The following is a 144,179-nucleotide window of genomic DNA, read 5'->3' on the forward strand; positions in this document are numbered from 1 at the left end:
TTCCTATGTCAAAATAATTAATTCCGGCTACTTAAATCTTTTCTGTTTAATCAGTTTACCTCTCAATTGGGAAAAAAAAACAAAAAAAAACAAACAAACTGACCTTAAAAAATAAAAGACATTTTCTATCTCTGAGGAACTGATTTCATCAAATTATCCTGGAGGGAAAAGCAAGTACAAAAATGTGAACTACAGGCACCTGGAAAGCAAGATTCTGTACAATGAATGACACATCAAATCCTGCAGGGAAATGTGCACTACAATACATTATTTCCTGTGGCTTCCGGCCTGTGGAACACTGAAGAACAATAAAAAGTATTCCAGAAATTATTTCCTCAGCTGTGTCATTGATGGATTTAGCATAGGTATTTTGTTAAATCCCTATCAAATCTAAACATGTTTGTTTACAAACGTTTTCATATCTAATCACTGGTTCCTTAAAATGAAGGTTAAAAGAAACTCAAACTTGATTCCATTTTATCACCAGCCTGGATGCTGAAAATGCTGTGTCAAAGCCTGTGGCATCTTTGGCCACATCTTTAAATTTCACCATTTTACCAATTCCACCAAAGATTTATTGACAGTTTCTTTTGTGCTAGAAGCATTTAATTGGCTTCTGCAGGACAGTTAAAGAACACCAAATGGTCAATATAAGTTTACTTCATGATGTTTAAAGAGACTAAAATGAGCTTGTCCCACAAACAGCCTTCATAATCAATTCTGAGAAGTCACGAGGAGACTGATTGTAGCGTATACCTACTGTAGATGGCATTGTGCATTAGATTGGTCAAACAAAATATTTATTAAACTGAAGATGGGTGCCACAACAGAATCCAAGTAAGGACAGATAATAATACCAATAATAAATACATATTTATGATTTTACATAGTACTTTACATTTTAAAATGATTTTAATTACTTATCATCCCCCTCCTTCACATGCTTATTATCATACTTCAGGACCTTCCTATATCTCACCTGGGCTACTCCTAGCTACTCTCTCACCTCAATACATTTTAGAGCCTACCACTCCTGTTACTTATCTAAAGGATGTTCTATCTCCTGTTTCTCACCTCTCATACCTTCCCTCATGTACTCCTTACACTAACACATGGATTCTCATGCCATTGTCTCAACACACTGCTTGGTTCTAAACTTGATTCCTTACCTTATGCTGTTCCTTTGCTGTCCTTCACAAAGGTTCTCAATGTCCCATTTGCCTGACTGGCAAACTTTTGCAAGGCTTTTGAGACCAAGCCAAAACTTCACCTCATCTGTAGGAGCCTTTCTGGAAAGCCCCAGGGTTGGCCTTACTGTTTTTTGTGCTAGTTTAACCTTTGTGCCTACTTCTATTGTAACTTTTATCATCATGGTCTATTTCCAAATCTAGGTTCCTTGCCATTCACCATTATCCCTAAATAGAAAATGAGCTCCTCCAAGCCAGCTACTACTCTGTCACAGTCATTTGGTATCCCCAGAGTCCATGAGGTGCTCAAAGAAAGAAAGAGAGGGAAAGGAAAAGAAAGGAGAGGAGAGGAGAGGAAGGGAAGGGAAGGGAAGGGAAGGGAAGGGAAGGGAAGGGAAGGGAAGAAAAGAGAAGAGAAGAGAAGAGAAAAGAAAAGAAAAGAAAAGAAAAGAAAAGAAGAGAAGAGAAGAGAAGAGAAGAGAAGAGAAGAGAAGAGAAGAGAAGAGAAGAGAAGAGAAGAGAAAAGAAAAGAAAAGAAAAGAAAAGAAAAGAAAAGAAAAGAAAAGAAAAGGAAAGAAAAAAGAAAAGAAAAGAAAAAAAAAAGGAAAGAAATTGCTCTTTAACAGCCTCACATAAATAATACCTTGCAGGGGTCCTCAAACTTTTTAAACAGGGGGCCAGTTCACTGTCCCTCAGACAGTTGGAGGGCCAGACTATAGTTTAAAAAAAAAAAAACTATGAACAAATTCCTATGCGCACTGCGGGCCCGGAACAAGTTGGCTGCTAAGCAGGACAGGCAGCGGCACCCGGTGGGCCGGATAAATGTCCTCGGTGGGCCGCATGTGGCCTGCAGGCCGTAGTTTGAGGACCCCTGCCTTAAGGGAAATACCTGTATTTAGGAATAGTTGTTTATAAACCATGATCCACAAGGTCTCAGGGGTTATGTAGCAACTTGGGAGACTGGCTGGATGGAGCATGTTTTAACTATTTCATCACCTACACGCCTTGAGCATTTCTGAACTCTTTAGGTTGTGTCTACCAAAATCAAAATAGTTATTTAATTTGTGCAAATCAATTTTTTTATCCTTACCCAAGGATATTTTTTTCCATTGACTTTTTTTTAAAAGGAGCAGAGGGAGGGAAGGAGAGAGAGAGAGAAATATAGACACATCGTGCCCTGGTCAGGGTCCAGGACCCAACCTGTAACCAAGGTACATGCCTTTGACCAGGAATCGAACCAGAGACCCTTCAGTCTGCAGGCTACTGCTCTTACCACTGAGAAAAACAGGCCAGAGTGACCAAGTCAATTATTTTTAAAGCATATTCATCTAGCATGGGAGAACTAGTTGTTTTGCATCATGTAAAAGGTAAAACAAGCATGTATTTAAATATACATCTTAATTCTCTACCTGATTGTATTAGCGTTGAATAGACACCATCATAATAGGATTCAATTGATTACTGCTCTGAACCTGTGAGAGGAAGGAACTAATATTTTTTTAGCTTCTGCCAAGTACAGTATAAACATAATTTTATTTGCTCAGCACTGCTGTGAGGAGGTTATCACATAGCCCCATTTTACAGATGAGGAAATTATGGTTCCGAGCAGTTAAGTAACTTTTCTGAGGTCACACAAATAACATATGATTGAGCTGGAGTTTGACCTTAGGTCTGTGTGTCTACAAAGCCAGTGTTCTGTCCTTCACACTTCATCTCTGCCAGTGGCACACAGCATTATAAGGAACACAGAAGAGGAGCCAGGGCAGTGCACTCAGGCCTTACCCCATAACTGCACGTGAGGCCTGCCAGCCTGTTAGGTACAGATCATTAGTCCCACACAGCTTCAGGAAAGAAAATGCCTCATCTGTTCAGAAACACCTATAGAACAAACCTTACCAGAACACAGCATGAGCCAAAATCTTGACTTCACAGATAACCAGCAGTTAGTTATCACCCTGAGAAAAGACAAATTTCCCCACATTTGGGTATTATTAGGTCATCTCTTAACTATATTTTTATGTAGTTATATAATTTGATTTCTTTTTTCCCTTTTATTTTAATCAAAGTTATATACAGTACATACACATTGTTTAAAAAATCCAATTTAGCCCTGGCTGATTTGGCTCAGTGGATAGAGCATTGGCCTGCAGACTTAAGGTTCTTGGGTTCAATTGCATGCCTGAGTTGCGGGCTCGATCCCCAGTAGGAAGCGTGCAGGAGGCAGCCAATCAATGATTCTCTCTCATCATTGATGTTTCTCTCTCTCTCTCCCTCTTCCTTCCTCTCTGAAATCAATAAAAATATATATATAAAGAATCCAATTTAGCCCAGCCAGTGTGGCTCAGTGGTTGATAATCGACCTATGAACCAGGAGGTTATGGTTCAGATTTCCGGTCAGGGTACATGCCTGGGTTGTGGGCTCAATCCCTGGTAAGGGTATGCAGGAGGCAGCTGATCAATGATCTCTCTCATCATTGATGTTTCCATCTCTCCCTCTTCCTTCCTCTCTGAAATCAATAAAAACATATTTTTTAAAAAATAAAGATTACCTTGTGATTACTGAATTTGGTATTCTGAATTCCTTCCTATCACATTTGTATATTATAGTTATCATATATTTATCTTTCTTGCCTACATGCGTTACTCTTTAGGATTAACAACTTTCAATTTTGCCAAGGTCATTGTGAATTCCATTTGTATATTCTAAAGTGCTAATAACCCTGTATCTTAGCATCAGCCATAAACTGAGTTCATAAATATCATCCAAATTACTAATAAAGCATACAAAGTGCCCAGCTGGCATAGCTCAGTAGTTGAGCATCAACCTATAAACCAGGAGATCATGGTTCGATTCCCTGTCAGGGCAAATGCTCGGGTTTCGAGCTCGATCCCCAGTGTGGGGCATGCAGGAGGTAGCCGATCAATGATTTCCTCTCATTTATGTTTCTATCTCTCTCTCCCTCTCCCTTCCTCAATAAAAATACATATGTTTTTTTAAAAGCATACAAAGTACTTCCAGATTTTCAAATTTGCTTCCATCTCTTCTAATAGCCAATTCAAAATTATTTCAAACCATTAAAAAATGGGAAGGCTTGATACATCTGACAATTGTTTTCTCCATAAAGAAAAGACTACTTTGACAGCTGAGTTTCAAGGTCTGAGTATTTTTGCAAGGCTGTTCAGTTTCTGCTTTTCAAAACAATCTCTTTCCTTATTCAAAAAATTGGGTAGTACAAAATTCTTTTCTAAGACCTTAAGTATCCATTCTGTTACTATTAAACAGATACAATTAAAGAAGCAGCAAGATATGGTGAAAGACCACTTGCTTGAAAAGTAAGAAGGTTAATGCTACTAATGCTTGTCTGTGATCCAGTATTTGTTAGATTTACTAATAATCCAATACTTACTAACCCATCATATGTGTATTGAGAATCTATTGTGTTCCAGTTTCTGTGCTAGGCACTGGGGCCTACAGACTAAAAAGAATAGACAAGAAAAAGCCCCAGACTTTGTTCAATAGGACAATTACTGATCAAGTAATAACAAGTTGGTTATAATAACTTAACCTCTATGAGATTCAATTTCCTCATGAGTAAAATAAAGAAAATAATATCACCTCATTGGTTCAAATGAGGTAATAGAGGAGAAAAACTTTTTTTCCAGATGAATAACAAACATCTTCTGCTAGCTTTTATTTTCCCGGGGCAGAAACATATCTAACTCATCTGTGTAACCTCAGCAAGTAGGCCATGCTTGTTAAGTTAGCAAGAACTCAATACAGGTGTGCTGAGCAAATGCAACGCTAAAAGATACATCCATATTTTCACACAATTAAAAGTCTTTTTGTTTTCTTACCAAGATTATCCTCCCATTTGTGAATTAATGAGCCTTATGCAGTAGAAAAGCATAAGCTGATACTACAGTAAAACATTTCCATTTAGCATGTAATCATCATTAAAGTGTATATGTTTCAATAACAAAAATATCATAACATTTAAATTTTTATTTATTCACTTTCATATAGCAAGCAATTGTCCCTAAAATAATTTCCAAGGGCAGAATATAATTTTTGGAGTGTTTGGCAAAATCATATGAGATTTAAAAAGCACCAATGTCAGATAATACAAATAAGTCAATTACTTGAAATTTCAAAATGAGATGTAAAAAATATATTTTTAAATTAACTTCCAGCAAAGTTTCAGCCTACAAACAATTGTCTAACAATGCTAAAATACATTCATATGTGTGTGGAAATATCAACGACCTGCTTCCTGGCAGGTCTACAGGATTAATGGACTTTAAATTTTTGGACACTAAAATTTGAATAGCAGACAGAGAGGTTTGTCATGGAAGGTACTTGTTTTGGTTTTATTGCCCTAGACAGTGTCTAAGGGATAAACTGTGATTACTGTTCTTTCACAAAGCGGAAGGCCTGGAAGGTGGTCTAGGAATTGGTAAGATGATTTGCCAGTTGCAGAGCTGGGCCTAGAACCAAAGATTCCTCTTCTCTGGAACAGGAAGCAGCAGCAGCCTGCTGAAAACATTGCCTGTACCCTGCGAATTTGCTTGTCTGCTATGTAGAGATAGTTTGACCCTGGAGTGTCTAATTCCAAGACAAGTACACATGCATTCCAGCTAAAGATACATTTTTATTTTACTTGAAAGAGAATGGCAGACCAATACCTCCAATTGATCTGTGGTTTTTTTAGAACTAGAAAAATAAAGTTATCTCATATTAAGCTCTACTCCTTAATATAAGTGCACAGACAGTCTTCCAGAGAGTCTCATCCAACCACAACAGTAGTTCCAACCACCAGCCTAATTACTTGGTGCAACCCAAAGACTGCACTGGTTCATTCCTGCTTTCACATGGCAAGCAACTACCTCCTGCCCGCTTCCTTGCCCACTCAAGAACCTCACTTCAGCAGCTCATCTCTTTGAATTCATCTGTAAGAGTTTCAACCCCTTTCTTTTGGTTTCTTCTTCCACCACCATAAGATATCAAGACAAAACAACAACCCACAAAATAGTTCCTCTTCACAAGTTTTGGAACATCTAATCTGGTGGTTCATATATTATAAAATGGAGTAAATGGGGGAACATGGACCTGGGGAGCATTCAAGACCAGTTAAAATGTGGCTCTGATCCTGAACTCTTGAGGAAGTACTCAACATCTTTGAGGTTCAATTTCTTTATCTCCAAACTAGAGATGACAATGCTTACCCCATGGAGTTGTTGTAGAGATTAAATGAATACAATTTAGTAAGTGTCCTCCACACTGGCACATACTAAACACTCATTCTTTTCCATCTCTCCCTGCTGCTCACTTTTTTCTCCATTTTCTAGGAACCCAGCTGAATATGTAAGTATTGTCATTATTATACAATTCTTTCAACTTTTATATATAGTATTGAAATTTCTATTATAAAAATTTTTAATAAAATAATTTAAAATGATAATTTCTGATGTTAGCAATGTTTAGTAAGTACAAATAATCTAGCAATCACATGGATTTGGGTAACAATATATTTTTTAAAGAACAATAATTTGCCCTGGCTCCTGTGGCTCGGTTGGGCATCATTCCATGCCCTGAAAGGTTACCAGTTCAATTACGGTCAGGGCACATGCCTGGGTTGTGGGCTCAATCCCTGGTAGGGATCATGCAGGAAGCAGCTTTCTCTCTCATATCAAGTTCCTCTCTCTTGCTCTCCCTTTCCCTTCCTCTCTCTCTAAACAAATCAATAAAAAAAATTTTTAAAGAACAGTAATTTAGAAGCTTGAGAATATCATTTTACATAAATTGAGACATTAAAAATAGTTAATGTTCTTAAGGAGGTCTTATTTTAATATGTAAGTCATATCACTAACCACCTTCACTATTGCTTATGAAATAGTTTTCTGGTTATATATGAAAAATACTATTTTTATCAAAAATATTATCTATTTCTTCCATTTATGCAAATCACAACAATTATAGGAATAATTACCCCAAAATTGGGTATTTTTCAAACAAATTGGTTTTGTTATCAGTTGTCACATGTAGCTTGAATGTTGTTCAATAACTGATGAAATCATGTTCAGTTTGATGGACTTAAATAAAAGTATTGAGCTCATAGTTCAGAATGAATATTTTATTATATTTTTTAGAAAATACTATTACTATTGTCTGTGTCCATGGGTTATGCATATATGCATACAAGTTCTTTGGTTGATCTCTTCCCACCCACCCACCGCCCCCCGCCCCCCCCACCTTCCCTCTGAGATTCGAAAGCTGTTCCATGCTTCTATGTCTCTGGATCTATTTTGTTCAATCGTTTATTTGTTCATTAGATTCCACATATAAGTGTGAAACTTGTCTTTCTTTAACTGGCTTATTTCGCTTAGCATAATACTCTCCAGGCCCCTCCATGCTGTCTCAAAAGGTAAGAGATCCTTTTTTTTTTTTTATAGCTGCATAGTTTTCCATAGCATAAATGTACCACAGCTTTTTTATCCACTCATCTACTGATGGGCATTTGGGCTGTTTCCAGATCTTAGCTATAGTAAATTGTGCTGCTATGAATATAGTGGTGCATACTAGTATATTTTTTTCTGATTGGTGTTTAGGGTTTCTTAGGATATATTCCTAGAAGTGGGACCACTGGGTCAAGTGGTAGTTACATATTTAATTTTTTGAGGACACTCCATACTGTTTTCAATAATAGCTGCACCAGTTTGCATTCCCACCAGCACTATACTAGGGTTCCCTTTTCTCCACATCCTCACTAGCAGTTCGTTGATTTGTTTATAGTAGCCATTCTGATTTGTTTATAGTAGCCATTCGTTGATTTGTTTATAGTAGCCATTCTGACAGGTGTGAGATGATACCTCATTGTCATTTTAATTTGCATCTCTCTGATGATCAGTGACTTTGAGCATTTTATATGTCTTTTCACCATCTGTATGTCCCCTTTGGAAAAGTGTCTATATAGGTCCTTTGCCCATTTTTTGATTGGATTGTTTATCTTTCTTTTGTTAAGTTGCATGAGTTCCTTATATATTTTGGAAATTAATCCCTTATTGGATGTATCATTGCCAAATATGTTCTCCCATACACTGGACTTCCTTTTCATTTTGTTGATGGTTTCTTTTGCTGTGCAGAAGCTTTTCATTTTGATGTAGTCCCATTTGTTTATTTTCTCCTTAGTTTCCTCTGCTCTATGAGATGTATCTGCAAACATGTTGCAATGAGAGATGTCTGAGATTTTGCTGTCTATGGTTTTCTCTAGAATTTTTATTGTTTCCTGACTTACATTTAAGTTTTTTATCCATTTGGTGTAAGCTGGTGGTCTAGTTTCTTTTCTTTGTTTCTCTTTCTTTCTTTCTTTTCTTTTCTTTTTTTTTTTTTTTCTTGCATGTATCTGTCCAGTTTTCCAAACACCATTTATTGAAGAGACTATCTTGACTCCATTGTATGCTCTTGCCTCCTTTCTCAAATATTAATTGAGCATAATGGCTTGGGTTGATTTCTGGGGTCTCTGTTCTGTTCCATTTATATATATATATGCCTGTTCTTGTGCCAGTACCAGGCTCTTTTGATTGCAGTGGCTTTGTAATATAACTTGATATCTGGTATTGTGATTCCTCCAATCTTGTTTTCTTAAGATTGCTGCAGATATTCGGTGTCTTTTTTGGTTCCATATAACTTTTTGGCATATTTATTCTAGATCTGTGAAATATTTCATTGGTAATTTAATAGGGGTTGCATGGAATCTGTAGATTGCTTTGGGTAGTACGGACATTTTAATCATGTTAATTCTACTAATCCATGAACATGGTATTTTCTTCTACTTGTTTATATCTTCCTCAATCTCTTTTTCATCATCCTGTAGTTTTCTGAGCATAAGTCTTTTACCTCCTTGGTTAAGTTTGTTCCAAAGTATCTTAATTTTTTTTGTTACAATGGTAAATGGTATTGTTTGTTTAGTTTCTCTTTCTGAGAAGTCATTATCCTATCTAATAAAAGAGTAATATGCAAATTGACTGTCACTCCAAGACACAAGATGGCTGCCCCCATGTGGTCAAAGATGGCTGCCCCCATGTGAACACAAGATGGCTGGCAGGGGAGGACAGTTGTGGGCAGTTGGGGGTGACCAGGCTGGCAGAGGAGGGCAGTTGGAGGAGAACAGGCCAGCAAGAGAGGGCCATTGTGGGGACCCAGGCCTGCAGGGGAGGGCAGTTGTGGGCGATCAGGCAAGCAGGGAGGGCAGTTAGGGGTGACCAGGCCGGCAGAGGAGGACAGTTGGGGAGACTAGGTCAGCAGGGGAGGGAAGTTGGGGGGGACCAGGCCTGCAGGGGAGGGCAGTTGGGGAGGGGAGACCAGGCCTGCAGTGGAGGACAGTTGGGGGGGACCCAGGCCTGCAGGGAAGGGCACATGTGGGCAATCAGGCCAGGAGGGAGGGCAGTTAGGTGTGACCGGGCCAGCAGAGGAGGGCAGTTGGGGGAGACCAGGCCAGTAGAGGAGGGCAGTTGTGGGGGACCAGGCCTGCAGGGGAGGGCAGTTAGGAGTGACCGGGCCAGCAGGGGAGGGCAGTTGTGGGCGATCAGGCCAGCAGGGAGGGCAGTTGGGGGAGGACCAGGCCTGCAGGGGAGGACAGTTGTGGGGGGAGGGGGCCCAGGCCTGCAGGGGAGGGCTGTTGGGGGGGACCAGGCCAGGAGGGGAGGGCAGTTAGGGGCAACCCGACTGGCAGGGGAGGGCAGTTAGGGGTGACCAGGCTGGCAGGGGAGGGCAGTTAGGGGCAATCAGGCCAGCAGGGGAGCAGTTAGACGTCGATCAGGCTGGCAGTGGAGTGGTTAGGGGGTGATCAGGCTGGCAGGCAGAAGCGGTTAGGGGCATTCAGGCAGAGGCAGGCGAGTGGTTCGGGCCTAAATGGGCAGTCGGACATCCCTCAAGAGGTCCCAGATTGGAGAGGGTGCTGGCTGGGCTGAGGGACACCCCCCCACCCCCGTGCACGAATTTCATGCACCGGCCTCTAGTCTATATATGTAAAAACCCAGCGACTGGAACAGCAGAACCACCAGAATGACCAGTGGCTATAACACGTACTGCGGCAACCAACCAGCCTGATCCGGCCCCCATCAGCCCACAACACCTCAATTGGGGGTGGGGCCAGCCAGCCAACCTCCTGTGACCCCTCCCCGCAGCCATCCCTGCCCCCAATCAGCCCCCAACACCTCAATCGGGGGCAGGGCTGGCCAGCCAACTGCCCGTGGCCCCTCCTCATTAGGGCGGGCCGGCCGACCCCATCCATGCATGAATTCATACACCGGGCCTCTAGTTGGTATATAAAAATGCCATAATTTCTGGGTGTTAATTTTGTATCCTGCTACATTGCTGAATTCATTTATTAAATCTAGTAAAAAAGTAGTTTTTTGGTGGAGTCTTTGGGGTTTTCTATGTACAATATCATGTCATCTGTGAATAATGACAGTTTTACTTCTTCTTTTCCAATTTGGATGCCTTTTATTTCTTCTTCTTGTCTGACCATTATGGCTAGCACTTCTGGTACTATGTTGAACAGGAGTGGTGATAGTGGGCATCCCTGTCTTGTTCCTGTTCTTAGAGGAAATGGTTTTAGTTTTTGCCCAATGAATATGATGTTGGCTGTAGGTTTATCATATAAGGCTTTTATTATGTTGAGGTATGATTCCTCTATTCCCACTTTGCTGAGAGTTTTTTATCAAAAAGTGGTGTTAGATTTTGTCAAATGCTTTTTCTGCATCTTTTGATATAATCATGTGATTTTTTTTGTCTTCCAGTTTGTTTATGTGATGTGTCACATTTGTTGATTTGTGAATATTGTATCAGCCTTGCAGTGGAATAAACCCAATTAGTCATGGTGTATGGTCTTTTTAATATATTTCTGGATCTGATTTGCTAATATTTTGTTGAGGCTTTTAGCATCTATGTTCATCAGGGATATTGGACTGTAATTCTCTTTCTTTGAAGTATCTTTATCTGGTTTTGGAATTAGGCTAATGCTAGCCTCATAAAAAAAGGTTGGAAGTGTTCCTTCCTCTTGGATTTTTTTTTATAGTTTGAGTAGGATAGGTCTTAAGTATAAACATTTTAATCCATGGTTCTATGTGTTTCTTGGGATCAATGTGGTTAAATACTTAAAGTCAACTCACATAGGCTCTCTAACTTTATTTACCAAGTTAGAGGAATAATAATACCTTACATTTATAATAGTTCATTTGTTTTAAAAAGTTCATAATGCATTGAACTACTCTGTTATTAATTCTGAAGCATTTCTGTAGACCTTGTAAAGGGCATCTATTAAACGCAGCTTACTAAATGGAAGCCATGCCCATGGGCTGAGTGACTTGCCCAAGGTCACATGGGTATAGGGTTATAAAGATCAAATTATATGAAGCATGGCAAGAGTTTGACAACCATAAAGTGTTTCACAAATGCAAGATATGATAAGAGATATAAACAGGTCTGTAGTGAGTTCTTACAATTATTGACTGCTATTCATAATAGTTGTTCCCCTGGACTTTCTGGCCCGAACTAAAATAATACTTGTCACCACAAAAAAAAATCTCATGGAACATAATGAGAAAGAAGAAGTTGAGACGTATACAGAACTCCCTGGAAATATGGTGCCATGTTATTTTTATGAATATTAATAATAACCCTGCTATTGAAATAACCTCCACAACTCATTTATTTATTTAAAGAATAAGACCATTAAGTTTGGAATCCTGGCTAAACTCTAATTTGGTGATTAACTTTCAGTATTTCTGCATTTACTCAATTTCCTACTTGGCTGGACAATTCTTGAAAAATCTTGTAGTGCTTTTTAAGTACTTTCTACATGATGCTCTCTACACAGCTACAGAATACCAGCAAGACTTGTGTATTATTCTCCTTTATTCTCAGAACTTTTCAGAGTATAATTATCTGCTTCAAAGGTGTTCAGGATGTGCCAAATACCATGGTTGCTATGAAAATTATCAACCAACTAGAAACATTAGCTATTTTTGCCAAAAACAACAACAACAACAACAACAACAACCCAATGTTTTAACAATGATTCACTTTTGGTCATTAGCTGATTATTTGGAATTCTCATTATCTTGAAACTATATTGGCCACAAGAAAAAAATATATTTTTCATATTTGGCTTCTTTTATGTGATAGTTTCATCTCTCATGTACCAACCATAAATTCTTTGCCTTTGGGACTTCAAATGCTTTAGGATGTAATGGAAAATTAGTATCACATGGCAAGACATTTGTTCCCATTGCAGAGTGGGCCAGCTCTGAAATTCAAACCCTAATGAGAACAAGTATGTAAATGAGAGCAGCCAAACCAAACAGATGAAAAACAAAGCCAAAGGAGTCTATAAAAGACATTTTTTTTTAGCCAAGGTATTCATTAATCCACAGCTTTTAGACTCTGAATTCAAATTAGAGCCTTTTTTCCCAATAACTTGTTACTATAGTGACATATCTATAGACTTACATTTTAAAAAACTAAATAAGAATGTTTTATCTAGAGTGGCTCTATTTATTAAATTTTATTGTAAAAATGTTATTTAAACTAGACTAGTATACCAAATAAAAATATTTTCATTACCGTGAAATAAATATGAATAAAAATGGCTTGTGTCAAAGGAATGTGTATCTTGATTAAAATTTCAATCTTATGCTTCTACAGAATACTGAAGTGCTATATTCTCAGAATACTAAAGATACTTTCTACAGAAACTTCTGCATATGACCTAATATACAGCTTTCATATTTTCTGAAATGTCTGCAAAGAATAAAATTGCTTCAATAAATTTTTAAATCTTTGTCTAATAATTAAAATGATTTTTTTTCCTCTTAAAGATACATCTATACTAATAAAAGCCTAGGTGGTCCTCTCACCCTCGTGTGACACCCTCATGTCATCACCAGATGGCTGCCACAAGACAGCTGCCCTCACGTCATCACAAGATGGCCATCACAAGATGGCCAACACAAGATGGCAGGCAGGGGAGGGCAGTTGAGGGCAAACAGGTCAGCAGGGGAGGGCAGTTGGGGGGGACCAGGCCTGCAGAAGAGGGCAGTTGTGGGCAATCGGGCCAGCAGGGGAGGGCAGTTAGGGGCAACTGGGCCAGCAGGGGAGGGCAGTTGGGTGTGATCGGGCCAGCAGGGGAGGGCAGTTGGGTGTGATTGGGCCAGGAGGGCAGTTGGGGGTGATCGGGCTGGCAGGGGAATGGTTAGGGGGCAATCAGGCTGGCAGGCAGAAGTGGTTAGGGGCAATCAGGCAGGCAGGCAGGCAAGCAGTTAGGAGCCAGCGGTCCCGGATTGTGAGAGGGATGTCTGACTGCTGGTTTAAATAGGCAGTCAGACATCCCCCAAGGGGTCCCAGGTTGAAGAGGGTGCAGGCCAGGCTGAGAGACACCTCCCCCCCTGGTGCACAAATTTCGTGCACCAGGCCTCTAGTGTTTAATAAAAATACCTGGACTGTACCAAATGTTACATGATTTTGGGAATGTTTATTACTTTATTTTCATAATATTGAATGAAAATGTAGGACGTTATAAAAATGGAAAATTTATTTACTAGTACTTATACAATATTTATTGATAATCTAATATATGCCAGGTCTGTTATAGGCATTGGGAATATAAGAATGAACAAAACAGATGAAAGCCTTTGTCCTCCTTGGAGTAAGTAATCTATTTTAGTGTGGGAAGATAGACAACAAACAAAATAAGTAAACAACAATATATTGGAAGGTAGAAAGTGCTATAGAGAAAAATATATCAGGAAAAGAGAGTGGGAATGAGAGTCTTATAGTTTTGTTTGGGTTATTTTTTGTTAATCCTTACCTGAGGATATTTTTTCCATTTATTTTTAGAGAGTATGGAAGGGAGGAAGAGAGAGAGAGAGGGACATTGATGTGAGATAAACTCATTAATTGGTTGCCTCCCCAACCAGGGCAGGGATCAAACCTGCAACCCACATACATGACCTTGACTGGGAATTGAACCTGAAACCCCTCAGTACATGGTTGATGCCCTAACTACTGAGTGCACCAGCCAGGGCAAGGCTTGTAGTTTTAAATAGTGTAGTCAGGGTAGGTCTCAATGAAAAGGTGACATTTGAGTAAAGACTTGAAGGAGGTAAAGGAATTAAGCATAGAATATTTCAGGGAATAAGAGGTAAGTACAGTGAGTGCAAAGGTCCCGAGGTAGAAGAGTACTTTGAAGAATCAGGTAATAACTAGCAAATGTGGAGAGGGTTACCAAAGTTGAAGCAAAAAATTTTTGTGGAGCCATTTATATGCTGGCTGTTTCATGCAAAACTAAGACTCTAAATTTGTCCTTTGAGAGTCTAGATTCATAAAATTATAGAAGCAAAAATAGTCTTCTCAACCTCTTTATTTTACAGATAAAGATATGAGGTCCAGAAAGGTTATGACCTCTTCAAAAACACATAGCTAGCTGGAATGTTGAAAAGCCTACAAACAGATCAAAAGTTTCCTGATATCCCATTTTCTTTCAGCTTTCCTTCTCATATTTTAATTATTGTTTTGTCGTTTGTGTCCTATTAATTCCTTTTTATACTTGATCTTAGCCAAAAGGCCGAGAAGCAATTCATTTTTAATTTCATAAATTAAAGTGTCTTTGCATTAATTTAATTCAACTGGGGAAAGCATTAATTATTCCTAAATGTTATCTTTTGATGGCATTTGAAAATATACTATTCCTGAGGAACAATTTATTTTTGGAAAGCAATTATGAAGTGACATCTATCACATAACTAAAATTGTAGTCTTGTCTATTGTTATAACTTTACTTTGGGTTTAGGTGATGTATGTGAGTACATTTTTTTTACATGCAAATCATATGTGATTATTGCGGAAAATATTTAAAAAATCAGGAAAGTCTATAATTTCATCATCCAGAGATACCCAGTATTTAAAATCTGATTTTCCCCAAAATTCTTTTCTTTTTTTTTCTTTTTTTTATTTATTAAATCTTTATTGTTCAGATTATTACAGTTGTTCCTCTTTTTCCCCCCCATAGCTCCTCTCCACCCGGTTCACACGCCACCCCTGCCCTTACCGCCCCCCCCCCCCCACTGTCCTCATCCTTAGGTGTATGATTTTTGTCCAGTCTCTTACCACACCCCACACACCCCTTTTCCCCCAAGGATTGTCAGTCCATTCCCTTTCTATGCCCCTGATTCTATTATATTCACCAGATTATTCTGTTCATCAGATTTTTTATTCACTTAATTTTTAGATTCACTTGTTGATAGATATGTATTTGTTGTTCATAATTTTTCTCTTTACCTTTTTCTTCTTCCTTTTCTTTTTAAAAAATACCTTTCAGCATTTCATATAATACTGGTTTGGCGGTGATGAACTCCTTTAGCTTTTTCTTATCTGTGAAGCTCTTTATCTGACCTTCAATTCTGAATGATAGCTTTGCTAGGTAGAGTAATCTTGGTTGTAGGTTCTTGCTATTCATCACTTTGAATATTTCTTGCCACTCCCTTCTGGCCTGCATAGTTTCTGCCGAGAAATCAGCTGACAGTTGTATGGGTGCTCCCTTGTAGGTAACTAACTGTTTTTCTCTTGCTGTTTTTAATATTCTCTCTTTGTCTTTTGCTCTTGGCATTTTAATTATGATGTGTATTGGTGTGGTCCTCTTTGGATTCCTTTTGTTTGGGGTTCTGTGGGCTTCCTGGACTTGTAAGTCTATTTCTTTCACCAGGTGGGGGAAGTTTTCAGTCATTATTTCTTCAAATAGGTTTTCAATATCTTGTTCTCTCTTCTTCTGGCACCCCCATAATTCAGATGTTGGTACGCTTGAATCCCAGAGGCTCCTTACACTATCTTCATATTTTTGGGTTCTTTTTTCTTTTTGCTTTTCTGACTGAGTGTTTTTTGCTTCTTTGTATTTCAAATCTTTGACTTGATTCTTGCGGTCCTCTAGTCTGTTGTTGGATCTCTGTATATTATTTTTTATTTCAGTCAGTGTATGTTTAATTTCTAGTTGGTCATTTTTCATATCCTTGAGGGTCTCACTAAATTTATCAGCGGTTTCTAGAAAATTATTGAAAAACCTTATAACCGTGGTTGTGAACTCTATATCCAGTCGTTTGCTTTCCTCCATTTCTTTCATTTGTGACCTGTTTCTTTGTCTCTGCATTTTGGCTGCTTCCCTGAGTTGATAGAGTGGCTTTGTGTGCTAGGTGTCCTATAGGGCCCAGTGGCTCAGCCTCCCCAGTTACCTGAGGTGGACACTCTTGGTGTACCCCTTTGTGGGCTGTGTACACAGTCTTGTTGTAGTTAAGCCTTGATAGTTGTTGCTATCACTGGGAGGAATTGACCTCCAGGCCAACTGGCTATGAGGATCAGCTGTGTCTACGCTGGGAGAACTTCTGTGCTGGAGACACCCTTATGAGGTAAGACTTGCTTCAGTGGGGCTTTGGTGTCACTGAGTCTGCCCCCTGAGTGTGTCCCTTATGGATCTGAGGAGTTGTAATCTGGATGGTCCTACTCTGACCCCTGGGTACACTGGCTCTTGGATCTCCAAGGAGGTGCTAATTTAGCCTCTGCCTGAGGCCACCCAGTAGGAGCTACAGAGAGATGAATATGAATGCTGTCAAAGTAGGATTTCAAGTATTCTAAAGTTAAATGCTAAGTGTTTTACTTCCAGTGACAAAAGAACTAGTTATTTTGGAATTAAAACATAACCAGGAATACAAGGTAGTCAATATTCTATCTGTGCCTTTCAACCTTTATTCCTATGAATGACCTTCAGATAGGTTATCAATTGAGAAAAAAGAGAAAGTACCAAAACAAATAAAATTATAAATGGAAGAAAAGAAGTAATAACTGACTTTGATAGCCACAACTGGAATGACCCTATGGCTAATATTTCACCTGGAATTCATTAGGATTTTGATGGCCACGACTGGAATGACCCTATGGATAATATTTCTAAGAGCCTTTCCCCTCAGGTCCACTTGCCAGATGCCTAAGGTGCCCTTGCCCTCACTTTCCACTGTTATTTTGTTTCTTCTTTGTTTGGGGTTTGGAGGTGCTCAGATGAGGCCCAACTGTGAAGCAATGCAAGCTGCTATGGGGCCTTGGGCCTTCTTTTGGATGTTCTGGGTCTCTCTGACTCAGCTGCAGTTTGTTAGGTAAGTTTAGATTTCAAAGGACCAGGCCATTCATATGCAAAAGCCTCTGTGCACAGCTTGGATGGAGCGGAGTCTCAGGATGGAGCAAACAGCAATGGCTTCCCGTCAGCCCTGCCCTAAGAGGCCCCCAGGTCTCAGTGTCCCTTGGTAATCGCTGCAAGTACCTCTGAGAGAAAGCCGCCCTCAAGTTCCACCTGCTGCCAGACAGTCCAGTTTCTCCCCGTATGAGTCTGGGTCCCCAGAGTCTCGCCCGGAACTGAATTTCAGAGCAGTCGGGAGCTTGTGTCTCCCTCCAACTTGAAAAAGCTAGCCGTGTACTCAGTTGCCAGTCCTCTCCACACACGCATCTCCGTACCTCTGCACTTTACTTCCGCAGCTCCTCTGAGTCTCAGTGTGCTTTTCTCTTCCCTTCTAGTTGTAGAATTTCCACTCAGCCAGCCTTCCTGTGGTTCTGGATGATGTCCGTTTTGTCTTTTAGTTGTAGTTTTGAAGTGGTTGTGCGAGGCAGCAAGTTCAGGTGTTTACCTAGGCCGCCACCTTGGTTTCTCCTCCCCAAAATTCTTTTCTATGCATGCAACTTTTTTCAAAGAGGAGGTATAATTTTAATGTTTTTAAATAGGATATTCTACCATATTTAACATTTTTAAAATATCATCAAATAATAACAAACTTTACCTTCAAAATAGTTTTGATTTTTGAAAATAGAAATCAGCTAGAAATAAAGTTCATTAATAAGGTGGGCTATATAAGTTTGGGTAATATTTTTCAACCCATAATAAGGTGCTATTGTAAAGTAATATGACCAGTGGTCATAAACTTCATAATTTAGTTGTAAGACAATTTAAAAGTTTTAGAATGATATTTAATAAAAATGCAATGCTAGAACATGTGATTCCCTCTAAAAGAAAGGCAACCCACCAATAACAAAATGTTTGACCTTGCCTCCTACCTCTTCCATAAAGTTACCTCCTCTGTGGCTCTTTTAAGACTTGCTGAATGCTTCAAAGCATCCCTAGATTTATCTATGTATATTTTTATCTATTGGAAAAATGAGGCTCTGCCTTGAGCCTCCCTAAAATTAGCTCTACTTGTTAGAAGTTATCCTTATCAGGTGGTCTAGCACACTTATCTACTAATTACATTTAAACAAAATTATTCCCTTTTTAACTGCTGTTCAGAGTTGCTTGTTGTTGTTTTTCAAGTGGTGCATTTCAAGTTCTTGAGTAATCAGAATCACTGCCTTAAGTTACTTAGGGTTTCATTGGAAAAAATATTTCTCTCTTATAGGTATTTAATTAGTTGTTTTGCTGCAAAGTTATTAAATCTCTGTATAAGAAATGTTATGTAAATTCTTAAATATTTCTACCATTTTGGTATGATATAATATCATGTCCCTATAAAGATAGACTTATCTTTGACAATGTAAGAGACGTTTTTTTTTTAGACCTTTCTAAACATAATACTCAATATATTTTAAACTATGAGAGGTAAAGAAAATAAAAAGGATTCTTTTTCAATGTAAATTCTCTCTTGGCTTCTCATTACATTTAAAATACAATGCAAGTTCCTTTATTTGGCCACAAGGTCCATAAGGTCTGGCTCTTGATCCCTCCAGATACCCTCTTAAATGCCCTGCTTCCTCTCAGATGCCCTGAGCTTCCTCCCCACCACACACTAGTTTCTACCACAGGGTCACTGTCCCATCTCTCTCTTCCTTAAACACTGGCTATCCAAGAACTTGCTCTTGGTTCTAAGAGCCTTTCCCCTCAGGTCCACTTGCCAGCTGCCTAAGGTGCCCTTACCCTCACTTTCCACTGTTATTTTGGTTCTTCTTAACACTTATAAGTATTTGAAATTACCACATTCAGTTGTTTATTTCTTTGGTATCTGTTCCTCTATTAAAATATAAGACCTATTAAAACAAGGGCTTTCCTTTTGTCGGCTAGTTCATAACTGTTTTCCCCAAGTCTAGCAAAGAGGCCTGCACATAGGTTTCTAAATATATGCTGAATGAATGAACAAACAGATAGTTGGAGCTGCTTGTTCAAAATATATAGGTTGTTGTTACTGAAAATTTTTTTTATTTTTTCTTATACCAAAATAAAATATTTCAAATGAAATAGTAATAAGCAAAATTATTTTAAACACAGTAGTTAAGCTTAAAGAAATTCAGTGGAGAGTACTTGACTAATATGAATCATCACTACATAATCTATCTTTCTTGAAAAGATGTATTTTTGTGGGATAGGTTAGGCAAGGATGTAAAATTTATAAACTAAAAATCTAGAATCAGATCAGTTTTTGAATAAATATACACAATATGCAAAAAATAAAGATTAGCATAAGAATCCTGAAAAAATAGGGTGAAGATGGAAAAATATTCTTAATATTTGAAGATGAAAATATATTTTATATATCAATTTAATTTAAAAATAAATATCACAAAATGGATATCATAGTAATGCTGTTCTAATTATTCATTAGGACTTTGATGGCCACAACTGGAATGACCCTATGGCTAATATTTCACCTGAATTTTGCATTTTCTCGCTATTTATAACTATCTTCTTCTCCAAAGATCCATGTTACAGATGGGGAAGCAGAGTATTAATTTTCAGAGAAGCAGCTTATTACATAGCCATTTTAACTAACACGCAAATCCTTGTGCAAACATAGATCTTGTATTGAGCCTTTAATGAATATGAATGCTGTCAAAGTAGGATTTCAAGTATTCTAAAGTTAAATGCTAAGTGTTTTACTTCCAGTGACAAAAGAACTAGTTATTTTGGAATTAAAACATAACCGGGAATACAAGGTAGTCAATATTCTATCTGTGCTTTTCAACCTTTATTCCTATGAATGACCTTCAGATAGATTATCAATTGAGAAAAAAAGAGAAAGGACCAAAACAAATTATAAATGGAAGAATAGAAGTAATAACTGACTCCATAGAAATACAAAGGATGGTAAGAAAATATTATATGCCAATAAATTGGACAATCTGGACAAAATGGATATTCCTAGAAACATACTATCTTTCAAAACTGTATCAGAACGAGTTTGGCTCAGTGGATAGAGCGTCAGCCTGCGGACTGAAAGGTCCCAGGTTCGATTCCGGTCAAGGGCATGTAGCTTGGTTGCGGGCACATCCCTAGTAGGAGGTGTGCAGGAGGCAGCTGATCAATGTTTCTCTCTCATAGATGTTTCTAACTCTCTATCCCTCTCCCTTCCTCTCTGTAAAAAATCAATAAAATGTATTTTTTTTTAAAGAAAATCTGAATAGACAGATTACAACTTGTGAAATTGAAGCAGTATTCAAAAAACTCCCAACAAATAAAATTCATAGACAGGATGACTTTACAGGTGAATTTTACCAAACATTCTAAAAACAACTAACACCAATCCTATTCAAACTATTCCAAAAAATACAAGAGGAGGGAAGACTCTCAGGCTCGTTTTACAAGGCCAGCGTGATCCTAATTCCAAAATAAGATAAAGGCATTACAAAGAAAGAAAATTATAGGCCAATAACACTGATGAACATAGATGCTAAAATCCCCAACAAAATGTTAGCAAACCGGATCTAGCAATACATGAAAAAGATCATACAACATGATCAGGTGGGGTTTATTCCAGGAATACAAGGTTGGTACGTTATCTATAAATCAATAAATGTTATATACCACATACAAAATGAAAGATAAAAATCACATGATCATATTAATATATACAGAAAAAGCATTTGATAAAATCCAGCATCCATTTATGATAAAAACTCTCAGCAACATGAGAATAGAGGGAATATACTTCAATGTAATAAAGGCCATATATGACAAATGCTCAGCCATCATCATACTCAATGGGCAAAAACTAAAAGAGTTTCCCTTAAGATAGGAAATAAGACAGGGATATCTGCTTTCACCATTCTTATTCAACATAGTACCAGAAGTTCTAGCCACAGCAAGAAAACAAAAAGAAGGAATAAAAGGCAACCAAATGGGAAAGGAAGAAATAGAAGTATCATTATTTGCAGTTAACATGATACTGTATATAGAAAACCCTAAAAATCCCACCAAAAAAACTACTAGAACTGACAAATGATTTTAGGAATGTAGCAGGATATACAATAAATATCCAGAAACCAGTTGCATTTTTATACATCAATAATGAACTATCAGAAAGGGAAACTAAGAAAACAATTCCATTTTCAATTGCATTGTTAAAAAAGAAATGAAATACCTAGGAATAAATTTAACCAAAGATGTAAAAGACCTATTCTCAGAAAATGGCAAGACATTGAAGAAATTGAAGAAGGTATAAATAAGTAAAAGCATATCATATTCATGGATAGGAAGACTTAACATTAAAATGTCCATGCTATCCAAAGCAATCTATATATTCAAGCCATTCCTATCAAGATAACAATGTTGTATATCACAGAACTAGAACAAATATTTTAACATATATATGCAACCACAAGAAACCCCAAATAGTCACAGCAATCTTGAGAAAGAAGAACAAAGTTGGAGGAATCATGCTACCTGATATCAAACTATACCAGAAGGCCATAGTAATCAAAAGAAAATTGTGCTGGCATATAAAAAAAGATATATAGATCAATGAAACTGAATAGAGAGCCCAGAAATAAACCCAGGCCTTCATGGTCAAGTAATATTCAACAAAGGAGGCAAGACCATACAATGGGGTAACGATAATCTATTCAATAAATGGTATTAGGAAAATTGGAAAGATGCATGCAAAAAATGAAATTAGACCACCTTCTTACACCATGCACAAGAATAAACTTGAAATGCATTAAAGACTTAAACGTTAGACTTGAAACCATGTAACTTCTGGAAGAAAACATAAGCAGTAAAATCTCAGACATTTCTTATAGCAATATTTTTTTCTGATATATCACCTCCGGCAAGGGAAACAAAAATAAAACTAGACAAATGGGCCTACATCAAACTAAAAGTTTTTGCACAGCAAAGGAAACTATCAACAAAATGAAAAGACAAACCACTGAATGGGGGAACATATTTGCCAATAATACATCTGATAAGGGGTTAATATCCAAAATTTATAAAGAACATATAAAACTTAACACCAAAAAAACCCAAACAATCCAATTTAAAAATGGGCAAAGGACCTGAATAGACACTTCACCAAAGAGGACATACAGATGGCTAATAGACATATGAAAAGATGCTCAATGTCACTAATCATCAGAGAAATGCAAATTAAAGCCACAATTGAGATATCACCTGTCAAAATGGCTAGCTAGCATCACTAAATCAACAAACAGTAAGTGTTGGCATGAATGTGGAGAAAAGGGAACCCTCATGCACTATTGATGGAAATACAGATTGGTGCAGTCACTGTGGAAAGCAGTATGTAGTTTCCTCAAAAAATTAAACAGGGAACTGCCTTATGACCCACCAATTCCAGTTCTGGGAATATATCAGAAGAAGCCCAAAATACTGATTTGAAAGAATATAATAGCCATGATTTGGAAGCAGCCTAAGTGCCCATCAGTAAATGAGTATATATAAAAAAGCTGTGGTACATTTACACAATGGAATACTACTCGGCTGTAAAAAAGAAGGAAATCTTACCTTTTGGGACAGCATAGATGGATCTGGAAATTATTATGCTAAGTGAAATAAGCCAGTCAGAGAAAGAAAAATACCATATGATTTCACTTTTATGTGGAATCTAATGAACAAAATAAATAAACAAAATAGAAACAGATTCATAAATACAGAAAACAGACAGACAGCTATTAGAGGGGAGGGAGATTGGGGGGCTGGTGAAAAAGGTGAAGGGATTAAGAAAAAAACACACACATCATTCATATATTGTACTGTGTGTTCACCACCCCAAGTCAAATTTCTTTCCATCACCATTTATCTCCCCTTATATCTTCTTTTGCTTCTCCTGTCCCTCTACCCCCCTTTCCCTCTGGTAATCACCATATTGTTATCTGTGTCTATGAGGTTTTGTGTGTGTTTTTTTCTTAATCCCTTCACCTTTTTCACCAGCCCCCCAATCTCCCTCCCCTCTAATAGCTATCTGTCTGTTTTCTGTATTTATGAATCTGTTTCTATTTTGTTTGATGTATTATAGAATTGTACACATGAAACTTATATAATTGTATTAACCAATGTTACCCCAATAAATTCAATAAAAAATTATATATATATAGAAGCCTGATGCATGAAGATTCGTGCAAGAATGGGCCTTCCTTCCCCTGGCTGCCGGCACTGCCTTCGCTCCGGCTGGAGCCGCCTTTCCACCTTCCCATGCTGCCCAGAGGCCCAGAGTGGCTGGGGTGGTGCAGAATGCCTGCGTCATCGCCATGGCAACGACACAAGCGTCCCGCCTCCGACCACTCGGCACCTGTGTATGCAAATTAACCTTCCATCTTTGTTGGGTTAATTTGCATACTCACTCCTGATTGGCTGGTGGGCATCACAAAGGTACAGTCAATTTACATCTTTCTCTTTTATTAGTGTAGATGTGTTTATATACATATATAAGAAAAAAGAACACTTAGACTATTATTCATATCTAAAATCAGTTTATACAAGTTTCTACACCAAAATACATTTTCCCTTTTTTAAATTTTGTTTTTCAATTACAGTTTGCATTCAACACTTTTTTTGTATTAGTTTCAGGTGTTCAGCACAGCAGGTACACATTCAAGTTACAAAGTGTTCCCTCTATTAATTCAAGTGCCTAAGATAGTTATTACAGTACTAGAGGCCCAATGCACAAAATTTGTGCAAGGGTAGGCCTTCCTTCCCCCAGCTGCCAGCACTGGCTTCCCTCTGGCACCTGGGACCCGGGCTTCCCTCTGGCCACTGGCAGGCATCTAGGACCCGGGCTTCCCCTGCAGGCCTGGCTTTGTCCATAGGTCGTCCAGAAGGATGTCCGGTCTAATTAGCATATTATGCTTGTATTATTATAGACTAGAGGCCCAGTGCACAAAATTTATGTACAGGAGGGGGTGTCCCTCAGTCTGGCCTGCACCTTCTCTAATCTGGGACCCCTCAGGGGATGTCCCTTTCAAAATCTGGGACCACTGGCTCCTAACCACTCACCTGCTTGCCGACCTGATCCCCCTATCTGCTCTCCCCTGCTGACCTGATCACGCCTAACTGCCTCTGCTTTGGCCCCGCCACAGTGGCTTTGTCTAGAAGGATGTCCAGAAAGTCGTCCAGAAGATGTCCGGTCTAATTAGCATATTGCCCTTTTATTAGTATAGATTGTTAACTATATTCCCTATATTTTACCTTACATTCCCCTGCCTATTTTGTAACTATAAATTAGTACTTCTTAATCCCATCACCTTTTCTTTACCTCATCCCCTGACTTCAGAAAGAAAGCGAGAGAAACATCAACGACGAGAGAGAATCATTGATCGACTGCCTCCTGCATACCCCACACTGGGGATTGAGTCCGAAACCCAGGCATGTGACCTGACTGGGAATCACACAATGACATCTTGGTTCATACATAGGTAGATGCTCAACCACTGAGCCATGCCAGCCAGGCCATAAAAACTTTTTAAACTGATAATAACAACATTCAGAAAGAACTATAACCCAGAAGTCTAGAAATTGGCAATGTCTTTCAATGTTCTTTTATGTTAAAGTTACAACTTAAAATTACAAATATATTACCCACCACTTAGATATACAAAAATCACGCCTGCTAGTACACCAAATTCATATACACAAGGAAGACAAAATAGATGGTGATGACTCACCTTTCCAAAGAATATACTACTAAATATCTATAAATAACTTCTTCATCTATGATAGAATATGGCTTCTTCATAAAATCATGTACACCTAGCAACTGTTTTCTTTTTTAACCAACAAATTACATTGAAAATATTATTACCAATAGTATCACATTGAGTTGTACTCTTTTCTTCCAAAGATGCCAAAACACTACCACATGTGTTATCTTTTCCCATGCACTCTTTCAATGGGATTGGTAGTTTAAGAACTTATCAGCACCATGTTGCTTCTTTCTAGTAATGGGAAACTGAATGATTAATAGACTTATGAGCAGTCACAAAACAAGTTTATAGCAAAACTGGAGTGGGCTCTTGATCTCAAGTTTTTTTCTAATTAGGCAATAAAGATATCTTTAATTTTATCCCAAGTGGTCACATCTATAATAATAAAAGCATAATATACTAATTAGACCTGACAGCCAAACAACCTTCTGTATGAAGCTGGGACTGCAAGGGCCGAGGCAAGCCACTGCGGTTGCAAGGGCTGAGCCCCTTGCATGAATTTCGTGCATCAAGGCCTCTAGTGTAATATAAAAAAGAAGAAATATAGTCATTAACAGATTTTTCTATTGAAGTTGCATACATTGCAGCATTTAAACTAGATTTCAGAACTACAGAATATTTTGGATTCTAAATTAAGTTCCATAATAAAAGAAAACAGGCTTTTATGGGACATTATACTTATTACTAGAGGCCTGGTGCATGAAATTCGTGCATGGGGGGGGTGTCCCTCAGCCCAGCCTGCACCCTCTCCAATCTGGGACCCCTTGAGGGATGTCCGACTGCCCATTTAGGCCCGATCCCACTGGTGGGATCGGGCCTAAATGGGCAGTCGGACATCCCTCTCACAACCCAGGACTGCTGGCTCCCAACTGCTCGCCTGCCTGCCTTCCTGACTGCCCCTAACCGCTTCTGCCTGCCAGCCTGATCACCCCCTAACCACTCCCCTGACAGCCTGATTGATGCCTAACTGCTCCCCTGCCAGCCTATTTGCCCCTAATTGCCCTCCCCTGCCATCCTGGTCACCCCTAACTGCCCTCCCCTGCAGACCTGGTCACCCCTAACTGCCCTCCCCTGCCGGCCTGGTCACCCCCAACTGCCCTCCCTTGCAGGCCTGGTCCCTCCCAACAGACCTCCCCTGCTGGCCATCTTGTGGTGGCCATCTTGTGTCCACATGGGGGCAGGATCTTTGACCACATGGGGGCAGCCATCTTGTGTGTTGGAGTGATGGTCAATCTGCATATTACTCTTTTATTAGATAGGATAGAAACCTGGTGCATGGGTGGGGGCCAGCTGGTTTGCCCTGAAGGGTGTCCCGGATCAGGGTGGGGGTTCCCTTGGGGCGTGAGGTGGCCTGGGCGAGGGGCCTGTGGTGGTTTGCAGGCCGGCCACGCCCCCCGGCGACCCAAGCAGAGGCCCTGGTATCTGGGGTTTATTTATCTTCTACAGTTGAAACTTTGTAGCCTGGAGCAGAGCCAAGCCTTCTGCTCACTTCGTGGCGGCAGCCATTTCTGTTGGGATTTATTTATCTTCTATAATTGAAACTTTGTAGCCTTAAGTGGAGGCCAAGGCAGGCCAGGGCTTCAGAAGCTTGGCTTCCTCCATCGCTGGGGGAAACCAAGCCTCCTGCTCTCTCCAGCTCCGTGGCTGCCACCATTTTTGTTGGGATTTATTTATCCTCTATAATTGAAACTTAGTAGCTTGGAGTGCAGGTCTGGGCTGGCCAAGATGTGTGGAAAGCTTGGCTTCCTCCATCACTGGGGAAACCCAAGTCTTCCTCCTGCTCTCTCCATGGCCACAGCCATCTTGGTTGGGTTAATTTGCATACTCGCTCCTGATGGGCTGGTGGGCGTGGCTGGTGGGCATGGCTGGTGGGTGTTGCAGAGTGATGGTTAATTTGCATATTACTCTTTTATTAGATAGGATTAGTTCAAAATGCACCCCCCCCCCCAAATTGCTATGTTTTGCCTGACCTTCAAAGGACTTTGGGACTCAAGGAAATCTTCACTATTTAAAAAACATATCATTGTTTCATAATATAGCAAACTCTAGAAGAGTATCTTATAGAAATTACCTTAAATGTGAAAATTTTACACACTTCATTCTCAAGTAAAATTTGTGCATCTCAATCAGATTATGTTTTCTTTTTTGAAGAACTGACTTTTTAAGTATTTTTAAGTAAATTATATGTATATATATGTTATTGATTTTAGAGAGGAAAGGATTAGGATAGAAAGATAGAAACATCAGGCTGCGTCCTGTACACCCCCAACTGAGGATTGAGCCCATAACTGGGGCATGTGCCCTGACCAAAAATAGAACCGGTGATCTCCTGGTTCATGAGTTGACACTCAACCACAGAGCCACACCCACCAAGCAGGTTATGTTTTCCTTTATAAAAGCATTAATGGAATTTCATTAGCCTTAGTCCTTCTTTCATTGCATTTCTTTCCCTTTTTGGATAATATTGCACAATGGCCTCACTGCAAGGGGTTATTAATAAGAGATTGTTCCAGAAATGGAACCCAGGTCATAGTAATAAATCAAGTACTACTTGTTTAGACAACTCATATTTATTTCAACTAAATGCTTTTTGGGACCTGAAAACTGTCTTTCATTTTTTATTTTTCTAACTATTTGGTGATAAAAACATAGAAAATAAATATAATCTCTGTCTAAATCCCAGAAAAACTTGTTAGCTGGGATACAGGCTGTCCAATTCCTAATGCACATAGGGAGTGCTCAATAAATGTCACTGTCTGACTGATAGTATTATTTCTTAAGTTTCTTCTCTTAACCCAAGCAGTTGCTTAATTTGTACTGAAAGTCTGATTTTTTTTCTCTATCCCAGCATATTTTGATTAATATACCATTACTATTTTAAATTAATATACCATTACTATTTTAATGCATTTATATTTAAAAACAGTTTTCCTTGAGTATCTGCAGATCACATTCCAGAATCTTGTGACTATGAAACAATTTACCATCTGGTACTAATATCCTATATAATAAAAAGGTAATATGCAAATTGACCCTAATGGCAGAACGACCAGAACAACCACTCAACCAGTCACTATGAGGCGCACTGACCACCCCTTGGTCCCTTTCCCAGCCGGCAGGCTCCCATCGCCGATGGTGAACGGGGAACCAGTGGTGGGTGGTGGGGGTCAGAGGCGGCGCCAGGCCAAGGCCCCCGTGCCACTGGTCGCCCCACACACAAAGGGTGACCAGCAGTGGGGGCGGGGCCAGCCAGCCTGCGGGAATAGCCAACCTCTTGGTTCCTCCCCCTGGCCTGCAGGCTCCGATGTCTGATGGCGAACAGGGCGGAGGGGGTCGGGGGTAGGGCCGGCTGTGGGCAGCTGGGGAAGATGGCCCTGATCGCAGGCCAGGCCTAGGGACAGTACCAGCGCACGAATTTCATGTGCCGGGCCTTTAGTGGTTAGATAATAATCTAGTAGAATTTGGGGGTATGGTACTCTCAACTGATGAAAAGATCTTGCTGTAATAGTTTTTTTCCCATCAATGGAAAGTCCTTAGTTTCTAAGTCCTTACCCCACCCCACCCCCACCCGTTTTGTTCTTCCTAAATGTACTTCCCATACATTGCTTCAAATTAAGTCTTTGAGGGAAATACCAGGTATAGGACAGTCAAATTGGGGACTCTGGAGCAGTAATCAAAGTTTTTACCTAAGATTTCTGGGTGCAGGCATAGAGCTAGAATTGCATAAGACCCCTGGTTTTGAGGTTTGGGACTCCAGGGATCTCCCCATTTCCAATGAGTTAGGCTACCATGATTATTTGCTATCAATTCTCCACACACAGAGCATACATACCTGGTCATAAATCCTGCTTTCTATAATTTTAATTATTTATGTGAAGGCTTTTAATCCTTTGTGAATCAAACATGAATCACATAGCTTTTTGTAGTTTGATAGTTATACAATTTTTTGTCCTCTGTAAAATTATTTCAAACCTATTTACAACAACCAAAATTCTTACCATTCTTCATAGGAGTTTTATGCAATAAATACTCACACATTTTTAAAGAGCAAATGTATAAAAGAAACTAGGACCTTTAAAACCCTTGGAAAATTTACCTTTAAGAGAACTATTTTATTAGTTTAAACACACACAAATCTTTGAACATATAAATAAAACATTTAACTTTATAAATCTTATTTTTTGCTAAGATGTCTTTTGACATTTCTAACCCCATCTTACCAGAAATATAGCTCACTAACTGATGATCTCTTCTAAATTATCTTTCTCATCACTTTAATTTCATAATAAATCCTTTACATGTTCATCAAGAAGAAATGATCTTTCATATTAAGATTTTTCCTTAAACTGTGATTTAGAAGTACCATAACAAGAAATCAAGAAGTTTATGTAATAAGAAGGTAATGGGACAAGTAGGCAAATTATACTTATTTTTCCAAAAGCTGAATGCATTTATCACCACTTTTAACAATCTGGTAAATCAATACAAAATTACATTAAGCTTTTATAACTTCACATTTTATTTAACCAGTTGATCTAACCTACTGATGAAAAGTGTCTCTAACAATTACTGAAATTACAGATTTAGAAATGAAACATTCCATTAGCTATCTGCCACAAAAGCAGCATAATGTTATACTTTGTTCCTTTTTTTCTCCCACCCCCTTAAGAAACAGGAATATTATTAGGTCTTATTTCACATCCTGACCTTAGGATGGGTTTAGAAGACATGGTTTCTACTAAGGTATCAGACATCTCTGTGTTTTATTCACACTAAGGACCTAAAACATTCTCTGTAAATTTTAATTATCAAAACTTCCTTTGGGTTAAAAAGTCTTTCTATTCTTCAAAGATTAAAGAACTGAGTATTATGACTAACTGATTTATGTAAGTGATCATATGACTGTTAAAGCTGTAATAGAAATGACATTTTGATTTCTATCAAGACATCTTAAACTTTGCCTAAAAGATGCATTAGAATGTCAAAGTTCAAGAGCCTTCTTTTTCATTTTTAAAAAACCGTTTAAATGGCTTTACCATTTTCATTTGCCAGAAAGTAGCTAAAAGATAATCAATTTGCCAGTACTTTCATAGTTGCTCTCTGTACTGGGATAGGAAAGGGTGCTTGCTGAATTGTTCTGGTTTTCACGACCCAATCCAAACCATATAATACTCTGGCTTCAACTAAGAATTTTAAAATAAACAGAAGAAAGAACTGTAACTATTTAACGCAGTAGGTTTTACATTTATGGAGCCCATAAGCTGATTTCCTGGGGAAAGTGAAAACAGTCTCAGGACTTTAAATGAACTCTTGGATGCTGGAATCACAGAAAATACAGGAAAATTAGGAATATGTTGGTAACCTCTAGTCTTTTTTTAAACTGACCTCACCCTGGGCAAGTAACCATCTCCTGATGCCATTGTTGGAGACAATTTCTGGCTGAAAGATCATTTTCTGACTCAATCTGGCTTGCTATTCTTGGTTAATCATCCCCATTTCTCTCATCATTTCACTCCTCAGACTGTAACATTTCCTTTCAGGAAAGACTTTTTAAGTGAGTTGGTACTTTCAGCCATCTCCCTCTAGCTAAATGCCCCCAGACCCCATTCTTATCGCCCTAGTTTCACTAAGATTTTGCTAAACATTATTAGACACAGCACATGACCTCTATCCAGTTTTTCAATGTCTCGGAACAGACATAAAAACATTCGATTGGTGCGGTTGCAGCTTCTCTATGCTAGTAATTTAAGAGTCATTCGCTCTTCTATTCTACTCTTAAAGACCTGCAAGGCAAAATTTAAATTTAAAAAAATTTAAATAAAAAACCGCTCCCTTTTTTTAACCTTTAGCCACGCCCACTGTCTCCCTCAAGCCTCCACGCGAAACTGCAGGAAACCGGAGGGGGCGGGGCGTCTACGTCATGACGCCCTGCGTCAAGGAACGCCGGCGGCTGCGGCGCTGGCGGTGGCTGCGGCGGCGGCGGCATTTTAGTCGACAGCGGCGGCGGCAGCGGGGCTGCTGCTCCTCCCAGCATCCCTGGCGCGGCCATTTCAGCCCCATCTTGGCCGAGGGGAGGGAGCTGCAGCCGCCGCTTCAGCAGTTTGAATTTCAGTTTCTCCAGGGTCTTTGAACCGGGCGCACCGAGGAGCAGCCGAAGAAACTACCGCCGCTATCTCACACAACCGGAGCGCCTCCGCTCGCAGGCCAGCCGGCCGCCGCCCCTCACTCTCAAGAGCTGTGAGGGGAGGCCGGGACTGCCGCCGCCGCCCGCGGGGGTGGCTCCCCCTGTAAGGGGAGGACCGAGCCGGCTTTCCCCTCCCTCCCCTGGAGAGGGTTTCCGCCTGAGACGCTCGACATGTACCTGGGGCTGAGCTCCGGCTAGTGCCGGGGAGGGAGGGCCTCCCGCCCGCGCCGAAGCCCTGCCACCCGCCCGCCCGCGGACCTTCAGCCAGCCCCAGCCCGCGGCTCCGGGCTGAATCAGAAATCCCCGGCTCCGGACCCGCCGCTCCTTGCCCTCTCTCAGCGTCCGAGCCCGGAGCTGACGCCGGCACCAGCCAGAGAAGCCCGAGCGGGGCAGCACCGCCCCTCACGCCGCCGCCGCCGCCTCCTCCCCTTCGCCCTCCCACTCCCACCCCCAGCCAAGGCCTGCGGACCGCGCGGCGCTGGACTGACCACGGCGGCCCGGAGACGGGAGGAGGAAGCCGCCGGCCCGCCCCTGGGATCGCGCTCTCGCCGCCACTGAGGGGATTGAATTGAGGCGCCGCGGCTGCGGGAGGCGAAAAAGGAGGAGGAGCAGCTGCCGCGCAAGTGAGACGGGGGCAGAGCAGGAGACCGACTCTGAAGTAAAGGGAGAGGATGTCTCACAGAGCGGGCGCCCGGATCAGCCCGTGACTCTCCCGGCGGCGGGCCTCAGACCCAGCGCGGACTCAGACTTTGTCTTTGGGGCCCGTGCTCTGCCCTTCCTGGTTTACAGCAAGTTCGCAGAGGAGCCGCAGTGTCCCTCTGCCCCCCAGCCTTCCTCACCATGTCCAAGATGCCGGCCAAGAAGAAGAGCTGCTTCCAGATCACCAGTGTCACCACGGCCCAGGTGGCCACTAGCATCACCGAGGACACCGAGAGCCTGGACGACCCGGACGAGTCACGCACAGAGGACGTCTCCTCTGAGATATTTGACGTGTCTCGGGCCACGGATTATGGCCCTGAGGAGGTCTGCGAGCGTAGCTCCTCTGAAGAGACTCTCAACAATGTTGGGGATGCAGAGACTCCCGGGACGGTCTCCCCAAACCTCCTCCTGGACGGGCATCTAGCGGCCGCGGCTACTGCTCCCGCCAACGGAGGAGGAGCCGTTTCGGCCCGGAGCGTGATTGGGGCGCTGGCCAATACTCTGGCGACAGCTGCCGCGGGCTCATCTGCGGGGCCAGCTCCATCGCAGCCCCCCACCACTTGTAGTTCCCGTTTTCGCGTGATCAAGCTAGACCACGGGAGCGGGGAGCCCTATAGACGCGGTCGATGGACGTGTATGGAATACTATGAGCGGGATTCGGACAGCAGCGTCCTGACCAGGTCCGGGGATTGCATTAGGCACAGCAATACTTTTGACCAGACTGCGGAGAGAGACAGTGGCCTGGGCGCCACCGGAGGGTCGGTGGTGGTGGTGGTGGCCTCCATGCAGGGGGCACACGGGCCCGACTCGGGAACTGACAATTCCCTGACTGCTGTGTCACAGCTACCCCCGTCGGAGAAAATGAGCCTGCCCGCTCCGGCCCCGCCACTGAGTTTTGGCGTTGGGCAGCTCCAGCCGCCGCCTCCGCCCGTAGGTGGGGCTGTGGCTCCAAGCTTGGCTTCGAGGCCATCGTTCCCGGGAGCCGCAGCCGGGCCGCAGCAAGTGATGGCGGCTCCGCAGCCCAGCCAGCTCCAGGGAACCGGGCCGGGCGTCATCCCTCCGGGGCCCAATGGACAGGGTCTTCCGCTAACGAATGTAACCCTGGCGCAACCCGGCATGTCTCTGCCTCCGCAGCCTGGCCCGGCCGCCAGCGCTTCGGCGACGCAGCAGCCTCAGCAGTTCGCGTATCCCCAGCCTCAAATTCCGCCGGGGCATTTGCTGCCCGTCCAGCCCTCCGGCTCGAGTGAGTACCTGCAGCAGCACGTGGCCGGCCTGCAGCCCTCGGCCACCGGCGCAGGAACGAGCCTCGCCGCAGCGGCCAGTCTGCCGGTGGGCACTGGCCAGAATGCCTCCTCGGGGGCCGCGCAGATCATGGGCCCCTCTTCCCTGCCCAATGAAGCCGTGGCTCCGGGGCCGGGAAACGCGCCAGGCGGACAGGCCGCGTCTAGTCAGCCGGCTGGAGTTCCCCCAGCTCCTGTGGGAGGCACGGTGCAACCGGGCCTGGTTCCTACCGGGGCCGGGCAGCCCCAGTCCGCGCCTTCACCGCAGGTGGGAGGCAGCGGTGCGCCGTCAGCCGCGTCTGGTGGCCCTCACACCATGGTGCCCGGAGTTCCAAATGTGCCTGCCGCCGTGCCCGCTCCAAGCGTGCCCAGTGTGTCTACCACATCTGTTACTATTCCACATGTACCCACGGCTCTGGTCCAGTCGCAGCAGCTGAGCAGCCATACGCCAGTCAGCAGGAGCGGCAGCATAATCCAGCTTGTCGGGCCGCCTTTAGCGCAAGGCACACCCAGTGCACCAACAAGTCTACCACAGTCTGATCTAAGCCAGTTTCAGACTCAGACCCAGCCTTTAGTCGGACAAGCTGACGATACTAGAAGAAAATCAGAACCCCTACCTCAACCACCACTTTCTCTCATTGCTGAAAATAAACCTGTTGTGAAGCCTTCTGTTCCAGATGCCCTGGCAAATCCCCTTCAGTTAACACCTATGAACAGTCTGGCCACCTCTGTATTCAGCATAGCTATTCCTGTTGATGGTGATGAAGACAGGTATGAAAATCTTATATAAAATATTTTATAGGAATGTTTGGTCAAACATTGTAGTTTAGGGTGCAACTTTGGAAGAGTTCTTTTTTCAATTTGAGGCTGTTAGCAGTTTTAAATATAACAATTAGTGTTTAGTAAAGTTGATTTATCAATTCTTAAAAAAACATTTAGTTTTAAAGATTGCTCATGTAAAGGTGGCTAATGAGAGAATTAGTCTTGTCACAGTTGCTCAAACATACTAAAATGGATAGGAATGCAACATTTTTTATTCAAAAGGGTGGATTTTATCTTAATCCTCTCAATTTAGAGATGGTAGCTAGTAGGTTATGCCCCATAGGATTGTACCTTTTTTAGATGTCAATCACACTTGAACACTTATGGCAGACTTTTGTCAGTGTGAGTTCTGAGATGAAACAATTAGAAGTTTGCCATTCTGGAGAACCAGAAGGCCCTTTAGTACAGAAAGATCCATGTAAGATATCTATCTCTGTATCTGGAAAGGCTGGAGAGATAATCTTGAAATGTCAAATCCGGCTTCGAAGATCATATCTTCGTTCAGCCTTTTAATGAAAGAGTATAGAAAGTTAAGAGTCTTCCCAGTGACTTACTTCTTTAGGTACTATTTTTTTTTTTTTTTAAGTAAAAGTGTATCTGAAAATGCTTCCATCATCAGGCTTTGTACTATAGGAAAGGGTGATATGAGCTGTAGTAAAAACCTGTAGTTCTTGAAATTAGAGTAATTTTATAGTAAAGGGGTAAATGTCAGCAATTGGCTCCCTCTATTTAAGGGAAGCTTCTTTAATTGTTTAAGTGAAAATTGGTGTATTTGCCATATCAATCCTACAACAGTTGATGTTTGGTTACTGTTTAATGAGGATTTTAAATGGTTTTGAGGAAATTCAAATGAAAAGGACATAATACACTTAACACGAGTTTTAAAAATGGATTTGTCACAGCTTTAAAATTATATTTTAAAACTACAGAGAAAGTTTCAGGCACTTCACAGGTAGACATTTATTTGTTGGAGGTTTTGTTTTCAGAAAGGTTAATTTTAGATGTGTTAAAAGATCAAAGCTGTTTTATGGAATAATTAGTATGTAGAATACAATGAGATCTGTTAAAGCTTTTTCTTATGTTTCCTCTGGGTTCCTTCATATTCTTAACTTTTCATTTCTGTTTAGCCTTGTATTTTATATACTTCTGTTGGTTGGTGTGAAAAATGCTTACTGAAATTCATCTTCTCTGCTTTTTGTAATTCAAAGTTCATCTTTTTTTGTAGGTGACTTGCTTGTGGGGAGTCTTTCTTCTATTTGAGAACTCTTAGAGAATTCCACGTGTCCATAAGTGAGCTCAGCTAGCTAGTCATTGCGAAATTTTATGTGGATGGAACTACCAAGTAAAGAAACTGATTCCACAAGCCACTCAGAAAAATCCCTCTTTTACTCCCATATTTTCACACATAGGGGCACACACCTAAAATGCAGATTGAGTTTAATTGTTCACCTTTGGTAATAGTCAACAGGTGACCTTATCTTTTCTAGCTGCCAGAAACTATTTTTTTCTGGTGGGTTAGTAAATAAGCATTTGCTTACCTCCCTGTTCCTGTTTTACACTGTCCCCATATTTCTTCAAGAAATAATGACTGGTTTTCTAACCCACTCCCAAAACACCTGCACACCTGTGAATGAAGAATGTATTTTCTATTCTCTTCACACCTCTCTCAGTTTAGAGCATATGTAATTGCATTCCTCATAACTAATATGATGATGATATGGCATGAAGCAGAGAAATCTGTTGACAAATGGAAACTCTGGGATGTATTTTTAGAGTATACCTCTAAGATGCATTTATTTCTCCTCTCCTTATTAAAAGAGTTGATAATCTCATCTCATTTCTAAACATGTGAATGTTTGAACTGCAGATACTACTGTATCAGTGTTATCAGTTGCAACAGTTAATCCAGTGTAGGAATTTTGATGTGTGTGCAGTCCTATTTTAAATATGGCACTTCCCTTCCCAACCCAGCCTTTTAAAATCTGTTCATTTCTAATTTTTGTTATAGTCTTTCATTGGTTTTCAGTTTAACAAGCTAGTTTCCAAGATGTAATGTTTACACATTTGACTATTTTGTCACTGCAACGAACATACCTGGTGAAGGAATAAATCCATTAACTAGAAATAGTTGTGTGTTTTTTAACGGGAAGTCTTTGGAAAAGAGGCATTTTAAAGTTCTGTGCTTGAAATTAAATAACACAGTTTTTCTAGGTGTATGTTTAAATTACTGAGTTGAGTACTTTTTAGGATAAAGTACTAGCACAATCGTAATTTTAATATGGTGATTTTGGGTTGCCTTACTAAATTAAAATCTGCATACAGTTTTTAAAAAGTTGTGTTGAATTTATTGGGGTGACTGGTTAATAAAACTATATAGGTTATATACAATTTTATTTACAGTCATTCAAATGTAAAATAAAATGGAGTGAGAAGTCTTGAGTAATTACGATTTAAATTTTATGACTAGGTTGAAACAAATTTTAGATCTTAAGAAAATATTTGTAAAGTAAGGTGTTTGCTTTAAAAAATGTTGAGGAAAGAAAGGAAAATGGAAGATTAACAAAAATGATTGAGGTGATTTTGGTTGATATATTGAAAACTTTATGTTGTCATTTTGGTTCCATTCCAAATACAAGGCTCTCCATATTGGCTCATTTTGAGACTATTTTAACGAATCAGAAAAGACCTTATATTATTACATCATAATATTATCATGCCTTTAAAAGGGCTGATGTTTGTTTATACAAAGTAAGAAAATATCATAAAGTTCTTGGTTAACGTTGCCCATTGGCCATATATTATTTATCACCATAAAGTTAATCTATTATTTTAGCTTTTCTCATTAGGCATATGATCATTTGTTGAGATGCACCAAATTGATTTTGTGTAAAGTGGAGGCTATAATGGTGGTTGAAAATATATCATAGAAAAATGTGTAGCCATTTTTACAGTGAACGTTATAAAATTTGTTTAAACTACCTGTGTACTTAACAGGCTCCTTTTTGATTAGTGGGGGAGGTACAAAATATTACTGGCCTTGTTTGAAAACGAATGCAGTACAGATAATTTTCCATAGATACCTGACCAATGTGAACTCTGTAAGCCACATTCCAGGAACTCTTATGAATGGCTGCAATTGTGAACTGTCAACTGCAACCAAAACACTGTTGAAAACATGATTGTAAGTCCTAAATCAAGGAAGGGTATTAGAAGGGGTCAGGTTCAAACAAAGAACTGCAGAATGTATAAATCAGACACAAAGGGACACAAAACACATGTTTTTAGATTGATTTTCCTATTAGAGAGAGAGAGAGAGAGAGAGCAGGCTTTTCCCATTTTGGGCCCCTCCCCAGGGGTCCCCTTTGGGGACACCCCTGCCCAGATGGAGTTTGTATATGCTTCCAATTAACTTCTACATATTTATTTTAAAAAAAACAAAAAACAAACATGATTGTAAGGATCCCTTAGTGGCAAATATCTCTATATTTTGTTCATGGTTTCATCTGTGTTTGTTTTTTATTACTGGTAAGATATTATAAATTGTAATTGGTTAGTCCTGGTATGTGCTATAAATAGAAATTTTGTTTGTACAGTTTTAGACACATATATGTAAATGTATATCACGAGGCAGAACTATAACTCTATAGATAGAGCTTATTTTTCTTTATCTATATTGAATTGTGGAGGTAATTTTGCCCTTCCAGCTTTATAGTTGATATTTAAATCACACAGTAGATGCCATCTATACTTATCTAAGTACTCTTACCAAGGATTTTGTAATCCAAGTATAAAATCATGTGTATGAGTGACATATTATTTACTAAGAACTGATGTTGATGCACACTCATCAGAGTGCCATGTTGATGACTAAAATTAAGGAAATTATCATTGATTTCCAGAAAGGCTGATGATCACAAAACCAAGAGTTGTATGAGTAGGAATATGGCCTTTTAAATTCAGTGACACATACATTGTTTAAAAGTTTGGACTAAATCATATAGGTTGAACACTGATTAACTCTTTAGAAAACATGGGCTTGTATGTGTGAGGATAAGACGTACTCGAAGTAACTATTTTAGTTACCCCTGTTTTTTCCTTGCAGGGGAAGGAGTGTATTTTGAACTTAATTGCTTTTATGAGAAGTCATTTTTTATAGTACTGGTAGTGGTGTGGGGTATATATGTTCTCTTATTCCTGAGAATAAATTTTAATACCAATCTTTTTTGATAGCACTAATTTGGAAATAGTAAAACATGGTACTGGAATTATGGATCTGGTACTTGCTAATTTGGAGTGGTGTGTAGTCTTTCTCCTTACCAAAGGAGATTGAAAGCAGTCATGCTCTCTAGTGCCCTCCAGTAGCAAAGAGCAGCCCCACCTATTAGATGGTAAAGAAACCAAAATGAATCTCTTTCCTGAGGAATGGTTGCTAGGGAAGTATTAAAGGATCTTGACTTTTCTTTCCTAAAATAGGAAAATTGGGGGAAGGGTGGCGAGGGGTGGGGGAGGGATGGGAGGGTAGAGAGTGATGGCAGATAACCAAGACAGAAAATATAGTGAAATGACATGAAATGTGATCTCAGAAGGAATAGGAACACTTGTTACTAGTGAGGAACCTTGGTCTAATTACTTCTTCTAATAATTGTTTAACCAGTATGTATTTCCTTTTCTGAACAGAAACTGTTTATTTCTTAATTGCATTATTCTTGAGTATGAGGAAGAGAGGCTTTAAATAAACAGGTCTGGTTAAATGTAGCCTGAATGAATATGTATCCTAAGTCATTTTCTGTTAATGGGAAGAGCAGATTTTTAATAAGAAATCTTTATAATTGACGGACAGTATTAAAGGAGTATATGTAACACAATTCTTGAATTGGAATAAATCATTCAAGTTTGTTTGTTTTTAAATACTAAACCAGTGGACTTATGATTAGATGGTATAACATGAATTACTACATCCACAAAGAATACGCATACCTGAATTGTTATAGTTTAGGTCTTTCCACAGCAATTCTTGAACATACCAAATTACTCAATATTTATTATATTATTTCCCCCCCCCCCTTGACCCCCTCCAGTCCCTCCCTCCACCCCCCATCCCTCCAGACCTTCAGCACCCTATTGTCTGTGTCCATGGGTTATGCATATATGCATACAAGGTCTTTGGTTAATTACCTCCCACCCGCCTTCCCTCTGAGATTCCACACTCTGTTCCATGCTTCCATGTCTCTGGATCCACTCATATTTGTTAAATTCTTAATCTTAATTCTTAAGACAAAAATTGGGACTCTTTCATAAAGATTTAGGAATAGTAACCAATTTGTGTCATTACCTGACTTTCATTACATATGTTAATGTATACACTTTAAATTTGACTGTTAATGTTAAAGATATATTGATTGTCTGCTTTACCTGTAAAAGGTATGTGTATAATTTCTACTTCTAAGTCAGGTGAATTAAATTTCACCTGTGCACTTGGATTATTTACCTTTTAAATTTAATGCCCAGAATCAGATACAAGTTTTTAGTTTTCTTTGTACTCAAGCTAACATCCGTTTTAAAAAATGAACTCTCATCCATTAAGTTGTACATTTACATATGATGGTTATGTGACAGTTCTGCAGGTCATTGAGTTAATTTTAGTAAGTTCACCTAGTATACAGATTATTAGTAAATGCCTTGCTAATATATACTAATCAGAGTAGACAAGACACATAAGTTTGAATGTTAAATTGCGTAAAGCCTCCTTTCCCATAAACTCATTAAAATTTGACTAAAGATTTATTGATGTCTAGAAGAGAAATTGATTAATATGTGGATTATTATAAATGCTGTTGGTGTATTTTAAATGTTATTTTTAATATTTTAGGCTATCCCTCTTCATTATCACACAAGTTAATTATTTAATTTGTGAATGAGGGATACCCAAAACAAAGTTTAAAGCCAACTAGTTTCTAAAGTAGAATTAGAATTCAGTTTTACTTAATGGTTTTGTAAGGTAAACCAAAACAAATCCTTGCTTGGTATATGGTCTACCTGGACTTTGAAAACAAAACCAAAAAGGAGAGGGAAGCTGTTGTTCAAAGAAAATCAATGGTGTGTTTAATTATAGCATTAGCATGTTATATGACTGACAATTACAGATAATGGAGTCAGATATGCCTGGGACAAAATCCAACTTCCTTCATACTTGAGGCATCTGTCCTTGAGCTATTTATTTAGTCCTCTAAGCTTCTTGTTTCTCCCTTTGAGAGTTTGGGAGAATTAAATAAGTTATGCAATTTGTGAACAGTCTGTTCATAACATAAGGCAGTATGCATGGCAAGCATACATCATAGAAATGTCAGTATTTCAGTGTCCTAACTGCCCTCCCAGATCACCTCTGACATGCTACAAATCATACCAAGAGTCTTCTGTTTTGATCTGAAAGTGTAATTGCATGGTATGGATGTAATCAGAAAAGGAGATATTGTTTTAGGCCAGAAGTATGGCAAATTGTGTTGTAATCCTGGCTCTTCTACCACTTAGCTGGTTTCTTTGGTCAGGTCATTTAATGTCTCTCAGTTTTCCTCATTGGTAAAATTAGAATTTGAGACTTGGTCAGGTTTTTTAAGTTCCCTATGTATGAGTTCATACATTTAGACATATTTCATTATAGAGCTGCCTACTTAAGCCTGTCCCTCGTCAAATCCTTTTCCTACCACCAGATTATTGTTTGACCAAAAAATGACGTTTACAGCCCTGGGTGGTGTGGCTCAGTTGATTGGAGTGTTGTCCTGTATAAGAAAGGGTCTCGGGTTCGATTCCCAGTCAGGGCATTGATCCCTGGTGAGAGTGTGTACGGGAGGCAGCCAATAGATGTTTCTCACCCTTCCTCTCTCTCTAAAAATCAATAAAGAAATATCCTTGGGTGAGACTTAAAAGATTTTTTTTAATGAAGTTTACAAATAGTAAGTAGGTTGAATACCCAAGAAGACATTTAAAGCAATGATATATCAATCATTCAACTACCTTTGTGCTCTCTTGAGTCTGAGTACTGGGATACAGAAATAGGACTATTCTGTCCTTAAAGATCTCAAGCTGTCTGAAAATAATTAGTAAATATAAGGTGCTGATGGAAACAATTTAGGATATCCATGTCAGTTTGGTGTGGGGAGGAAGTAGTTAGACTGACTTACAGTTTAATTTACTCTCTGCATAAGTAATAAATATATTTATACAGTTTAAAAGTCAAAATGTACAAGAGTATAAATTGAAAGCGTCTCTGACATCTCTTTCCTCTAGCTACCCAGTTTCTGCCCTCAGAAGCAACCCATTATTACCTGTGCATTCTTCTGAAGCTAACTCTTGAACTGAATCTTAAAAGGCTCATTCATATTAGGCCACTGATAAAAGAAGGGGATGGTTTTCCAAGTAGAGGGAGAAGGCAGTTTGTATAATAGTGTGGAAGAGTGAGACTATGTCAGATTTGGCAAATGATGCGATTAATTTGACAAGAATCGGAGTGATGGGCTAAAATGTCATGGTAAGAAATTGAGATTTTTATCATAACTGTATGGTTGCTGTTGAAGATGTTTCTTGAACCTTTTATTATTAAAGTAGTATGTATATTGAACCTTTTATTATTAAAGTAGTATGTATATTGAACTAGTACACTTTTCAGTGAGTATTCTATTTTTAATTAAAATCTTGTGATAAAATTGTGTACTAGTATAAAGAAATCCTAGGGGAGCTCTGAATCCCAGAAGTCAGGATTCTCATTCATTGGAAAGTACTAAGTAGCTCAGTATCCCTAGTTCTAGTTTAAGTATTCTCTTTACCTTAAGTAGTTTGTTTGCCTAAATATTACCTTAATAATGATGAAATATTTTGGTATATGTTAAGATAGTCTACCAAAAAAGTACTTTTAATACAGCATGCCTTGGAAACTAACTCTGTATTAAACACAAACCAAGGTTGTTTTAGGTTCTATGTATATGTAATCTGATTTGATCTGTTAAGCAACTCTAAGGAAGTGTTTCTACCCCTTTTTTATGAATTAAAGAAACTGAGGCTCTGAGGATTTGAGTCTCATAGATATTAAGTGACAAAGCATAAATTCAGACTCGGGCCTTCTGACTCCAAAGACAGTGCTCTTGGATATTCCCAGAGTTAGTATTATTATTATTATTATTATTATTATTATTATTATTATTGCTTTGCTGACTGTAAGGAGGAAGGAAAAACTTACCATAGCCACTGATCTATTGTATTGTTACCCTTTACCTAAAGGATATATTTAATCATTTAAAATCCCTAGATGATAGATAATGTTGGAGGTGGCCCTTGCTGTTCCTATGCTTATTGTATTTCCCTGGTTTCTATTTAGAGATCTCTAAAGTTGAGTTTTGACATAGAGAAGAAGAAATTTGCTGAGTTCTGGGCTCATGTATGTACTTCATTCTTTAAACTTCTACAATTTTTGTAGCTTAGTTTTGAGGTATAGTATATATGTATTTTTTTTCTCTCTGTTATAGTTAGTTACCCTACAAAGGTAGTACTTTAGTAAAGCAAGTAGACAAATGTCACATTTGAGTCAACTTTCTGATGTATTATTTTCGTGTCCTTGGAAATTAACATGACAGACTAGTATATAAAGTAAGAGAAAAGAATATGTTCATTGGTTTTGAAAAATGATCAGGCCTGTCTGTATTTACAAATGGCTCTTTTGAAATTCTTGGTCAGCTAGGTTTCACAGACTTGACTTCTTTAACCTGTGCCTGTTAATCAGTGTTTTGAGACTAGTTCTTATTAAATTTGCTAAAAATCCCTCAGTTAATGGGTAACACCCCAGCTGAAGTATTCCGCAAACCCAAAATTTCATATGTTTTACTACTGTCTTTATCCTTGGAATATACTGAGTTTTTCTGTAGTACATAGATTGTATGACTTCATTTTGAATATATGCAGGAAGTGATTGTTAACTGCAAACTTTAGCAACCTCACTATTGGTTCTGACATTTAGGTTCATTTATAGTAGGGGTGGGGAACCTTTTTTTGCCAATGGCCATTTGGATATTTATAACATTATTCACAGGCCATACAAAATTATCACCTTAAAAAATGAGCCTGCTAGCGGACTGGCAAGGGTTAATGGGGGGTTGAGATGTAATACTTTCAACAATAAAGAATTATTTTTTTAAAACAATTAGCTTGCTATATTTGGTCAACCATTTAATTAACTCACCCCTAATGCCTTGGCAGGGCCAGACCAAATGATTTCTCGGGTCTTATACGTCTTATACGGCCCAGGAGCCAGACATTCCCCACCCCTGAATTATAGTATTTTATTTCACAGGTTCTTTTCTCACCCCAAGATATATGACTAATGACAGATAACTTCTTTTTTCACTTCTACATTTAACTTTGAGAACATTTCATTATTAGTTTATGCTGTAAAATTACTGGAATTTCATAACTTAAAATTATATGACTATTTAAAACCAATTTATTTTGCATATGAATTTTATTCAAATTAAATATATGTATGTTTTTCCAAAGTCAGGATCTGAATTTCTTTTAAAGAATGCTATCCTTATAAATATATTGTAAATACTCTTTAATGAATTTTAAATTTCAGACTTGCAGAATAACTTCCAAGTTTACTCTTTGTTACTCTCTTGTATTTACTACTTTCCTTTTTTAAGTTAATCTGTTTATTTTAAACCCAAGGTCTCCAAACAAACCTGTATGAATAGCATACTTGTTCCCATGTGGTCCTGGGTAATACGCCTTGTAAAAAAGCCAAATTGAGTTTTCAATTGGTTCAGTTGGCTTTCATTTAATTTGGCTGACCAATTCTAAGTACAGTGGAAAAAAGAGGCCTGACAAATATATCTTGAGAGGATACAAGCTGCTAAATAAACAGTAGTTAGCAGCCTCTTAATCCTTTCTTGATATCTAATCAGTGCCTTTGATTGCCTTAGCCATAGTCAAGAGAAAAATAAAAGGTTAAAAGAATAGAAAGGAGTTGAAGTAGGACAAGCAAAAAGAAGTGCACATACTGAAGACTCCTAATTAATCAAATAGTTGCTTTGGTGACACTCTGGCATCTGCTGTGTGTCTACCTTTCCTAGTTTTGGATCACCTTAAAAGGTACCCTACCGTTTAAAATTTTTTAAATGCCTTTTAAAAATTTTTTGTGTGTGTGTTTTCTTTTTAACTCAGTAAATAACACAATGGGTCTTAATCTGATTTTTGAAGTCATGGAATTTTATTATTTTGTTTGATTATCATTGATATTTGATTGCTATTCTAGTAGAACTTGAAAATAGTTTTCTTATTGTACTAATACTGCAGAGACTCTCTTAAGGTACCTGTTAGGGTCTCAGAAATGTCATATTGTATCTGAACCTCATTTTTATGATAAAATAATAGCTGTCATTTATTAAGCATTGACTATCCACCAGTAGCTTTCCATATAGTCTTTACATATGAATCACTCTGCATTATTTAACTGATAAAGAGACAGACCTAGAGAGGTTAAAATTTAACTCTGCTGTATATTTAGCATAGTGATTTAAGAGTATGAACTCTGGGACCAGATTGCCACCTAACTAACTCTGTGACATAAGGCAAGTTACTTCTATCTGACCCAGTTTTCTTATCTGTGAGATGGGAATAGTAATAGCACCTACTCTTAGGGCTGTTGTAGAATTGAGTTAATAAATGTAGAACAGTTAGTGTCGAGTATATAATCACTCATATTCTTAGCATGCTGCTGTTATTCTGCTAAAGCATGAATCAAGAATTTTAGACGTGATGTCTCAAGTTTTGTTAGTTCCCTAAAGTACAGGTTCGGAGTGGGAGAGACTTTAGAAATATGCTGAGCTGGAGGGGAACTGTAAGAGCAGGTTTGTCAAAAGTTTAGTCTCCTGCCAGGCTGCAGTGGCTCAGTGGTTGAGTACCTACCTTTGAACCAGGAGGTCACGGTTTGATTCCTGGTCAGTGCACATTCCTGGGTTGTGGGCTTGATTCCCAGTGTGGGGCATGCAGGAAGCAGCCAATCAATGATTCTCATTGATATTTCGATCTCCCTCTCTCCTCCCTTCTTCTCTGAAATCAATAAAAATAAAAAGTAAAAATAGAGTTTAGTCTCCTGAAAAGCTGTTACTGAGATGTGAGGTAGATCATGCTTGCTGGGAGCTTGCCCAGATGAGCTCATCAGTTAAGATTCTATAGTTAATAGCCCTAGGGAAAGTGTCCCTAGGGAATAGTAGAGATGGAAGGTAATTAAGATGCACAAACTATTACCCCTTAAAGGGGCACACTACTAATACTAGAAGTTAGAAAGCTGCCATACAATTCAGCACCATTTTTTTGCCCTACCTGAGAGAAACCACACATAAATAAATAGACTCTGAAGGTGAAAATTTTGTTAACCTAGAAAAAGACTCATTGTTCATCATCAAACCCTATCAAATAGATCCTATGAAGAATTTTGTATTATGAAGGTACAACTTATTTTACATGTACCTCACAACAGCTTTATTAAACTGCTAAACACATAGGGATTTATGAAAGTATCTGATAAAGGGTAGTGTTGATTAGGCAATGAACTGGTCACATTCATGTATATTATATATAAAGGTGTATCCACAAACATAATTGAATACTAGCTAATATTTTATTTGATTTTTATTACCCTTTTAGAACTGTGATCCTGAATTGTCAGGGTCTGCTGGATTTTTGTGCAGTTTTAATTTCATTCAGAATGCCTTTTTAAAAAAATTTTATTGATTTCAGAGGAAGGGAGAGGGAGAGAGAGATAGAAACACCAATGATGAGAGAGAATCATTGATCCTGCAACCCGTGATGTGACATTGACTGGAATCGAACCCGGGATCCTTCAAGTCCACAGGCGACACTCTTATCCGTTGAGCCAAACCAGCTTGGGCTCAGAATGCTTTTAAGCAACCTTATTATGGCTCTCACTCTCCCTCCCTCTCTCTCTCTTGAAGCTGTTACACTGTATTAAAATCTGAAATCTTCCATCTTTTTTTTTTTTAAAGTAGTGAATTTACTATATTTTCTCAACCTCATCTCAAATTCTTGGATCTCACAGGAATCCTTCAACTGCTTTCTACCAAGCGTTCCATTTGAACACGTTTCAGGAATCAAAGAACCTCTGGGATAGGTATGAATACTCACGTATGGAATGTGTACATGCAAAGGTGTATGCATGAATTGCTTTGCACTGTACTGGTTTCTCATCACTAAAACTGATCTTTCTTATTTTAGAGGGGGACTCATGTGTTTAGCATGGGAAAAAGCAGCAAAATAAACCAAAAGGACAGTCTATATTTTATATAGGATATAAACATTTCTTCTTACTGAACTTTTAATTATATTTATTTTTGGAAGGATTTACATATTCTATTGGATTTTATTATATGAAATATTTACTTACCCTTGTGTATTTTAATGTTAAAATATATTCTATAAAATAAAGTGCCTACAGTTATTTTAATTTTGTGCTACTTTTATTTCTCTGTAAAAGCCTTAGTGACTCAAAGCAAAATGTTATTTTATATTAAGAAATTGGAGGAGGGCCCTGACTGGTTTGGCTCAGTGGATAGAGCGTCGGCCTGGGGACTGAAAGGTCCCAGGTTCGATTCCAGTCAAGGGCATGTACCTTGGTTGCGGGCACATCCCCAGTAGGAGGTGTGCAGGAGGCAGCTGATCGATGTTTCTCTCTCATCGATGTTTCTGACTTTCTATCCCTCTCCCTTCCTCTCTAAAAAAACAATAAAAAATACATTTAAAAAAAAGAAAAGAAAAGAAATTGGAGGAGGGACAAAACCAAGGAATCAAAGTAGTAGTCATTGTTTAACTCTTGGCGAGAAACTTTACCATCAAACTTGTTTGCTAGAATTCATTAGATCTGCATCATTGTTTTGTAAATCCCTAAAACGGTTTGTTTTCTCACAGAAATGTATACATTTTACTTTTGACTTTTAAAAATATTGAATGAAGTCGAGTTCATTTATGGTAAAAGATACTTTGGTTTATCTTTCTGCGTAATACACATTTTAAGTAGTATATGCTCTGTTGAGTTATTTTGCTAAATGTTTATTAGCACTCCATCATTCTGTGTCTAATTAATAGAAGTTGAGCGCAAATAATGTTTTTAAAATTCTCACAAAGCTTTGTAAAGTTCTTTCAACTCTGCCTGGCAGCGCATTTGTGTCCTCTGGCATAGTTTGGATAACACTCATGGACTCAACTCCATCTCTTTCATTTGAAAAGAGTATTGCTAAGTGCATGTCATGCTTAACATGTCATGTTAAGACATGGTCTACATTGCCTAGAAATGGTAACAGTCTTCTAATTCTTTGGCTTGATTTGCTTTGTGTGTCACTCGAAAGAAATTTTCTAACAAACTGTCTTTTTGTGATGTGTTCTTTACTAAAAATGTTTTTAAAATAGTTACTTGTAGAATAAGACATTTTAAAATTTATAGTACCATGTTTATAAATTCCATTTTTAAATTGTTCAGCTAAAATTAATAAGTAAAATTGTTCCACTGTAGCAATAAATTAAGGCATAAATGTAAATTGTGGCATGAAACAAGCATGAAGGTTTAATCATTCAAATGGCTTGCCAGATATAGCCAGCCAGGGTGAGTACTTTGGTGAATATTTTATACTTTTCCCTTAGAAAAAGGAAGAATAGCACTCTATATAGAAATGTAAGAAAAGTTTTCACATGTATAATTTATTTCAAATAGTTAACTTTTGTGAGCTGCCATGACATCAATATGAAAGATAACCACTTTCATCAAATCAATGTAGAAAGGCTTGAGCTTTTTTTAAAATATAATTTGTATTTAATACTAAAAGATTGCTTTTGTTTCATTATAAAACAACCATAGAAATTGCCTGCTCCTCATTTGTTTTTACGGCTAAATGCTCCTTATCTGTTTTGTTTTTAGATACCAGAGACATTTAAGGTATCAGAAATGAGGCAAGTTACTTTATCTGTAGTTCCTCATGGGTTGAAATATATTCTCTTTTCCTTGGAACCTGTTGTCCAGAGCCAATGAAGTTAATGGATTCTTGTCTATAGTATGTTAAAGCCACAATATAATCAGAATTCATATTCTAGATCAGCTGTATTCAATGTAAATTGGCCTGTTGGTACTGAGGCTATAAGCCTGACCTGGTAGAAACTGACCAGTGGCTTCCTTTTAACTTTTTAACCAGCTTATTAAATTTTCAATTGAGAAGAGTAGTAGCAGCTAGCTTTATTAGTTCCAAAACATCTACCACTTCACTTGGCAGATATCTAGACTTTTGAATTAGCTAAAAAAGTATTGTGGGATTTTTTTTTTTTCATTGCAGACAGGGGTTGAAGGTTTGTATGTGTTAAGCTTTTAAAAATATTATATTATAACTTTTCCAACCTCATTTGTATTAGATCTCACCAAATTGTCTTGTTCATTTTTACTATTAATTTTTTAAAAAATTTACAACTAATTTGGCAAGTAAGTATTTAATAGAATAATTTAGTACTTAATAGAGTTTAAGGGACTGTAAATCCCTTACATCTTCTACTTGCTTTGAGGTATAAATTTGCCTATTTAAGTCTCCTATTTATGAAGTCTTGGAATCATTTTCAGTAGGGGAAGCTTTTAAGCCCTGTGCCAGTTTTCATTAAGCCTGCCCTAGAAATCCGAAGAACCCTGGTTTTGCCTACTTCAAAGACTGGGATCTTTTTCTAGGATTCTTTTCATAGAGTATCTTTTAATCAAAATATAAGTAACTAATATACCTTTCTCACATTGACTTAGGATTCTCTCATAGCCCCTCTGTTTTCTTCTCTATTTTAATTAGAATTACCAAGTTGAGAAGCTTTTCACCAGTCTGCTTCTGCCTATATTTAGACATTCTCTTTTCTTTCCCTTTTACTGTAGGTGTCATCATTGTTTTCTGGCTCCCCATTTGTCATTTGCAAAGTCCTCAGAGAATCATTCAGCTGAAACTGTCACTAAATGTGTATAAGGACAGTAGATACTGATATGTCAAAAATAAAACAGGCCTTTCTTAGGAAGCCCAAATGTTTGTGTGGACTATTTATTAAAATGAATAATGTAACTTCCATAGTTAGCTTTGTGGGGATTATTTTACCATGAAGAGGTTCATTTTTAGTGATAGCTTAGCCTATTAGCATTTCATTATAGTAGCTTTAAATTTTGACTTTCTATTTTCCTGCTTTAAAGAACTGCTTTCCAAATTTAAATATTGGCATTGCTTTGTTAATTCAATAGAATTCTTTTTGAAACTTGATCACTAGGGAGCAGGCGCTAATTGTGAGTCTTTTGAATGCAAAGACTCAGAGTAAGAATTTACAACAATTTTATTCTCTTGTAAATATCAGGTCAGTAAGGTAGAAAGTAGAAACTTTAGCTCAGGTAGATTAAACAGGAAATCAGGTAGCTTGTAAGGATTTAACCTAATTGATAAACAACTTGCAATATTTCTGCCTTAGTGAAGAAAATGCATAAATGTGGTTAACAGATGAGAGTTATAGTTGCTAGTTGCACCATCCCCTTGAATCAGCTTGTCCTTCTTTATGATAGCACCAATATTTTAAGAGAAATAAAGAGTAGTACACATGGGTTATTAACTTAATGTCTAAGTAAGTTTATGGTATTTCTTTTACTAGATACTTGATGATTTTACTTAAATTTTATACAGTAATTATTTATAGCTAGTTTTAAAATTATTAGATTAGGAAAAACTTGGGTTTAAATAACCTAAAGTATTTTATGGTAGAAAAAGCTTCCAGTATTTTCTATCACTTTTCTGCTGAGATTTTATTTTTGTAATTAGGTGTAAATCAAAACTAAGCTGCTTGTGTGAGACTCTTTGTGTTGTTTTACTCATCCTCCAAATAACTTTGATTCATCATTAACATCCACCAGTACTTGTTAACCCAAATGGTAAAACTCAGGTTTCAGAACTTGGCTAATCTAATCTATATTTTGAATGCTCAGTGATACGCCTTTGTAAAAACCATTTTATGGAAATATAATTTGTATCAGAAAAGTACACCATTTATAAATGTACTGCTCAAACTGAACACACCTGTGCAACCAACACCCAGATCAAGATGCAAAATATTATAAGCTTAATGACCCCTTTCTATCACTTCCACCTCAAACGAACTTCTAATAAATGGAATCATTCACTATATATTTTGTTTGTGCCCTTTGATCCACAAACAATTATGTTTAAGATCCATCCATATGATTCAGCATAATTGTAGGTCTGAACTACATACTTTTCAAGAATCACCAATAGTGGATCACTTGTTTGAGATTGTTAATGGTTTAATGTCCTCTACTAGTGGTTATATTAGTTCTCTCATAGCCCCTCTGTTTTCTTCTCTATTTAAATTAGAATTACCAAGTTGAGAAGCTTTTCACCAGTCTGCTTCTGCCTGTATTTAGATATTCTCTTTCCTTTCCCTGGTATATGAATCTGAGCTGTTTTATAACCACCTTAAATATATTCCTTAATGATTTGTATCTAGTACTTAGTTTATTATCTGATTACATTTTTACCTATTCTAGTTAAGGATATCTAATAGAGGATAGTCAAAGACACTAAAAGTTACAGGACAAAATTTCAATAACCTGTCACCTTTTAGTACTGGATCTGATTTCAATGAAAACCTAAGGACATGCTTATAACGTGTTCAGATGACATTAAAGTAGGAAGTCATAGCTATTACTGGATGATAGCATTTATAAATTTAGTAATCTGAAGCATGAACAGAAATTGAAAAATTGAAAGAACTTGTATGTAAATTTGGGAAGGTTGAATAAGCAGAGTGTATTAGTTGACAGTATTAATAGTTTTAGTTAGCGAGTGACAGGCCTGCTACAAAAGCTAATGAAATTTTAGGCAGTGTTTTTATAACTAGAATAAACAGGTAAAGATGGTGGTAGGTCTGTTGTGCTCCATTTCTATATATAGTTATGTCTAATGCAAAGCTAACTAGACAATCTACTTAGCATACTCTATCTGGACAACCAAGTGGGTGTTTCAGCAGGCAGGCTGGAGCTAACTTTCTGAAAGTGGATGGGCCCCCTGGAAAATAGTTTTGCCATCACTAGAAATAATAAAGCTGTCGTACTGGCTGTTAATTAGGAATATTAACTTTGAGTAAGATTTAGAGCCAATTACTTTTTTTTTTTTTTTTTGGCCAGTGTATATGTTTAATGCTATAAGTTTTCCTCTCAGCACTGCTTTAGCTGCATGCCAAAATTTTTGGTATGTTTTACTTTGATTTTTATCCAGATTAATGTATTTTTTTTATTGTCTAAAGTTTTACATGTCTCCCTTTTTATAAGCCAGTTGGAGAAAGATAAATATCACATGATCTCACTCATGTGGGATATAATGATCAACATAATTTGATGAACAAGAATAGATCAGTCTAGACACAAATGGTAGGGGAGCGGGGAGAGCAACCAAAGGATTTCTATGCATGCATATTAGCATAACCAATGGACACAGACACTGGGGCGGTGGGGGCTTGCCCATGCTGGGAATGGCTGCGGGGCGGGGGGGGGGGATCAATTGGGGGAAAAAAGCCAATTATTTTTTAAATCCCTACTCTGTGGAGTTTTATTTCCCTTAGTTATAAATAGAAAAGAGGCAAGAAAAGCATTAGACTTGAATTTCTTTTTTTTTTAAATTTAATAAATCTTTATTGTTCAGATTATTACAATTGTTCCTCTTTCTTCCCCCATAGCTCCCCTCCACCCGGTTCCCACCCCACCTTCTACCCTTACCCGCCCCCCCCCCACTGTCCTCATCCATAGGTGTATGATTTTTGTCCAGTCTCTTCCCGCACCCCCCACACCCCTTTCCCCCCGAGAATTGTCAGTCCACTCCCTTTCTATGCCCCTGATTCTATTATATTCACCAGTTTATTCTGTTCCTCAGATTTTTTATTCACTTGATTTTTAGATTCACTTGTTGATAGACATGTATTTGTGGCTCATAATTTTTATCTTTACCTTTCCTTCTTCATCCTCTTCTTAAAGAATACCTTTCAGCATTTCATATAATACTGGTTTGGCGGTGATGAACTCCTTTAGCTTTTTCTTATCTGTGAAGCTCTTTATCTGATCTTCAATTCTGAATGATAGCTTTGCTGGGTAGAGTAATCTTGGTTGTAGGTTCTTGCTATTCATCACTTTGAATATTTCTTGCCACTTCCATCTGGCCTGCATAGTTTCTGTTGAGAAATCAGCTGACAATCATATGGGTGCTCCCTTGTCGGTAGGTAACTATTTTTCTCTTGCTGCTTTTAAGATTCTCTCTTTGTCTTTTGCTCTTGGCATTTTAATTATGATGTGTCTTGGTGTGGTCCTCTTTGGATTCCTTTTGTTTGGAGTTCTATGTGCTTCCTGGACTTGTAAGTCTATTTCTTTCACCAGGTGGGGCAAGTTTTCAGTCATTATTTCTTCAAATAGGTTTTCAGTATCTTGCTCTCTCTCTTCTTCTGGCACCCCCATAATTCTGATGTTGGTATGCTTGAAGTTGTCCCAGAGGCTCCTTACACTATCTTCAAATTTATGGATTCTTTTTTCTTTTTGCTTTTCCGGCTGAGTGTTTTTTGCTTCTTTGTATTTCAAATCTTTGACTTGATTCTTGCGTTCCTCTAGTCTGCTGTTAGGTCTCTGTATAATATTTTTTTATTTCAGTCAGTGTATGTTTAATTTCTAGTTGGTCCTTTTTCATATCCTCGAGTGTCTCACTAAATTTATCGGCCTTTTCTAGAAAATTCTTGAAAAACCTTATAACCATGGATTTGAACTCTTTGCTTTCCTCCATTTCATTCATTTGTGACCTGTTTCTTGGTCTCCGCATTTTGGCTGCTTCCTGAGTTGATAGAGTGGCTTTGTGTGCTAGGTGTCCTATAGGGCCCAGTGGCTCAGCCTCCCCAGTTACCTGAGGTGGACACTCTTGGTGTGCCCCTTTGTGGGCTGTGTGCACAGTCTTCTTGTAGTTAAGCCTTGATTGTTGTTGGTATCACTGGGAGGAATTGACCTCCAGGCCAATTGGCTGTGAGGATCAGCTGTGTCTACGCTGGGAGAACTTCTGTGCTGGACACACCCTTATGGGAGAAGACTTGCAAAAACCTCTGTGCTCAGCTTTGATGGGGCAGAGTCTCAGGGCGGAGCCGACAGCATTAGTTTCCTGTCAGCCCTGCCCTAATAGGCCCTTGTGTCTCAGTGTCCCATGATAATCACTGCAAGCACCTCTGAGAGAAAGCCGCCCTTGAGTTCCGCCCGCTGCCAGACAGTCCAGTTTCTCTTCGAATGAGTCTGGGTCCCCAGAGTCTTGCCTGGAACTGGAGTTCAGTGCATTCGGGAGCTTTTGTCTCCCTCCTGCTTGAGAAAGCCAGCCACGTACTCAGTTGCCCGCCCTCTCTGTGCGCGTGCCTCAGTACCTCTGCCTTCCGCAGTTCCTCTGAGTCTCAGTGTGCTTTTCTCTTTCCTGAGAGTCCAGTTTCACCCCATATGAGTCTGGGTCCCTAGAGTCTCGCCTGGAACTGGAGTTCAGTGCAGTCGTGAGCTTTTGTCTCCCTCCCGCTTGAGAAAGCCAGCTGTGCGCTCAGTTGGCTGCCCTCTCCGCACGTGCGCGCCTAGGTACCTCTGCCTCCTGCAGCTCCTCTGAGTCTCAGTGTGCTTTTCTCTTTCCTTCTAGTTGTAGAATTTCGACTCAGCCAGCCTTCCTGTGGTTCTGGATGATGTCCGTTTTGTCTTTTAGTTGTAGTTTTGAAGTTGTTGTGCGAGGCAGCAGTTTAGGTGTTTACCTATGCCACCATCTTGGTTTCTCCTAGAATTGAGTTTCTTTACTTCTTTTTTGTCATTATTGGCCATGTTATCAGGAAACCTCGGAAAGTTGTGTATTTGCTTAAGGAATGGAAGGCTAGCAAACTATTCTCCGTTCAGAAAGAATCCCATATCATAGACAATTAAGTGGTGGTCCCAAATAGAGAAACCAATGAGCTGTGTTTTAATATGGAAAAACAAAACAAAACAAAACAAAAACAGGTAAAAACATCATATGATTGAAAGTGATAACTATCATTTAGAATTCAAGCATTTTATACCTCAGTATAGCTGGAGGGATTGTTCAAGCCTTCATTAGGAGGTGGCTTTTTGAGTTGAAACCTGAAAGGTGAGTAGAATTTTGTCATGAAGAAGTAAAGAACTGAGGGGAAGAGGGAGCATTCATTCCAGTTAGAGAAAGTACTGTGAACCACTGAAAGTACAGGGCTAAAGTGGTAAGGATGGTTAAATTTGATTGGTCATAAGATAATTGAAGACAACAGAGAAGAGATCTTGGATTGGATAGATACTAGGAAGGTAATGAAGGCATTAATTAGGCAATGAAGATGAAGAGAGTGGTTAACAGAAGTTAGGAATTACACAATTTTGCAACAGATTGGATATGATATGATAGGGAAGCCGTCAAATTTGTCTGCTTAATGTCAAACCTCTAATTGAATGGGGGAATAATGGCACTAGAGAAAGAATTGGTTTGGAAAGAAGAAAATAGTGATGAGATTCTGTTTTTAGCTACTTTTGGATGAGTTGAAGGGCTGATGGAAAGTCAAGGTGGAAATACTTGGGATATAGCCGGAGCTGCAGATCTACAGCTTGGTAGAGAAATTAAGGCTAGAAAAGATTGAAGGTTGATTGACATATTTATATATAGAATTTCTTCTCTCTGAGCTTTGCTATGGCTAGCTGAAATGGGACACCTGACATGCTGACATTATTTTCAGCACATGACAGAACTTCAGAATTGGTGATGAGAAATTATTAATTGCTCATCTATTATATGCTTCTGCACATATGTTTACCACTTTCCTCTTAGTAATTTTCTTAACATAAGTCACCACAGCCTACTCTTGACAGGTCATGGTAATTATTTTCAGAATGAAATCTGAGAAACAATTGAAAAAGGTGGAAATAGTTGGTAAGGTGTTTATTTTGTTTTTATTTTTCACCAAATGGGTTTTAAGTAAACCAAGGCTTTGAAAAGAACAAAAACTTGTGTGCTTTCATTTTCATTAAAATTTGAGTTGATAGTAGTAAGATGAGAGAAATGGCTAATATTCTTGCTGACATTTGTGTGTATGTGTATGAACACATATTAATATTCTAAATCACTTAAGTCAGGAAATATATTAGATCTTGTGATTGATTAGATCATGTAAATGTGTTAGCTTGCCAAAAATTAGCTTCTGTGTTTAGGTATCAGTTGACTACTTCTAAAATATTTTTCGTATTTGACAAATTCATTTAAATGTGATAATTTAAATGTGTTATCATTGATTAACATCCTTAAGAGCCAGTATTTCTATACCATTTTGTTTCCTGATTGTTTCTAAGGTTGAATATCATTATAAATATTTAACAGATCAGAAGGTGCTCACTGTCATCTTTTTTTTAAGTTTTTAATTGTGATAATTGGCCCAGAAATAGTGATATATATATAACCTGTATCCTGGAATCCAAAAATACATCTTTCTCCATATTTACTTGGTAATCTATAATAATAAAGGTGTAATATGCTAATTAGACTGGACAGACGAACAACCTTCCCGATGTCCTTCCAGATGAAGCCGGGGCCGCAGCTGCGAGGGCCAAGCCCTTTGCATGAATTTCATGCATTGGGACTCTAGTATCAAGATAAATAAGGTAGTTTCTCCCAAAACCCACACACTATTAGAAGGGGAACAAGGAAGGAAAAGAGTTGATCTGACTAATCCCATTCCTTCTATTCACAGTGACTATTAACCATTGAGCTTCAGAAAATTCTGTGTTTATTTGGAGCAGCTGTTTTCTGTTTTATTTTTTTTATTTATTTTTATTTTATTGTTTAAAATATTACATGTCTCCCCGTTTTCCCCCAGTGACTCCTCCCCAGCCACTCCCACTCCCCGGCCACTCCCACTCCCCAGGACAAGCCCCAGTGTGCATGTCCATTGGTTATGCTAACATGAATGCATACAAGTCCTTTGGTTGATCTCTTACCCCCCATTCCCACCCTCCCCTGCCTTCCCTCTGAGGTTTGACAGTCTCTTCGGTGTTTCTCTGTCTCTGGATCTATTTTTGTTCATCAGTTTATGTTGTTCATTATATTCCACAAATGAGTGAGAACAGATGATATTTATCTTTCTCCGACTGGCTTATTTTGCTTAGCATAATGCTCTCCAGGTATATCCATGCTGTTGCAAATGGTAAAAGTTCCTCCTTTTTTATAGCAGTGTAGTATTCCATTGTGTAGATATACCACAGTTTTTTAATCTACTCAACTGCTGATGGGCCCTTAGGCTGTTTCCAAATCTTAGCTATTGTAAATTGTGCTGCTATGAACATAGGGGTGCATATATCCTTTCTGATTGGTGTTTCTGATTTCTTGGGATATATTCCTAGAAGTGGGATTACTGGGTCAAATAAGAGCTGTTTCTGTTTTAGATATTGCTTAGTTTTTCAGGGGGAAAAAAAAGTTAGTTGTATGTCTGGGATAAACATACTTTGTTTTAAGAAATGAGATATCAATTCTTAAAGACGTAATATGTGGTGATACCTTAAATTTTAAGAACAGTTATATCTCCTTTATGTTAGCTGTTATTAATAAAAGCTCAGAGTCAAGTGTTCAGCTTTCTGTTAGCAAAGCCTGCAGGTCCTTATTGCATATATTTGAGTGATATATAACTGGCTTCCACTTACTTTTCCATTTTTATCTTCTTGTCCCACCCCCATTTTCTTTCTTTTTCTTTGTATCTCTATAAACTTTTTACTTTTGGAAGAATGAGTAGTATAAGTCATTTGTGAATAAACATGGTCTATTAAGAATATTGATAACTTACCTTATTAGAGCTTTTCATAACTGTATTAATGTAATTTTTTAAGCCATACATTGTATTTCTTCCACCAATAGATGCATTTGATATAATGCATAACATGCTAAGCAACTATTTTTTATATTTAGTATCTTGGCTCAACCACAGATATATGAGGTTTCCTGTAATTGTGTATGTCTTTTTATATGTGAATTTCTTGGAACACAGTCTTTCTAGTGTTTTCATTCTAATAGGTACCTTTGGACTGATTTTTTTCCATAAATTTATCTTTGATATTTCTAACATTATTTCCCCAATACATAATGTATGGAAAGACTGTATGTAATTTATTGGAGGCATACAGAGTTGCTCCATTTTCCCATTTCTCCATTGAAAAATAAGCATTTCTGACCTTTAGAGAAGCAAGCATAGATTTATCATGTCCAGGATTCCTTAAAACAGTGTGTAGTGAACTTTTCAAAGAATGTGGTTTATACCTGAAAATGAAATTTTGTATCAAATGAAGCTAAGCATATTTATTCAAATAATTTCCTTTAGGAACACTTTTAAGTTTGTTTGATTTCACATAACAGTTTTGAAATAATGACTTGAAAATTAAATCATCTACCTTTCTGCCCCTGTGCTATTTTGTTCAATTAATATCAATTTGCCATAAACTATCTAAATAGTGGTGTGAATATAAGCCTAGTTCTTGCTGGACTGTACTATCAGAACTTTTAATAGCATATTCTCAATTAAGTGGGATTTTTCCTCCCAAATTAAAGGAGAATGATAACTATCAAAGTGATCAGGACTTGTTTTTTATCACAATCTTGAGACCGAATCAGGATTGTGATTGATATATTAGAATAGATTTCTAAGTAAATACTCATTTTTAGGAGACTTCTAATTTCAAATTAATTTTTAGATGATCTCTAATTAATCTTAATTCATCCACAAGCCCTTCAGTTACCTAAGTTTATTTTAGATTTTAATAAGAATTTTTTACATGTTGGAATTTCGTGATTAGAAATCAAGTGTGACCCCTGTACTTAGTAGCAACTAATTGTGAAAACGCATGCTCAGGAAAATTTTGATATAGAAGTTTTATCTTTTTTAAATGTATATAGCTCTTAAAGTCAAATTTTACCATGCATTTGTGTAATGCACACACACTTTAAAAATTTTTTCTGTAAGCTGCATTAGTGAAATAGCTAAATTTGCTTTTTATGGCTGGTTTCTATTCTGGTTTCCAAGGCTTTCCAGGCATTTATCATAACAATGCTTGTTGTTGGCAGGCCTTTTAAAACCAAGTGTCAGGTAGTTTGCCCTTTATATGATCAGCTCATCAAAGCCTTACAGACAAGCAAATTACCAGCATACATATATTTCAGGAAAAATTTACTTTGCTTATTAATATAGCTAGATTTTGTTTCTTCTCATGAGACTTGTTTCACAGAAGAGTAAATTATCAAAATAACACTTTTAAAAATGTAGTACTTTAATGGTGGTATTTTGGTTGATAGGAGACAAGAGTTGCATTAAACTTTCAAAAACCATTTCGGTAATATGATGATGAAATGACCAACTTTAAATTATTATTTATCTTCATAAACATGGATTTTTGCCTTCACCAGGTGATTACATTATCAGGCTATGCTTTGACAAATGACAGTAAAGTTGTATGATTTTATTGAAGTCAAATGTGTTGTGAGATTACATTTGGAAAGATATTTATAAATTGGAAAAATCCTAATAGTTCTTCAGATTATGTTAGAGTCTTAAATGACACTTTGCAATATAAAAATGCCATTAAAAGTTTAAAACTTATAATAGCCTAACTCCAACCCCTACGTTTTGGTCAAATATCTCTGGAGATGGCTGCAGAGTTTTCTTTACAATGCTGTCTTTGAGTCTTCTATAGCTTTGCACATATTGATATTCCTTAACAATGGCCTTCCCCCCCCCCTCAGTCCCATGACATCATTAGGTAGTTAATTTATGCAAAAATATGCCTATAAATATGTGGTTTGCCTTTTCTGTGGATTACTGGCAACTGAAAATATAAATGAGCATTCTTATCAGGAAGAAAATTTTATTAATATTACCCTTTAGTGATTAAAACAGATGCCCAATTTAAAGCTTTCTTGTAAAAATTTAATAAGATTATATTCTTAATGAAGTAATTGATGCCATTATTAACTCTTTCTACTTCCAATTTTCTTAATGTGCCATACACAGATGAACAGTAGGACCACTTCTGAATAGGACACATTTTATGGCTATTATAAAAACATATAAAATAACGTTTTATTCTTTCTATCATGTCTAATTTTAAATTGGGGGTGGTAGAAACAGACTAGGATTTAGGTATAAAAATTGCTGTCTTGAGCATTTAAATGGTCAATATAGATCATAACTAATCCAGTCACCTGTGCTATAAGTCTAGAGACTCTTAGATGGACGTGGACCAAACAATAGAATTCCAGTGCCATTCTACAGGACTACAAAGCTGTCTATAGGAAGTTATGGTGTTAAATCATAATTTCTGGATCATGATCTTAAACCTATAATTGATTCCATTTCTATTGACTCTTTACTAACAAGTATTCCTGATGGCCTCAAAGTCCATGCTGAAATTTAAAGTTTGAAGTATCCAGATTAAATATGAACTTATTTTACATTAAAAAAATACTTAAGTGCAAAATATCAGTTGTGTAATCATGGTAAAACATAAAACGTTGCTGTAAAAGATTTTTAAAGGCTATTTGATTAAAACATTTATTTACTTAAACTCTTTGCTAGAATTTTTTTTAGAATTCAGCATCGGAGGAGGAATGTGACATAATAATGATGAAAGCCGAAAGTTTAAAAGTTGTGATGCCCTCACATGGTTGGAGGGTAATTCTAGCTTCTAAGGACTGAATGTTGTCCACAAGAGTGTCTCATCAGGTCATAAATTGGTAAGACATAATGGATTAGATTTTATGTATTATACCTGATGTTATTGTATTGAGATGACTATTTATGAACAAAATGAGCACATTGTATAACTAAATATAGTATTTAATATAAGTTAAAACTTAGAATTTTAAATACTTGATGTAATCCTTTCAAAGTCTCATGAAGCTAAAGGCCATATGTTTGCAGTGGTGTTTAATAAATAATCAGGTTTTAAAATAAAGTGGCATCCTATATTATAGTAAGATTATGTAAATATTGCTTTTGCATCTGCTATGGATGCTTACTATATAGGTAAGAGCCCCAAATACTTTCTAGTTATTATCGCAGGAGATAATTTGAGAAATAATATATTGATTTTTTTTTAAACTTACATTTATTTTCTTCATAAACTAGTTTAAATTAGTTTATTGCTTTGGGGATTTTATTTTTCTTAATAAAAGGCATCTTTCTTCTTTATGTCTCTAAAAATAAAGCCAAGAAAATTTTCTCAGTTCTTGCACTGAGAACACCTAAGATGCCATTATCAAATGAAAATATGTTAGAAGTCAATATATATTTTTTCTATGCCCTGAAAATTAAACTATTTCCTTTCAGATTATATTCAGCTTAGAAAACAAATTTTTAAACTGTTTTGTGTGCCTACTTACTTTGCTTTGTTTCTTACCCAGCTATATTTTACAGGGGGTTTCTTGGAATAATACAGTTTAGATTAGGAAATCTTGATCTACAATCTGAAGATAATCATATTTTGCAAATGAAGAAAAAGAATTTGGTTTAAGTTATATGTCATGGTCATATAGTTGAAGAATTAATATTTTCATTACAGTGCGCTGCACAGATCCTGCAAGTCTCTTAAAGATTATTTGACATTATCATGTAAACAGGCTACCGTATCTACTTCTGACTTTATTCTTAACCAGAGATAGGTTATTCGCTCTCTTACACACACACACACACACACACACACACACACACACACTCTCACACTCACATTCTCTCTCCCTCTATCTCTCTTTCACTCAATCACTCACTCACACCCATCCTTATTTTTTAAATAATGTTCTACATTGTTTCTGATATGGTATTCCATGACTTTATATGGATCATATTCTATGAACTTAGATTTCTTAAACCAGTCATTGTAGTCAATGGTAGTCTAGAAGGAAATACAATAAAGTAACAACAGTTGTCCCTTATTTTATATACCCTTTTTTTTTTTTACTTTCTACCATAAATTGTGTAACTTTGGTAATTAGGAAAATAATTTCTAACTTTCAGTGTAGCATGTCCATATTTAGTAGTCAGTGAGTGAGCTTCAAAGGATCACGACCCCTGTGGAATTTTGGATTGAATGTTATGTATGTTCAGTTTTCGGTGAAAGGTTCAGAGTATTTGTCAGATTTTCAAAAACAGTTGAGTAACATTGCTATTGAATGTTTGTGTCTAAGGGCCAAAGCTTTGTTAGACACCTCAATGTGTAACTTATAAATTTTTAATGAATACACTGATTGTAACTATTACTGATATTTATCCAAGACTGGTTTATTATAAATGACCATTAGACTGATGGAACAAATAGATCCTACCTGCTTTTAGTGTACTGTCAATCTCTGTGCCCAAGTGTTGATTGGATTTCTCCACAGAGTAGTTGTTTTTGGTACTGAGTGATTACTACAGTCAGACATAGCTGAGTATTTTTGGCATGTTATTTAATTTTCACAACAGCCATGTTATATAGATACTATCAATATCCTCAGTTTACGGAGAAGGAAATTGAAAGTTTTAGAGAGATTAAGTAACTTGCTCGGGTCACATAGCTGTTAGCTCTGATGCAAATCTAGCTTTCTAACTGGATCTTGGGCTCTCAGTTGGTATGGCAGTATGCAGAGTAACCCTGGAAAATTTGAAGGATAACCTAAGAGAATTTTAGTGTATGTTGATGTAAATACATGAATTTGATTTCCTTTGAACTTCAATAGTGATGGCCCATCCTCTATTATAAAACCATCTTTTAAAGCACTTGCTAAAAATAAATAAATTTGGTAAGTTGCTTACTATCTAAAATTAAGTATTTATTGTATTAGAAAATAACCTATTTAATGCTTATAATTATAAGCACATTTATTATGTATTATTATAAAAGTTTTAGTACTGACTAGAATGGTAGTGTAGTACTAACCACTAAGGAACTCACCCTTTAATATTTAAGGTTTATTAATAGCAAACACTGGGGAGGGGTTTAAAAACCTACTTTAAGCTACAAATGTTTCTTGGTAGAGGAATGAATCCCAGCTAAAACCCTTTACTAAGGGCTGAATTAGTTTCCCATTTGGCCTTAGTTGTGAATAATTCTATTAAAATCTTCTTTTATGTCTACTTTTAAAATAATTATGCAGCAAAATGTATTTTTTGAATATGTGGAATTTTTTATTGAGCACCTACTTTATGTGAATTCTTTAGGTTAATTTTATTCTCAAATGAGCTCCAAAACTTATAACCATTTTCCTGTTTTTAAGTGTTTATAATAAAGTTCCTTTGTCTAAATATGGCTTAAAGTTAAATACACAATAATAATACTGCTTTAAAAAAAAGTGCAACCATAAGAATTTGTTTTATTTTTCCAGTTAAATTTAAAGTCTCCAAATCAAGTTTAAGCTTAATTTCTTCAGTGCCATGGTTCAAAATAAATAGACAACTTGATACGTCATCAGAAAATGAGAATTCTATCTTAAAAGTTTTTTTTTAGATAATACATTTGTACATCAGCTCTTTAGTAGTAAAATAGTTGCCTTTTCAAAATTGAAATTATGGAAAGTTTGAGAAATAAAATCAAACCTAATCCTTTCTCTGACTGACTTATTTCACTTAGTATGTAATACCTTAATCAATAAAGAAAATTTTTTAAAAAAATCAAACCTAGTCCAAGTTTTAACACTATTACTGTTACAATGTTCACATATTCCTTTCCTGACCTTGAGTATATTTGCATGGACACTAATAGTTGCAGTCATGATTAAGTAGCTCTTAAGTAGTTTTTAGTGTTCCAAATATCTGTCTATTTGTACACAGCTAATAGTGATATGTCATAGGTTTTGAATTTTGGACTGATATTCTGACATCTTTGAAATCATCCCTCCCAGTTTTTTGTTTTTTTGTTTTTGTTTTTGTTTTTTCCTAACTCTGGTTATTTCTCCTCAGTACTCTTAGTAGACTTTTCCTTTCTATTTGTCCTCAGTATTTTTGGTGTCCTCAGGATGCTATCTAGACCTTCTTTTCACATTCTTCCTAGGTGTATCTCTCCTTACATTCAAATTTCCCTGATATCTCATAGCTAGTTAATCAAATAGTACTGACATGCTTGTCTTCTGACTATTTCTTTACCCTTTTCACTTCTCTCATTCCCATTCAGGGCATAGTCGTTTCTTATGAGGAAATGCAAAACTGGTCTTCATTATTTGAATTTTCTAACATGGTCAACTGTACCTATTGTTTTTACTTGAATATTTTTGTGTGTGCTCTTTTCATCTCTGCCCAACTGTGGCACTTCCTCTATTAAACATTCCTTCCTGACCCTAAATCTTGATATGTGCCCCCAAAATACCCTGTAAAATCTTTTTCTGTCTTAGCATTTCTCACATCTCTATTTTGTCTGTCTCCTGCACTAGACTGTAAACTCGAACTCTGGGATTTTGTTTATTTGATATTGTAAGCCTGTAATCAGCATTTAAGTACATTAAAATCCTTTGTAATGTGGTATCTGGAAAGAATGTTAGAAATTATTACATACTAGAGGCTTGGTGCACGAAACTCGTGCACGGGGTAGTGTGTCCCTCAGCCCAGCCTGCACCCTCTCCAATCTGGGACATCCGTCTCACAATCCAGGACTGCTGGCTCCCAACTGCTCGCCTGCCTGCCTTCCTGATTGCCCCTAACCACTTCTGCCTGCCAGCCTGATCCCCCCTAAACATCCCCTGCCAGCCTGATTGATGCCTAACTGCTCCCCTGCCAGCCTGATTGTCCCTAACTGCCTTCCCCTGCAGGCCTAGTCACCCCTAACTGCCCTCCCCTGCAGGCCTGGTCACCCCTAACTTCCCTCCTCTGCCGGTCTGGTCACCCCTAACTGCCCTCCCCTGCAGGCTTGATCGCCCCCAACTGCCCTCCCTTGCAGGCCTGGTCCTCCCAACTGCCCTCCCCTGCTGGCCATCTTGTGTCCACATGGGGGCAGCCATCTTGTGTGTTGGAGTGATGGTCAATTTGCATCTTACTCTTTTATTAGGATAGAGCAATGAGCCAGATCACCTGACTCCTAAGTCAATACTCTTTGTGTATTTCATTATATTTAGAGTTTTACCATAAGCTTTACTAATATAAATTATATAGTTAATATTGAGGGCTTACCATGTTCCAAACACAAAACTCTAATGCATTATTTCACTGAATCTGTGTATCTGGTCCTATTATTATCCTTTGGAGAAGCTAAGTAACTTGGTGAAGTCATATTGTAAAAGTGATAAAGTTCAGACCATCTCTGAGTTTATCTTCTGGGTCTAGATTATAAATCTGACTTGGGAGGGAATTTAGTAGCATTTATTGCAGCCACTTTTCTTATACTTGAACCATGTCTACATACATCTTCAAACTTGTCTTTTGAACACTTCAAGTGATATTTATCTTGGCATCTTGGTCTTTCTTTTCCCATTTTATGTTCAAACCTTTTATAAACCCTTCCTGTACAACAGGGAATCTAAAATGTGAAACAGGAAAACCAGATGATTGCCATTACTAAAAGCATTTAGGAAAGGAATTAGATTTGTGTGAAAATATAAGCTGCACTACAAAATCTGTGGAAACGCTGAGCTGAGAACATTCTCTAATTAGTTCTTTGGTTTCATAGCTGCCATATTTAAGAATATGGGCCCCTGTTCATGGCTATAAGTTATTGGTATTAATACAAAGGTAGCTCTAAAGGTGTTTTGTTTTTTCAAAAATGGATAAGGAGACATTGATTAACATATTAGCGATCACAAAGATGTTTTCCCACTGCGTAATTATTGGTTATGCTGATGATGCAAGGATTTCTTGGGACTCCTTTAGGTGTGCTTTGATCCACTCGTGTAAAAAGAGTGAAGTGCATCTGAATTTCTTCAGAGTCCGGGATCTAGAACTTCTGTTTGTTCATGAGGCATGTTTAAAGGCATGGCAGTTTGAATTGTTTTCTATATCTGACCTGATCAAACCAGCAAGCTTTTGGCCTCCTTTTTCCACCTTCAGGGATAGCTGTTGATTTCTTTTATTTCTCCCCTTTAGATTCAGTTCTAATTGTCTGTAGAGTATGATATTGGGCAATTGAGAGAACCCACATAAGGTATGATTATACATTTAAGCCTTTCACTAAGTTTACAGTATGATTTCTCCCTGAATCCATGATTCTAATGTAAAAAGATCTTTGTCAAGGTTTTTATCTAAAAGATCATTAAGAGGTTTGAAAGACCACTTTATTTTCCACAGAGTCTTCCATGACTTTGTCATCACCGCTATAAGTATGTGGGACTGCTAAATTTCACTAGCATAATTTTGTCAAAAGTAACCTGAAAATCCATAGAGCTTTAGCTTTTCTATTCCTCAAACCCTAAATAGTTTTTCTCCTTACTTCAGTTACCTGTAATATACAGAAACTGCTACACGGCCTTCCTCCTCAGTTAGTAACAACCAGATGCAGAGAACATCACAAAAAGGTTTATTACCTTTGTATTTAAGCTATCTTTGTCAAGAAGAAAAAAACTCAGGAGATCTACCTGTTTTTTTACTGTATTCCAGTGATACCCCTCTAATAAGTTTCTAATAGTTGAAAGAGCTGGTTATTTCTTTTTTTTTTCTTTATTGATTAAGGTATTATATAGGTGTACATTTCTTAGTTCTTTTTACTAGCATAATAAGCTTAACATAAGTTCATAATGAACTTAGAAATATAATTAGCTAATATATTAAGTACTGTATGTTTTATCCCATCTTTGTCTTCAATTAAATGTTTATTATGTTATATACAGAGTGTTGTAATTAATAAACCCTTGAGATAGACAAAGTTCCTACCTTTAAGGTTTAATTCAAGGAGAAGAATCCTAATATATAAAAAGCCAGGGGCCACCACGACCAAAACAACCGGACAGATGACCAGACTGGCAGGAGGGGCAGTGAGGTACAACCAAACGACTGAATAGCAGGTTGCGTGGGGTAACCAGGCCGGCGGGGGGAGGGGGGGTGTGGGGGGCAGTGAGGGATGACTGAACAGCAGGTTGCGTGGGGCGACCAGGTCAGCGGAGCAGTGAGGGATGACCAAATGATCAAACAGCAGGCTGTATGGGGCTACCAAGCCGGTAGGGGGGGCAGTCGGGGGCGACCTGGCTGGTGGGGGGAGCAGTTGTGGGCTACCAGGCTGGCAGGAGGAGGCAGTTGGGGGCAATCAGGCCAGCAGCGGGGGGCAGTGAGGGGCATCCAGGCCGGCAGAGGGGGGCAGTTAGGGGTGACCAGGCAGGCAGGCAGGTGAGCGGTTAGGAGCCAGCGGTCCAGGATTGTGAGAGGGATGTCCGACTGCCAGTTTAGGCCCGATCCCCAGGATTGGGTCTAAACGTCATTCGGACATCCCCCAAGGGGTCCCAGATTGGAGAGGGTACAGGCTGGGCTGAGAGGACTCCCCCCACCCCATGCACGAATTTCATGCACTGGGCTTCTAGTATTCAATAAAGGCAACAAAACCAAAATTATCTGTGGAAGAATCCCAGAGGTTGAGCCTGCATATTACAGAATTATTCCTTAGAATTCAAGAATATGAATCTACTAGAGGCCTGGTGCACGAAATTCGTGAACTGGGGGGGGGGGGTGTCCCTCAGCCCAGCCTGCACCCTCTCCAATTTGGGACCCTTCAGGGGATGTCCCAACTGCCGGTTTAGGCCAGATCCCTATCTGGCAGTCGGACATCCCTCTCACAATCCAGGACTACTGGCTCCCAACCGCTCGCCTGCCTGCCTGCCTGAGTGCCCCTAACTGCCTCTGCCTCCCTGCCTGATCACCCCCTAACCACTCCCTGCCAGCCTGATCAACGCCTAACTGCTCCCCTGCTGGCCCGATCACACCCAACTGCCCTCCCCTGCAGGCCTGGTCCCCCACAACTGCCCTCCCTCGCCTGCAGGCCTGATCGCCCACCACTGCCCTCCCCTGCTGGCCATCTTGTGTCCACATGGGGGCAGCCATCTTGTGTTTTGGAGTGATGGTCAATTTGCATATTACCCTTTTATTAGATAAGATTAATTGTTATATCTCAGTGGCCTTTGAAGAATTTCTTATAGGAAGTTAAGATTATTTTTATCCTTTACGATGAAACATTGAAATTTTGGAGAGAATCAATAAGAACTTTATTAAAGTGCAGTTCACAGGAATACTGTGCTAATCAGTAATGCCATAAGTTTAACTCACAAGTTAAATAATTTTTATTAGAGAGGAGATCCAAGATGGCGGCGTAGGTAAACACCTAAACTGCTGCCTCGCACAACAATTTCAAAACTACAACTAAAAGACAAAACGTCTATCACCCAGAACCATGGGAAAGCTGGCTGAGTGGAAGTTCTACAACTAGAAGGAAAGAGCAAACAGCATTGAGGGGTGCACAAGCGCTGAAAAGCTGAGGTACGGAGACGCGCGAATCGGGCTGGCGACGGGTGACTGGGAGCGCTGCTGTTTTCAACCCGAAGGGAGATAAGCTCCCGATTACTCTGAACTCCAGTTTCTGGGGAGACGCGGGGGACCCAAACTCCTACGGGGAGAAGCTGGACTGTCTGCCGTGGGGTCGGAAAGTGAGGGAGGCTTGCTTGCAGGGCTGCGCAGGAACAATTGTTTATTGTGCTGGGGCTGGGACACAGGGACACAGTCGGAGACGCAGAGCTGCAGAGCTGGCTTACTGGCAGCCATCACTGTTTGCCACGCCCTAGCCTAGTCACGCCCTGAGACCCCGCCCCGCACAATCTACGAACCCACCCAAGCTCCAAGCAGTGGCTTTAGCATATAAATGGTCTGCCCTATCGCAGCTTAACCTAGCAAACTTGCAGCCCAGGTCAGACAGCTCCAAAACCTCCAAACCCCAAGCAAAGGAGAGAAAACTGTAGTTCTTGCTGTAGCTCCTGCTGGGTGGCCTCAGACAGTAGCTGACCTGCACCCCATTGGAGATCCAGAAGCCAGTGTACCTAGTGGTCAGTGTGAGACACCAGATTTCAACTCTTCACATCCATAAGTGAAACATTCAAGAGGCAGACTCAGTGAGCACCAAAGCCCCACTGAAACAAGTCCTGCACCATAAGCGTGTCTCCAGCGCAGCAGTTCTTCCATTATAGACACAGCGGGTCCTCACAGCCAATTGGCTTGGAGGTCAATTCCTCCCAGTGTACCAACAGCAATCAAGGCTTAACTACACCAAGACTTTGCACTCAGCCCACAAAGGGGTGTACCAAAGGCGTCCACCTCAGGTGATTGGGGAGGCTGAGCTACTGGCCCCTATAGGTCACCTACCACACAAAGCCACTCCATCAACACAAGGAAGCAACAAAATACGGAGACAAAGAAACATGTCACGAATGAGAGAAATGGAGGAAAGCAAACTAATGGACGACATAGAGTTCAGAACCACATTTATAAGGTTACTCAAGAATCTTCTAAAAACTGTCGAGAAACTTGATGAGACCTCAGAGGAGCTTAGTGAGACCTTCAAGGACCTTAATGAGAATGCCAAAAAAATGGAAAAGGACAAGTCAGAAATTAAGCATACACTGTCTGAAATAAATAATATACAGAAACTCAACTGTAGATCAACGTACCCCAAGAATCAAACCAAAGATCTGAAATATGAGGAAACAAAAAACACCCAACCAGAAAAACAAAAAGAAAAAATCCAAAAATATGAAGATAGTGTAAGGAGCCTCTGGGACAACTTTAAGCGTACCAACATCCGAATTTTTGGGGTGCCAGAAGAAGAGAAAGAGCAAAATATTGAAAACCTATTAGAAGAAATAATGACAGAAAACTTTCCTTACCTGGTGAAAGAAATAGACTTACAAGTTCAGGAAGCACACAGAACCCCATACAAGAGGAATCCAAAGAGGACCACACCAAGACACATCATAATTAAAATGCCAAGGGCAAAAGACAAAGAGAGAATCTTGAAAGCAGCAAGAGAAAAACGGTTAGTTACCTACAAGGGAGCACCCATACGACTGTCAGCTGATTTCTTGGCAGAAACTATGCAGGCCAGAAGGGAGTGGCAAGAAATATTCAAAGTGATGAACAGCAAGAACCTACAACCAAGATTACTCTACCCAGCAAAGCTATCATTCAGAATTGAAGGTCAGATAAAGAGCTTCACAGATAAGAAAAAGCTAAAGGAGTTCATCACCACCAAACCAGGATTACATGAAATGCTGAAGGGTGTTCTTTAAGAAGAGGAAGAAGAAGAAAAAGGTAAAGATAAAAATTATGAATAACAAAATGACATCAAATACATACCTACCAACAAGTGAATCTAAAAATTCAAGTGAATAAAAAATCTGAACAGAATGGACTGGTGAATATAATAGAATCAGGGACATAGAAAGGGAGTGGACTGACAATTCTCAGGGGGGAGGGCGTGTGAGGGGTGCGGGAAGAGACTGGACAAAAAGCTTACACCTATGGATGAAGACAGTGGCGGGGGGTAAGGGCATGGGGTGGGGTGGGGAATCAGGTGGAGGGGAGCTATGGGGGAAAAAAAGAGGAACACCTGTAATAATCTGAACAATAAAGATTTATTTAAAAAAATAAAAATAAAATAAAATATATATTCATATGTAAAAAAATAATAATTTTTATTAGAGTATATTTTGTGACTGTATTAAATCTTTAACATGTGACTAATTAAGTACAAAGAAATCAAATAAACTTAAGGCATAACTAGGATTATTTCATTTTTTGGCATGAGACATACATAGAAAGGCTGTGGGGTTTTTTTGTTTTGTTTTTGTGCTTTTTTTGTGTGTGTGTGTTTTTTAATCTTCACCCAAGGATATTTTTCCATTGATTTTAAGAGAGAGGGAAAATCAGAGAGAAATATCAATGTGAGAGAAACACATCAATTGGTTGCCTCCTGTACGACCCCAACCAGGGCCTAGGCCAGGTAGGAGCCTGCAACCCAGGTACGTGTCCTTGATCAGAATCACACCCAGGACCCTTCGGTCCGCAGGCCGACGCTATATCCACTGAGCCAAACTGGCTAAAGCCAAAGGTTGTTTTTTAATACTACTTATAATAAATGTGTATTTATACCTCAATGCTTCATTTGTAACAAGATATACTGGGGTAGTAGACCTTATATAGTGTTGAAGTCTAATTGATCCAAACAGTAGAAGAAACTAATTTGTAAGTGTTTACTATTTTAAAAAGTCTCATATATTCCTCACATCAGTTCCTTAAGGTAGTATAACTATGACCCCATTTTGCAGATGAGGAAACTGGCATCAGTATATTAACTTGCTAGGATCACCCCACTAGTAAGTATAATGCTAAAGCCTGTCTTCTTAAGCCACTTTATTATTCCTTGATAATCCAGCCTTTTGCTTAGACAGATGCTAAAGAGGTAAGCTCTCTTACCCCCAAAATGAAGTAGAGAGCAAAAGAGAGTTAAGCCTAGTAGTAGTAAATTGATAACCTAGAAAACTAATTCTTTGAGGCATATATTCCCAGTACTGTCTCTATGTTTATTGAAGATGAGCAATGTATTTTTTTGCTCAAACCCAAGCCAATCTAAATCTTTAAACATCCCAAATGCAAAACATTCATTGATTGATAAAAAGTAAAGTAGAAATGATTTTTTTGCCCCTCATACAAAATTTTCTTCTTTTTATTAAGGGGTGATGACCATGCTTGGTGCTGTCCCTTTGGTCTAAATCTGAATGAAACAACTGTCTCTTTAAAAACCTCATGGTACTCTTATTCTTCTGGCTTTATCTGTTTCGAAACAATTCCTCAATAACCTCTATTTTTATTCATTACTATCGCTGGACTTTGGGGACAAATTAGGAAGGAATGTAAGGAAGCAAAGAAAGATTAGTTAACAACTTATGAACAAAAGCTGGGTTTGGATCAGATCATCCTAATGGCTAGCCTAATATAATTTTACTTTGTCAAATATGTTGCCCGTAGAATTATGCTTTTTCTATAACCCTATTTTAAATAACACCTCTGCACCTTCAAAAAAATGGGCATAAATGAAAAAAAAAAAGATGAGTTATGATGTGAGCAAAATTATCTATGTGCTCTTCCCTGATACTTGGCATTTGGTATTACAGGGGATGGTCTTATTTCCACACATTTGGTTAAGCCTCATTGTGGAAATGGGATTGAGAGGATTTGTTCAAGAATAGCTGTTTAATTGAAAAAAAGTAGAATGCTTGAGAAAAAAAGAGGGAAATATGAAGCCAGTCAGTGAAATAAAAAAATAAGAGGTTTCCCAAGAAGGTTAGTTTCCATAACTCTTCCATAACTATTTATATGTTGGTGTTTTGAACCCATTTGATTTCTCACTGTTTAAAGCAAGCTCACCTCTCACAGTTTGAGCTACCCACCACATTTGGACAACTCTCAACTCTAGACTTCTAGGTCAGAAATTACTCCTGAGTTCTATATACCTATTTCCAGCAACCTTCTTTCTATATTTCCAGGATCTAAAATTCAGATGTCTCAAAATTCTATCCCAAGTGAAACTTGTATTTCTCATTTTCTCATCTTTATTCCCAGATTCCTCTGCTACTCACTCTTTACCCCCAACAAAATCTGGCTTTCTTCCTGTGACACATTAGCCATCTCCCCAACTCCTAGTTGCTCCAAGCTAAACACTCCAGTCATCCCTGGTTTTTGTTTGTTTTTTTTGTTGTTGTTGTTTCATTATCATCCCTCTGATCTCTCATAGATTCTCTGTGCTTAATTGTAAAAACTGTATCATTTTACCTTGCTTAATTCGCCAAGCATTTTGCAGTGATACCCCTTTCCCCTTATTTACTTAGGTAACTTCTTTTCAATATCTATCTTGAATGTACTATCTTTCCCTCTCCCCCTTTCCTTCTCCCAAGACAAAAAGAGATCACATTTGAGTGGTTGGTTACACTAAGTTCTATAAAAATTTTTGGAACTAATGTTGAGGGAAAAAAGCCCAATGAGAGTAACCTGAATTCCACATAGGGTGATCTTCCCACTGGTGGACACTGTCCAACTTCATATTATTCCAACCAATATTTTTCAAGTGTTGGCATTGTGCAGAGGAGACAGACTGGGATTTATCATTTTTCACTAGAAAAATAAGTGTTACTGAGACTTGGCTCTATAGGAAATAGGAGGCAAAGTTAGTTCAGTTCAGTATTTATGACCCATTGCCTCCAAAGGAATTTAGATTACCTAGATGTATGAATTACATATTAGGCAGCAAAAATATGTGGCAAGTTTGGTTTCAGACTGAAAATGAGGAATGAGATTAAATAATTTTTTCTTAATTATTTTTTTTTTAGTTAAAATGATAGCATTACCGCCCTAGCCAGTTTGGCTCAGTGGATAGAGCGTCGGCCTATGGACTGAAGGGTCCCGGGTTCAATTCCGGCCAAGGGAACATGCCCAGGTTGCAAGCTCCATCCCCTATAGGGTGCGTGTAGGAGGCAGCCAATCAATGATTCCCTCTCATCATTGATGTTTCTCTCTCTCTCGCCCTCTCCCTTCTCTTAAATCAATAAAAATACATTACAAAAAAAAAAAAAGCTTTTTTTTTTTAAAAAAAAATAGCATTAACCATCTCCAAGAACTGCTTGGAAAATAATTTTGCTGTTAAGTTCAGGAAATAGCTTTGAGGGTAATCCGGTAGGTACAGCTGCGTCATTGTTATAGCTATAGAAACTACAGTTGTAATATATTTAGGATTCAAATTCCAGGTATACAATTTGCGAGTCCAGGCTTCTATAGCATATGAATCCTTTAGTAGATGGCTGCCAGCCTTATAGTAAACTAGAGGCTGGTGCACGAAATTTGTGCACTTGGGGCGGGGTGGGGGCGTGGGTCCCTCAGCCTGGCCTGCAACTTCTCACAGTCCAGGAGCCCTCAGGGGATGTCCGACTGACAGCTTAGGCCCACTCCCTGCCTAAGCCATCAGCTGAACATTCTTAGTGCTGCCTCGGAGGCAGGAGAGGCTCCCACCACCGCCACTGCGCTGACCACCAGGGGGCAGCTCCTGTGTTGAGCATCTGCCCCCTCCCTGGTGGTCAGTGTGTGCCATAGCGACTAGCCATACCGCCGTTCGGTCGATTTGCATATTAGCCTTTTATTATATAAGATTTTGTATGCCACATAGGCCTTGGTCTAGTAATAAATAGAAGCAACTATTAAAACACAGCCTCGCCCTAGCTCAGTGGTAGGCAAACTGCGGCTCGCAAGCCACATGCGGCTCACGAGCCGCGGTTTGCTGCTCTGTTGACTAATGAGTTTGCTGACCACTGGGATAGGGGCTTAATCACAACAACAGCCGCCTGTAATTATTGGGATTGAGAGTCTAGGTCAGTGGTCGGCAAACTCATTAGTCAACAGAGCGGCAAACAGCGGCTTGCGAGCCGCAGTTTGCTGACCACTGCCCTAGCTGGTTTGGCTCAGTGGATAGAGTGTCAGCCTGCGGACTGAAGGGTCCCAGGTTCGATTCCGATCAAGGGCACATGCTCAGGTTGCAGATTTGATCCCCAGTAGGGGGCATGCAGGAGGCGGCCGATCAATGATTCTCTCTCATCATTGATGTTTCTGTCTCTTCTTCCTTCCTCTCTGAAATCAATTAAAAAATACATAAAAAATAAATAAAACTCAGCCTTATATGATTAGTGCCATAAGAGTAGTATGGGACATGACTCACTATACTACTTCTGAAGGAGTTAGAGAACCTTTTACAGAAAATATTTTAGCTAACGCTATAAAAGAGTGATAGAATATCCACTGAAGTATTCAGGTAGTAAGAAAGAGTATGAGTAAAGAGAGTGCAAGTAAACCATGGAGGATCTCAATGAGTTTAGGATATCCAATTTAAGAGTTGAGCTGGCATTTGGAATGGGGGAAAGACATCAATTAGTAAAATAGTTTCTGATTCCCTACCCGCTTTGGCCCATTATGTCATTGCTGAAGAATTCTAAATTACTTTTAGAAATGATAGATGGATTTAGCTTGCATTAAAAAGTTTTTACACCTATTGCTGGGTGAAAATTTATTCAGTGTTTGTTGGTCCCTGAAATGAATCAAATCTTAGAGTTTTTATTTGTATTTCCCTTTATATCTTTTCTGTTGTGTCTTTTCTCTAGTTTTGTTCATTTCTATACATTTACACTACTTAAGTAGTGAAAGTGCTATTATTTACTTGTAGTCAGAGGGAGGTAATGCTGTTATCACCCTTTTGAAGGAGAATTAATCTTTATGATAAAATGGCAGTTAAACATAGTCCTTTCCCTGGATGGTCTTTTCTAAATCTTTATTCTTTTCTTAACACAGTTGAAGTAATTTGAATTTCTATTTAGGTTTTTAATATCTTAATTTATATTAATAATTTTTGGATTTTTTTTCCTGCTTAAATTTTGTATTTTCTAGGAAAGATGATTCCTAATATCAGTATTGAAAAACATAGATCTTGCCCTGGCCGTGTGACACAGTTGGTTGGGCTTCATCCCAAAAGGATGCTGGTTAGATTCCTGGTGAGGGCACATACCCAAGTTTTGGGATCAATCCCCAGTAGAGGGTGTGCAGGAGGCAGCAGTTGGTTGATTGATTGATGTGTTGCTCTCACATCGATGTTTCTCTCTTAAAAAATAAAAGTATCTTTAAAAGGAAAACATAGATCTTTTACTATATTAAGGTATACTTTAATTGCTAAATTCTGGTGTTTATAGAAGTTGGGTGCCAGCAACTTCCATCCCAAAAGACTAAAGGAATATTTTTAAAATATCTATAAGGAATATATGGAACTATATCCACTTCATTCCTTTCCAGTATAACTAGGTTATTCAGATTTTTGTTCAGTATTCTGAGCTAGACATCAACTGGCAAAATTTGAAATACTTTCTAATCCCTCTTCCCTTTTTTACTCATAGATACCAGTGTACATCTCAGTCTAGATAATTATCAGTCGTATACTATTTTCCCAGTCTCCAGGAAATAATTTAAAGTAGCCACGACTATATAGCGTCAAATTTTTAATTTGGACTTAAGCCCCTTAGCATGTATCCTTCGTTCCCTAGTAATGAATTGTGCTATCATCAAATGATTGCTGCAGTGTAAACAGTACAATGAAATCTCTGTTAAGAGAGCCTGCTCTAAATGTAAGCATTCCAACATTGAGGAAATGCCACCCTCCTCCCACCCCTTTCTCATACCCTTTTCTTTTTTCATTCTGACTCAGAGGAAGGAAATACATTTTAATCCAGTCAAACCTTGCTTAATGTTAGTCTAATAAGAAATAACTAGCTAGTGGATACGCTCATTTATCTTAAGTAGGTATAATTTCATGTTCTTATACCATTTAAGTATTTAACTTGAAATAATATATTAATTAAGCTTTATTAATTTATTTGAAATATTTGAGTTGTAATGCTGAATTGTATTTCACTTTTGTATCAGTTTCTAGTTTTTCCAGACTAAATTTTTATATCTCTCATCTTGAATGTTTTAATAGAATTTTAGTTCAGTTCGTTTTTTAATTATTTACTTACAGTGGCTCTACAAGAAAAAGCTATAATTATATCAGAATTTTACTACCAAATACTAAAATAATTTCCCCCAAAGATCATAACTTAGAAAATGTAAAGAGATTTGGAAAAAGTAGGTAAAGTTAGGTGGTTTGGCTCAGTGAATAGAGTGTCGGCCCACCGACTGAAGAGTCCTGGGTTTGATTCTGGTCAAAGCCACATGCCTTGGTTGCAAGCTCCTCGATCCCCAGCCTTGGTCAGGCTAGGAGCGGGAAGCAACCAATCAATGTGTCTCTCACATCTATGTTTCTCTCTCTCTGTGTCTCTCCCCCTCCCTTCCACTCTCTCTAAAAATCAATAGAAAAATAGCCTTGGATGAGGATTAACAACAAAACACGAACACACACACACACACACACACACACACACACACAGAAGGTAAAATTAATATTAATCTCATCTACACCTTCTTTGAAATGCATTTTTAATGTAACATCTTTATTATGTAAGTTTTATGTAGCCTATTGTATTATAGATGTTTATTATAAACTTTTACTGTTTACTTACCAGAATCACTATAAACAGAAATAACTATACTGGGAATTATAAACATTATTTACACCATATTTTTAAGTGACTATAATTCAACCTAAGCCAAGAAAATAAATTTTACAAATCACAAATATAACATTTATTGTTGTTTCTTATGTTGACCATAGTACTTTTATCTTCTAGAATGAAACATTTCCTAAAGAAAATGGAGTTGTTGGCTCCTCTGTCCTCCTTTTCCCTTTTTCTGTTTGCATTTGTTCATGTCTTGAGTTCACACTATACAGGATAATAACTCCATTAGTCACTTTCATTTTGGAATATTTTTCATTATTCTCCAAAATTCAATGAAAATAGTCTTACTTCTGTCCCTGTCCCCTATCTGCCTGCCTTCCCAAACATATAACCACTTTCATAAAGTGTATCTGTGTATCCTTCCCATTTCTTTATACATATATAACAAATACAATATATATTATTATCTCCCCCTTTGACAAATGCTAATATACACATATCTGTATCTTTACTTTTAAAGATCTCCAAGGCACATTGTTTCCATTTCAGTACACAGAAAAGCATCTTTGTGGGTGTTTTTTTGTTTGTTTTTATAAATGGATAGTATTTAGTTGAATGGGTGCTCTACGTGATTTCTTTAACCAGTTCCCTATTAATAGAGCATTGCTATTATAAACAGTGATATAATGAGTACCCTTTTAAATACATTATTTCTTGTGCACGTGTAAATATCTATAGGATAAACCCAGATGTGGGATTGCTGGCTCAAAGAGTAAATAAAAGTGTGTGTGTGTGTGTGTGTGTGTGTGTGTGTGTGTGTATAAAATTAAACCAAATTGCTCTCTATACTAGTACAGGTTATACCACTTGCAATAGCGCTACATGAGAAGGCCCATGTTCCTACAGCCTCCCTAGCAGTGTATTAAATTTTAATATGTTTGCCAATCTGTGTAGGCAAATGGTATTACATTATAGTTTTACTAGAGGCCCGGTGCATGAAATTTGTGCACGGGGGTGTGTGTCCCTCAGCCCAGCCTGCACCCTCTCCAATCTGGGATCCCTCTCACAATCCAGGACTGCTGGCTCCCAACCACTCGCCTGCCTGATCACACCCTAACCACTCCCCTGCCAGCCCAATTGCCCCTAACTGCCCTCCCCTGCTGGCCCGGTCACCCCTAACTGCCCTCCCCTGCAGGCCTGGGTCCCCCCCCAACTGCCCTCCCCTGCTGGCCTGATCGCCCACAACTGCCCTCCCTTGCTGGCCATCTTGTGGCAGCCATCTTGTGTCCACATGGGGGTGGCCATCTTGTGTGTTGGGGTGATGGTCAATTTGCATATTACCTCTTTATTATATAGGCTTCTGTATTTTTATTATCAATGAGATGTTGAGTATTATTTCATGTCATTTCTTGTGAACTGTACATGTGAATTCTACCCATTTTTCTCTTATAGATTTATAGAAGTACTTTATATTTAGGGAAATTATTGAAGTTTTTTTATTTTGAGACATAATGAGAAAGGCCTCTCCCACTCCAAAGTATTAAAGACTTTTTCCTATATGGGCTTTTTTTTTTTTTTTTTTTTTTTAAGTATATATGAATTGACTTCAGAGAGAGAGAAAGGTAGAGGGGGCGAAGAGATAGAAATATCAATGATGAGAGAGAAACATGGTCAGCTGCCTCCTGTACAACCCCTACTGGAGATTGAGCCCGCAACCCGGGCATGTGCCCTTGACTGGAATTGAACCCTTCAGTCCACAGGCCGAGACTCTATCCACTGAGCCAAACCAGCCAGGGCATTAATGGGCTTTTTTCTTGTTGTTGTTAATTATTTTTCCATTGATTTTTAAGGCAGAGTTGGAAGAGAGGGGGAAAGACAGAGAAACATCAGTGTGAGAGAAATGCATCGATTGGTTGCCCCCTGCAAGAGCCCTGACCAGGGCCCAGGGCCCTTGACCAGAATATAACCTGGAACTCTTTGGTCTACAGGCGAGGCTCTATCCATTGAGCCAAACCAGGTAGGCAGGGCCATATATGGGCTTTTTAAATGGTCATTAATATAGAGAATACAAAGGGAGCCTGAGGTAGGAGAGGGACTTTATTGGTTGTATACCCTTTTTGTGTATACTCTTTGAATTTATTTTTTACCATGTGCATGTATTTTTTTAACTCTTATTTTGAAATAATTATAAATTATAATTATAGAGTCATAAGAAGTTGCAAAAAAAAAGTACAGGTAGGTCTCATATATCCCTTCACCGAGTCCCCCCAGTGGTGACGTCTTACATGACCAAAGTATAACAGTCAAAGCCAAGAAATTAACATTGATCCCTTTTTCCTCTCTAAGCATTCTTTTCTGGCCAGGATTTTGACCTAAAATTAATTAGATGAATATAAAAATATGTTGAGGGCATTGGTGAACAAGGTTTTTGTGGAACTATCAAAAAGAAATATCAATCTTTATATAAATATTTACCTGGGTTTTTAATAGTTCCTTGGTGAAAGCTTTTTTCACACCATTGTAAGACTGGTTACTGAAGAAAATAATAGTATTTAGTTTTGTGAGTGTCCTTTTTACCTGCTTTGTTTACCCTTCATCATTCACAAAAATCACTTAGTTTGTGTTACCAATAATAAAAATCTCCCTGGGGCATTTTTGTGAGTTTTTAAAATCATGAAATGTAGCACATTATTTGTTTTTACATTGGTAGAACTTATTATCAATAATTGGAATACACAAACATTTGAGGTCTTAGCTTAATTTTACTCTTAATCACAGAGGTGTGCATTTGGCCAGAGATTAAGTCTACATGAATTTAATCTATTTGAGATCTTTTTTTGGAAGGGGAATTGTTATTTGCTGTTAAATTAAGTGTTAAGCTATAAATAGTTTTAAAATTTCTCTTACAGAATAGTGATGGATTGTTTTTTCCTCCTTAGCCTTCATAGGCTTACTAAACTAGGTTCATTAGATTTATTTTTTAATCAGCTTAATGGTTTCTTTTTTAAAAACAAAACATTTCTTTGTTAGAGAAGAGGAAAAATGTTACCCAGGTTAGAATTAATGCATTTTAGTAGTAATGATATTATTTATAGAGCTTACTTGGGTTGGGGGGTGTTGAAGGTTATAGATGATATATTAGAAACAGTAGGTGATTCCTGAGCCTGGCCTCCAAAAATAATTGTAGCTTCTACTTGAGAGTTTATAAAGAATCATTTTTACCTGGTTTGGGTGGGGCTTGACACATAAGTATATCAGATTTGCCAGCTCAATCAAAGAAGTTTGTTCTTAATACAAAAGATTTGATTTTGTAATTTGGTAAATTTCTATAGTGGATTTTGTGATTGTGGAAGTTAGAAGTGTCTTTGAGTAAAGCAAGGTAATTTTTTTTCTGCAATAGTCTGCATATAAATACATATATTTTGAAGATATCTTCAGCTTTCTAACAAACCAAAAGAACATTAGTTCTTAGCGAATAGGTAAACTATACTGGCTGTCGAAAGATCACTGAGCAAGCGCCTTTTCCAAGAAGTTACCTCCCTTGTTCTCAGAGCAGAACCTCTTCTAGGAATGTGCTAGATAAGATAAATGGCAATTATGAACAGTTTTAGTCTATGGATCCATGCTTATGGTTTTGCAGCTAGCATGCGCTGCTTAGTCAAAGCACTATTCTTTATTTCAGGTCATTGAAGATACTTGCTTTCTTTCACAGTCTTACTGTTATGGTAGAAAAAGCATGTGTTTTGACATTAGTTAGGTCTAGGTTTGAATCCTATCTCTAGCATTGTGTCTTTGAGTAAGCTACTTGACCTCAGTTTTCTCAACTGTAAAATGACAATGTTGCTCATGTTTGTAGTAAGGACTCACTAAAGTGATGTGTGCCTGCTATAAAGTAGGCAGTCATTTAAGTGTTGTTCTTTTTCTCTACCTTATCGCTTTGTTAATTAGCTTCTGTGTTCAGGGAAGAATAGAAGAAAGACAAAGTAGTCAAAATGTAAAAGAAGAAATTTGCACTATTTCTTAAACAAGTAGCCATGATGTCTTTGTTCACATTAATAAAGAAAAAAAAATGGGTTCCTCATAGTTGTGTTTTGAATTTTGTTGTGTGTGTTTTTTTTAATGTTTATTTTTATTTTTTATGTGAGATCAAATTAGCATGCCTCTCTGGTTTTACTTTTTAGAAAGGGAAGACTGGAGATGGTTTATACAAAGTTGTTGAGCTGACATTATGAATGAAGCAGTTAGTCCTATTAAGAAGGATGTCCCTAGCCGGTTTGGCTCAGTGAATAGAGCCTCGGCCTGCGCACTGAAGGGTCCTGGGTTTTCTGGTCAAGGGCATGTACCTCGCTTGCAGGCTTCTGGCCCTGGTTGGGGGCATGTGGAAGACAACCAATCAGTGTGTTTGTCTCTCCCTCCCCCTCCCACTCCTTCTAAAAAGCAATGGAAAAAATATCCTCAGGTGAGGAGTAAAAAAAATATATGAAAATATGGGGAACTTGTGAAGCTGGAGGTTTATATCTGGCCTCTTCTCAGTGAAGTTGGAAGTGATCTGTTGTGGTAAAAGTAAGGAGGCTTGGGAAGAAAAGCTGTGGTCAGGAGCCAGTTGGGATGAATTAAAACATGAACAGCAGTATGGAAAACCAAGTTATCTTGCAGTAGCATTGATTCTTTTGAGTTTTATTTATCCTTTGAATGTGATTGTAATTAACTTTTTTAAAACACTAAATTCAAGCTCACTTGATTCTTTGGGGGCTGCATTTCCAGTAAATAAAGATCCATTATACAAAAAATAGTTATTCTTATTCCCCCCTCCCACAATTCTATATTTCTGTCCATTTCTCCATACCCACCATATATATATATATATATACACATACACACACACACACACACACACACACATATATATATATATATATATGTTTTTTATTGATTTTAGAGAGAGAGGAAGGGAGAGGGATATAGAAACATGGATGAGAAACATCTATCAGCTGCCTCCTGCACGCCCCCTACTGGGGATTAAGCCAGCAACCAGGCATGTGCCCCCACCAGCATTCAGTCAAGGAACCTCTTGGTTCATGGGTCAATACTCAACCACTGAGCCACACTGGCCAGGTTCCATACCCACAATTTTTAATTCATCTAGTAAATGCTAATCAAGGTATGATTTTATTCTAAAAGAGTGACCCATCGTAAACAGGAAGCTTCTTTAAAAAAAGTTAATTCTTGCCTTTTTGTAGCACTTAAATTTTACAAGAATAGTTATAAAATCTTAGGAAGCCTTCCTTTAAGGAACTTAAGTTCAGAAACTAGTTAACCATCAAGTTCTAGTGTGGTGAGTGCAACAACAAAAAAGAAAATAAGTATAATACTTAGTGTTAGGTCGAGGAAGGAAGATTATTCATCATTCTGCTTCAGTTGATCTTAGAGAATATGATCAAAGAGAACATGAAGCTCAAAGCACTGTGTTGGCTTTGAACACAATAGAAAACTTGTTGTCCTCATTGAAACAATATTCTCAAACCACTTTCTGGGATCTTAGAATACCCTCTTATCTGCTTATTTAAGACCACCTATCATAATAGTATCTTTGTTGTAAATCAGGCTATTTAAAGTAGTGGTTCTCAAACTTTAGTTTTTATCAGAATCACCTGGTGGAGTGATTAGACTTCCTGGGTCCTACCTCAAAGAGTATGTAATTCAGTAGGTCTGGGATAAACCCAAATTTTACATTTCCAAGTTCCAGGTAATGCTGATGCTGCTGGTCCAGGGACCGTACTTTTAGAATACTGATCTAGTCAAACTCAAAAAATTTTAATGGCTCTCTAGTATAAGTCAGTAATTGTTTCAAGTCCAATTACTATCATATTGACTCTTTTAGTATGCATTTGAGCTTCTATGTGCCAAGCACTGTGCTCATCTTCACACAGGTGAAGAAGATAAGCAACCTCCCTCCACGAGCACAGTTAACAGTAGCAGTATTGTTTAAGCTCACTTAATTGTCACAGGAATTTATGAATTAGGGCATGTAATCCTTATTTTAGATGGGAAAAAAAATGAGGCCTAGAAAGGTTTAATAATTTCCCAGAATTAACACAGTGAGTAAAGACTTGTGGACCACAGGAGGGATGGAGTAATTAATCCTACCTTAGGAAATCAAAAGGCAGCACAGAAAAGATGGCACTGGAGCATCTAAATCAGGGATGGGGAACGTATAATGCCCGAGAAATCATTTGGATTGGCCCTGTCAAGGCACTAGGGGTGAGTTAATTAAATGTTTGACTAAATATAGCAGGCTAACGTTTAAGTTGATAATTTTGTGTATGGCCCTTGAATGATGTTAAATATATCCAAATGGCCCTGGGTAGAAAAAAGGTTCTCCACCCCTGAACTGAACAAGTGAAAGAGAACCAGGTGAATTAGAATTGTCAGCATTTCCAGTTGAGGGAGCAGTTTCTGCAAAGGCATGGAAACCTGAAAGAATGTGTGTCCCACAGACCAAAAATAGTTATGTAAGACCAAAGCACAATAGGCCAGATGGAGTATGAGAGGAGACTATAGAAAGCAGGGTCCAAGGTCATGAAGAGTTTTGTATACCAGGCTAAGAAGTTTTTTTAAATAGAATTAAGTTTTATTATTCTTTCTCTTAACCACTTTCATCTCTGTAAGCCAGAGGATCTCAGAGTGCATATGATATGGTCTGTCCAACAGCAGGGTCAGCATCACCTGGACACTTGTTAGAAATGAAAATCCTGGGCCCCATCCAAACCTGTATCAGAAACTAAGCAATCTGGATTTTAACAAGACCACCAGATGATTCTGCTGCTAAAGTTTGAAAACCATTGCAATAGGTTCTAGAATTCACAAATAACAGCCTTCAAAATAGCTAAAGGTCATTATAATGATAATAATTGTATCTGTGACTGATTTAATTCTGTTAGAGTACAATGCTTAACAAAATTGAAATATTAATACCTTTTAAGGGAGGGACACACATATTTTCAGCATGATTTATTTATGTTTAAAAACCTGTTCCTCTGTATCTGTTAAAAGAGGGCTGAGCCAGGACTAAAGTTTACTAAATCAGCAAAGAATAGCATGCTAATTATTGTTCCTTAACTAAAGGAATGGTTTGGAAACTTACTGATTTTAATTTTAAAAAGAGAACCAATGAATGTTTAAGAGTTTGAGCTTTTTTGTTTTTGTTAATTTATAAAATTGAAGTTAAAATTAGCATTTCAGGTGTTTTAATTAAAACATGTGTTGGAAGAATTGAATGTACTTAAGTCATGAAATGACTAAAACTAATTCAGTTTTCCCTTGACATAGAAATAAGAAATATAGAAAGATTCTCAGGCAAACTTTAAATGCCTATCACTATCTTTTTAACCAAGTTATGGCCAATATAAATATTTATTAATTATCCTATATAATAAAGAGCTAATATGCTAATTAGACCGGATGGTGTAATGACCTTCTGGAACAACCAGTGGGCAGGGCCATGGGGCCATGGAGCTGCAAGGCAGCTGGGCTGTAGAGGCCGAGGCAGCCAGGGCTGTGAGGGCTGAGCCTCTTGCATGAATTTTGTGCATCAGGCCTCTAGTATAGCTATAGATAGATAGATAGATAGATAGATAGATAGATAGATAGATAGATAGATAGCACTTTAGGTATACAGAAGCCTTTTTTCATCTGAGAAAAAATAGCAGCAAAAGGTGAAGTAGTATGCTGCAATTAATGTGGTTAATGCTCAGATAAACAAGCTTAGTGTTTTCCATGTATTGATTCAGAGCTTTGAGGATTTAGAAGTGGCAAGGCCCTGCCACTTCTATATCCTCACCAGGCTAAGAAGTGTTTAAAATAGAATTAAGTTTCATTATTCCTAGTGAGGAATTGACACCAATCCCTTCATTTTACAGATGAGGAAACTGAGGTCCAGGGAAGTTAAACAGTTGATTTGTTAGTGGTCATGTGGATAGTGAGTAGCAGAACCAGGATTATGACCAGATCTACTTGGATTATAATGTAAAAGGCACTACTACGTCAGACAAATTTCCGAGCCCCAGTTTGATATAACATTGAGGGTCCACATCATCTAAAGTATAGTAGTTAAGATATGTTACCATCTACATTTTCTTGGGTGGGGTATACTTTATAAAGAGTATTTAGTGAAGTTTTATATAAAAGTTGTTTAAAGGCCTTTTTTTGTATTGATACAATGGGCTAAAGTATCATATTTGTCTTTATATAAAAAACCTAATAACTGTCCTTCAAAATTTACAAAAACACCAAGGAAAGAATATAAATCCTCACTACTGCCAAAGATGACAGTTATTCAGCCTTCTTTGTCACTGTCATACAAATGCTGAAATCTGAACTTGGGATGTACTTAACTGCTAGACTACTTCCAATTATTTCCAGGAAAAACTGGTCCAAACCACACACCTTAGTGATTTTGCCAGCTAGTAACCTGCAATCAAAGCTTGTAGATCTGCCTGAATGTTGAGTTCCTTGTTAATCAACACTGCAAGTACTTTTTGCCCTAAAGCCCTCTGAATCATTTTTTATAAGCCAGTTGAAAAATTTTTTAAACCAGATGTTAAAATGTCAAATATATAGAAGAAAAGTCATCATCTGACGTTTAATGCAATAAGTAACTACTGGAATTTCCACCTGAAGGACAATTTAGGATATATAGTTGGTAAATGAAGTTTAAGAGGTGTGGAGAGGGTACAATTCATTCAAAATTTATCTTTTTTTTAAAGTCACTGAATTGAGAATAGAATAAAATTGGGAGTTACTTTTAAAGTAGCATATATTGCCATAGGCAAATTAGAAAAGTTGGAACTACAAAGGATTTTTAGAAGTCATCTATTTACTGAGATCCTTATTTTCAAAATGAGAGCTCTGAGTACTGAAATTGTGAGAATAGACTTAAATTACTATTTTTTGTTTTAAACACATGTTTTTATTTTAAGAGGTGAAAGGGAAATTGCATTTTTTAGAATAATTTAATGAAATATTATAATTTTTTCCAGTGCATCTGGGGCAGGTGGTGTAGCCATTGACAACAAAATAGAACAAGCAATGGTAAGTGGAAGTTTATAGTCCTCTCATTTTATAGATTGTTGGTTCTATTGAAGGTTTTTATCAATCCTAAAAAACAAACACCTACTTTATTTAAAACAAGATGACCAAAGTATTTTTTTTATAATGAGATTTAGTTGAAGTTGTTCAAACATTGAAAATTTTTAGCCTAAAAATACCAATGGAGTTAATATTTTCCCCATTTCAGCATCTCACATTTCATGCATTACCATTGATAAAAGACCATCTTGGGAGATACACTTAATCAAAATGCATTATGTTCCCCCCAAATATTTCAGCATCAAAAAGAGTTTAGAGACAAAAGAGCATTAAAATGAAAACTTCAGCTGGAAAGTTTTGTCATCCTTTGGTCATTTACAGGCACTGTTTATACTCTTTTAATAAAAGTAGATTGTTTCTATTGATTCTGGTTCTGATTTCTATTACTATTAACATTTTTTGTTCCCTTAAAGATAGTCTGCTTATATTATATAAAATATCCTTATATATATTATATATCCTTTATAATATACAAAGCTAAAATAAGGACCATTAGTCTCAAACTTTTTAAAAAACAAGGTTTTAAAGTTGGAAATTATAGATCACCTTATCTCTTAAAGTAGTACTATATAACCAGTTTAATAAGAGACAGTTTAATATCCCTTGTTCTCTTAGCCCAACATCTAAGCATGTGGTTTTCAAACTTTGTTGTTGTTGTTGTTAATTCTAAGCTTATAATTGACAATTTAAGGAGCTAGTATTTTGGAAATCTCTCCAAACTTTGGGGGAAAAAATCCTGGGCTTGCTGCCCTACTTGGACACTGGATTTTTTCTTCCTTGGGGCCAATCTTGATATAGTAGAAACATTAAAAACAAGAGCAGGAATATAAAAACAACTTACATTTATAAGGCACCAGGTAGGCTAGAACCAAATAGCAACACCTTTTCCTTTCTTTTTGACATTCCTAATTTTTATTTTTACAGGATCTGGTGAAAAGCCATTTGATGTATGCAGTAAGAGAAGAAGTGGAAGTTCTAAAGGAACAAATAAAAGAATTAGTTGAAAGAAACTCTTTACTTGAACGAGAAAATGCACTGTTAAAATCTCTTTCAAACAATGATCAATTATCACAACTCCCAGCCCAACAGGCCAATCCTGGTAGCACTTCTCAACAGCAAGCAGTGATAGCACAGCCTCCGCAGCCAACGCAACCTCCACAGCAGCCGAATGTCTCCTCAGCATAAAGCTTTCTTGCCTCATTAAGAAAAAAACTGAAAGCAATCTATCCTGTGTGCCACTGGTGTTCTTTCCACTTTATATGAAAGCAAGTAGCCATGCTTCGGTTGTGTGCTTGGCCTTTTCAGTATTAGACAATCATTCTACAAGAGCTTTTCCTCTCTTTGAGATGTCATGCAGTGCTGTTGATACCCAGTTTTATGTCATCAATACACAAGGAGAATAATAGATGGGGTTTATTAAAGCAAGAAAGTCTGCATTTTACCTGGTGCGCATGAGGTCCTTTAAGAGCTTTAGTGGCTCTTCCATGTGTCTGTCATCCATAGATTTACCCTGAGCCTTCCTATCATATTATAAATAACAGTTCATCTAAAGAGCCACTTTTCTTTCAGTATCAGTAACATTTGCCTACATAAGTTTTCATTTATTTGTGTTTTATTTATTACAGGGCTGCTATTTTCATAATGTACATGAACAATGTCACAGAACTTTTTTAATTTTTGAATAATTATAAGTATCAGTAAAGGAATTGAAAGACAGGATTGCATTTAACAGATTAAACGTTTAGGCAATAATTGAACAAAAGAATCCTGGCATATTTCTAACACTAATGGCAATTTACCTTCGGTATTTATTTTTAGTAGTAAAGACCCAGCTTGAATGTAAATTTTGTATAGTGTAAGTATGAAGAACATAGTGCAACTGTACAGGTAGTAACCAGTTATTGTGATATAATAAATAATTGGGCTATTTTGATGAAGAAAACTTTGTTCATTTGTTTCTACTTTCTAATAGAGAAATTGCCACGATTCCTCTGCTTTTCAACATTTCGTATGACTTTTTTTGGGGTGGGGGGTGGGAATAAAAAGCTGTGAAATTGTTCAACCTACTTTGTAACCAAAGAAGCAAAGCTGTGTAATGGAGGTTTGGGGGGTTTTTTGTTTGGTTTTTTTATAATGCACATTCTTTATGTATTTTTATTTAGTGTTTTCTTGGTCACAATTTTCTTTGCTGTCTAGCATGATCTGCATGACCTATACTCTTTGAACCACTTTCGTACCTCATGTTTTTATTCAGCACTCTTATTGTAATATGTACTAGTCTGTGAACAATGTCAAATAAAAAGAAAGAACAGGTAGTATGGTGGAGCTGAGCTAGTGTATTATACACTAGTTGTAAAGTACAAAAAAAATGAAGTGAGCCATCTTTTGTTCATTTAAAATGGTGTTTTGAATTTCATATGCAGAAGACGTTTTGTTACATTGCAGATTTTAATGTATTTAATAAATGCAACATGCAGATAAAGTGCAGTGTATACTGAGTATTTAAATTAAAATGTACATTTCATAAATACAGTTTCAAGAGAAAACATCATTTTGTGTATACTAACACATTAAGTGTATGTCAGAAATTGATGTATAAATATATATTTTAACACATTTTCTGAAATTAAACTGCAGTTTTGTTGAAATATTTGGCTCTATATGTGTTCAAAATTTAATTTGATTCAATTTGTATTTTCACAGTTCAAAATATTCCTTAAATGAAAACCTATGTTATTAATGACTTCATGATAGTTTTTAAACTTTCAAAGTAAAATAGTTTAAAGAATGCAAGAATATTGAGCAATATTTGTACTTAATATTCATATTATGTCAATGACTTTAAGTAGGAAATCCTTGTCTACCAAAACATTTACTTGAATTCAGAAAGGTGCCTATAAAAATTAACATGCTCTGTATCTATAGCCTGCTAGCTAATCAGGTGTTAATGTTCTTTATCTATTTAAAAATAAAAACTAAATCAGATTAGCCACAAACTAAATGTATAAAATCGGGTATATGTGGGGTTACCAAATATTTTATATTCTAGTTGTGTTGCAGGATAGATTCAGTATAAACAAATTTTAATGTTAATGGATAACATTAAAAATAAAGGAACTAAGTCAGTGGTTCTCAACCTTCCTAATGCCGCGACCATCGGTTAGGCTGTAGAGCCTAAGACCATCGGAAAACACAGATATTTACATTACGATTCAAAACAGTAGCAAAATTACAGTTATGAAGTAGCAACGAAAATAATTTTATGGTTGGGGGTCACCACAACATGAGGAACTGTATTAAAGGGTCGCGGCATTAGGAAGGTTGAGAACCACTGAACCAAGTACACAGGCTTGAAAAAGCAACCTTGAAGATGTGAGTGGAGTAAGGTGAGGTAGAAAGTGGAACTTCCATGTTGGAATGTTAAAAGGCTCACTAGTTGTGCCCCTCAAGTGCGAACAGTGTGATATTTAATATAGGTGGAGGAAAACTAGTATTAGAAAGTTAGGAATTTGTAAAAATACAGCTTTTGATTCAGGGGATAGAAAAACTTTATAAACATAAAAGGAATAGTCACAAAGGAAATGATTAATGTTAGTTTAAAATGGTAATTAGAAGCAATTATTAACACTTTACATTTTAAAAAATAACAATAGAAAATAAAAAAAAAACATAGTTCACAGAAGAAATGGCAGTTTCTAGTAACCTAAGACATGCAAATTAATATTTAGCAAATTATTAGATAGCAAGACCCATTGTAGAAAGAAACTTTCCTGTGTACTTCTAGAAAGTAATTTGGCAACATGTATCAAGAGTTTTAAATATTAATACACTTTTCAGTTTAATGACATGAAAAGTTTCTCAACTCATGGCTCAGTGTTCAAAAATTCCAAAATTATAATAGTCCTCTGCTCTGATCCCTCTCTTCCCTTTGAATCCAACCTCCTCCCACATACACCACCGAAAGTAACTGAAAGGAAGCCTTCACATCCAAACCTACTCATAAGGCACGCCCCCACTCCAAAGTCAGGGCCAAACTTAAGGATGGGAAAACTATTGTACTTTTCAGCATCAGATATACTGTATTTGGAAATATCAGGCATTTTCCCAATTGATTAATTTGTTTAGGATCTGAAGTAAATTTCAGTTCTACTTCAGAGGTTTAGGATCTTCTGCTCCGTATAGCTGGAATATTAATTTATTGAGATGCCAGTTTGGGGGCATAGTCTTATAGGAGTGCCATGTATAAATAATTCTTTGTGTAAGGTGCATAGGCCAGGGTGCCATATAAGTTTTCTATTACTTTAGCCAACCAGAAAATCATAGGTAGAAACTTTTGTTTTTGATATGGCAATGTGTCTGTAATACAAACCTAACTTTCCCCAAAGAAAATTCATTTTAGTTAATTACAATGATAATACAGCTTGCTACAGTCCTCCCCGCCTTTAGGTATTAAGTATGCAGTTGTTTTAACTCATATCTCCCAAATAGGTGGATATTTTTCAAAGTTCTAAGCCAAGTAGAAGTATTAAGAATGCTTTATCATCTAGCCCCCAATTATGGTTAATCACAGACGCCATCATTCAAGAATTGTCACAGGTCAGAGATTGTGGTATTTCTCCAACCTCCAAACTATAGTCACTCCTGGACCTTTAAGGAAGGGATGGGGGAAGATGCCTGAAGATTAGAATAATCAAAGTATCTGTTCTTCATGGAAATATATCTGTGGACCCAGAAATAGCTAATTTTCTGGAAACAAATTGTCAAGATCTGAAGTCATGTTTTTGTTGTGTTTTTTTAATGGCAGCTTTGTAGTTGAGTGGCAGGCACTTTGTGATGACTCCATTTTCTTAAATAATCCTGCTGAAAGGACAAAACCTGGCCCTCAAAATTCACAGTTTAATCGAGGATATAGGCAAATCATCAGGTACAATGCAATAATAATAAAGACATACACAGTCAAGGATGGCTGTCAGGAAAGGTTTCCTCAAGAGGTGACACCTGATTGACACTTGAAGATCACAAGAGTAAGAAAACTGCTCAAAGTTTTACTGTAGAACATAGAGCTCCCTGATTAGCCACAGATTTGTTTCACTGGAGGCAGACTGGCAATGACTGCCTCCCCCACCTCAGTAGTTTGGCTTCTAGTCATTCAGAAACTAAGAATGATTTTAAGAAGGGGGATTGTGATCAGATTTGCATTTTAGAAAAAATCACTCCAGTAAAAGATGGAAGGTAGATTGGGGGCTGAAACTGGAAGCTGAGAACTAATTGAGGAGGGACAATGATCCAAAAATGATGAGCAAGTGAAATTACATAGGCAATCTCGTGATGCTCATGAAGGAAGTCTGTCTCGGGTCTTTCTGTACCATTTTTTCCTCCACAATGAACATTCCATTCCCAGCATCAGGTTCCTGTTCTTTATTGCTCCAAGGAAAGATCAGAGAGCTGTAAGTCTTAGAAAGTCTGAGTCAGATTTTTCCTTCTAATAGTCATATATCTCTAGGAAATGAAAATCTTTGTTTCCTATTAAATAAATTTCCAGAATTTAGCAAAAGGGGAGTGGGAGTGAGGACTAGATGAGTCTTGACTGTCACTTTATGCCTCTGCATAAATTCAGGCATATAGGTAAACCAAATGTAGTACTTTTATGGTGACTGGCTTTAGAGTGGTCAAGAAGCATTAGTCCATAGCTTGTCCCTCAGAGCTATCCCTTCCTCCCCAGAAAGGATAATATGGGCTCTGGCCCCATTGCAGGTACTGGCAGCCAAGTCAGAATCGGTTTTGCTAGGCTCCAACCTTTCCTTCTTTGCCATAGTTCAATTCAGAAAGCTGCTTTCTTTCCTTCAATTCCCTCACCTATGTGAGTCTGGACCTTTTCTCCCATCTCCTCCTACCTCAAGCCTAGTAATCCATGTTTCTATTTTCTAGCAATACTAATAGTTTATTATTTAGTCACATATATTTGAATCCTATTTTCTCCTTTTCAACATTCCAGAATGCACCTGTTTCATATACTAGTATTTCTGTACCAGGTCACAGAATCTCTATAGCAAGATCTGTTCTCTGAATGTATATATGTATTTCCTTTGTAAGTGGAGAGAGTGCTGTTTTACAATTTTCTTAGTGGGCTACAGTTGGTATGACATGCTGTATCACATGAAAAAGGCTAAGTGAGTCTATACAAAGCAATCAAGATCATAGACATTCTTTTTTTTTTTTTCTTAAAATCATCATAAAGTAAAGACAGCCTTTCAAAATTGACAATGGTAAAGTAAGAAGCTGGTATTCTGCACTGGCATAGTCTACTTGGTTATAGCATTTGTTCAACATGCTTAGATGGTGAATTCGCTTTATTTTTCCTTCTCCTTACTGAGGAAACTGATAGGTAAGGCAGTTTGAGGAATTTTCCCATAGTCTGATGTCATGGGTTGAGCTATAAAACACAGCATCTAAGTTTATGGACTAAGACCACAGAAGCCAAAGGTATCCCTTTGAAAGAGGGAAGGAAAAGGTGTGCTAAGTTAATCCATAAAAATAACTGAAGCAAATGCCACACTTCTTTCCCATAAAAAAAAAAAAAAAAAAAAAAAAAAAAAGCTCAGTTTCCCTTTTCATTTCATTCTTTTGCATGCCTGAGATATTTCTACATAATAACCGTAAAGCATTCTTGCCCCCTGAAATCTAAAATGTTTTCCAGATCAGTTGTTGCTGTCATTTCACAAGCATGTGACACATCTATCGATAAATTGTACCTGAGGAAGTTCACGGACAGCAAAGGAACATTTCCCCACATTTGGCCATGAAATAATATCAGGTCAGTGTATAATTCTCGTGTTCCTACTAAAAAAAAAAAAAATGCAGGGTTTGTTTTTGAGAATTTGGGGTTTTATATTTTACTTTGTAGAAACACTATTGAAATGCAATGGAATCCTATTTCTGTTCAGATGCACACTGTGCTATATATTTGGGGACAGAAAGATGAATGGAACATGATTTGTGCACTTCAGGAGCTTGCAGTCCAATATAAAAGTAAAGGTTAAAGTGCCATATTGTTTATTCAAAGTCTAAGTCATAGTTTGTGAACCTCTTATCATTCGTTGAATGGAAGGTTCAAATAACAGTAAAATTGTCATGCCACGTGAAACTCGGACATTGTGAGGAAGTAACTTTAACTCGCCAAGAAGCTTTAATATCAAAAGATGCTTTTAAAAGAGGGGACCTGGTGAAAAGCCTCCCCCATCTCTGCATTGAGCCTATGAGGTGTCCTCTAAAAAAGAGGAACCAATCTGAGAGAGAAGTTTACACTTTTTTTTTAAATACTCCAAGTTTGTAGAGAATGGAACTGAATTTGTGTCATGAATTATATCATCTATTGTCTAATAAGCAACACATTTTCTTGGCTGACAAAATCAGCTACCATTCAATGAACCAAGTTAAGAAAAACTCAGGTGCCTGATGCCAAAAATAAATCTGATAGAGTTGGAAATCTGGAAACAAAAATATACATTGAGTAAATGATAGAAGTGACTTGTCAAAGCAATAGCAGAAGAATAATATATTTGACAGATAGTATTGTAACAACCACTTGGGAGGAAAATAAATTTAGGTCTCTAACTCATAAAAATTAATTCCAGCTATATTAGCTGTGTGTCTTATGCTTTTCAGTCACATATCCCTTTTAGAAATCTCCCTGTGAAATGCACATAAAAAGTTTATGGGGCTTTTTTAAGAAGCTCATTCATTTTTTTCTTTTAATTAATTTCAGAGAGGAAGAGAGAAGGAGAGAGAGATAAAAATATCAATGATGAGAAAGAGTCATTGATTGGCTACCTCCTGCATGCCCCCCTCTGGGGATCGAGCCTGAAACCTAGGCAAGTACCCTGACTGGAATCGAACCATGACCTCCTGGTTCAAGGTCAACACTCAATCACTGAGCCATGCCGATTGGGCAAAAAAGTTTTACAAAGAGGTTATGAAGAGATGTCCAATCTCAGAAAAATAAAGGAAATGCACATTAAAACACAAAAAACTATCTCAAACCCAATTGGAAAATATTTCAAATATGTATCAATCAAGAGCTGGCCAGAGTGTGGAAACATAGGGTCTGACATTGCTGGTGAGTGTATAAATTGGCACGGCCACTTTAAATGCAATTAAGTGGTATCCATTAAAATTTTAAATTCACATGCCCTTTGACTCAACAATTCCAATTTTTAATGAAACACACTTTACTCACTTGTGTTCACAAGGTAGCTTGTACAATGATGTCGATTACATCTTTGTAATAGTATAAAATTGGAAAAACCAAAATACCCATCAAGAAGAGGGAGCATGGTATACATTGTAAAATACTAGGCATCAATGAAAAAGAATGAGATCCTACTTATACTAACATGAAAAGATCTCTAAGGTACAATGTTAACTTTTTTTTAAGTTTTGGGGGAAAATTGAAGGACAATACATGTACTATTTATTACATCATTGATGTTAAAACACATACTGCACATATTCACACACACAGATACTGTAGAGTGTACTTCTTCAGTACCTACTTGTGTATAATCAAAATGTATAGAGAAGGTCTGGAAGGATAAACCCAAACAGCTAAGAGTAGTTTGATGGAGTGCATTAGCTTTAACTATAACATTTGATGTGTTTGAATATGCATTCATGTATTGTTCGTGTAATGACAAAATTAATAAATTAGAAATATAATAAAATAGAGGGTGTTTTCTTCTTGTATGCGCTGATGTTTCCCCTGGTGCTCTGGGCCTCATCATCTTCAGCCCTCTCCACTCCCCAGGATATTATCCCTCTTTCTCCTGTTTCTTCTACTTTGCCACCTCCTCTGGCTTCATCTCATTGGTATTTATGCAGGCTCAATAAGTATATAAAGACAAATAAACAACCCTCCTCTCCTAACTGGGAATGTGCTCCTTCCACTTGCTTTTTCTGTTACCTTTTCTTCCCTTCCACTTCTGCTTCCACTCTGCTTGTCATGCACATTCTAGTTGGGCTCCCACTGTGACACCAAACTTTGTGCTTATTTCATGTGATATGTTTCCATTCTTATTGTATTTACTGTTTTACCTATTTCTATTTATCATTTGTTTAGTCTAATAGATCATTTTTTATCTCATATTCCTCCTTTTCATTTTTTAGGGTTTTCTCTTTTAAAAAAAAAAAATATATATATATATAGCTGAAATTTTCAACCAATCTGTCTTTTAATTGATTAATCTGTTCCCACTTATTAACATTACTGGCATACTTGGATGTATTTTTGCCACTTTATTTTCTGTTATCTCCTCAAAATGCTGTGATTTTTTTCCCTTTTCCTGGCTTTTATTCAATTTGTTTCCTTATTCATTTTTTTACCCCTCTAATAGTTGGGGAATTATACATTCCATGTCCATTCTCCCAGTGATTTAATCTTACAATGTATCATTTTGTGGAAATTTTCAATCATGTACAAAAGTAAATCCTATATAATAAAAGGCTAATATGCAAATAGACCAAACAGCGGAACAACCAAACAACCGGTCACTATGACATGCACTGACCACTAGGGGGCATGTGCAAAACATGGAAGGTGTTGGTCATGGTGGGATGGTGGAGCCAGTGAGCGGGGGCGCCACACCAAGGCAGGGCACCAGTCACTGTCATCGGGGCGAGCCTCTGGTGGTTACTGAAAATTCTTTGCTCCTGCGTGCCGCAGTCCCACCTGGCGCTTGCACCTGCTGCTGGTGCCGTCAGTGGGTGCAAGCTGTGGCTGCAGGCCCCAATCACCCCTCAGGGTTTCTCCACCTCCCCCTGCTCCTGAGGGGCAATCGGGACCGGCAACCACTTCTCACACCTGCTGCTAGCGATGGCCCCGCTCGCACCCGCTGCCAGTGCCGGAGCCACCTCTCACACCCACTGTCAGCACCGGCCCCGCTCACACCTGCAGCCTGTGCCCAGCGCCAGTTCTGATCACTCGGCGCCATCAGTAGGTGCAAGTGGTGGCTACCGGCCCTGATTGCCCCTGAGGGCTTCTCCACCTTCCCCTGCTCCTGAGGGGTGATCGGGGCAGCACCCACTGACAGCGCCGGCCCCAATCCCTCTGCTCCGTCAGTGTGTGGGAGCAGCGGTGGCAGCAGTGGGGCTGCCTGCAGACAGGGGACTGAGGGCCGGGTGGGGGTGCAGAGGATGGACCAAGATCTGCCCCGTGCCTACCACAGCCTTGAGACTCACAGTTCCATTCAAGGTGCACAAATTCATGCACTGAGCCCCTAGTAGTATACTAAACTTCTATGTACCTATAAACCAGCTTAACTGATTACCTAGCCCATCCAGTGTAGCTCAGCAGTTGAGTGTCGATCCATGAACCAGGAGGTCAGAGTTCTGTTTCTGGTCAGGGCACATGCCCAGGTTGCAGGCTCAGCCTCCAGTAGAGTGCATGCAGGAAGAAACCAATGGATGATTCTCTCTCATCATTGATGTTTCTATTTCTCTTTCCCTCTCCCTTCCTCTCTGAAATCTATATATATATATATATATATATATATATATATATATATATATATATTGATTTTATATAAATACATATATTTATATATTTTAAAAAAACAAAAATAATTACCTAGTCATGGCCAGTCTTGTATTACTTACACTCATACCCATTTACCCCACTCTCCTCTGGATTATTGCAAAAGTAATTCAAGATACAATATTTCATATATATATATATATATATATATATATATATATATATACATACTATATTATATTTCAGTATATACCTCTAAAAGATATTCTTTTATTTTTTAAAAGCCTCTTTATTTTTATTTTTTTAAATGATCATCATCTTTACTTTTTTAATATGTTTTTATTGATTTTTTTAGAGAGAGAGAGGAAGGGAGAGGGATAGAGAGGCAGAAACATCAATGATGAAAGAGAATCATTGATAGGCTGCCTCCTGCATGCCCCCACTGGGGATGGAGCCCGAAACCTGGTCATGTACCCTGACCGGGAATCAAACCCTGACTTCCTGGTTCATAGATAAATGCTCAACCACTGAGCCTCACCGGCTGGGCTGTATTTTCTGTAAATTGCTTAGATCTAGAAGCTTAATCAGATTTGGGTTTATATTTTGTTAATATTAATTCATAAGTAATGGTGTATGCTTCCATCACATAATGTCCAGTTATCTCAATTTTGTGATTTTGGCAGCATTGATAATCATTGCCTAGACACAGTAGCCTATTAATTCTATCATTCCTTCTCAGTCACTAGTGAAATACTTCTCTAAAGAGAAACTTGCCTTTATCAACTGCTCAGTTACCTTGAGCTATAATTCCTATATGGAAGGCGAGGCTTAATCCTTTCCTTTTATTTCTAATTTATTTCTGAGTTAAGTAGCCAAAATGGAATAAAAATAAATAAGGAGCGATTGAAGAAAACTTACTCTAATATTTTACTCTGAGAATGAGAAAGAAAATAAAGCAAGTTGATTTAGGATACTATATTTCAGATGTTACTGGGAAGATGCCAGGAAATTATAACCCCTAAAAAGTTGATGACAGGAGATGGCAATATGAAGACTTGTCTGTTTAGTGCTGAGTCTGGGAGTAACTTCTGAGTCAAGAATACCTTGAGGGTAGGAAATCCACATCTGGGCAAAGTGGGAGCTAGTTCAGAAGCAGCATCAGCAGCCCCCCAAAAAAGCAGGCCAGGGTGCCCTGAGGATCCAGGTAGTGAAGAGTTATACAAATAAGCATCCTTTTCGTGTGCTTAATTTCTGTCAAATGGAGACTAGAAATATTTTGCTTAGAAGCTGACAAGCCAGGAAGTTTCCTAAGAAACCAGCAGGGGATGAGTAACAATTTAGCTTATGCAGCTTTACTTCTAAGCAAAGCAATAAAGACCAGCAGCACAGTTACCATGTGTACTACTGCCTTTGCTAACCAGGCCTTGACTCTGGGAGGATGGGTTTCTTCCTATGGTCTTGCCCTGGACACAAGAAGAGGTTTCAGTGCTGAGACATCAGCTTTAAACCCAGATGTCCGGCACAAGAATCTCGGTCTGTGTGGTCCTTACAGTAGCCACCTCTCATACCCACCTTTCTCCAGCCCGAATTCTCTCCCTTTCTTCTCCCCAGCCCATCCTGCCCAACTGTCCTTGTTAAACACTCATTGAGAAAGATTGAAAAGAAGGCCTCCCTTCCCAGGAACATCACCCTCTTTTTTAAATGGGATTCTTAAAAGCTACCCTATCCTCTCTCCAGAAAGAAAGAACAAGCAAAGACTTGGCACGGGCTGCAGAGACAAGGCCAGTGGCTGCTAGCCGAGTCCAAACCTGTGAGGCTTTGCTTTTTCACTGACGTCAGCTTCCCGAACTCGCCGGGTTCAGTATTAGGTAATGGCTGTGATGACAGCTGACTCACACAGAAATGCAGTTTTCCTGGAAGTTTCCTTTGCTCAGATAACCACCCTGGGAGGAAAAACTGGTTAATACAGTGTTGGCACAGAGTGGGGCGTCTCAGGGGAGGAGGAGAAAGGGCATCAGAGTTCTGGGAGCTACATGAGGGACTTAAAGTGACGAGTGTAGGAAGCGTGAGGTGGGAGGGTGCCAGTGCTAGAGCCAGAAGCTGAGTGGCAAAAACTGAATGAGAGTCCCCTTTGCTCTTTGATAGCTGGGAAACTTCAAACCATGTTGCCTTAAAAGTAAGATCTGTGAGAGCAGGAACGTCTACTTTTTTTATTCACAGTTGCGTTCCTGATATCTAGTACTATTATTAAGTGGATGGATGAGGGTTCACATTTATGTCACACATTATTTATTCTTCAGTGTTCTGATCTGTAAATGTAGCCTGAGATAACTAAATTATATGTTTGTTGTGGGGATTAAATAAGATAAAAAATATCTATCACTTAACTGGCACCTGGACAAGAGTAGGCATGCAATAAATGCTTGTTATGGCTTTCCTTTTTACCTCTTTTTTGAAAAATTGATTTGAGAGAGAAAAAACATCTATTTGTTGTTCCACTCATTTATGCATTCATTGGTTACTCCTTGGCGTTTTGGGACGATGCTCTACTAACTGAGCTACCCGGGAAGTAGCTCATCTTTATTCTTTTACCTCTTTCTAGTTGAGGGCATGCTCTTCTTCCTCATCACTTTTTGACCAAAAGCTCTAGGAAAGATTGGGTGATTTTTAGGCCCTGGGAATGGCACCTATGATCATTCAGGTGACCTAAATAAGTTAAGTCACCTTCTTCAAAATCTTTTTCCCCTCTTTATCTCATTAGATCCTCACAATTGCCATAGTCAGTCTCAGGAAAGCAAGCATTTTACTCATTTGACAGACAGGTTCATGGAATCCAGAGAGCATGTAACCTGCCTGAGATTCAGACATGGTTAGTGATAGAACTAGATTCCAGGCTGTCAGACACCATAGTCTATGTTTATTTCCCTATTGTATTCAAATGGGTTAGAGGTCACAAGGGCAAAATAATTCCATTTCTGGAGCAAATTACAATGAAAGTAGACACAAATTATTCCTAATCATTGATTCATCTATTTGATTTCATTGAGGCAGTTCAGTGATTCAAAAGGTAACTTTTGAGATAGACAAAATGAGAACAATATATCGTCTTTGGAATGAAGAAAGGTAAGTTTCCATCCACAGAATACCAAACAGATTGTAATCAGCTTACTGATAGCTTCAAGTTCTGCAGCCTCAGTGCAAGAGAGGAGTACTAACTGTTTATTTGTTAGAAATGTGTATTTTCTTTCTTGTTTTTCCTTTATTGATTAAGGTATTACATATGTGTCCTTATCCTCCCATTGCCTCCCCCACCCACCCCCATTCATGCCTTCACACACACCCCCGGTGTCTGTGTCCATTAGTTATGCTTATATGCATGCATACAAGTCCTTTGGTTGATCTCTCCCCTTACCCCCACCCTCCCCTACTTTCCCTCTGAGGTTTGAGCATCTGGTCTATGCTTCTCTGTCTTTGGATCTATTTTTGTTCATCAGTTTATGTTGTTCATTATAATCCACAAATGAGTGAGATCATATGATATTTATCTTTCTCTGACTGACTTATTTCACTTAGCATAATACTCTCCAGCTCTATCCATGCTGTTGCAAATGGTAGGAGTTCCTTTTTTTTATAGCAGCATAGTATTCCATTGTGTAGATGTACCACAGTTTTCTAATCCACTCATTTGCTGATGGGCACTAAGTTAACTTCCCAATCTTAGCTATGGTAAATTATACTGCTATGAACATAGGGGTGGATATATCCTTTCTGATTGGTGTTTCTAGTTTCTTGGGATATATTCCTAGAAGTGGGATCACTGGGTCAAATGGAAGTTCCATTTTTAATTTTTTGAGGGAACTCCATACTGTTCTCCACAGTGGCTGCACCAGTCTGCATTCCCACCAGCAGTGCACGAGGGTTCCTTTTTCTCCGCATCCTCGCCAGCACTTGTCATTTGTTGATTTGTTGATGATAGCCATTCTGACAGATGTGAGATGGTACCTCATTGTCGTTTTGATTTGCATCTCTCGAATGATTAGTGACTTTGAGTATGTTTTCATATGTCTCTTGGCCTTCTGTATGTCCTCTTTCAAAAAGTATCTATTCAGGTCTGTTGCCCATTTTTTGATTGGGTTGTTTATCTTCCTTTTATTAAGTTGTATGAGTTCCCTGTAAATGTTGGAAATTAAACCCTTATCGGAGATAACATTGGCAAATATATTCTCCCATGCAGTAGGCTTTCTGGTTGTTTTGTTGATGGTTTCTTTTGCTGTGCAGAAGCTTTTTATTTTGATGTAGTCCCATTTGTTTATTTCCTCTTTATTTTCCATTGCCTTAGGCGCTGTATTAGTGAAGATATTGCTTCGGCATATGTCTGAGATTTTGCTGCCTGTGGATTCCTCTGATATTTTTATGGTTTCCCGTCTTACGTTTAAGTCCTTTATCCATTTTGAGTTTATGAAATGTGTATTTTCTTAATAAGTAGCACATGCTTGCTGAAAAATTCTAAGTTTTTTTAAAGGCAAAACATCTCCTTCCTACTCATCTTCAACCTGACTCTGCAATCAGAGTTTTCTCTGCATATAATTGAGATACACACACATGTCCATGTTTGTTTGTGTTTTGTTTTTTTATCATGAATGGGATTATACTAGTAGTAAATATATTTTTCTTCAACTTGCTTTCTACAAGTCAACAGTAATGGACATCCTTCCATAGCAGCACAGAGATCATCTTTATTCTTTTAAATGTTTGCATAGTATCATATAATAAGCCACGTGATGGCATGCATGCCCCTACTTTTTTTGTTGTTGTTGTTAATCCTCATCTGAGGATATTTTCCTATTAACTTTTAGAGAGAGCGGAAAGGAGGGGGAGAGACAGAGAGAGAGAAACATTGATGTGAGAGAGACACATCAGTTGGTTACCTCCTGCACCCTGCACATGCCCAACCAGGGCTGGGGGTGAGCCTGCAACCAGGTATGTACCCTTGACTGGAATCAAACCCAGTATCCTTCAGTCCATGGGCTGATGCTCTATCCACTGAGCCAAACTGGCTAGGGCCATGCATGCCCCTACTAATGGACACTTAGATGACACTTATTTTTCTATAACCAGAATTGTTTCTCCATATATCTTTGTCCAGTTGCATGAGAATTTTTTCACTATAATAATGGCATTAGCCAACATTTCTTGAATCCTTTGCCTTTACATCATGTACATAAGACAAAAAGATGGCTGTAGGTTACATCCCCATGACTTACTTTTTTTTATATTGGAGGTTTATACTTCTTATTCCCCTTACTTTAATTTTATAAAAATTAAATTAATAAAAAAAATTTTTAAAAGACAAGAGGATGGCTGAGCCATGGGTATAAGATCATTCTATCTAATAAAGAGGGAATATGCTAATTAACCATCACTCCGTCACAAAGATGGCTGCACCCACAGCTGGAGCCAAGTTCCCATAAGGAGCCTTAACAAGCAATCAGCAGGGACCTGAGGCTATGCCCTACCCTGCCCCCATGGGGCTTCACAGGGGACCTCAAGGTGTGCTTCCCGTCCTGGTGCTGGGCTAGGGGACCTCAGGCTGCTCCCCCCGACCCAGTGCCAGGCCGGGGGACCTCAGGCCACACCCCCCACCAGGTGGGGCTTGACAGGGGACTTCAGGCCGCGCCCCCCACCCAGGGGGGACCTGAGGCTGCACCTCCCTGCAGATGGGGCTTGACAGGGGACCTGAGGCTGTTCCCCCCTCCTGGTGCTGGGCCAGGGGACCTGAGGCTGCGCCCCCCCCCCCCACCTGGCGGAACTTGACGGGGGACCTCAGGCCATGTCCCACACCTGGCGGGGCTTGATGGAGGACCTCAAGGCACGCCCCCCGACCCCGGTCTGGGCTGGGGGACCTCAGGCCACACCCCCTGTCCTAGCACCAGGCCAGGGGACCTGAGGCTATGTTCCCTGCCCAGCAGGGCTTGGCAAGGGTGGGACTAGCCAGGTCTGGATCTATCCCAATGAGGGGGACCCGGCCGGGTCTGGGTCTCACACAATTTTGAGGTGCATGTGGGTGGGCGGGGACTTGACTCTGGGTCCCGTGGTGTGCCCCAGACTCTGATAGGAGGAAGGTTTTCATATACATTTTACTAATTTTCTTTCATCTCTGACAATTCTATTATAGGGAAAGGGCAAATAGCAATATTAAATTATTTCCTCTAATTAATCCCCTTTTAATGTGCACGAATTTCGTGCACCGGGCCACTAGTTTCACTATAAAAAAGTAAGGAACTAAGCCTCAAAAAGGGTGAAGCCAGAGTTTTTTGATAACTAATTAGAGCAGATAAGTAATCAGTTTCCTAGTTCCAAAACCTAGTTTCCCTTTATCCTCCAGATAAATTGATATTCTAATGATAACATGTCAAAAAGCATGTTACTTGAACCCCGTGTCCCCCTTCATCCCTCTTAGCTTCACAACTGCTTGCATCCAGGAGAAAAGCTGAGTGAATAAAAAAGCAAAAATGGTACTCCCAGAAGACTCACTGAAACACAATTTAAAATAGCCTCTTGGCCTGGTGCATGAAAATCTTGCACTCGGGGGTCCCTCAGCCCAGCCTGCACCCTCTCGCAGTCCAGGAGCCCTCAGGGGATGTCTGACTGCTGCAGAGGCAGGAGAGATTCCCGCCACCGCTGCTGCGCTCACCAGCCGTGAGCCCGGCTTCTGGCTGAGTGGTGCTCCCCCTGTGGGAGTGCACTGACCACCAGTGGGCAGCTCCTGCATTGAGCATCTGCCCCCTGATGGTCAGTGCATGTCATAGAGACAAGTCGTTCCACCATTTGGTTGATTTGCATATTAGCCTTTTATTATATAAGACTAGTGACCCAGTGCATGGATTCATCCACATTGAAAGGAAATTAATCAGAATAAAGATTTATGTGGTAATTACATTACTGCAAAATATTACATATCAAAATAGTATATATAAGCCCTAGATGGTTTGGCTTAGTGGATAGAGCATTGGCCTATGGACTGAAGGGTCCTGGGTTCGATTCTGGTCAAGGGCATATGCCCAGGTTGCAAGCTTGATCCCCAGTAGGGAGCATCCAGGAGGCAACCGATCAATGATTCTCTCTCATCATTGATGTTTCTATCTCTCGCTCCCTCTTCCTTCCTCTCTGAAATCAATAAAAATATATTTAAAAATAGTATATATAATATAGTATAAAACTAAAACACACATGCGATTGGCACCAGTGAGAGCTTTATATGTATCGTGCATGCATGAGTCAATGTTTATTTTTAAAGTGCCAGTGTGCGTCATATGTACCGACCAGTCGGACGGTCGGATGGACAGATGGACAGTTGGTCACTTAGCCTTTTATATATATAGATATTTTAGTGAATTTTATTGAGGTATAATCTAGATACCAGGCATACCAGTTAATAATGCGGATTTGTAATCAAATAAAACACGATAATTTCAAGAGAAACATCAAAAGTGCTTTATTCAAAGTAATGTCCATCACTAGCTACACATTTCCCCATCTTTCAGGTAATTTGTGGATACCATCCCAATAGAACTTTTCTTATTTTGAGTCAAACCATTCAGAGACCCATTTTCCACTTCTTTGTACGTTTTAAAGTGCTGCTCAGAAAGTGCATGTGCCATCGATCAGAACAAGTGGTAATCTGAAGGAGCAAGGTCTGGTGAATACGGTGAGTGGGTTAATACTTCCCAAAAAAAATCTTTATGTCTTTAACTGGTTTTGAAGTGTGTGATGGTGCATTATCATGAAGCAAAGTTACTTTGCTGTGTCTTCTGGCACATTCTGATCATTTTACGATCAAAGCATGGTTCAAATTGATTATTTGTCAGTAGCGATCAGTATTAAGGGTTTCACCTGGTTTTAGAAGCTCCTAATTCACCACACCTTCCTGATCCCACCAAACGCAGAGCATTGTCTTCTTTCTGAAGCGATTTGGCCTCACAGTTGATGTTGATCGTTGACCTGGATCAACCCATGATTTTGTGCATTTGGGATTCTCAAAATAAATCCACTTTTCATCGCCAATCACAATTCGATGCAAAAAAAAGACTTTCTTTCATGCCATTGAGGCAACATTTTACTGATGACTTTTCAGTTTTCCATTTGTCTTTCGTTCAGTTGATGTGGCACCCATTTTCCTTCCTTTAAAATCTTTCCCATTGCTTGTAAACTGTCAGAAAATTGTTTGCTGGGCAATGTTTAATCTTTCTGCAAGTTGTGTTTGTGTTTGACATGCATCTTCCTCCAATAATGCTTGTAATTGTTGGTCTTCAAACTTTTTCGGTTGAACTGGACATTCTTTGTCTTTCACATCAAAATCATCACTTTTAAAGTGTTGAAACCAGTGTTCACAAGTACCTTGAGATGGAGCATGTTCACCATAAGCTTCCCAAAGTATACGATAACTCTCAGCAGCACTTTTCTTCAAAAGAAGGTAATGAATTAAAACTTCCTGCAAATTCTCTTCTTTTAGCACGAAATTCGGCATTTTTAAGTGTAAAAATATCTATGATGTTAACACCTTCAGCAAATTTGACATATGGTCAAAACCGGTTTGGCTCAGTGGATAGAGCATCAGCCTGCGGACTGAGGGGTCCCAGGTTCGATTCCGGTCAAGGGCACGTAACTTGGTTGCAGGCACATCCCCGGTAGGAGGTGTGCAAGAGGCAGCTGATCGATGTTTCTCTCTCATCGATGTTTCTAACTCTCTATCCCTCTTCCTTCCTCTCTGTAAAAAATCAATAAAATATATTTTTTAAAAAAAATTGACATATGAAGTTTTGAAGTTTGCTGTCAATACAACAAAATAGTATACATATCCAATCGCATATATATCAACATATGTGTAACTCCCATCTATTGAAAAAAATCCGCTTTATTAACTGGTACACGTGGTATATAAAAGCCTAAGCAACGGAACAAATGAGCAACCGAACAACCGGTCAACCAGTCACTATGACATGTACTGACCACCAGGGTGCAGACACTCAGTGCAGGAGCTGCCCCCTGGTGGTCAGTGCACTCCCACAGCAGAAATGCCACTCAGCTGACTGACCGTCCTGGTAGCCTACCAGCCCAGCGGCAGCCACTCACTCCCTCAGTAGTCCTGCAGGTCCAGTCTCTGGAGAACGGGCCAGGCACTGATGAACCGGTGCCGCCAACATGATCCTGACAGTGTTGCCGGCCTCCTGGAAGTTAGCCTTGGGCACCACGGCCACTTCTCCTCACTAGATGCTCCACAAGGAAGAAATTACATAAAAGCGGCTGCCAGGTGGCTCCCGACAACCAGCGCGTATGTCAGCGGGACAGATCTGGATCTCTGTCCAGAAAGGATGTCCCACATCCACCCAGAGAGCCGATCGCTACCTGGGTCCCTCCCCGCCTCAGGAGGGGCACCAGACGCAGGGCTCACAGCTGGCAGGCAACACTGCAGAGATGCGGGCCCACGGCAGGCACAGCAGGGCCGGAATGAGCAAGAGCAGCAGGCAGGAGTGGTAGGTGGTAGTGGACTGCCGGTTTCGGCCCGATCCCCACAGCCCACCCCAAGGGACCCCACTTGTGCATGAATTCATGCACTGGGCCTCTAGTCTATAATAATAAAAGGGTAATATGCTAATTAGACCAGATGTCCTTTCGGATGTCATTCCGGACAAAGCTGGGGCCGGAGCAAAGCCCAGGTCCCAGGTGCCTGCCGGCAGCCAGAGGGAAGCTGCCCGTGTCCTGGGTGCCTGCCAGCAGCCGGAGTGAAGCACGGGTGCCTGCTGGCAGCCATACCAAAGCAGCCCGTGTCCTGGGTGCCTGCCGACAGCTGGAGGGAAGCACGGGTCCCGGGTGCCAGAGGGAAGCCAATACCGGCAGCCGGGGGAAGGAAGGCCTACTCTTGCACGAATTTTCATGCATTGGGCCTCTAGTCTATACTAAAATGCACCATTTAAAATTAACAGTTTGAAGAGAGAAACCAAGATGGCGGCATAGGTAAGCACCTAAACTGCTGCCTCGCACAATTTCAAAACTACAAATAAAAGACAGACACCATCCAGAACCACAGGGAAGCTGGCTGAGTGAAAATTCTACAATTAGAAGGAAAGAGAAAAGCTCACAGAGAATTGGAGGTACGACAAAGGGTCTTTGTGCGCACAGAGAGAAAGGGTGGCTGAGAGCCTGGCTGACTTTCTCTGGCGGAAGGGGGAAGGAAGCCCCCGACCGCACTGAAACCCAGTTCTGACTGCACTGAACCCCAGTTCCAGGCGAGCCCCTGGGGACCCACGCTCTTACGGGGGGAGTCTGGACTCTCGGGCAGAGACTCGGGAGCCGGGGAAGGCGGAGGACTGAAAGCGCGCGCGTGCCAGTGCGCACAAAGGCTGCGGAGGTTGCCACAGGCTTCCCCTAGTGGAAGGGAGTCGGAGGCTCCTGACTGCACTGGGCCCCAGTTCTGACTGCACTGAACCCCAGTTCCAGGTGAGCCCCTGGGGACCCTCGCTCTTGTGGGGGGAGTCTGGACTCTCAGGCGGAGACTCAGGAGCCAGGGAAGGCGGAGGTCTGAAGGTGCGCGCGTGCCAGTGCGCACAAAGGCTGCGGAGGTTGCCACAGGCTTTCCGTAGTGGAAGGGAGTCAGAGGCTCCTGAATACACTGAGCCCCAGTTCTGACTGCAGTGAAACCCAGTTCCAGGCGAGCCCCTGGGGACCCACGCTCTTGTGGAGGGAGTCTGGACTCTCGGGCGGAGACTCGGGAGCCGGGAAGGCAGAGGTCTGAAGGCGTGCACATGTGCGCAAGGGCAAGGCTGATGGGAAGCCAGGACTGAGACTCCACCCCATCCAAGCTGAGCACAGAGGCTATTGCAATTTGGCAAGTCTAATCCTATAAGGCTGTCTCCAGCACCGAACTTCTCCCAGCATAGACACAGCTGATCCTTACAGCCAACTGGCCTGGAGGTCAATTCTTCCCAGTGATACCAACAACAAGGCTGTACACACAGTCCACAAAGGGGTGCACCAAGAGTGTCCACCTCAGGTTAACTGGGGAAGCAGACCCACTGGGCCATATTGGAAACCTAGCACACAAATCTACCTTACCAACTCAGGGAAGCAGTGAAAATGCGGGGTCAAAGAATCAGATCACAAACGAAAGAAATGGAGGAAAACAAACGACTGGATATAGAATTCAAAACCACGGTTATAAGGCTTTTCAAGAATATCCTAGAAAAGGCCGATAAATATAACGAGACCCTCGAAGATATGAAAAAGGACCAACTAGAAATTAAACATACACTGACTGAAATAAAAAATATTATACAGAGACCCAAAAACAGACAAGAGGAACACAAAAATCAAGTCAAAGAATTGAAATACAAAGAAGCAAAAAACACTCAACCGAAGAAGCAAAAAGCAAAAAAAAAATCCAAAAAGTTGAAGATAGTGTAAGAAGACTCTGGGACAACTTCAAGCATACCAACATCAGAATTATGGGGGTGCCAGAAGAAGAGAGAGAGCAAGATACTGAAAACCTATTTGAAGAAATAATGACCGAAAACTTCCCCCACCTGGTGAAAGAAATAGACTTACAAGTCCAGAAAGCGCACAGAACCCCAAACAAAAGGAATCCAAAGAGGACCACACCAAGACGCATCATAATTAAAATGCCAAGAGCAAAAGACAAAGAGAGAATATTAAAAGCAGCAAGAGAAAAACAGTTAGTTACCTACAAGGGAGCACCCATACAACTGTCAGCTGATTTCTCAACAGAAACTATGCAGGCCAGACGGGAGTGGCAAGAAATTTTCAATGTGATGAATAGGAAGAACCTACAACCAAGATTACTCTACCCAGCAAAGCTATCATTCAGAATTGAAGGGCAGATAAAGAGCTTCGCAGATAAGAAAAAGCTGAAGGAGTTCATCACCACCAAACCAGTATTATATGAAATGCTGAAAGGTATTCTTAAAGAAGAGGAAGAAGAAAAAAGTAAAGAGAAAAATTATGAACAACTAATACATATCTCTCAACAAGTGAACCTAAAAATCAAGTGAATTAAAAACCTGAGGAACAGAATAATCTGGTGAATATAATAGAATCAGGGGCATAGAAAGGGAGTGGACTGATAATTCTCAGGGGGAAAGGGGTATGGGGGGTTCATGAAGAGACTGGACAAAAATCATACACCTATGGATGAGGACAGTGGCGGGGAGGTAAGGGCAGAAGGTGTGGTGGGAACTGGGTGGAGGGGAGCTATGGGGGGAAAAAGGAGAAACAATTGTAATAATCTGAATAAAGATTTATTAAAATTAAAAAAATAAATAAATAAAAATTAAAAAAAATAAAATAAAATAAAAATAAATAAATAAATAAAATTAACAGTTTGAGGACTTTTGACAAATGTCTGCAGTCATGCAACCACAACCATAGCCGAGCTGAACAGTTCTGTCCCTTCAGAAAGTTCCCTTCTGCTCTTTAGAGCTGAGTCCCTCCCATTCCAGCCTTCATCTGTTTTTTTGACACTTTAGATTTCCTGTTCCTTGAATTTCACATAAATGGAATCATGCAGAATTAATCCTTTGGGTCTGGCTTCTTTTGTTCAGTGAAGTGTTTTTGGAGATGCACACATGTTGCTATATTACTAATTTCAATCAGCTCAGCTTTCCCAAACTCCATCCTCAGTCTTCTCAGTTCAGTGACACTGCTCCCTTCCCTGTGCAGTGGTCGGAGATTACCTTAATGCAAAGAGCTAAGGCGATAGGGCTCATCTCATCTATGTTCCTTCTGTCAGTGACCACAGGTCTGCATTGTTTTCTGTCCAGTTTTAGAAGACAGTTGTTTCATCTATTCATCCAGTTTTCTACCTGTTTACAGTAGAAGGTTAAATCTGGTTTCAGTTACTCCATCATTGCCTAACGTAGAAATCCTTTTTTTCTTTTTTAGAAAATTTACAAATTTATCCAAACTAAAACCTGTATAGGCCCATTACATAAGTTTATCAATTATCCTGATAAATAAGTTCTGAGAATCTAATAGTTAATAACACAATATTGTATACTTAAAAATTGCTGAGAGTAGATCTTAAGCATTCTTAGCCCTCCCCCCCCCACACACACACAGAGTTAAATGTGTGAAATAACAGATGAGTGAATTATCTTGATCTTGTTAATCATTCCATAATGTATATTTATATCAACTCATCATGTTCTACACTTTAAATACATACAATTATATTTGTCAATTATTCCTTAATAAAATAAATTAATTGAATTGATCAGTTATCAAGATTTTGCATTTCATTTTGTAGTGGGCTGAATGGTGACTCTCCAAAAGATATGTCCACCCCCTAATTCCTGGAACCTGTGATATATGACAAAACAGACTATTATCTTATATGGCAAAAGATGTGATTAAGTTAAAGCGATTGAGAGGAGGCACTTACCCTAAATTACCCAGATGTACTGTAAATGCAATCCTATGAAACCTTATTAGAAAGAGGCAGAGAGTTTTGACACAGAAGAGGAAGAGGCAGTGTGTCCGCGGAGGCGGAGACTGGAGTAACACAGCCATAAGCCAAGGATGCCTGGAGTCCATGGAAACTGGAAGGAGCAAGGAATGAATTCCCCCCTAGAGTCTTTGGAGGAAGTATAGCTTACCAACACCTTGATTTTGGACTTTCAGCCTTCACAACTAAAAGAGAATACATTTTTTTTCTGTTTTAAGCCACCAAATTTGTTGTAATTTGTTTTGGCAGCCACAGGAAACTAATGCATATTCCTTTTACTTCTTTTTTCTTGCTGAAGTATTTTAAAGCAAATATCAGCTCAAATGTTATCATTTAACCTCTTGTTCCCTCCTCTCACCCCACTTCCTGTAAATAGGCATTACCTCTAGGGGCCTGTTTGGATTCCAGCTCCACTTTGCTGGTGAGAAGCTCCTATGTGGTGCTCTGGGCCTCATGCTGCATTCACATTAGCAGCTCACAGGCTCTGATTGTTCCTAATGCATTTTTAATCAGGCCCAGCTTTCAAATAAATTATACAATTCCTTCTTAAAGACAATTCCCAAACTAATTTTAAACCCACATTTAAAATGTGTCTTCTAAAAAAATAAATAAAATAAAATAATGAAATGTGTCTTCTAGTCCAAGCATAAATAAACATAGTGTTTCAAATAATATTTGGTTTGGAAAACTATTCCCATTCACACTTACCAAAACTACCCCCAACCTTTCTTCCTTCTAACTCTAGATTAAATGCCTCTAAGCATCTGTCTCCAGCTATCACTGAATGAATAACTACCCATGCTCCAAGGCCCCCAGAATAATCAAATAAAGTAGGAATAAAATAGATGACTATCAAATAAATTCCATTTTTCAAGAGGCCTACGGTTTGCAACTTTCAAGTATGGATTTTTTTTTTTTTTTTAAGTTTGGAGCTGCTCTTTAAAATCCAATACTTTTTTTTAAATATTTTCTTTTTATTGATTTCTGAGAGGGAGAGAGAAACATCAGTGATGAGAGAGAATCATTGATCAGCTGCCTATTGCACGCCCCACCCTCAGGATCGAGCCTGCAACACGGGTATGTGCCCTGACCAGGTATCGAACTGTGACCTCCTGGTTCATAGGTCAGTACTCAACCACTGAGCCACACCAGCCAGGCTCAAGTATGAATCTTCGCATTTCCTCCTCAGTCACATTGTAATGATACAATAGAGATGGCCTGATCACTATCTCTCTCTTTGGCACTTTATTTCTGCTCCAAATCTCCATACTTACCCCTGGAAACTCAGAAATCCAACATGTTCTTCTTTCTCTTTTATTCACCTCAAAATACCTCACTGCTGACTACCCCCCCAACAAGGCTACCGGGCCCAATTTGTTTTCTAGTCCAACAACTAAGGACTAGATGGGATTATTTCCAAATAAAAGTTCTTTTGTATCATAAGAAAAGTGTACTACTGGACTAAGAGTCAAAGGGCCTAGGTTTAAGCCCTGGCTCAGCTCTGTGTGGTTTAAACCTTTTCTAAGGGAAGTTACTAGGTGATATAGGGTAGAGTATCCCACCCTGAGGGAAGACCTATGTTGACATTTATCCAGCAAAAATAATATTGACTCATATAGAAAGTTATCCAAATTTCATTAATTCTCAATTTGTGTGATTAGATCACCTCAATTTTGTACTGTCATGCCTTTAGCATCTTTGTTAACATTGGCTATTCTCTTTTCTTTTTAATTGTGATAAAACACACATCATACATTTTACCATATTAACCATAAGGAGCACATTTCAGGATAGTTACATTGTTGTGCTACCATCACCACCAGCCATCCACAGAACTGTTTTCACCTTAACAAATAAAACTCCATGCCCATTAAACAGTAACTCCACATTCTCCACCCTCCACCCCCCACCCCGCCCCAGTCCCTGGCAACCCCCATTCTTCTCTCTTTCTCTATGAATTTGACTACTCTAAGTACCTCACCTAAGTGAAATCACACAGTATCTGTCTTTTGTGACTAGCCTATTTCACATAGTATGATGTCCTCAAGGTTCATTGATGTTGAAAGCATGTGTTAGAATTTCCTTCCTTTTAAGTATGAATAATATTCCATTGTGTTTATCCATCTATCAAGGGGCATTTGGACCTTCTGTCTAATGCTGCTATGAACATAGTGGTAACATTGACCATTCTTCCCTTTTAATGAAGAGATGGGGTGTTCAGTAAACTCCTAAACATCTAGCTGGAATTGAACATTAGAGCATTGTCTAATTTTTTTCTTTATTGATTAAGGTATTACATATGTGTCCTTATCCCCCCATTACTCCCCCATCCCACCCCCCACTCATGCCCTCACCCCCCTAGTGTCTGTGTCCATTGGTTAGGCTTATATGCATGCATACAAGTCCTTTGGTTGATCTCTCCTCCTTACCCCCACCCTCTACTTTCCCTCTGAGGTTTAAAGGTCTGATCGATGCTTCTCTGTCTCTGGATCTGTTTTTGTTCATCAGTTTATGTTGTTCATTATATTCCACAAATGAGTGAGATAATGTGATATTTATCTTTCTCTGACTGACTTATTTCGCTTAGCATAATGCTCTCCAGCTCCATCCATGCTGTTGCAAATGGTAGGAGTTCCTTCCTTTTTACAGCAGCGTAGTATTCCATTGTGTAGATGTACCACTGTTTTTTAATCTGCTCATCTGCTGATGGGCACTTAGGCTGTTTCCTAATCTTAGCTATGGTGAATTGTGCTGCTATGAACATAGGGGTGGATATATCCTTTCTGATTGGTGTTTCTAGTTTCTTGGGATATATTCCTAGAAGTGGGATCACTGAGTCAAATGGGAGTTCTATTTTTAGTTTTTTGAGGAAACTCCATACTGTTCTCCACAGTGGCTGTACCAGTCTGCATTCCCACCAGCAGTGCACAAGGGTTCCTTTTCCTCCGCATCCTCGCCAGCACTTGTCATTTGTTGATTTGTTGATGATAGCCATTCTGACAGTTGTGAGATGGTACCTCATTGTCATTTTGATTTGCATCTCTGGGATGATCAGTGACTTTGAGCATGTTTTCATATGTCTCTTGGTCTTCCTTCTGTCCTCTTTCAAAAAGTATCTATTTAGGTCCGTTGCCCATTATTTTTATTGGGTTGTGTATCTTCCTTTTGTTAAGTTGTATGAGTTCCCTGTAAATGTTGGAGATTAAACCCTTGCATTGTCTTATTTTTATTGCATGTTTTTATGGTTTTATTTTTATGGCAAGCATATTAGTTTATGAGGGCCGCCGTAACAAAAATAAAAATAAAAACCACAAACTGGGTGGCATAAGAAAACAAATGTAGCTTTTTTGTTTCAGGGGCAGAAGCAAGATGAAGTTCAGCAGCACAGCAACAAGGCACACAGCAGTAGCTCCAAGGCCTCCCGCCTGCAAAGGCTGCCTGGGCAAGTGCGGCGCAAGCGCAAGAGGCAGTGTAACTGGAGTGCCAGGGCCAAAGGACAAAGCACCACCAGAACTGATCGCAGGAGGCACTAACAATTGTGTACCGCAGATTCAGGCATGGATTCCGTGAAGGGACAACACCGAAACCCAAGAGGGCAGCTGTTGCGGCATTCAGTTCATCTTAAGAATTTTAATGATATATATTGCCATATGGTTTTAGAGGTTAGATCAGGGGTGGGCAAACTTTTTGACTCGAGGACCACAATGGGTTCTTAAACTGGACCGGAGGGCCGGAACAAAAGCATGGATGGAGTGTTTGTGTGAACTAATATAAATTCAAAGTAAACATCATTACAACATAAAAGGGTACGGTCTTTTTTTTTTAATTTCAATAGTTTTATTCATTTCAAACATTTTAACAAGAAGAATGTAAACACTAATTATTATAATTTGAAACTTCAAAAAATGGAGGAATCATAGCACAATAACATACCTTATATTGAAGATGGCAAAGGCAAAATAAAATTGCCTAACAAAGGAAAGGTACAAAAGCCTTTCAAATTAAACTTAAATATAATAAAATAATTTAAAACTAAAACAAATAGAAAAGAACAAAATGTGTAAACAGTAAATTAAACATTTTCTTTAGTGCAACTTCCAAATTATGCCCGGGACGTAGATGTAGATGGCAATGTAGACTGGGTTGAAAGGTTTTTGGTCTTTAAAACATCAGCTTCAGTGGGAACAGTGTTGTTGGTCTCCTTTTTAGCTAATGCTCTGATACTGTGCTCTCCAGGGGCGTGTCTCCCTACATCACCAGGATAACGTGTCTACGCATTCCCAGGGTGATGTCGGGGGACGCGTCCACGGGCATTACAAGGAGCCTCTGGAAGATTGAGAGGTTGTTCCTTCTACTGATTTATATCCGCCCACTCAGAAGAAGGAGCTGCGGCCGTGTTTCCCCACGTTGCCATGTTAACACTGCTGCTGGTGAAGGAGCAGAGGGGAGAGCAAGAGAACCCTCCACTCTTTCGGCTCCGCGGGCCGGATAGAACAGCCAAACGGGCCAGATCCGGCCCGCGGGCCGTAGTTTGCCCACGGCTGGGCTAGAGGTTCAAAACTAAGGTATTGGCAGAGCCATGCTCCCCCTGGGACTCTTGGTAGAGTCCTTCTGTGCCTTTTCCTAGCTCCTTGTGGTGACCGGCTGTCCTTGGTGTTTCTTGCTTGCAGCTTTATCCGTCCAATCACTCTCTGCCTCTGTCATCACAGGACCATCTTCACATTGTCTTCCTTCTGTGCATATCTGTGTCTGCCCAAATGTCCCCTTTTCATAAGGACACCAGTAAAACTGGATCAGGACCCACCCTAATGACTCCATTTAACTTAATTATCTCTGTAATGACTCTATTTCCAAATAATGTCAAATTTTGGGGTGGTGGGGGTTAAAACATCTTTTTAGGGGTCACAATTCAATCTATAACAACAACGAAAATTGTTTTTCCACTTAGATGTTGATATAGAGCAGCAGAAACGAAATCCCATAGTGACTAGATATCCATTATCGACTAAAAAATGAACAAGTTCTCTTTTTTAAAAAAAATATTCAACCAAGGACATGTTCATTGATTTAGAGTGAAGAAAGGGGAGGGGGAGGAGGGGAAGAGGGAGAAAGGGAGAGAAACATTTATGTGAGAAAGAAACATATACTAGTATTGGTTGCTATATGAGCCCCAACCGAGGATCAAACCTGCAACCTGTGTATGTGCCCTGACCGGGAATCAAACCCACAACCTTTTGGTTTTGGGGCTGATGCTCCAACCAACTGAGCCACCCAGCCAGGGCAACAACTCTCCTTTAACAGGCAGAAATTGCACATGGTTCCTTTTCACCTTATATTTCCATTTTCAATTTCACTCCCCCCACAATATTATAGCCTAATGTAGTGATTCTCAACCATGGGTGATTTTGCCCCACAAGGGACTTTTGGCAATATCTAGATACATTTTTGGTTGTTGTAACTTGGTAGGGTTTGAGGGGGAATTGCTACTGGTATCTAGTTGGTAGAGGCCAGAATGCTGCTAATTATCCTTAAAAACACAAGAAAGATCGCTCGCCCCTTCTACACAGCAAAAAGATGGCCATCTATGAACCAAGAAGCAATTTTTCACTAGACACCAAACCTGCCAGCAGCTTGCTTTTGGACTTCCCAGCCTCCAAACTGTGACAAACACATTTCTGTTTTTCACAAGCCATCTAGTCTAAGGTTCTGTTGTTATAGCAGCCTGAACAGACGGACAATTTTTATTGCCCCAGACCATACAGTTCTAGGTGTTAAATTTTTTTCTCAATTAATGATAATTATATTAGCACAATTATAAGTATACAATTGATCAAAAAAAAAAAACTAAATATATTGAAAAGCATGATACATTTCAAACTTAAAAAGAAAAGCTGTACTGGAAACACACATCTTAGTAAGATGAATATGGCCGGGCAGCTGGGGCGAAGGGGCGACGACGGCGGCCGAGATTTCCGCGCCTCCCGGACCGCGGCCCCGCCCTCCGGGCTGTCGCCACTTCTGGGGTCGAGGCACAGCCCCCACTGTGTCCCGGCACCGCGCCCACAGGCCCTCCCGCAGCCAGACAGCCCATATCCTGGGTGACACCCCCCTCCCCCCCGCCGCCGCACGCCCAGCGTGGCCTCCGCCTAGCAAGCGGCCGAGCGTGGGGCAAGGGCGCCCCCTCGCGGGACGTTTCCGAAGCGCAATGGGTGCGCGACGGTGGCACGTGGACCGCTCTCAAGCAGGACGGGCCACCACCGGGAAGGGAGTAGCAGCTGCCACTCACTTCACCACGGGCCTGAGACCCCTGCCCTCTAAGGCTCAGCTGACACTTCCAGGGAAAAGCTGGCGGAAGACAGCTGCCACTTACTCCTACTTGGTCCGGCCACGCCTCTTGCTCTGCCTGGCCACCGCTGTCGGGGGAGAAGACCAGAAGCCTGAGCAAAGCAGAAGCACCTGTGCCCTCAGACACCTGGGAGGTGACTTCGTTTTGTGTAATCATAGCACAAGGCATGAATCCCTCCTATGCTTGTCCTGAGCTGTCATTACAGTGCCTGACACAAACTTAAATATTTAACTGTGATTGTTAAATACAGCCTGCAGATATGTGAGTGGTTTTGAACTTGACTTTGCAGCTCCCCTCATCAAGAAGTCGAGTTTATTTCTCCACGTTTTGCCTCTGAGCTGAATATGACTTCTGGGTAAAGGAATCTATGCCTGTTCTGAATCGAGGCTCCTAGAGGCCTGATTGTTTCTGCTCCTTCTCTTAGAACCCTGAAGAGCTGCTCTGGGTACAAACTCGAGGTCACCTATGAGGCGGCAGAGACACACAGTGTGGTCCCTCTCCCATCCCGGGTCAGTAGCCCAGCAAAGCTACTCTGCTGACTTGTTGCACAGGTGTGTGTGCCCAACCCAGACAGAGACCTGCTCTGCAAACCTGGCTCAACAAACCCCAGCCATCACCCAGAGAATCGTGAACTAACAGTGATTGTTGTCAAATCACTAACTTTTTAAATTGTTACACAGCAAAACTCAATGATACACTGTGTGCTTGTGACCTTGAGGTTTGAGTCAGTATTTCTGAGGCTAAGCTTGGCTTGCCTGAAAATGGGCCATGCTGACCTGGAAAAGAGCGGCATCCATGTTGGTTGGAGATGCCCAGCACCTACCACTTGACTGTCCTGCCTGTCCCCGGGTTCTTGTGTAATGGGAGGAGGAAGAAAGGCGAAACCCGTGCACCCATTCCTGTCAAGCCATTTGATACTGAACTATGTAAACTTCGGAATATGTGAGGACTTGGGTCAAGTTTAATTAGCAAAATAGTGACACTTTGGTTCTGTAGCTAAATTACTGTCACATTTTAAAAATAATAATTTTTTTAAAAAAGATGAATATGGCTGGTAACATTTTTAAGTTAAGTCACATATCCATGGATGAATATTGTTTACTGATCGAATGAGAAAGATTTAGCACCAATTCTACTTCTGTTTTTCATTTTTATAGATATTACCTCTGAAAAACCTTGTTGACATACATAGATGAGCATCAGAATTTTCTTTTTTCTTTTTCTTTTAATTTTATTTTATTGTTTAAAGTATTCAAATAGTAGTACATATGTCTCCTTTTTTCCCCATTGACCTTCCCCCAGCCTCCCCTAACCCCTAGCACATGCCCTCATCCCACCCCCCAACCCCCAGTGTTTTGTGTCCATTGGTTGTGCTTATATGCATGCATACAAGTCCTTCGGTTGATCTCTTTCCCCCCCCTCCCCAACACTCTCCAGCCTTCCTGCTGTAATTTCAGTCTATTCCATGCTTCACTGCCTCTATATCTATCTTTTTATTCATCAGGTTATAATGTTCTTTATTTTACATAAATGAATGAGATCATGTGGTATTTTTCTTTCATTGCATGGCTTATTTCACTTAACATAATGCTCTCCAGGTCCATCCATGCTATTGCAAATGGTAAGCATTCCTTCTTTTTATAGCAGCTGATGGGCCCTTAGGCTGTTTCCAAATCTTAGCTATGGTAAATTGTGCTGCTATGAACATAGGGGTGCATATATCCTTTCTGATTGGTGTTTCTAGTTTCTTGGGGTATATTCCTAGAAGTGGGATTACTAGGTCAAATGGGAGTTCCATTTTTAGTTTTTTGAGGAAACTCCATACTGTTCTCCACAGTGGCTGCACCAGTCTGCATTCCCACCAGCAGTGCACGAGGGTTCCTTTTTCTCCACATCCTTGCCAACACTTGTCGTTGTTTGATTTGTTGATGATAGCCATTCTCACAGGTGTGAGATGGTATCGCATTGTCGTTTTGATTTGCATCTCTCAGATAATTAGTGACTTTGAGCATGTTTTCATATGTCTCTTGGCCTTTCTTCTGCCCTCCTTCAAAAAGTATCTATTTAGGTCTGTTGCCCATTTTTTGATTGGGTTGTTTATCTTCCTTTTGTTATGTTGTATGAGTTCCCTGTAAATGTTGGAGATGAAACCTTTATTGGTGATAACATTGGCAAATATGTTCTCCCATGCAGGGGGCTTTCTTGTTGTTTTGTTGATGGTTTCTTTTGCTGTGCAAAAGCTTTTTATTTTGATGTAGTCCCATTTGTTTATTTTCTCTTTAGTTTCCATTACTCTAGGCGCTGTATCAGTGAAGAAATTACTTCGGCATATGTCTGAGATTTTGCTGCCTGTGGATTCCTCTAGTATTTTTATGGTTTCCTGTCTTATGTTTAAGTCCTTTATCCATTTTCAGTTTATTTTTGTGTATGGTGTAAGTTGGTGGTCTAGTTTCATTTTTTTGCCTGTATCTGTCCAATTTTCCCAACACCATTTATTCAAGAGACTGTTTTGACTCCATTGTATGTTCATGCCTCCTTTGTCAAATATTAACTGAGCATAGTGATTTGGGTCGATTTCTGGGTTCTCTATTCTATTCCACTGGTCTATATGTCTGTTCTTATGCTAGTACCAGGCTGTTTTGAGAACAGTGGCTTTGTAATACAGCTTGATATCTGGTATTGAGATCCCACCTACTTTGTTCTTCTTTCTCAGGATTGCTGCAGCTATTCGGGGTCTTTTTTTATTCCAGATGAATTTTTGGAGAGTTCTTTCTAGGTCTGTGAAATATGCCATTGTTATTTTAATGGGGAGTGCATTGAATCTATATTTTGCTTTGGGTAGTATGGACATTTTAATGATGTTGATGCTACCAATCCATGAACATGGTATGTTCTTCCATCTGTTTATGTCTTCTTCTATCTCATTTTTCAGTGTCCTGTAGTTTTCCGTGTATAGGTCTTTTACCTCCTTAGTTAAGTTTATTCCTAGGTATCTTAACTTTTTTGGTGTGATGGTAAATGGGGTTGATTTTTTAGTCTCTCTTTCTGTAAGTTCACTATTGATGTATAGAAATTCCATAGATTTCTTGGCGTTCATTTTGTATCCTGCTACATTGCCGAATTCATTTATTAAGTCTAATAATTTTTTGATGGAGTCTTCAGGGTTTTTATGTACAATATCAAGTCCTCTGCGAATACGGATGCCTTTTTTTCCAATTTGGATGACTTTTATTTCTTCTTCTTGTGTAATCACTAATACTTTCAGCACTATGTCGAACAGGAGTGGTGAGAGTGGACATCCCTGCCTTGTTCCTGTTCTTAGGGGCAATGGTTTTAGTTTTTGCCCATTGAGTATGATGTTGGCTGTGGGATTGTCATATATGGCTTTTATTATGTTGAGGTATGATCTTTCTATTCCCACCTTGCTGAGAGTTTTTATCAAAAATGGGTGTTGGATTTTGTCAAATGCTTTTTCTGCATCAATTGATATGACTATGTGATTTTTATCTCTCAATTTGTTTATGTGATGTATCACGTTTATTGATTTGTGGATATTGTACCATTCTTGCATCCCTGGGATAAATCCTACTTGGTCATGGTGTACGATCTTTCTGATGTACTGCTGGATTCGATTTGCTAGAATTTTGTTGAGGATTTTGGCATCTATGTTTATGAGGGATATTGGCCTATAATTCTCTTTCATTGTGTTGTCTTTATCTGGTTTTGGTATTAGGGTGATGCTGGCTTCATAGAATGAGTTTGGAAGTGTTCCTTCCTCTTGAAATTTTTGGAATAGTCTGAGGAGGATAGGTTTTAGTTCTTCCTTGAATGTTTGGTAAAATTCCCCTGTGAAGCCATCTGGCCCCGGGCTTTTGTTTGCTGGAAGCTTTTTGATGACTGCTTCAATTTCTTCCATAGTTATTGGACTATTGAGATGTTTAGATTCTTCCTAATTGAGTTTTGGAAGGTTGTATTTTTCTAGGAATATGTCCATTTCCTCCAGGTTGTCCAGTTTGTTGGAACAGAGTTGTTCATAATATTTTTTAACAATCCTTTGTATTTCTATAGGGTCTGTTGTTATTTCTCCTCTTTCATTTCTGATTTTGTTTATTTGGGTCCTCTCTCTTTACTTCTTGATGAGCCTGGCTAGAGGTTCATCAATCTTGTATATCCTTTCAAAGAACCAGCTCTTGTTTTTGTTGATCTTTTGTACTGTTGTTTTTTTTTGTCTCTATGTTGTTTATCTCTGCTCTGATCTTTATTATTTCCTTTCTTCACTTACACTGGGCTTTTCTTGTTTCTCTCTTTCTAACTCCTTGAGTTGTAGGCTTAGGTAATTTATTACCATTGTTTCTTTTTTTTTAATTTAGTAAATCTTTATTGTTCAGATTATTACAGTTGTTCCTCTTTTTCCTCCCCATAGCTCCCCTCCACCAGGTTCCCACCCTACCCCATGCCCTTCCCCCGCCCCCACTGTCTTCATCCATAGGTGTATGATTTTTGTCCAGTCTCTTCCCAGGGGGTGTGGGAAGAGACTGGACAAAAATTGTACACCTATGGATGAGGACAGTGGGTGGGGGGGGTAAGGGCAGAGGGTGGGGTGGGAACTTGGTGGAGGGGAGCTATGGGGAGGAAAAAGAGGAACAACTATAATAATCTGTACAATAAAGATTTATTAAAATAAAAAAGACAGCCACATACTCAGTTGCCAGCCCTTTCCGCACCTGCATCTCCGTACCTCTGCACTTTGCTTCCGCAGCTCCTCTGAGTCTCAGTGTGCTTTTCTTTCCTTCTAGTTGTAGAATTTCCAATCAGCCAGCCTTCCTGTGGTTCTGGATGATGTCTGTTTTGTCTTTTAGTTGTAGTTTTGAAGTGTTTATGTGAGGCAGCAAGTTTAGGTGTTTACCTACGCCACCATCTTGGTTTTCTCTACCATTGTTTCTTGTTTTTTGCAGTAGGCTTGTAGAGCTATGAACTTCCCTCTCAAGACTGCTTTCTCTGTGTCCCATAGATTTTGGATTGTTGTGTTTTCATTGTCATTTGTTGCCATGATGTTTTTTATTTCTTTTTTGATCTCTCTGGTAATCCAGTCATTGTTTTGTGTGTTTTTTTAATATATTTTATTGATTTTTTACAGAGAAGAAGGGAGAAGATAGTTAGAAACATCAATAAGAGAGAAACATCTATCAGCTGCCTCCTGCACACCCCCCACTGGGAATGTGCCTGCAACCAAGGTACATGCCCTTGCCCGGAATTGAACCTGGGACCCCCCACCCCCAGTCCGAAGGCCAATGCTCTATCCACTGAGCCAAACCAGTCAGGGCCAGTCATTGTTTAATAGCATGCTATTTAGTCTCCAGGTGTTTGATTTTTTGGGATTGTTTTTATTGTAGTTGATTTCCAGTTTTATGCCATTGTGATCTGAGAAGATGCTTGATATGATTTCTATCTTCTTGAATTTGAAGAGACTTTGCCTGTGACCCAATATATGGTCTATCTTTGAAAATGACCCATGTGCACTTGAGGAGAATGTATATTCTGTGGCTTTAGGGTGAAATGTTCTGAAGATGTCAATTAATTCCATCTGATCTAGTGAGTCATTTAGGATTGATGTTTCTTTGCTGATTTTTGTTTAGAGGGTTTGTCTAATTGTCATAGTGGAGTATTAACGTCTCCTACTATAATTGTATTGCTGTCAATCTCTCCCTTGATATCCTCCAGAAGTTTTTTTTATGTATTTGGGTGCTCCTGTATTGGGTGTGTATATGTTTACCAGAGTTATTTCTTCTTGTTAGATTGCTCCCTTTAGTATTATGAAGTGGCCTTCCTTATCTCTTTTTATGTCCTTCACTTTGAGATCTAATTTGTCAGATATAAGTATTGCTACCCCAGCTTTTTTTTCATTTCCATTCACCTGAAAAACCTTTTTTCATCCCTTCACCATCAGTCTGTGTGTGTCTTTTTTTCTGAAGTGGGTTTCCTATAGACAGCAGATATATGGGTCATATTTTCTTATCCACTCAGTTACCCTATGTCTTTTGATTGGGGCATTTAATCCATTTACATTTAAAGTTATTATTGATAGGTATTTGTTTGTCGCCATTTTTATTCTTTACCCCTGTGTTCCTTCTTCGCTTCCTATTTCTTTTTTTTCTTTTTTTTTTTTTTTTACAACATACCCTTTAGCATTTCTTGCATTGCTGGTTTGGTGGTAATAAACTCCCTTAGTCATTTTTTGTCTATGAAGCTCCTGATTTCACCTTCAATTTTGATTGATAGCCTTGCTGGTTACAATATTCTTGGATTCAGACCCTTCCTTTGCATGACTTTATATATTTCATTCCATTTCCTTCTGGCCTGATGTGTTTCTGTTGAGAAATCAATCACTAGTCTGATGGGGGATCCTTTGTAGGTAACTTTCTGTCTCTCTCTGGCTGCTTTTAAGATTCTTACTTTGCCATTGGTCTTTGCCAATTTAATTATAATGTGCCTTGGCGTCGGTCTTTTGGGGTTCATTTTGTTTGGGACTCTGTGAGCTTCTTGGATTTGTGTGAGTTTTTTCTTCCCTATATCAGGGAACTTTTCTGTCATTATTTCTTGAAACAGGTTTTCTATTCCTTGTTCAGTTTCCTCTCCTTCTGGCACCCCTATTATGTGGATGTTGTTTCATTTAGTAGTGTCCCAAAGTTCCCTTAGGCTCTCCTCTTATTTTTTTTTTTTCTAGATGCTGCTCTGCTTGGGTATTTTTTCCTACCTTGTCTTCTAGCTCGCTGATACTGTTCTCTGCTTCTTCTAGTCTACTGTTGATGCTTTCTATTGAGTTCTTTATAGCAGCGATGTCATTTTTCATTTCTTCTTGGTTCTTCTTCATTTCCTCTTGGTTCTTACACATATTGTTGAATTTGTCTTCCATTCTTTTCAGCCACCTTATGACTATTTCTCTGAATTCTTTCTCTGACAGGTTGCTTGCCTCCATTTCGTTTACTTTCTTTTCTGGTGATGCCTCCTTTTCTTTCATATGCAGGCTGTTTCTTTGTCTCCCCATGATCTCTCTTCTCCTGGTGTTTGGTTATGTAGTTCTCTCTCTCCTGCATTGGTTTAAAGGCACAAAATACAACACAACAAGGCACAACACACAAGGCACTGAACACAAATGTATTCACGATACTAATAACCCCAAATAAAGGTGACCACCAGAGAAAAGAGAATTATGGGATAAGAAAGAGAAGGAAAAAAAACTAGTGTAAAAATGAAATTGAGAAAAGGAAAAAAAAGTAAGGGAGAAAAGAAAGAGAATAAAAAAGAAGAGGGGAAAAAACTATTTATATGGGGAGAAATCTCCAATAGAACAGCCACTAATCCCAACAAATGCAAGCAACAAATACCTAGAGATGAATGCAAACTACAAACAACAACTAATATCAAGTGAGGTGAGGAAAAACAGAAGCAAAAAACAAACTAAAATAAAACAAAAAGAAAAAGTGAAACAATCTCACAAACAAGCATAAAAAAACCAATATAATCAACAATCAAGCAAACAACAACAAAAAGACAGAGTGAAAAAAATTTGGGTCATGAAGAAAGAGAAGAGAGAGGTGTGTATGGACTTAGAGCAGGGGATTGGAAATTAGATATATAAGTAGGATGAATTTTTAACAGGGGTAAAAGAAGGAATAGGGAAAATCAAAAGCAGGTATAGGTTAAGAGAAACAGGACAACAAAAGGGGAAAAGTGAGGAAGAGAGTGTTGGCATAAAGGTAAAGTTGAGATAGAGTAAAATGATGCTTAAGGAAAGATGAAAATAGAATGTAGAACACTAATCACAAAATAAAATAAAGAGAAAATAAAATGACACTTTAAAAAAGTTAAAATAGTAGTAGTAATAATACTGATTAAAAATGAAAATGTAATAATTAAGAAGATAAAATCAAGTGAGGAAAAAAGAAAAAAAATAGTTTCTTAAGTAAAAGATGAAAAAAATAAATAAAAATAAAAATGTGCAGTAGTGAAGGTCACTCACTTCCTCTACTCTTCTGTTTGGCACACCTGTTTCCTAGTCAGGACAGTATTGAAGTTCCCTGCGTTCCACTACTCCTCCGTGTTGTAAGCCACAGTCCTGATTTTCCAGCAGGCAGTACTTTTGTATTTCTTATACTCCTTTATATGTGTTTACACAAGAGTCAATTTGTGTTTCAATCCCTGGGTGGCAGTGTTTCTGGATTGACTTCCGGGTCTATAAGTCCTATCTAGCTAGTGCTTATATTTTGTTTTCCCTGTCTCACTTAATACTGGTTTGGGGGAATGGGCTACCCCAGAGCTGGTTCTCTGATCATTATTCCCCGCTCTGATCCCCAGGTTCCACAAAAACAACTTTCCCCTGCAGTCTCTTAGAGTGTCCCCAATTGGGTGATCCTATGTTCTGGGCTTAGTAATCAAAAGCAAGGATTTAAAGAGAAAGAAAAAAGAAAAAAGAGCCAGATTAAGTGCACAAACTCACGGCTTTTACCCTCCGGCGCTGCGCTCAAGTCTGTGCGGTCTTTTTTCCCCCCTGGTTCTAAGCTGCTGGCACACTGTTAAAATTTTTAGGCTGCCCTTTTGCACCCAGTTCAGCTATGGGTTGCTTTTTACAGTTCCCTTCTGTTAGCAGCCCTGCAGATCCCCTTCCACATTCGTGGGTCAAGCTAGCCCCAACTGCTGCAGATTTTTTGGGACACAGACTTCCCCAGATCCTCTAGCTCCCATTGTGCATGTTTCTCTCTCCTGCCTGGATCACAGACCTCACCTTTTCCTAGGCAAAATCTGACCTTTCCTTGAGAAGGTGCAGAGCTCCTCCGAGTCCACGTATTCACATTGCTTGTAGTCTAGTGTTCCTGGGTTTGCAGCTGTTCCCTGGGTGGTGTTGTTGTAGATTCCCAGGATTTTTAGGCTTCTGATAACAGCCTCTCTCCCCTTCAAGATGGCACAGTCTGCACGTCAGAGCCGGTTGCTCCGGGAGGGATTTCAGCAGCAGTGGAGGCTGCCCGGTCAGGGGAACCTCATCTGGCAATCCCCAACAGTCCCTTGGAGTATAGCTGTCCCTCGACTCACAAATAAACACTCCCCGTGCGACCACACACTCTCCTTTCGTTCTCTCATTCATGCACTATCTTACAGTCTGCCTTCCTGCCGGCAGCCATCTTCCTAATTGAGAATCAGAATTGTCTTACCGTAATGATGATCTTTGAATTCATTTGAGTTCTACCCCAAAATGCACATAGTGATGTCTCCTCAGATCAGAAAGCTGAAAGCTCAATTAGGTCTCTCTTCAATTTTGCCAAAACCAAAACTGGAGAAACTCCTACCTTACAAAATGACTCATTACCCATTAATACCAAAGCTGATATTTTCAATTGCCCATTTGTTTGGACCCTGGAGATTTTTATTTCCAGGGCAAGTCCACACATTAAAAACAGATTGGGGAGAAGGGAGAAAGAAGGGCAAAATTTCCTTGTTAGGATAAAAGTACCTATGGAAGTTTAGGCTCTGAAAAGCAATTGCCTAAAAGCTATCCTTGCCTGATTCCCTCTGTGAAGTCATTATTCCCTTCTTTGAAGATTACTAATTTCTTTTTACAATATGCTTATGTAAAACCAAAAAGAGTAGATTTAAAAATATACCTTAACCAAAAAGTAAAGCAGTGCTACATGTGGCAAATATTAGCAGTGAGTGAGGATGAAGCACAGAAAATCTTGCCATGGTGAATACAGCACAGGCTTTGACATCAAGCAAGCACCAATTTGAATTCTAGGGACCTTGCACAGGTCAGTTGCTTTACCACTTTGAGCCTCTGTTTCCTGGTCTGTAAAGTGGCAACACCACCTGATTCCCTTGCTAAATGTAACAACTGTGTCCTAAACCATAAAGATTGAGCAAATACTAAGGTTGCTTCCTACCCCAGAATGCTAAGAAACTGCAGAAGAAAAATACTCATATGTAAGTGCATGAAGTGCCTGCTGGGAAACACAAATGCCGTCTTGTTACACACCTCTCCTGCATGACAACTGCTCCACAGCAGGTGTCTTACCACATAATAGCTATGCACCTTTGATGTTACCACCTGAGATTTATGACACTGCTATCAATATAATAAAAGTGTAATATGCAAATTGTCCCAATGGCTGAACAATGGAATGATCATCTGGACAACCTTCCAGACCACCTCTTGGACGAAGCTGGGGCTGTGAAGGCTGAGACCCTTGCACAAATTTTGTGCACCAGCCCTTTACTGTACTTATAATATACGAATTTGTTCCTCATGGACCTAAGGCTGAAAGAAAAAAGTCTTAAGTGAAAAATAGTCTTGTAGTCCAAGAGCTTTGTGCAAATTAAAAAAGGAAAATAGTTGAACATCCTATATAATAAAAGCCTAGGTGCAACACCCTCAAGCGATGTTGTCACAAGATGGCCTCCGCGACATCGCCCCAATATGGCTGCCACAAGATGGCTGTCACAAGATGGCCATGCACACAGTGGAGGAGGGGCCCGGTGGCTGCTCTGTGCGGTGAGGCCTGGGGGTCCTGCGGCTCTGCTGGCAGGGAAGCAGTTAGGAGCCAGTGGTCCCGGATTGTGAGAGGGATCCCAGATTGCAGGATCAGGCCTAAACAGGCAGTTGGACATCCCCTGAGGGGTCCCAGATTGGGTAGGGTGCAGGCCGGGCCAAGGGACACCCCCCAAAATTTGTGCACCGGGCCTCTAGTATTAACATAAAAATGAATGAATGTAGCCATCAGATTCTAGAAAAATCAGCAGAGAGCTATCAAACAGGATATAATTAAGGATTATTAGAGCATCTAAATCAAGAATACACGAAGATCATGAAGTGTCTGTATTGTTTATGTGCTTCTTTCCTTTGTTATAGTGTTCTTACATAAAAATGGGATTTTTAAAATATTGTGCTAAGACAACACATAACAAGAGAGCTGATATTTTACCACACATAAGGTTTTTACCCCAAGACAGTATTGCAGCTATTAAGCTATGTGATAAAATACCTCAAAAAAGTTTTTAATTTAAGAGTTTGTTTTTAATGTTATATTTTATAACAAAATATAAAATAAAAACATTTTACTTAATCTCACTATACTTTGTTCTTAGTAAAATACAATGATTTAATTTTTCATCCTTATTATTCTTCCTGTTATAAAGATTAAAAATTCAATAAATTAAATTTACATCATTTCTTGCAGTATTAATCTCTTCAGGAGACATTGTTTAGCTGTATCCTTTAATCTAAGCACACATTGTCTGCCTTGAGTTCTTGTTGATATGCAGTCAAAATACATTCTCATTTTCAAAGTGTTCAGAGGTCAGTTAAGTTAGGTAGACATTAAATTAAACAGTTAAAATCTGCCACTATTCAAAAGAATTGACTAGATATGTAATGACACAGCAAAACATCCATGCTCTATTGTCTAAAGAAAAATTGTAGCACAACATCAATAATCATTCTGTTTTTTAAAGGCTATATGTATGGATATTTAAAAATCAGAAAATATCCTCAAAACTGTTAGCAATGGTTATTTGGGGGGTTGAGGCTGAGAATGGAAGTGGGGTGTCAGGTTTTCAAATTTTTATACATATTTTTGTTGAATATATTTACAATGTGCAGACATTATTTGTGTAAGATTTTATTTTTAATTATAGTCAACTAGAGGCCCGTCACAAGAAGATTCCTGCAAGAATAGGGCTTCCTGTGGCCGTCTCCGCCACCCCACCTGCTTCCCTCCCTTCTCCACCGCCCCACCTGCTTCCCTCCTGTCTCCACTGCCCCACTTGCTTCTCCACAGCTTCACTCCCTTCTGCAGTGCTTGGCTTCCTTCTACGCTGTCTTCAGTTTTCACTCTGCACCTGGATATGCAAATTAGTCACCATCTTGGTTGGGTTAATTTGCATACTTGCTCCTGATTGGCTGATGGGTGTGGCTTGTGGGCATAGCGAAGGTGTGGTCAATTTGCATGTTTCTCTTTTATTAGTGTAGATTGGGAATGTAGTTTTAGCAGTAACACAAACAAGTCACTTTTACAAGTGGGGTCTCTACCTCACCAGTGTGTTTGAAACTTGCCTGAAGGAATTTGAGGACATCTACTCGAAGGCCTGCCCCAAATTCTCTGAGTCCAGGGCCTGTCCTGCTGCCAGGAGCAATACTGTGGGCATGCAGGGTTCCCTCCACTAGTGCTTCTCAAGCAGCCAGTGTGCCAGAGCTGAAGTGCTGGGCAGAACTGCAGAGCAAGCATTTCAGGAGAGAATCACAGGCTCAGCTCACTTAAAATGAAAGAAAGTTCATTTCATTCCATTTAGAAATGTTTAGGTGGTTCTTAGCTTCTAAATGTCTGATTTGAATTGCTTATTTCCCAGCCTTAAATTTGTTTTCTCTGCAACAGGGGTTCTGCTCTGTAACAGTCACATTCTACAGACTCTCCAATTTCCATGTTTCTTGGTTAAAGTGTCTCCCAAACTTGTCTGATCACAAGAATCACCAAAGATGTTTGTCATAAATAAATAAAGATTCCAAGTCCCCAGCCCCCCAGCCAGACCTGATTATTTAGGATCTCCAAGGTACTTTAAGTCACCAAGTGATTCTCATGATCAGGTAAGTTTGAAAAATATTGCCTTTCTTAAAGAAATATCTTAACAGAATCTTAAGCCTTTGTAACCAGATGAGTCATGGAATGTTCTAGGCCAGAGGTTCTAGACTCCAGCACTTGGCAGAACCCCCAGGAATGTTTGCTGAGCCATAATTGCTGGGCTGCACCCCACTTTCTGATACAGAGAGTCTGGGGTGGGATAAAAGAATTCGCCTTTTTAACAAATTCTCATAGGTCTCTACTCCTCGAGGATTGCACTTGGAGAACCACTGTTCTAGTCCACATTTTCTCAGATTTTTTTTTTAACCACAAGCTACAATAGGAGAAAGATTTTATATCATTACCTAGTATTCACACATATTCATCTGAAAAGTTTTACAGAATAATACTCAATTCTTACTGTGAGCAATACACTCTAATATTTTATTTCACTCTTTAAAAATACACTAAATTTATCACAAACCAAAAAAAATAAGTTGCAACCAGTAATTTGAAAACACCAAATCTAGCCTAATCTTTGAAAGGTATAGATCTGTAATCACACTTTTTTTTATTGTTGACAGCATTACAGATGTCCCCCACTTCTTACCCTCTTTGCCACCCTCCACCCAAACCCATCCAACCCCAGGCCTTCCCCACACTATTTTCTCTGTCCATTGGTCATTAACGGTATGACATTTTTGAGCATACACTTCCAAAAATTGTACATTTATAAACAATGTAATTGTATTCTGTTGGTCCTAATATCCAATGTTAGTAAAGCTTAATATTTTCCCTTACATTTCAGATGGGTAAAAATATAAGTAAAGGCTCTAACATTTCCTCCAGCTGCGAGTGGCTCATCTTGGCACAGGCTCTAGGGACCACACTCCAGGGATAGGTGCTTCAGGGAATGTGTGCTCCAGGGATATGTGTTCTAGGGACTCATGCTCCAGAGACACATGTTCCAGCATCAAGACTCAGACACCCAGAGACATTCCATGAGTATCTCAAGGTCACACAGCTGCTTACAATGAGGAAATTTTGTTCTTGTTTTAAAACTCTTACAAGTAAATAGGTACTTGTTAAATAAAAAGACAGTGTTAGCTTTTTGGGGGATTTTTGTTCCATATTTTAAAATCTCCAGTTGGTATAAGAACGAGATGTGAATACTGTTGCATTTTTGTCAAAAGACTACCAACTTTCATGTGCTGTAACCTCATAGAAGCCTCACATTACCGATGAGATGGGCTTTCCTGAAACTATGAGTCTAGTTCCAGTACCCTCGTTACTTTCTAGTTACAGAGACAGCTGAGCCCGATAGTTTGCTAGACATTTCATGGGAACAGTAAGACCCTCCCAGAGAAGTTCTGCACACACCTGGGATCTGGCTCCTCATTTCACTGGATCCAGTTCCTGGGAAAGAAGGAGAAGTGAGCTACAGACACAGGGCCATTTCCCCTCTTTGTGGTGAGTTGTAATAACTGAAACTTTGGGATCACTCAAGAGGCAGGAAGCAGGGTCTGCTGTTACCCTGTTCCCCAAAGGGAAATTCTTTGTTCCAATCAAAGAACATCTTCACAGGGCTCTAATTAGGTATGCAGGCATGGGCTGTGCTCTCACATAGACAATAGATTTGATTGGCAATGTATGGCCACTAGAATTATTATAACTTCCAAAGGAATGAAAATCCCTAACTTAAGGGGAGAAACCAAGATGGCAGCACCTAAACTGCTGCCTTACAAAACAATTTTAAAACTACAGCTAAAAGACAGAATAGACATCATCCAGAACCACAGGAAAGCTGGCTGAGTAGAAATTCTACAGCTAGAAGGAAAGAGAGGGGCACACAAAGACTCAGAGGAGCTGCAAAAGGCTGAGGTACAGAGACATGCGCGCAGAGAGGACGGGCGGCTGAGTGCCTGGCTAGCTTTCTCTAGCGGGAGAGAGACGGAAGCTCCCGACTGCACTGACCCCAGTTCCGGGCGAGACCCTGGGGTCCCAGACTCACACGGGGGAGTCTGGACTGTCAGGAAAAGAGAGGAGCACACGGAAACTCAGGGGAGCTGCGAAAGGCAGAGGTCTGGAGGCGAGCGCACAAGTGTGTGCAGAGAGGACTGATTGCTGAGTGTGCCACTGGCTTTCTCTAGCAGGGAGAAGATGGAAGCTCCTACTGCGCTGAACTCCAGTTCCAGGCAAGAAACTGGACTGTCTGGCAGCGGGCAGAACTCGAGGGCAGCTTTCTCTCAGAGGTGCTTGCAGTGATTACCGAGGGACACTGAGACCCAGGGGCCTCATAGGGCAGGGCTGAAGGGAATCCAAGGCTGTCTGCTCATCCCTGAGACTCTGCCCCATCCAAGCTGAGCACAGAGGCTTTTGCAACTTTGCAAGTCTTGTCTCATAAGGCTGTCTCCAGCACAAAAGTTCTCCTGGTGTAGACACAGCTGATCCTCACAGCCAATTGGCCTGGAGGTCAATCCCTCCCAGTGATACCAACAACAATCAAGACTTAACTACAACAAGGCTGTACACACAGTCAACAAAGGGGTGCACCAAGAGTGTCCACTTCAGGTAACTGGGGAGGCTGAGCCACTAGGCCATATAGGACACCTAGCACACAAAGCTACTCTACCAACTCAGGGAAGCAGCGAAAATGCGGAGACAAAGAAACAGATCACAAACGAAAGAAATGGAGAAAAGCAAACAATTGGATATAGAGTTCAAAACCACGGTTATAAGGTTTTTCAAGGATTTCCTAGAAAAGGCCAATAAATTTAGCGAGACCCTCGAGGATATGAAAAAGGACCAACTAGAAATTAAACATACACTGACTGAAATAAAAATTATTATACAGAGACCTAACAGCAGACTAGAGGAATGCAAGAATCAAGTCAAAGACTTGAAATACAAAGAAGCAAAAAACACTCAACTGGAAAAGAAAAAAGAATCCAAAAATTTGAAGATAGTGTAAGGAGCCTCTGGGACAACCTCAAGCGTACCAACATCAGAATTATGGGGGTGCCAGAAGAAGAGAGAGAGCAAGATACTGAAAACCTATTTGAAGAAATAATGACTGAAAACTTACCCCACCTGGTGAAAGAAATAGACTTACAAGTCCAGGAAGTGCACAGAACCCCAAACAAAAGGAATCCAAAAAGGACCACACCAAGACACATCATAATTAAAATGCCAAGAGCAAAAGACAAAGAGAGAATCTTAAAAGCAGCAAGAGAAAAACAGTTAATTACCGACAAGGGAGCACCCATATGATTGTCAGCTGATTTCTCAACAGAAACTATGCAGGCCAGATGGAAGTGGCAAGAAATATTCAAAGTGATGAATAGCAAGAACCTACAACCAAGATTACTCTACCCAGCAAAGCTATCATTCAGAATTGAAGGTCAGATAAAGAGCTTCACAGATAAGAAAAAGCTAAAGGAGTTCATCAATACCAAACCAGTATTATATGAAATGCTGAAAGGTACTCTTTAAGAAGAGGAAGAAGAAGAAAAAGGTAAAGATAAAAATTACGAACTACAAATACATATATATCAACAAGTGAAATTAAAAATCAAGTGAATAAAAAAATCTGAGGAACAGAATAAACTGGTGAATATAATAGAATCAGGGGCATAGAAAGGGAGTGGACTGACAATTCTCAGGGGGAAAGGGGTGTGGGGGGTGCGGGAAGAGACTGGACAAAAATTGTACACCTATGGATGAGGACAGTGCCAGGGAGGTAAGGTCAGAGGGTGGGGTTGGAACCGGGTGGAGGGGACCTAGGGGGTATGGGGGGGGGGAGAGGAACAATTGTAATAATCTGAACAATAAAGATTTATTAAATTTTTAAAAAAAGAAAATCCCTAACTTAAAAAAAATAAACATAAGGCTTCCTGGCTGTTTCTGAATAATAAATAGCTCATCCACAAAACAATCACTTGTAAAGTTACAAAGAGGGGACTTGAAAAACTCAAGTGATTTCTTTATATAGGGTGAGAAATTTTTCACGTGTAAGGAAAAGGAAATTTTTGCTTTAAATTAAACTTTGAAGTTTGCAAATAAAAGCAGACCCAATTCCCAGTCCAGAAAGGGGATGCTTGGAGGTTAGTCAGCCTTTGAAAGAGCTCTGTGGGGCTGCTCACCCATATCCCCTTGGTGCACAGGGACAAGAAGGATCAAATGGTGCTGACCCCAGGACAGACAGTCTCCTCAGTACCCCCAGCTTAGCCTTCCCCACACCCTATGTTTCACTCTGTGTAGGCCTGTCTGTGTCTGCTTTTCTTCCTTCCTCTTTTTTTTCATCTCACCCATCTTCTAACTGGCAATAATGTAACATGAAAATATGTTTACTTTTGTTAAACTTATTAAAAATAGAGGTTTCCCAATTTCAAATCATTCATTGATTTGAACACATTATGGTTCCCTTTGAAAATTGTGTTTGTTTTGAATTGGTATGTGTCTTTGATTTAGGTGGTTTTATTCCCTGAGAGGTCAGTGGCTCACTCACAAGACAAGAGTAATTCTCTGTGCCCCTGACTTAGCTTAAGAAATAGTTCAGTTAAGGAAAAAGAGCCCTAGCTAGTTTGGCTCAGTGGATAGAGTGTTGGCCTGTGCACTGAAAGGTCCTGGGTTCGGTTCCAGTCAAGGGCATATGCCTGTTGCTGGCTCAATCCCCAGGTGTTCAGGAGGCAGACAATCAATAATTCTCTCTCATCATTGATGTTTCTATCTCTCTTTCCCTCTGAAATGAATAAAAATATACTTTAAAAAAAAAAAAAAAAAAGGCAAGACATACAGGGAATACATTAATTAGTTTTATTTGATCTCCACCTGGTGGCTGGAAATCAGAACACAAGCCCTTAATGGAACTGGAAAAAAGACTCATTTCAGTTCCTCTGCAGAAACAGAATCCACAAATAATGAGGGTACACTGTGTTTCTTTAATGTCAGTATCCCTGCTGGACTGTAAGCCACACGAGGGCAGGGCCTGTGGATCTGCCTGTTCACTGCTGTTTCTTCAGGGCACAGTGCCTTGCCTGTAGTCTACAACAAATGTACAGTGAACGAACAAATTGACACAAGGCACTTTACACAGTTCCATTTCTAATGTCTTTCCTATGTTACAGTTCTTTTAATATACCATAATTATACTTTACATATATTTTTCATATTTAATATTACAGAGAAATCAGGATGAGTCATACAACCTGACTGTGTCCTGTGTTCAGTCTTCCAGGCAGCAGCTGTGGCATCGCTGTGCCTATGCCTTCATGAACTTGGCCATGACTGTCCATATTCTCTTCTGTTGAACTGTTTCATTGTCCTATTGGATGTGTTAAGCTTTAATTCCCTTTAAAATGTCTTCAAGTGCTTACAGCTCTTTTTGAATTTGTCCAGCAGGTAGGTCTTCTGGCTTTTACAGGAAGGCCCTAAAAAAAATAATAAAACATCTTCAAAATTTTTACACTGTGATACACCCATTGAAGCAAAAAGTCATTGTATGCAAAGAAAGGCCCAGTAGTAAAGATGTGGGATTTAAATTTTATATTTGTAAAGTAAATATTTGTTGTTGGAGAAATTACTGTAACTGTTTTTGTTTTTTTGCAAAGCATTAATCAAGTGCTTTAGAATACCTAAAAAAGGAAGATGCACATGAGCACATGAAGAGGAGTCCCATTTAGTTAAAGAGATATATGTAAAAGATTGCCTGTCACCTTTCTACTCAACGAATGGTGTGTGACCAGGAGTATCAGCATTATCTGGGAGTTTATTAGAAATGTAGAATTTTAGCCCCACCCTAGACCTACTGAATCAGAATCTGCCTTTTAACCGGACTCCAAAGTGATTTATGTGCCCAGTCGAGCTTGAGAAGCACTAGTATATCACATGCCAAGAAATGCACCTGAATGAACTTGGCAATTTTGCCAAATCCCTCAGAACAGATGAAAGAATTGTCAAAGTAATGAGAGATTACTGTATAAGGACTTTGCTGAGGCACTGTGTCATAGATTAATTGGCAGCATTCTTTTTTTTATTCTTTAAATTCTTTATTTCATACATCCATTTCAGCAATATTGTAATAGGTTTCTCATACATGCACTCACTCTTTTTATAGGTTTAAAATGTGAAATGGTGAATGAATGTTACAAATTATAATCAAAATGTATAACCAAGTACTTTTAGAATAAGATAATAGATTTAAGAATTATGTTAAGTTTCTAGTGCAAATATAACACAAGAGTAAAGGACATTGGTGATGTTAAGATTCAGTATAGGTTTCCCCCTCTTAATTTCTCTGCTCCCTCTCACTTAAAATCTTAAAAAGTTTTCATTATAAATTGGAAATACAGAATTCTTAGAAAATAATAGGGTGATGAGTTGTATGATTCTCCTTACAGGTACAATCTAGTCTTCAGAAATCTGTAAGCCATTGACAAACTAACTCCATATCCAACAAAAAAAAGCCAAAGCACAAATTGGCTGGAGAAGGGGTAACAAATATGATAATGTGTGGTAGATCCGTGCTCCAACAAAGAGTCTGAAGTGCAGGATAGCTGTAGAGAGATCTGGGCCACTTAAGGAATAGAGAAGGCCAATCGAAGAAATGGCACAATATTTTCTAGGTCATTCAGGTGGGCCCTTCATACATGTTCTACTCTGTCATCAACCCGAAGGTACTTCTTGGCATTTTCTCCTTTGCTGAAGCTTGCACAGTCTTCCGGGTTGGCAAAAACCTTTCTTGTTATTCTATAGAATGCAGTTGCAGTACTCATAAACATGATTTTTGAAAGAACAATCATCGTGTAAGGAGGCAAATGCCACGAATACTTCATTTTCCATTAGCTGGGCAAGGTCAACCATTTTTTCAACTTTGATCATGGATCCTGTGGATCGCAGCAGGAGTGAGGCAGCAAACCTGTCCCGGCAGGCGGATGGTTGAACTCGGAAGCATTCTTTTTTATTTTATTTTATTTTATTTTATTTTATTTTAATAAATCTTTATTCAGATTATTACAATTGTTTCTCTTCCCCCCGCCCCATAACTCCCCTCCACCCAGTTCCCACCCCACCTTCTGCCCTTACCTACCCACCACTGTCCTCATCCATAGGTGTATGATTTTTGTCCAGTCTCTTCATGAACTCCCCATACCCATTTCCCCCTGAGAATTATCAGTCCACTCCTTTTCTATGCCCCTGATTCTATTATATTCACCAGATTATTCTGTTCCTCATGTTTTTAATTCACTTGATTTTTAGGTTCACTTGTTGATAGATATGTATTTGTTGTTCATAATTTTTCTCTTTACTTTTTTCTTCTTCCTCTTCTTTAAGAATACCTTTCAGCATTTCATATAATCCTGGTTTGGTGGTGATGAACTCCTTTAGCTTTTTCTTATCTGTGAAGCTCTGATGTTGGTACGCTTGAAGTTGTCCCAGAGTCTTCTTACACTATCTTCAACTTTTTGGATTTTTTTTTTTTTTTGCTTTTTGCTTTTTCGGTTGAGTGTTTTTTGCTTCTTTGTATTTTAATTCTTTGACTTGATTTTTGTGTTCCTCTAGTCTGTTTTTGGGTCTCTGTATAATATTTTTTATTTCAGTCAGTGTATGTTTAATTTCTAGTTGGTCCTTTTTCATATCTTCGAGGGTCTCATTATATTTATCGGCCTTTTCTAGGATATTCTTGAAAAGCCTTATAACCGTGGTTTTGAATTCTATATCCAGTCGTTTGTTTTCCTCCATTTCTTTCGTTTGTGATCTGATTCTTTGATGCCGCATTTTCACTGCTTCCCTGAGTTAGTAAGGTAGATTTGTGTGCTAGGTTTCCAATATGGCCCAGTGGGTCTGCCTCCCCAGTTAACCTGAGGTGGACACTCTTGGTGCACCCCTTTGTGGACTGTGTGTACAGCCTTGTTGTAATTAAGTCTTGATTGTTGTTGGTATCACTGGGAAGAAGTGACCTCCAGGCCAGTTGGCTATAAGGATCAGCTGTGTCTATGCTGGGAGAAGTTCGGTGCTGGAGACAGCCTTATAGGATTAGACTTGCCAAATTGCAGTAGCCTCTGTGCTCAGCTTGGATGGGGTGGAGTCTCAGTCTTGGCTTCCCGTCAGCCTTGCCCTTGCGCGCACGTGCGCGCCTTCAGACCTCTGCCTTCCCCGGCTCCCGAGTCCTCACCCGAGAGTCCAGACTCCCCCCACAAGAGCGTGGGTCCCCAGGGGCTCGCCTGGAACTGGGGTTCACTGCAGTCAGAACTGGGGCTCAGTGCAGTCAGGAGCCTCTGACTCCCTTCCACTAGGGAAAGCCTGTGGCAACCTCCACAGCCTTTGTGCTCACTGGCACGCGCGCGCCTTCAGTCCTCCGCCTTCCCCGGCTCCCGAGTCCTCACCCAAGAGTCCAGATTCCCCCCACAAGAGCGTGGGTCCCCAGGGGCTCGCCTGGAACTGGGGTCCAGTGCAGTCAGAACTGGGGCTCAGTGCAGTCAGGAGCCTCTGACTCCCTTCCACTAGGGAAAGCCTGTGGCAACCTCTGCAGCCTTTGTGCGCACTGGCACATGCGCGCCTTCAGACTTCTGCCTTCCCCAGCTCCCGAGTCTCCACCCGTGAGTCCAGACTCCCCCCACAAGAGCGTGGGTCCCCAGGGGCTTGCCTGGAACTGGGGTCCAGTGCAGCCAGAACTGGGGCTCAGTGCAGCCAGGAGCCTCCGACTCCCCTCCACCAGGGAAAGCCTGTGGCAACCTCCGCAGCCTTTGTGCGCACTGGCACGTGCGCGCCTTCAGACTTCTGCCTTCCCCAGCTCCACGAGCGCGCCTTCAGACTTCTGCCTTCCCCAGCTCCCAAGTCTCCGCCCGAGAGTCCAGACTCCCCCCACAAGAGCGTGGGTCCCCAGGGGCTCACCAGGAACTGGGGTTCAGTGCAGTCAAAACTGGGTTTCAGTGCGGTCGGGGGCTTCCTTCCCCCTTCCGCCAGAGAAAGTCAGCCAGGCTCTCAGCCGCCCTTCCTCTCTGCGCGCACAAAGACCCTTTGCCGTACCTCCAATTCTCTGTGAGCTTTACTCTTTCCTTCTAGTTGTAGAATTTTCACTCAGCCAGCTTTCCTGTGGTTCTGGATGGTGTCCGTTCTGTCTTTTAGTTGTAGTTTTGAAATTGTTGTGCGAGGCAGCAGTTTAGGTGCTTACCTATGCCGCCATCTTGGTTTCTCCGGAAGCATTCTTTTTTGTTCTTAGTGATACAGGCATGCCTCAGAGACATTGCAGGTTTGGTTTCATTCCACCAAAATTAAGTGATTCATCATCTTTTGCTAGTGGAGGGTCTTGCCTTTAATTTGAAAAAAAAAAAAAAAAGCAATATCTGTGAAGCACACCAAGTATAAGAAAACAAAGTATTTCTGTGTATAAAATAATGGTCCTTTCTACAATCAGTGGCATCTTAGATTTGATTAAATGTAGTACTATTAGTTCAAGACCTTTTTGCTCTAAATTATCATGGTTACAGGTGTGGAGACCAAAAAGGAGATAATGTGTCACAACTTACAGTCATTGAAGCAGCAAACTCTCAAATCAATAATGTTTTTCAGTTTCAGCTCTGGGAAAAGTCTAGGTTAAAGCATCTATGGAGCAGAGAGAGACAAAGGGCCGTTCTTTGGGGAAAAGAAAGATAATAAGCTACATCTTCACAGATGATCCAAGTACATGAAAGAAATCTATATCTATAAAAAGCCAGCGACTAGAACACTGTAATGACTGGAACGACTGGTCGCTATGACACCCATAGTGGCCAGTGAACTGGTCCTATAAGGGGCAAGGCAGACTGGCTAACTTCCTGCAGCCCCTTCCCCAGCTGTCCCCACCCCTGACCGCCTCTCCACCCCATTCAGGGGTGTGGCCAGCCAGCCCACGGCCCACAGCCCTCCCCACAGCCAGCCCTGCCCTGATAGGTCCCTGGATCAGGGCAATCAGGGCGGGCTGGCCGGCCAACCTCCCACCCTCTCCTCCTCCCCACAGGCCCAGCCTGATCTGCCCTGATTGGGGCTGGGCCAGCCAGACTCCACCCATGCACGAATTCATGCATTGGGCCTCTAGTACTACTATGACTGAAGACTGAAGGAGGGATTCGAAAGATAGAAAAGAAAAAATATACAAAAATGATCTTCATGTAAATTGTCTTTAAAATTTCCATTAAAAATGTTATAAAGAACCAAGATGACATGTAGGTAAATGCAGGTACTCACTGCCTTCCACAACCACATCAAAATTACAACTAAAGTATAGCAAAACAATAATTCAGAACCACCTGAAAACTGGCTGAATGGAAGTCCTACAACTAGAGAAGTAAAGAAGAAAACACACTGAGACTGGTAGGAGGAGTAAAGGCATTGAACAAGCTGGTCCGACACCCACATGTGCTGTTTTTTTTAATCTGCAAGGAGATCATCTCTGCAGAAGCCACCTGTGAGAAACAAGGGGTCCCAGCCCCACACCAGACCCTCCAGCGCAGGGTTCCAGAGCTGGGAAGAGAAGTCCCTGTAACTACAAGCTGTAAAAACCAACAGGAATTGTAGCAGAATGACACAGAGGCTGCCAGAGACCCAGGTGTTCCTCTTAAAGGACTGGGCACAAATGTACTCAGACTCAATATCTCTGAGCCAGGCATCTCTGGGGGACCCAGACACACACAGGGAAGAACTGGACTGTCTGGCATCAGAAAGGAACTCAGGGGTGGCTTTCTCCCAGACAGGGGTGCTCACAGGGACCTCCCCTGTTGCAGGGCTGACTGACAGCCATATCTGAGTTTCTATCAACCTGGAGCACACTGTTTGCTCCACCCTGGTAATTCCCTGATACCCTGCCCCATCCATTTTGCAGACCCACCCAAGCTGTTTGCAGCAGCTTTTCCATATGGATGGCTCAGGCTTCAGAATCTGCTAAAATCTCTCAAACAAGCTGCATCTGGTAACAGTGTGTCCCAAACCTATCAATAACAGGCCTAAGACCCAGCACTAGCAGCAGTCCAAGTTGCTTCACAGCTGGGCCTCACCTCCTGCACAACAGCTCTCTCACTGTAGTCACAGCTGATCCTCACAGCCAATTGGCCTGGAGGTCAAGTCCTCCCAGAGATTCCAATAGCAATCAAAGTTCAACTACAGGATTGCTCACAGCCCACACAGTGGCACACCTAGAGTGCCCAGCTCAGGTGACTGGGGAAGCTGGACCCTAAAGGATACCTACTACACAAGGTCACTCTACCAATTCCAGGAGCTATTCCTAGTAGTTCTACCTAATACATAGAAACAAACACAGGGAAGCAGCCAAACTTCAGAGACAAATAAACAGGTCAAAAATAAAAGAAAGGGAAGCAAGTAAACTACTGGGTACAAAGTTGAAGCTATGGTTATAAGGTTACTCAAGGATCTTGATGAGACTTTCAGGGATCTTAGTGAGAATGTCAATGACATGAAAAAAGACCAGTCAGAAATTAAGCATACACTAACTGAAATAAAGAACAATTTACAGGTATTCAACAGTAGAGTAGAGGATTCTGAGAATCAAATCAATGGTTTGGAATATGAGGAAGCAAAAAATACCCAATCAGAAGAGCAAATGGAGAACCAAGATGGTGGCATAGGTAAACGCCTGTACTCACTGCCTCCCACAACCATACCAAAATCACAACTAAAATATAGAACAACTATCATCCAGAACTGCTGGAAAGCTGGCTGAATTGAAGTACTACAACTAGAGAAGTAAAGAAGAAAGCACACTCAGACTGGTAGGAGATGTGGAGTCACAGAACGGTGGTCTGGTCCGGCACCCAGGTTTGCCTCCTTTTTAATTGGGAGGGAGATCACCTCTGTGGAGGCCACCAGGAGGAGCAAGGAGTCCCAGCCCCACACCAGACCCCCAGCCCAGGGTTCCAGAGCTGGGGAAAGAAGTCCCTATGGGCAGTAAGAACTACGGGCTGTGAAAACCAGTGCAAATTGGGGCTGAGTGACACACAGACTGCTAGAGACCCAGCTGCTCCTCTTAAAAGGCCGGCACCACAAACTGAATTTACAAATTCCCACTTCCTCTGAGCTCCAGTGCCAGGCGAGGCTCTGGGGGACCCAGACACATATGGGGAGAAACTGGACTGTCTGGCACTGGGGCAGGAACTCAGGAGTGGCTTTCTTCCAGATGGAGGTGCTCGCAGTGGTCATTGTTCCCATGCTGGGACCTCCCAAGTACAGGGCTGACTGGCAGCCATTTATGTTTGCTCCACCCTGGTGATTCCCTGAGACCCCGCCCCACCCAACTTACAACCCCACCCAAGCTCTGTGCAGCAGCTTTTGCATATGAATGGTCTGTCCTTTCTCAGGTTAAAAATCTGTCAAACAAGCTGCAGTTGGGTCAGGGAGCCCCAAACCTATCAATAAAAAGCCCAAGACCTGGCACCAGCACCAGCCTGCCTTGCTTCACAGCTGGGCCTCATCTGGGCAGTTCTAAACCCAATACAAAGAGGAGGAATCTGAAGATCTATCTGTTTTTACTGGATGGTCTCAGGTAGTGGCTGACTTTGCACCTCCCTGGAGACCCAAGAGCCAGTGTACCCAGTGGTCAGTGTGAGACCATACCAGATTACAACTCTACACATCCATAAGAGACACACTCAAGGGGCAGATTCAGTGAGCACCAAAGCCCCACTGAAGCAAGTCCTATTCCATACAGGTGTCTCTTGCACAGCAGCTCTCCCACTGCAGTCACAGCTGGTCCCCACAGCCAATTGGCCTGGAGGTCAATTCCTCCCAGTAACACCAACAAGGCTCAACTACAACAAAACTGTGCACACAGACCACAAAGGGGTGTGCCAAGAGTGTCCACCTCAGGTGACTGGGGAGGCTGAGCCACTTGGCCCTATAGGACACCTACTACTCAAGGCCACTCTATCAACTCATTTGCAGCTACCCAATACATAGAAACAAACACAGGGAAGCAAGCAAAATGCGGAGACAAAGAAACATGTCACAAATGAAAGAAATGGAAGAAAGCAAACTACTGGATATAGAGATCAAAACCACAGTTATAAAGTTACTCAAGAATCTTCTAGAAACCTCCGAGGAACTTAGTGAAACTTTCAAGGATCTTAGTGAGAATGCCAAAAAATGGAAAAGGAACAGTCAGAAATTAAGCATACACTGACTGAAATAAAGAATAATATACAGGGATTCAACTGTAGATTAGAGGATCCCAATAATCAAATCAATGATTTGAAATACGAGGAAGCAAAAAACACCCAACCAGAAGAGCAAAAAGAAAAAAAAAGAATCCAAAAATATGAAGATAGTGCAAGGAGCCTCTGGGACAACTTCAGGCATACCAACATCTGAATTACGGGAGTGCCAGAAGAAGAGAGCAAGATATTAAAAACCACCCTAGCTGGTTTGCCTCAGTGGACAGAGCGTCAGCCTGCAGACTGAGGGGTCCCTGGTTCAATTCCAGTCAAGGGCACATGCCCAGGTTGCAGGCTCGATCTCCAGTAGGGGACATGCAGGAGGCAGCTAATCAATGATTCTCTCTCATCATTGATGTTTCTATCTCTCTCTTCCTCTCCCTTCCTCTCTGAAATCAATAAAAACATATATTTTTTAAAAGATATTAAAAACATATTTGAAGAAATAATGACAGAAAACTTCCCCCACCTGGTGAAAGAAATAGACTTACAAGTCCAGGAAGCACAGAGACCGCCAAACAAAAGGAATCCAAATAGGACCACACCAAGACACATCATAATTAAAATGCCAAGGGCAAAAGACCAAGAGAGAATCTTAAAAGCAGCAAGAGAAAAACAGCTAGTTACCTACAAGGGAGTACTCATACGACTGTCAGCTGATTTCTCAACAGAAACTATGCAGGCCAGACAGGAGTGGCAAGAAATATTCAAAGTGATGAATAGCAAGAACCTACAACCAAGATTACTCTACCCAGAAAGGCTCTCATTTAGAATTGATGGTCAGATAAAGAGCTTCACAGATAAGAAAAAGCTAAAGGAGTTCATCACCACCAAACCAGTATTATATGAAATGTTGAAGGATAAAGAAAAAGAAGAAGGAGGAGGAGGAGGAGGAGGAGGAGGAGGAGGAGGAGGAGGAGGAGGAGGAGAAACAAAAAATATGAACAATAAAATGGCAACAAATACATATCTATCAACAATCAAATCTAAAAATCAAAATAAATGAACAAGAAATCTAATGAATAAAATAAACTGGTGAATAAAACAGAATCAGAGGCATGGAAGCATGAAACAGACAAATCTCAAAGGGAAAGGGGGAGGCAGGGGGTGGGAAGAGATTAACCAAAGATCTTACCTATGGACACAGACAGTAGAGTAGTAAAGGTCTGGGGTGGGGCAGGAACCAGGTGGAGGGGGGCAATGGAGTTAAAAGAGGGGGGGGCATCTATATATATAAAAAAGCCCAGCAACCGGAACAGCAGAATGACCAGAATGACCGGTGGCTATGACACGCACTGCAGCAGCCAGCCAGCCTGATGCGGGCCCTGATCAGCCCCTCCTCCAACCAGCCATGGCCCCTCCCCGCAGCTTGCCCTGCCTGCTCAGCCCACTTCGGGTGGACAGGCTGGACCCCACCCATGCACAAATTCATGCACTGGGCCTCTAGTATTCTCAATAATAAAGGTTTTATTAATGTTATGCTATTCCTTCATTCTTCATTATTCTGGTCCACAATGGGGGATGGTACATAAAAAAATGAATAAAACTGGTAGGAAAAGTACCAATGGGCTTATTATTATTATGATTGTTTTTGTTTTTTTTAAATATATTTTATTGATATTTTACAGAGAGGAAGGGAGAGGGATAGAGAGCTAGAAACATTGATGAGAGAGAAACATCAATCAGCTGCCTCCTGCACACCTCCCACTGGGGATATGCCCGCAACCAAGGTACATGCCCTTGACCGGAATCGAACCCGGGACCCTTCAGTCCGCAGGCCAACGCTCTATCCACTGAGCCAAACCGGTTTCGGCTATTATGATTGTTTTTCTTAAGCATCTCTGAGTTTTTAAAAGAGTCATACACAAGTTTATAAAAAATATACTCATTTCAAGCCATCAAATACGTTACTTGGTATTATAGAGGTTAATTTAAACCCGGGGGCTCTGAAACTGACTACCAAGATTCACAGCCCAGCACCAGCACTTACAGTGTGACTTTGAGAAAAATGGTTACTTCTCTGTGCCTCAGTTTCCTTATTTGAAAGTAGAAAAAGTAAAAGTTGTGGAAAAGACAAAATGAGTAAAGCACTTAGAATACTGTCTTGTATATAAATGGCCAATAATATAAGGTGTGGTTCTTTTCAGTGTTGATATTTTTACCCTTGAGCATTAAATCTCAAAATGTAGTCCCTAGACCCACAACATTAGCATCACCTGGAAATTTGTTAGAAATCCAAATTCTTTGAGCTCAACCCAGAAATTCTGGGAGTCATGCCTGGCAATAATTTGTTTCACCATGCCTTCGGGTGATTCTGATGCAGGCTGAAGTTTGAGAATGCCTCCATTGGCAATGGCCCTTTAGTAATGATTGGGTTCCCTTCTCTTTAGCTTCCTGCTCTTTACTAGCTGGTTAGCATTGGAAAGAGACAGTGGAGGCAGCAGGTC

General features: G+C 39.5%; 1 protein-coding gene and 1 pseudogene across 4 annotated transcripts; one reads left to right on the forward strand and one right to left on the reverse strand.

Annotated features, from left to right (window-relative positions):
* The first annotated feature begins 31,081 nt into the window (after window positions 1–31,081).
* Window positions 31,082–113,179, forward strand: TSC22D2 (TSC22 domain family member 2). 3 transcript variants are annotated; one of them, XM_080657521.1, is made up of 4 exons: window positions 31,082–34,128; window positions 46,283–46,354; window positions 85,433–85,484; window positions 86,466–88,326. In XM_080657521.1, the coding sequence occupies exons 1-4, from the start codon at window positions 32,219–32,221 to the stop codon at window positions 86,724–86,726; spliced, it is 2,295 nt and encodes a 764-aa protein (XP_080513647.1). In that variant the 5' UTR covers window positions 31,082–32,218; the 3' UTR covers window positions 86,727–88,326. The 3 variants fall into 3 exon arrangements, with proteins under 3 accessions (XP_080513647.1, XP_080513649.1, XP_080513648.1); XM_080657523.1 differs by lacking the exons at window positions 46,283–46,354; window positions 85,433–85,484; window positions 86,466–88,326 and adding exons at window positions 92,239–92,355; window positions 112,942–113,179; XM_080657522.1 differs by lacking the exon at window positions 46,283–46,354.
* A 21,746-nt stretch (window positions 113,180–134,925) lies between these two features.
* On the reverse strand, window positions 134,926–135,412 carry LOC308241851 (microsomal glutathione S-transferase 1-like; annotated as a pseudogene). The gene has a single exon. The product of its transcript is annotated as a microsomal glutathione S-transferase 1-like (transcript).
* Window positions 135,413–144,179: the final 8,767 nt, after the last annotated feature.

The sequence above is a fragment of the Plecotus auritus genome (assembly GCF_963455305.1).
Source record: "Plecotus auritus genome assembly, chromosome: 2".
Classification (NCBI taxonomy): Eukaryota; Metazoa; Chordata; class Mammalia; order Chiroptera; family Vespertilionidae; genus Plecotus; species Plecotus auritus.

Excerpts from the sequence above, each read along its gene's own strand:
- TSC22D2 (XM_080657521.1), top strand. The coding sequence starts at position 32,219 with ATGTCCAAGATGCCGGCCAAGAAGAAGAGCTGCTTCCAGATCACCAGT. Across the intron at positions 46,355-85,432 it reads TCAAAGAACCTCTGGGATAG|TGCATCTGGGGCAGGTGGTG; the intron begins GTATGAATACTC and ends AATTTTTTCCAG. Across the intron at positions 85,485-86,465 it reads ACAAAATAGAACAAGCAATG|GATCTGGTGAAAAGCCATTT; the intron begins GTAAGTGGAAGT and ends TTATTTTTACAG.